General features: G+C 46.5%; 2 protein-coding genes and 1 non-coding gene across 6 annotated transcripts; 1 reads left to right on the top strand and 2 right to left on the bottom strand.

The window, feature by feature from the left end:
- Window positions 1-32,002: 32,002 nt before the first annotated feature.
- On the bottom strand, window positions 32,003-61,650 carry LOC119390607 (septin-2). Of its 3 annotated transcripts, XM_037658197.2 has the most exons (14): window positions 61,323-61,650; window positions 61,087-61,171; window positions 60,877-60,963; window positions 60,113-60,166; window positions 58,650-58,773; window positions 56,925-57,059; window positions 55,811-55,928; window positions 53,198-53,299; window positions 50,800-50,896; window positions 50,606-50,657; window positions 49,777-49,797; window positions 45,015-45,119; window positions 41,450-41,531; window positions 32,003-34,936 (listed from the first exon to the last, which is right to left on the bottom strand). In XM_037658197.2, exons 1-14 carry the CDS (start codon window positions 61,362-61,364, stop codon window positions 34,805-34,807), a joined length of 1,236 nt encoding a protein of 411 aa, XP_037514125.1. In that variant the 5' UTR covers window positions 61,365-61,650; the 3' UTR covers window positions 32,003-34,804. The 3 variants fall into 3 exon arrangements, with proteins under 3 accessions (XP_037514125.1, XP_037514126.1, XP_037514128.1); XM_037658198.2 differs by lacking the exon at window positions 49,777-49,797 and having other exon boundaries at window positions 61,323-61,649; XM_037658200.2 differs by lacking the exons at window positions 49,777-49,797; window positions 60,113-60,166 and having other exon boundaries at window positions 32,004-34,936; window positions 61,323-61,648.
- Window positions 61,651-61,863: 213 nt separating this feature from the next.
- On the top strand, window positions 61,864-99,486 carry LOC119390608 (zinc finger FYVE domain-containing protein 21). Of its 2 annotated transcripts, XM_037658202.2 has the most exons (6): window positions 61,864-62,149; window positions 62,662-62,712; window positions 65,174-65,421; window positions 67,625-67,734; window positions 90,352-90,548; window positions 94,402-99,486. In XM_037658202.2, the coding sequence occupies exons 1-6, from the start codon at window positions 62,030-62,032 to the stop codon at window positions 94,441-94,443; spliced, it is 768 nt and encodes a 255-aa protein (XP_037514130.1). In that variant the 5' UTR covers window positions 61,864-62,029; the 3' UTR covers window positions 94,444-99,486. The 2 variants fall into 2 exon arrangements, with proteins under 2 accessions (XP_037514130.1, XP_037514131.1); XM_037658203.2 differs by lacking the exons at window positions 90,352-90,548; window positions 94,402-99,486 and adding an exon at window positions 74,500-74,703 and having other exon boundaries at window positions 61,865-62,149.
- On the bottom strand, window positions 85,017-85,142 carry LOC119392048 (U5 spliceosomal RNA). Its single transcript, XR_005183641.1, has one exon. It is a non-coding gene; the product is annotated as a U5 spliceosomal RNA (small nuclear RNA).
- Window positions 99,487-144,179: the final 44,693 nt, after the last annotated feature.

Below are 144,179 nucleotides of genomic sequence, written 5' to 3'. Positions count from 1 at the left end.
CAGCGCACCAGTTAGCAGGGCAAAGGAATGGGCCCGTAATCCGTGTGTCATGTGTCTCGATAGGTTTTCACACAATTGATTCTTGGGTATAAAATTTGTCATCACGTCTGCTCTCCCCAAACATTTCCTACACTTTATATGCACAGTAATATTTTCTTTCTTAAAGCATAGGGCTACTTCTGTTGAAGCGTACGATTTCCCAAAAGAAGTACAGGTGAAAATGAATTGTACATATTGCTCTATTATCTTGGAGGCCCATGTGCGTAAAAGAAAATTCACGAGCCCTTGCCACATCAGAAAAATGGGGACAAGGGAAGCTTGTCGTGTGCGTGCCTGACGTACTACCTTCTTTCTTTCTTTCTTTCTTTCTTTCTTTCTTTCTTTCTTTCTTTCTTTCTTTCTTTCTTTCTTTCTTTCTTTCTTTCTTTCTTTCTTTCTTTCTTTCTTTCTTTCTTTCTTTCTTTCTTTCTTTCTTTCTTTCTTTCTTTCTTTCTTTCTATCGCATTGCGCAATGTTCCCTACTAGCTGTTTCATTCCTCCATGCCGGCAATTGGACCATCGTCACCGTGCTTAGCTGCGCAACACTTCAGTTGCTACAGGCAACAACGACGGTCATGCATTCATAAAAAAGTCAGTTTCGCGGCAAGGGCGAAGCAATGAACGCGACAGCAAGAAAGTGGAATGTCGCACGAGGAACGACAAGCAGCTCGATACTTGCAGCGCGCCGCTGAAGCACAAAGGACGCCCGAAAAGAACGCACAGGTATATACAGGACGAGCATGAACTAACAACTGTCGCAATTGTTAGTCTTTGTGCTTGAGCAACGCGCTGCAAGTGTCGACAATGGAGAATCAGACGTTTTCTTTTTCAGACATTTTCTTTTTCTTTTAAACTGCGGCGTGTGGAGTGACCCCTCTGCGTCTCCTGGCACACGGGGGCGTCTGACGCAAGGTGGGCCTGGTGTTCCTTTTTTTTTTTCGTCCACATCACGAATGGGTACAGAAAGGGGCCACGTTGTCGCGCGCGTATCAAGGGCAGTTTTCAAATGGAAAGAAAATGTAGCGTTGCGTGAGTGAAAACACGCCCAAGCTCCTCTGAGATCTGCGTACCACCAGCGGTAAATGGCGCATATAAATAGCTCGCCGTTATTTCCCCAGCGCATGCATGGCGTGTGGTTGAGATGTCTAACGCAACGCGCTGGGTAACGAGGGGTCACTGGTTCGAATCCCCGGTTGGGCGCTTCGGAATTGTTTGCTTCTGCTTAATTTTTCTTTTTGCCTTTTTATATACATACATACATACATGCATATACATATCCGGGACATGACGGCGACGGCAAAAATCTGCCGAGAGCGTCCACATAATTGCTATCGCAATAAAAGCAACAATGAAATGTGGCGACGTGAAATGACAAGTGACATAAAGCATAGCATAGCCGTGTATAGTATAGTGCAGCCATGTGCAGCATAGTATAGCAAGGGTTGTGAAAGAGAAGTGAGGTTGTGGAGGAGTGAAAGGAGGAGGGGAGATGGCGCCTGCATCACAAATGGTTTCCTTTCCCGCCATGTACGTCGAACAGGCTGCACGTTTGGAACGCCAGCGCGCCCTCGCACGTGAACGCCAGCGTCGCCGAAGGGCAGGCGAATCACTGCTCCACACTTCCCACAGCTTTGATGTTGAGTGGAGCAGCATTTAATTTCTTTAGATGCGAAGCAGCTTTTGCGCTGTGCTGTGTCCGTGGTTCCATTGGCGACCGTCCGCTTTCTACCACCTAGCATAGCCATCTGAGCGCGAAGGAGAAGTCTTCTTCCTCTTGTTCTTCGACCGCCTTGATGATGATACGTGCAGAGCACCTTAGGGGCCCGGGCTGCCGTATGCTGTCCTATCTTGGCGTAACGCAGACAAAACCATGAGTGCTGGCACGCGCTAGCGCGTTCGGGCCTGTGTAAGGAGCTGGGTAACGCGCTGTGGCCTCTCCCCTTTACACTCTCTCAGCAATCGTGATGGCGTCGGGGAACGCGATTCTGCAGACGCGCGATGAACCAACGCGTTGTATCCTAGTCAGAACGCGCTGGCATGCGCTAGCGCGTTCGGGCCTGTGTAAGGGGCTGGGTAAGACGCTGTGGCCTCTCCCCCTTACACTCTCTCAGCAATCACGTGATGGCATCGGGGATCGAGATTCTGCGGACGCGCGATTAACCCGCGTGGCATGCTCCAACAAGAGTTCGGGATGACTAACAGCAACAGCAACTACAGTGAATCCATGATGTGCTCCACTTGCAAGGACGCGTTAACGTCGGGCAAGGTGCCCGTGATAAACGAAACTTTAAGTCGACCCATGCGCTGCTTCGCATCCCCACATGGTTCCCTTTAGTGGGAGATGGTGTAATTTTGCATAAAACCAACATCTGCTTGCCCAACCAGATGTTTGTAATGTGTATACATAATTTTTATGAAGCGGCCGTGGCACTATGCTAGGTTACAACCTAAGAAATGTCAGCTCTGCCCACAGCCATCGCTGTGTCTTCCACAAAGAATTTGCATAAATCATTCTGGAGTGTTTCAGACACGGCCGCTCGATACAACAAAAACAAACAAAAAAACTTGTGGGACGTTTGAGCTTCGCCTTCAAGAGTAGAACGCGATAGCGTAATCGGACCCCGTGTGCATCGCCCTTAGCTTTTCCAGGATGGTTATCAGCCAGTCCTCCTCTCCACACCACCTGCTTGGCTCCCGCCATAGCTTCGTATTTGCTCTCCTCCTCTCCACCCAGTGTCACTTTCTCCACGTCGCTACCCTTTTTGTACCAGGCTCAATTCGCTACAATAGGCTTCCCTCTCACCTACCTAGCTTCTTACCCAGCAATATGGATTAAGAGTACCGTCCCATGCGTCCGTCCAATGCCTATTTAGCGTAGGTGCGGAAGTATTCATTAAAAAGCGAGGTAAGCTATCCGATGGCAGCTTTGAAATGCGGCTGTTGCTTGAATTCTACAGCAAGTTGTATCTATTAGAGATACTCTAGCGCTGGTTATCAACTTTGTTTTCAAAATGAAATTTGCTTCTTTATATCGACAACTGCGGGTATACGTTTCTAAAGTTACACAATTTTGAGCGAACAAGGCTGACCTTGAACACCTTCACGTAAAAACTCGCAATTTCTGCTACAATTATAGATGTTAAAGGGGGAAAATGGTATATGTGTACAAATATTTTCCCCCTGGAACTAAGCCATTCAAGCATTTCTTTGACTACTGTACTTCAGCAGGTAGAATCACACTGTCAGAATTACTGAAAATTTGTTGGAAGTTGAGTGACGTTTTCTTTGCGGAGGGCGTTGATTTTGTGTTTCATTTTGTGTTTGATCTCATTTTTTGTTTAATGTGACTCTGAGAAAAATGGCTTTACCATGCCATTGTAATACTGCTGGGGTCCGGCACATTTGTGCAAATTATTCTCGTTAAATCAGTACTTCAGGTAAAATCGTTGTTTGGGCTAGAAGTTTTATGTTAAATATAAATATGAGCTTTATAACAGTGGTACTGTGGGTTCCTGCAGCGAAGACGCACTGATTCATCTTTCTGACCATGGAGTAACGGCACAATTAAGTAACGTGTGTTACTTTTTAGGAGTGAAACACCATAGGGTCTCGCCTTGTCGGCGTGTCATGTCGTCGTCACGGTTATGCGCCACAAAAATTGGGTAAATCCCACTACTCGCCAACGGTCCATACTATATGCATATTATGAGTTGAAGGTTTGTCGTTACTGCTTAAAACATTATGTTTGGCTTATCAGCGGTGTCAGAATCCCCGTCGAAATTTACGATGGCGCTTAAGTTTATTATCTAAAACCAGAGACACAAACGTGCATCTCCACGGTAAAGTCATCTATATTGAAACATCACTTCTTGAAATTTATCTGCAAATTGATGGTGCGTTAGTGGACCGGTGGCGAGTAAAGCAGTAAAGAGTAAAGATTTTGCTGTGGGAAACACCGGCGCACACATGCATGCTTCGCTCCCCCCCCCCCTCCCCCAGGTTTCACGTTAGTGGAGTTGAAACAGCCTTCCCTACATGCTTCGCCTCTCCCAAGTTTTTGCAAAGTGACCAAGCTGCGGCTTGGCCTTAGCTGTCTACGTCTGGTTAGCCTCCCTGCCTTTTCTAATCTTCCCCCTCTCTCGATCTTCTTCATTTAGCCATGTAGACAATATTTGGAAGGCCCTTCCTAGGTGGGTAGGGCCAAATTAGTCAATCGAAAATTAGAGCAAACATATTGCCCCTACCAGACTATATGTCTGAGTTCTGTAGCGTCAAGTAGCTTTCTTTTAACACGAAAGTATTTTATGCCGGGGTCCACCAAGATTTCAGTGACGTATTTCCGTCACGGAAATGACGTCGAAAAAATTTACACGATCAGATGGCAAAGAAAAAAGTTCCATTAACGAGCATCGAACCCATGACCGCTCGGTCCGCAACAACAGATGCCGGGCACGCTATCCACAGCGCCACGGTCACTTTTTTTTTCTTTCATGGTATTTATTATAATGCGTATTTGAAATTATCACAAACGCTATGACGTAGTGATGCATTCACTTAGCGACAATAATCGCACAAGCACTGCACAAGCATTCAAAAGCTTACATGCATATATACTGTGCAAGTCCAGAGAAGCGCCACGGTCACAGACTGTAGAGGCTTTACAAACGCGACTTTTATATCTACCACTCTCCCGGTCGGCGGGGTGGTGTTGCCCTCTGGGAGCGGTAAGGTAAAGCAATTCTTCATTACCGTGGCCGGCACGATTAGCACCTGCAACGCGTTACACGTACGTCCCATTCGGCGCGTTTTCAATAGAAGTTCAATTTTGTCAAGGCCTTAACACACCGCGAGGTGGCGATCTTAGCGCAAGCGTCGTAAAAGCGTCGGCCTGGCTCATAGCATCACGCTAATCCAAACCAAAAATAGCTCTGCGACGCGCGCCTGCGTTCCCCGCTCAGGCGCTCGCCCCGAGAAAAATCGCGGCTGGGCTACCGGGGCAGCACGACGCGCTTCGCGTTTCCCTCTAGTCCGGCCGTGGTGTTCAATCACATTTTAACATGCCGCGGGATGGCGACCAAGTTCTGCATCTAATATGTGACGCTCTTCTGGCTATCACTCCTCGTTCTCTGATTACGCTTTCACCGTTAACTATTACAGCTACCACAAGGGTTTGTTTAATCATTTAACATGGACATTAGTAGTCGGGATGGAGATGCACCACCAATCATCAAAGTGGGTGCATCCACGCTAAACGGTGCTATAGGTGCCAGATATCATTTTACATTGTACAAACTCTCTTATATCAACGTACAGTAAACATTCAGTTACTTCTGTAAGGACACGCTTTACTTTCGTGTTATTCCGATTCCTATGACGGAGGGATCAACCATCTTTTTTTTCTGTAACGGTAACGATAACGCGCAATGGTGTAAATAATGGGCTGACCCCCCATGTGTTCAGGCTGGGGAGGACACCCCTTGCAAATGTCTCCCCTTGAGATTTATCGTTCAGACGTCATATTTGAATTTCTTGAACGTCATATTTGAATTTGAATTAAAGATAGCACACTCTCCGTAAAACGAACTCTGAAATCTGAAACCCTTCCAATAAACAGAAACGAAGTACAAAAGTGAAAGCTGCTTGTCGTTTCATAATTGTACTGTACAGCACGAGATTTCTGAAATGCAACGGTTACTTCAGAAGTGCCTCAAATCTTCATTACGCTGAAGTATGAAATGCATAATAAAGGATCTCCGATCATCTATACCTTTATTTACGTGGGCGATTTGTTGGAAGCCATTCACAATGAAGTATAAATGTGATTCCTCGACTATGATTGCGTTATTTTAAAGGGACCGACAACTGCCCAGAATATGAAATGAGTTGACTCCACTGATGTAAAGATTGTCTGTTGCACTGACTCAAACCAACCCTGTTTTTTTCGTGAGAGATGGATTTATATTTTTATTTCTTAATTGAAAGTCGCGAAAAATGACCTGTGGCGCCTCTGGCGGCAAAACATGAATGATCCGACGAAGACAGCCACTTGACCGTTGATTGCTGTACGCGGTCGACGATTTTTTTGTTAGTATTCAAATATTGTTCGTTTCTTTATATTAAAAGGTATTACTCCATAATAATGTACATATAGGCCTGCGTTAGTGGTATGCATTAAAGTGGCGCTGCCTTCGCGTGACGTAATGATACCATGCTCGTCAGCGCGTCTTGAGCAACTTTTCAGCGTGCTCATGCAACCGTGCACGCAGTTTCCAGGTCGCTAAGATTTTGGAGCGACATAGTTTTGCTACCTACACTTCGTCTCAGAAATGACGCGCGCTGCTACTCCGTGCGGCCGTGCATATGCGCAGTTACGTTTTCGATTACTTGGCTTGGCTCGTGTATCGAGAGAGTAACGACGCCGAGACAAGCCATCCATGACACAGGCGCAGGCAACCTTGGGCGCAGGCGCACACAACGCTGTACAAATACCGGGAAGGTGTATAAAGCCACACATCTAATTGTAACAGATTGCTATTTTCAAAAATGGTTGGAAAGCTCAAAATAAAGGTGGTTAAGCATAGTTACAGTAACTCCTGCGAAAGGAGAACAACGACAGCATTCACAAGGGCTAGCGGCATCGCTATCAATTCTCAGCGTTGCTGGAGCAAGACTCCATGCGTGTTTGGAGCCTTTCTGATCGAAAAATACTGCTTATAAAATAACTACGCGCTTTTCGGATAAACCACTGCAGCCACAAACGCTAAGAAGGGTGAGCTTCCTGTCGCGCCGTAAAAAACTGGGTCGAGAAAAATCATTTGTTGGTCCCTTTAATAAAAATTGCCGGTGAACATAAAATTGCTTTACAAGAACGTCTCCTGGGGCGAGAGGTTAACAGGATGGGGAGCGGAGAAGGGAGGAAGAAAAGCTGTAGCTCTACGCGTTATCACACACACAAAACAAAGCGCTAGCATTTGTCTTTCATGGTTTAAACCGAATGAAATATATCTGGAAGGGAGAAAGGAACGGGATGGAGGAAAAGCAGGGATGTTAACCAGTCTAGCAAAACTGGTATGCTACATACACTGGGGGAAGGGATGAGGGAGTTTCAAAGATAGAGGTCTAGAGAAAGAGAGGGAGCTGGAAATATGCTATAGTTACACTTAGGAACAAACTTCTTAAAAAAATTTGACTTGAAAGTATGATTTTATTTTTGATGTAATAAAAATAAAACATCTTCGTAAAAAAGAAATGGCCGCCATTCTGCTGGATTTACGCCACTTACTTTTTTTTAAAGGTATAGGGCGGTAACGCGTTCCTTTTATGTTAGCGTAACGAGTAACGTATTTAGTGACTTTTTTTTGTGACGAACGCTGGTACCCATGATACGTAGTGGGCGACGGCGGCAACGAGCCGCCAACTCCACGCATGGGCTTCTACGGAAGTTTCACTATCAGTTCACACATTCCTTGGCGCGACGCGTCAACCACTCGGCCACGGCGCCTACATCCTCCAGCCAGGCCCGTAGCCATGGGAGGGGGGGGGGGGGCGTCTAGGGGCCCGCCCCTAGAAATTATGATATAAGGGAGCGTTTTACCCAAAATAGGTGATTTTCTCGAATAGTCAAAGCCTTCAGCAAGTGCCCCCCCCCCCCTTAAAAAAAGATTCCTCGCTACGGGCCTGGCTCCATCACGCTAACGGCGAGCTATTCATATGCACAATTTACTGTTGGTGGTACGCACATTTATGAGGTGCTTCAGCATGACAGAGGCGTGTTCACTATCATCCGCGAGATGGCGCTAAGAGCCAAAGGACGCTAGAGTTAATGTATGTGGCTCCTAAAGGAGCTTCTGGCTACGCCCCTAGTAGAGCCCCGTCCACTGTTCAATGTTGTGCACGTTAAAGAACAAAACATTGTCAAAATTTCCGCAACCCTCTATTTCGGAATCCCTCATAATCATATCGTTGTTTTGGGACGTAAAACCCCACATATTATTATTATGTAACTCAGTTTTATTGTTTTTTTTTTCTTGTTTACCTGCACTATACAGTGGAAGAGAGAAAATATACTAGAAGGTAGGGAGGGTGCCTGAGTCAGTACGCCCCGGCTTCCTACACTGCGCTGGGGAAAGGGCAACGGGGAAAAAATAGCGATGAAGCATGATGATGGTGACAGAAAGAAGTGATCCATGTACATATATATATATATATATATATATATATATATATATATATATATATATATATATATAATTATTCAAAGGGGTCAAGGAAGCTAATAATATTTTTTATTATACTATACGAGGTCTGTTAGAAAAGTATCCGACCTTATTTTTTTTTTCAAACACCTGATGGATATGAAGAAAGCGCGCTTGCACAAGCCCACCTTGAACCTTCGTGCGCATGCGCGAATTTTTTTGCGCTTGCCGAAAGCGTCATTCGCTGGGACACAGCCTTCGAGTGAGGTAGTGCGCAGTGCTCTCGTCGGTTTTTTCATTGCAAGGAAAATGACGGAGCGACTGAACCAGCGCTACTGAATTAAATTTTGCCAAACACTTGGCGACCACCAAGTCGAAAAGATTCGGAAGATTCAGACGGCTTTCGCTGACGATGCTATGAGCAGCACACAGATTAAGGAGTGGTACAACCGGTTTAAAAATGGCCGCACATTGGTAGAGAGCGAGCCACGCTCGGGTCGGCCATCAACATGCCGAAATGACCAGATCATTGCCGAAGTGAATGCTCTGGTGATGCGGGACCGTCGTGCAACTATCCGAGAAATTCCGGAAGAGGTGGGCATCAGCACTTTTTCTGCACATTCCATTATGACCGAAGACTCCGACCTTAAAAAAGTGTTTCGGCAAAATTCATGCCGAAGCTGCTCACGGTGGAGCAAAAGCAACTTCGTGTTGAAGTCTCACACGACATGCTGGATTCCACTAACAGTGACCCCGACTTCATGAACACCATAATCACTGGTGACGAGTCTTGGGTGTACGGGTACGACCAGGAAACCAAATCCCAGTCGTCACAGTGCAAGCATTCCACGTCACCAAGACCAAAGAAGGCCCGCCAAGTGCGCAGCAACGTCAAAGTGATACTGAGTGCTTTCTTTGACTCCTGCGGTGTGGTACACCACGAGTACACACCACAGGGTCAAACAATCACCAAAGAGTACTACAGGGATGTCCTCCGTCGCCTACGTGATGATGTGCGGCGCAAGAGACTTGAGTTGTGGTCAACAGGAAATTGGCGCGCGTCCCTCACGACAATGCTCGTGCACATTCTTCGCACTTGATTCAGACTTTTTTGGCGAAAAAACCAGACTTCTATAGTTCAACAGGCTCCTTGCTCTCCTGATATATGGCCCCTGCGTCTTCTGGCTGTTTCCCAAAATTAAGAGGCCACTGAAAGCAGCGCGATATCAGACAAGAGAGGACGTTATGGCTGCAGCGACGGCTTAGTTAAACTCCATTCCGAAAGAGGCCTTCTCGGAATGCTTTCAACAATGGCAGCACCGCTGGGAGAAGTGTGTGCAGTCCCAAGGAGACTACTTTGACAGTGATGAGGTTTCCAACGCTCCAGGTTATGCTAATTTTTTTATTCGGCCAAAGGTCAGATACTTTTCTAACAGACCTCGTATACCAACTACCCAAATGTCCGCCTTATTGCGTATATATATACCCTTTTCATGATTGTAAAGCTACCGTTCCTGCGATTCAGTTAGCCCAGTTCATAGCAGTTTGTCTAGCTACTTCCGCAAACAGCGTGCTCAAGCGCAGCTTGCTTGCGCTATGACGGGGAAAATGTAGACTCAGCAGCTGTCTTGACACAAACACGCATAATAGACAAACCCCAGCACGTGCAACTACGACCTCGTCTCTACTTGAAGCACAACAGGTGCCGCCTTTAGTTCGGCGAATATGCAGCGCAAGGAAGCGCGCTCGCGGATTATGAAAATAGTCTAACAGACCCTGGAGAAATGCAACTTTCAACTAACGCTCGCACTCCCACGTCAGCAAGCCTATAGAGGCCCCCGTCTTCTGCTGTGACGCGAAAGGAGGACAGTCACGAAATACCATGTGTTCTAATGAGAACTAACAGACAAAAAAAGCCAAGGAAAGTATAGGGGATGTTATTTGTAGTAATTATGACGTAAATGTGAAGAAAGTAAAGTGGATGAAAAGGTAACTTGCCACTGGCAGGGACCGAACATGCGACTTTCGATTAACACGTCCGATGCTCTACCAACTGAGCTACAGCGGCGGTCATGCCCCGGTCCACTTTTATGGGGTATATATGTTTTTCTTTGTGCTTAACAAAGAAATACGATCCCTTAAAGTTCTCCTTTTTTCGTTTTTATGTTCTAATGTCTGATACATTAGACACGCTCTCAGTTCGGGCTCATCGGTGGTCTAGTGTTTGCGGTGCTCGACTGCTGACCCGAAGGTCGCGAATCCTGGCTGCGGCGGCCGTTCGGTAGAAGCGAGAATGCTGGATGGGCGTGTACTTAGACTTAGTGCACATTTAAGAACCCCAAGTGGTCGAAGTTTCCGGAGCCCTCCAATACGGCGTCTCTCAATCATATCATGGTTTTGGACGTAAGACACAAGATAATAATAATAATAATAATAATAATAATAATAATAATAATAATAATAATAATAATAATAATAAGTGGGCTGTGTGAGGCCAGTATGTTGCTGTGCAATGCATGGCAGACCTAAAAAAAGAGATCACGTCAGTCTGCAATTACAGCATTATGGAGGGCTTCCAGAATATCTAACGTACAAAAAGATGGCGCCCCTACGAGTGCGAGCGTCTTATTTACTTCCCCTTCCTCCTTGTCTCTGCTTTGCCTTTCGCGGGATTTCGTCATGTTGCATGTTTCCGGTGCGTCTTTTCGACCAGTGTGGTAGCCGACAACGCCTCCGATTTCGGTGCGCTCGAGGAGGCAGGCTTCGGGGAAATACGACCTGCGGTCGAATCGTCCATGGATGATGGCCACAGATACTTCAATCCATGACATCACCCAAAGACGACGGTCCCCCTGTAACCATTGGGCGAAAGTGCGAATTCTCACGAAGGCGCAGATGCGCACATGTGATCTCTAGCGCGTCTGATAGACTTCGGTCGAGATCAAACACAAACAATGCCTCTCAAACAATGAGATACCTTTTTTAAAGCACCCATCAGAAATACCAATTAATTGATTAATCAATTAAAACATTACTTAGAAAGCAATTCATCGATGAAAGGCTGAATCGACGAACGATTAACGATTAATCGATTAAAAATTTTAATCGACCATCCCTAGCCAGTGGAGCAGCACACCATCGGCTCCGTACTTTCACCTATAGGGCGTAGTCGCCTGTGCTCGCGCGCGTGCCTTTTTCATCATGTTTGCGTTGAAGCCATAGACCACAAGAAGGTCACTCGCTTGCTGCAGCGGCCGTGTTTGCTAAAGTAGTGACCTGATAGCCTTTCTTCGTATGACATTCCAATTTGTTGTTATTGTTAAGCTGTTTATTGGACAGCACTCGGCGACAATGAGCTATGGCGACAGTCAAGGCAAAGGCACGGGGTCCGAGCGCGAGTGACGTTTAGAAGAGGACGACCCACTAGGAGCCGCTGGAGAGCGCAACTGTTAAACAGTACCATTTGCTTCGCCACAATTACCCCGGGTACGAAAAGGGAGCCGTCCGGCGACCTAACAGCTCGTCACTATGAGTGGGTCATAGTAGGCCTTGAGGCGCTCCACGTTGACTATGTCGCGCCCTCGACGGCGCATGTCCGAAGCTGGTTCGATGGGTTCGATCAGGTAGTTGACCGGGGATGACCCGGTAGGGGCCTTCGTATTTCGGCAGTAGTTTTGACGAGAGACCAGTTGCAGTGGTAGGGACCGAGAGCCATACGAGCGCTCCGGGGAGGAACATTGACTCAGAAGTGAAGGTGCCACCGCGAAGGCTCTTCTGACGCTCTTGTTCGTGCGTTGTAAAGGACTTTGCAAGCTCGCGACACTCTTGAGCAAGCCTGGCTGTGTCAGAAATAGGCGCACAATCAGATGGATCCGGCTTGTAGGGTAGTATGGTGTCAATGGTGTGCGACGGGTGCCTTCCGTACAACAGGAAAAAGGGTGAAAAACCAGTAGTGCTTTGAGGGGCGGTATTATAGGCGTAGGTGACGAAGGGCAGAATGGCATCCCAATTTGTGTGATCGGCGGCGACGTACATTGAGAGCATGTCGCCGAGCGTGCGGTTAAAGCGTTCGGTTAGGCCATTCGTCTGCGGGTGGTAAGCAGTTTTGCGGTGAACAGCATGGCACTCTTTGAGAATGGCTTCGACGACCTCCGATAAGAAGACACGGCCTCGATCGCTGAGAAGCTCATGGGGTGGACCGTGACGCAGCATGAATCGGTGCAGCAGGAAGGAGGCAACATCGCGCGCTGTAGCCGCTGGGAGGGCAGCGGTTTCGGCGTATCGCGTTAGATGGTCGACGGCGACGATGGCCCAACGGTTACCAGCCGACGTCAGAGGAAGTGGTCCATATAAATCGATGCCCACGCGCCCAAACGGACGGTTAGGGCAAGGTAATGGTTGCAGACCGACTGGTGACACGTGCGTTGAAGGTTTTCGGCGTTGGCAATCGAGGCAGGAGCGGACGAATTTCTGCACGTAGCGATACATCCCTCGCCAGAAGTATCGTTGTCGAATGCGCTGGTAAGTTTTGGATACCCCAGAGTGCGCGCATTGCGGATCAGAGTGGAAGGACTCGCATATTTCAGCACGCAGGCTTCGGGGTATCACAAGTAGCCACTGGCGGCCGTCGGCGTTGTAATTGCGTCGGTGCAGTAGGTCGTCACGAATGGCGAAATGGTGGGCTTGACGACGCAACGCGCGAGTGCTTGGTGTTGCCGACGGATCAGTGAGCAAGTCTATCAGCGAGGCGATCCATTTATCCTTGCGCTGCTCGGTAGCGATGGTGTGAACATCGATAGAAGAAACAGCAATGTGAGATACTGAGCAGGAGGCATTGTCGTCAGGCAAGGGGGAGCGCGAGAGGGCGTCGGCGTCAGCATGCTGGCGTCCGTTGCGGTACAGCACGCGGATGTCGTAGTCTTGCAGGCGAAGTGCCCAGCGGGCAAGACGGCCCGAGGTATCCTTCAATGACGACAGCCAGCATAGTGCATGATGATCGGTGACGACATCAAACGGGCGGCCATACAAATAAGGTCGGAATTTTGTAAGAGCCCAGATGATCGCCAGGCACTCCTTTTCCGTGACGGTGTAATTGGTCTCGGCTCTAGTAAGCGTACGACTTGCGTATGCTACGACATATTCGGGGAACCCTGGTTTGCGCTGCGCAAGAACAGCGCCGAGACCTACACCGCTCGCGTCCGTGTGTACCTCCGTTGGGGCCGTAGGGTCGTAGTGACGTAGTATGGGAGGAGACGTCAACAAACGACGGAGCTTGGCGAATGCGTCGTCGCATTCGGACGACCACGAATGTAGGGGCCCGTTACTCCCAAGGAGCTTCGTCAGCGACGATATGATGGTGGCGAAGTTGCGTATGAAACGTCGAAAATATGAGCACAGTCCGACGAAACTGCGCAGTTCTTTGACGGACGTGGGTTTGGGAAATTCGGCCACGGCCCGAAGCTTGGCCGGATCGGGAAGGATTCCGTCCTTAGACACGACGTAGCCTAGGATTGTCAGCTGCCGTGCTGCAAATCGGCACTTCTTCAGATTCAGTTGGAGGCCGGCGTTGCTCAAACGCGTCAGAACATGCCGCAGACGTTGAAGATGCGTGGAGAAGTCCGGAGCGAAAACGACGACGTCGTCCAGGTAACCCAAGCAACATTTTATCCTTGGCAAAATGTCGGCCTGATGTCGCTGGCCAACTGCACTGTCGTTGGCCCAACCTTGGCAGCCAATGTAGGGCCGGTCTTGGGGATTGACATTGGCCTCATGTGGGCCTGCGTCGGCACCCGATGTAGGCCCGTCCACCGTGGCCGACGATGCCGAGTGCATGCCGCTCACGGGTTGACCAAGGCCTGACATCACATAAGCGTCGATTTACCGACGGCCGTGGGTCGGTTGCGGACGTTCCTAGCTAGTGTTGCTCTGCTTTTTTTTCTTATTTTTTGTGCGTGTCCTAACAAAACGCATCAATTGTTTTTCTGGTGTGTTGATGCGTGTCGTATTTAATGTGAACGGGCAGTTTATAGAGGCGTTTAACTCTATCTGAATTAATTACGGGCAGAGTGCACATGTAAGACGGAATTAAACACCTCTAACGGTCTGCACTAACGTGTTAATACGTAACACACAATAACAGAAAGACGTGAATATAAGTTTTCTCTCTTTATATGTTTATTTTGCAATTGTATAGATGCACTAATTTCACATGCAACATTGTTCTCACGGAGCGTTTGCATCAGCCCTTGTGCAACGCAACCGTACAGTCCATGTGATCGCTGCATGATAGCGCTGACATATATATAAAACGGACGGCATTCTTGTTGGATCGGCTCCCTTCTTTCGGCCAGTTCTCGTGCTCTTGGCCCTGAACACGTACGCAGATGCGACGTTTTACCGTCGAGATGTGAGAGGGTAAATCGCCACCCTCATCAAGATGTACGTGAGACTTGCATTGTTCTTCTGTCGGAAAAGACTGAAAGAAAGAACAATGAATAATACTCTGAGAAAGGTAGACAATTTACTTGACCAGTTGCACAGTCATGTCGCGTCTAGAAACTCTATTCACACAACTAAACAAAATTATTTTGTCACTGCACAAATAAGAAAAACACTGCACTTACAATAAATGCGAGTGTGCTGAAATTCTGAGAAGTGCTTCAAGCTCCACAGTGCACAAACTTGATAATATGTGGAGACAGGATGGATTGAGGTTTTCATTGTTGGCTCGTAATGTCACTGCAAAACAAATGGTACAATAAATAGATTAATGAGAACACAATCTGACCTTCAAAGCGGCCGCGGGCCAGTCACATATTGTGTAGTCGGCATTTACAGCACACTTGCGACCAAATTCAACGTGAAAAGCGATTGCGTGAAACTACTGTAACCGAGCATGCGTCTTACCAGAATTCTTTTCAGTCGGTGAGACCAGCGCAGCACGCTATCCACACCAGTCCTTGTTGCAGTGTTCCTTAGAGAAAACGGCAAAATAGGTTACGGTCTTACAATAAGATGTCACAAATAAAAAACAAGAAAATCTTACATATTTGCCCGTCAACGATGTCTTGGGTCCACGGACAAATATAACCACCGTTCGCCTGAACATTTCTGATCTGCCCGCTAGAAGAGACGACCAGATTGACGCATCAATTGCGCAAATAAAATTTGATTTTGTCGCTAGACAAAAGTCACCATACGATACACCGAGGAAATAGAATGTCACTTACGAGTTCGCGTCAAATCCTCGGCAGACGAAATGGCAAACGAAATGCTTATGAGTGCTTGCCCAATGCCCGCCTCTGCATAGGCCTCCCAAGCTCGGCCAGGGGGCGCTGCGTCGCACACGTTTCGCCGCCTTTCTTGCGAAAACCGGTCGCTCCTGTCCCCACACCAGCCTTTTGACTGCGCTGTCTCCGCACGTTCAGGCACCCTGCACGCGCTGTTCTCTGCTCGCCGTGCACGTGCAGCTTCACGTGTCGCTTGCTCTGAAGGTTTAGAAAGATCCCAGAGATGGAAAAAGACGTTTTAACGGTGGGAATCTTACCAGAGGAGGACGGTTGATCGACCCAACGTTTATAGATACTTTTTTGATCGACCACCTTTTCGGGACCGAGCAGGTCGTCAAGGGCGATGCTGTTTGTGCGAGCGCTACGTGCGTGCAGATGCTGAACGGGCACATTTCTTTGACATGAGTAGGGAGGTGACTGCGCGAGTCCTGTAATTATGTTACCGGTAAAACGCACATTCGTTGCGGCAGTCGTGTATACTCGGAGCTGTCAGCAACCATCCAGCACGTTTTCGCGTGCGTTTTCTATTGATAACTTTTCAATTGCTTGGATGCCAAGTTTGTCGTGCGGCTTTAAATTTATTATGAGCTCAGTGTGAAGAGCATAAATTTACATCTGCCCTGTTGAGTCACTGGCTGCATCGCAATGCGCAGTGTTCAGTTTCGTGGGAGTTTCACTTTTGCCGAGGTTTGCATCGAAGGATAACAACGTCGGATCGCAAGTTTAATGTCGCCTTGGATTTTTTTAGAGCTCCCTTTGACAGCATAATGATATACGCAAACAAAAAATAAATAAATATTTCATGCCCACTTCGACGATGCATGTTTCTTGCAGAGGCGTGTTTCATTTCGAATAATATCGACGCCTGATCACGCACCGTGTTCGCTTATTCGAATGTCGCTTTGGTTGTTTCGACAGCTCGCTTGGTCAGCATCATACTATACAGGGGCGTAGCCAAAGGGGGGGGGGGTTCAAACCCTCCCCGAAAATTTTCAATTTTGCTTGCGTATATGTACACGCACACATACAAACGCACGCACAAACATACATAAAGTATGGTTGGACCCCCCCCCCCCCCCCCGAAAAAAATTTCTGGCTACGCCCCTGATACTATACAATACCCACTGGGATCGCGCATGTTTATGATTATGCCGAGATTTGTGCCCAATAATAAGCGCATCTGAATTCGCGAAGCCATCGAAAATTTAATTGCCACCTTGGTTCTTTTTTCAGCTCGTTTCCAAAGCGGCATGCAAGGCTTTTTATTACGTGCCGAACGCATGACATTAATACGAGGCACGCCGTGGTGGATTAATTCGGATTAATTTCGGCCACCTGGGTTTCTTTAACGTGTACGTAAATCTAAGTACGCCGGTGTTAGTGCATTTCGCTCCCATCGAAATGCAGCTGCTGTATGCGTGAATCGAACCCATGACCACGATTTTAGCAGCGCAACACTTCAGCCTTCTAAGCAATCACGGCGTGTCGCATGCAAGGCCAATATAAACGCTCAGTGCAAACATACAGCTTAATTCTGTTTACAGGGAGCCGCGACGGGAAATGTACCGCAATCAGCTGAATTAAACACTTAGTACTCACGGTACGTTATTTAAACTGTGGTGTAATAAGCCCAAATGCTCCGCTGCTGTAACATTACAAATGGTTGACTCGGAAAGCCAGCGCGCAATCTCGAAACGTACAGCGGCTGTCTATTTGTTGTAACTTCGGCTCACAAACGCACTTCCCTTTCAAATGTGCACGATCATCGCGTTTCTCCCCGTTAATAGTTCGTAATACTGTGCACGACAAAAACTGCTTCAAGGTGACATGACCGCCAAAGCATCGCGGCGAACTGCCATAATCCACTCTTGACGCCTCTGCTCCTCGGACTGCTCGCATTGGAAACGGTAGAACATGACAGGAAGTTTTCGGCTCTTCGACATTTTTAAACTTTTGTGACAGTTCACAATACAGCAGGACTGCGTGCCTGCTTTCGAGTACGATGAAGGAACGGCACCCATAGCGTGAAAAATGCGAGATAAAAGCCCCGGGGAGCACGTTCTCCGCGCGCGCGATGGGAAAACCAAGCAAGAGCGACCCGTCCCAGCTCACGGCCGGGCTAGACCCCACGCGCGCTTAGCGCGCGCGTGCAGTCTAGCCCGGCCGTGCCCAGCTACCGGAGTTTTCCCCTCTCTCCGCTGGGGCGGCGGACGGCGCTGCGCAAACTTGAGCGTTGGAGGCCTATAAAAGAGCTACGAGTTCGCGGGAAGGGAACTCCCGCACGCCACGGAGCTCGCTTCCCTCCCCAGCGCGGTGACAAAGAAAAAAAACAGCGAGAAGTCCGAGGTTCGGCGCTCCGCTTGCAAGCCCCGCCGCCCTCGGCACATTCCGTTCCTCCTTTCAGGACTTGTCATTCTTTCTAGGAGAGGGATGTGATGCATGCTGCGTGCGCTCTCTCTCCAAAGCAAGACCGCAAGACCCCATCTTACCACTTTTTTTTTTCGGGGGAACTAGAACACTGTAGGGGGAACGCACGTGTGTCTGGTGAGAAAAAAAAAAAGGCGCGCGAAATTTCCACTGAAGCACATGCCTACTCTATACTCTGTTCCAGAAGTTCCGTGCAGCAGAGCCAAGGCTACACGACCCTCGAGCGCAGGTTGTTGCGAAGCGAGATGTAGTGCCCCATATACGTAGCCCGTTGTTTGTCCTCATGACTTTTGCAAGCGGACTCGTCGGAGGATTTTTACTTGAAGGCTTCTCTGCGTCTTGTAGCTGTGATTTGTATGACGATTTTGTCGCATTTTCTGTATAAAACAATTTTTGTGGCTCCTTGATACTGAAGAAAGAGTTCTTGCTTGTACGTGTTATAACATACAAATGACGAAAGAAATAACGCTGTTGTGGCTCGTATGTGTTATCTTTTTACTTATAAAGTACGAAGGAATGGTACGACACTGTCTAAACTTTTATGAGTAGTCCGCACAGCCCGAGCGTCCACAGCGCCGCGGAGGACCCAGTCTTGGGTTGTGATTAGTACGCGGTGGCAGATTTGGTCACTCCTTAGTCAAAATGGCGGCGCCTGGTTCACCTGTGCGATATCGTGTAAGTATCTCGAAGACGCGCGCTTTTACGGTGCCGATGAGAATATTTAACCGCTTTCACAATTACAGCTCATCTCACTGCGCAGTTGCACAGTGTCCCGAGACGCTCTTGCCGCTTTCGCTGCAGCGGTCGCCGCTAGCAGACGACAGGGCGCGGAAGGATACACTTAGATGTGCTCGCCCTCCTGATTGGTTGAGAAGGCCTGTAGCTTCCACAGTGCTGCACGGAACTTCTGGAACAGAGTATAGGGCAGCGCTAATGCGTCCAAGAAGCGAATCGTTTTTGAATTGAACCGTTTTCGTTGTTAACACAAAATATCGTTGGCACCCTAACATTAAAACAAATTAACATGAAAACCATAAACTGAGCATCAAGTACAAATATTAAAACTCTTCAGAGTGTGCGGACTATCGAATTCTGGCTCTGCAAGCGACTTTTACGCTAATTTTGTGTTTATTTGGACATAGATGATATTTTGAAATATTTGTATTAGCGCATATGGGCTATTCCCGAAGACCGAATCAAGTATGACGATATTCGATTCTATATTCCAAATGTTTTCATTATATCTGATGTCCTCCCTCTGTCATGCGGCTCGATCAGATCAATCATGTATTTATATTCACGACCGTGCTAAAGCGGTGGACAGTTCGGCGGACAGTTCAAAATCATCGATATTTTAATAGAGCCTAGCGCGCTATAGTATCAGGATCACAATTAAATTTCTGCTCGGTACTCGCATTTATTCCCATTTATTGATGTTGCTCAACCAAATGCTTTGCGTCTAATGCATGCAAAGGCGAACATTTTCTTGAGCTTCGAGCAGAAATCGTAAACGCTCGGTACACTTGAAAAGCACTCATGTCGTACCACTGTACATTGAGCATATAAGTGCTTCATCATAACAGGCCATCATAAGGCTTGAAAGGTGCTCATGACAATACGGCGGAGGATTCTCGGCGGCCCGATCACTAAAGGTTCTGAAGTTTCTTGCGAAACAGGTGAAAAATTTCGACATTTAAATTCCGCATTCTAACCAACTCCGCAATTGTACCTTTTCTTATTCACATACTTAATGTGCACATCAGAAATATTCGACTGGATTCGGGAAAACTGAGGCACAGCAAACATATAACTTTAGTGCTGGGGTTATTGATTGGAGCAGAACTGCAAATGCAACGTCATTCTTAGACAAATGGACGTGTAATAAGCTACAAGAACGCCAGATTTTAAGATCACTTCGCAATTCAGCTTTTCATGTAATCAGTTAGAGCTTTCGCGCCCCTGAAACACGTATCTGAAATTTTCCATTAAAGTTGTACAGTCCGCGAGAACTCTATTTCGCACAATTCGTGTGACGAAATTAATATTTTTTTGGTCTCGCTATAAAGCAGCCAAAACCTTTCCGATGGGAGAAAGAATGATTTAATTCATTTTCAATAAAGTTTATTTTTAATAGATGGTGTAATGTATATGGTCGGTTACAATCAACGTGCCATTTGCGAACTATTTCAGTCAATTCTATACCGCGGCACAATGGACCATTGTAAAGCCACATTAAACAAAAATTCGCGTGATTGCACTTTCTTATCCGTTATGTACTTCCTGGTGGCAAATACATTGATCTCCAGAGTGTTCAAATCTTGCGATTTCTCAAGGTTATAAAAATATTTTAACGATATTCTCCGATCGAATAATTCTTCACAATGCCGAAGAACTCCAACTTCCATATTGATGCCAATGCATGCGCTCATCATTATGGCCATCGCATGTCTAGTCAGCATCCGATTAATAGCTTAACTTCAGTCAGTTCAGAGCAAAACTCGATGTTATCCCTTAGCCGGAAGTTTCCCTTACGTCTGTGGTTGACGGTCATTGCTGTTTTCCTTGTTTGATCAAAGGCCGTCATCGCGTTTGTAGCTATACCACATGACTTATTCCTCAACATACTGCCCAAACGCGCTCGCGCTTGTTAGCTCCAAACCTAAATGTTGAACTTCAAAGTAAAATTGACCAGTGTTCAACTTGTCACTCGATCAGAGACGAATACTTTTCACCACGTCGCGTTATTTTGCTCTGCTTTCGATAACAACGGCGTTAGATTGATGAGCTCTGCTGACAAATCCTCATCACTCTATGCAGCCGATGTAAGGCTGGACAAATATATAAATCAATCTAACGGTGTCGAGCAGTGCACCTGGTCCCATGTGGTGCGTCAGCAAGGGACTTGATAATTTTCTCATATGTGTAGAAACGTACGGTACGCTTACGTTGCGCAGCCTCTACAGTCAGCCACACATATCGTCACCGGCACGTGAAGCGTCTACTATTAGCAATGTAATTTTATTACGTTTTGCATGCGAGGCACCGACGACGGCAGATTACCGCGAGGCACTAGCTATGCATTTGTCTAACGCGTCTTGAAATATAAAGCTACAGCGTCCATAGAATCATAGAAATATAAAGCTACAGCGTCCAGTTTTAAGCACGTGTTGCTCCCATTGATAATTATCATTATGTGAAATAACAGAACTAGTAAACATTTTATTAACATTCCAACAGAACAGCAGTGCGCGTTGCGCGTTACCCGCCGCAAATGCTCCATTATGCGATTCTTTTATACGTATGAGTGAGAAGATCAGACAAATCCGCGGAATGTTTCTCATGCATTTTTATGCATCATATTCGCTTGCTTATCTTTTTGTCTAGTATTTTCAAGACGTATAAAATGATCACCATGCGATTTCTGACTGGCATTATTGCGTATCTTGAGGCAGTGCATCGTTGGGATTATTTTAACTTCTTTATAATGTAGGTTACGGTGTACCTGCTCTGTCTTTTATTAAAAACAGGGGTTCATTTTTATTTGAAATGCTGTGCTAAAATGATGAATGTCACGAACATATGCAAGGCGACCTCTGACAAAGTGATGGGATAACAGAAACTTTTCAAATAGGCATATCGAGGAATATGAGCTTATTATCTGTAAGAGATAAAGGTGTAACTAAATTGCACATTAAAGAAAAAGATAAATTCGCGTTAACTTAATTCAAACTTGTTACTACCTAGACGTACACGCGTAAATTTTGACAAACGCAAGTCTTTAGTGGTGCTGTTTCGGACATGTGTCCCATTTTAGTGCCTGCAGATGTGCGGCTTCTTCGAAAGAGGAGGCGGTTCCACCATTCTGGCCCTTGCGGCGCTAGAAAACGCTGAGAAAGAAAACCGGAGAACAGCGGAAAAAAAGAAGTTTCCCTCTCCCCACCGGGAGCTTCCGGGGCACGGGCCGCAGTAGCGCATGTTATTTTGCGTCTTTTTTTAAGTGTGTTTTTCACTCCACGCTCCCTAGCTACACTGTAGAGCAGCGCGCGGTTCCTCTTTGCTCTTTCCCGCACTTTTCCACCTTCTGCGTTTTATTTTCCACAGCACGAGTCTTCAGTGGATTGCCACTGCTGTGTGTTCGTTCTAACAATCTTGAAAGAATATTTCTTGTTTATATATTATTCGTGTATTAGTACTAAAATCTTACATTGCGGCCACGCCTTTTGATGAGTTTTTTTCACATAGCATATATGGTATTTCCGTTTGCCTGACTTATCCGTCAGCGAAAGATGAGAACGTTTACTCATTCCATTGCGCAAATTACATAATAAAGGACTAGCTTTTAGAACAAAACATTGCGTCTCTCTATCCACAGGCTGTTTGGGTGCAGCGCTGCTCGGACAGCACGCAAAAATTTTCATGCTTCATGTTGTCTGTATACAGACGATGCTTCTTTTAAGTTATACAGAATGGTTTTTAATGGCCGTTTTAGTTCAGAAATGACATAAATGTATTATGTGAGCTCGGTTTAATGCAAGCGGGTGACATTACTTGCATGAAAAAGCAAAATAAATAATCGCCTATCTAAATAAAGTTCATTTATGACCTTCAAATTATACTGCCTTACCTACTGCAACTGACTAACTGTAGCCACTGAGTTTGCAATAATTGGAATGAAATCTTACGATTTAATATTTATGCCATCAATTTGAGGTAGAAATTCACTGTTTGCTTCGGTCACGTTTTTTTTTTTTTTTTTTTTTGTAAGAATCCGTTTTAAGCATCGAACAACGACAAAAGCCTAGTTTAACGCCCATGTATATAAATACTGTCGCACACTTGGCGAATGATGGTCTCGAAAAAATCTAGATACGCACGCTTGGAGAAACCATGCACGAATGTAATGGCTCGCTATTATTTTTGTTATTTAGTCAATAATGTATTTGGATTGTTCGCACAAATAATCTCTATCACTTGGTGTAATCAGCTCAAGGACCACAAGTACGTTGTGTGTCACAGGTGATTTTTGTAATGTTTAAAAAATCACACTGTAGGAAGTGTCTACACTTCCTGCAGTGTATTTTATGCTGCCCTAAAATAATACACGCTGTTCGAATTCTCTGCCGGCACCCAAGGCCGGCACGACGTGTTGCCGACTTGTCGCCCCGACAAGCGTTTGGCGCGCTCGGCGTTCACTCGGCCACCAACGGTGGTGCGAATCGTGCAGCCGACCTAGTGCCGACAAGCGTTTGGCGCGCTCGGCGTTCGCTTGGCCACCGACGGTGGCGCGAATCGTGCAGCAGATCTAGTGCCGACGTAGCTGGCAGCGCACCTCCGGCCGACCCTTTTCGGATGCCTGGTGGCCAGTGAAGTCGGCTGCCGGCTATTTGCCAGTGATCAGCCAAACGTCGGCAGTCGGCCAGCGTTGCTTGGGAACACAAGCAGGTGTGCCATTTCAAGTTGCGCAGAACGGTGTCCATCATGCGCTCGAAGGTCGCGGGCGCATTGCACAGACCAAACGGCATGACGTTGAACTCGTACAAGCCGTCGGGCGTGACAAAGGCAGTCTTCGGTCGAGCATCATCAGCCATGGGTACTTGCCAGTACCCCGAGCGCAAATCGAGAGATGAAAAGTATTCTGCTCCTTGGAGGTTGTCAATCGCGTCGTCGATGCGCGGCAGCGGATAAACATCCTTCCGAGTGATCTTGTTCAGCCTTCGGTAGTCCACACAGAACCGCACAGAACCGTCCTTCTTGGCAACGAGAACAACAGGAGACGCCCATGGGCTGTCCGAGGGTCGAATAACGTCGCGTCGAAGCATATCGTCGACTTGCTCATTAATTACCCGTCGTTCTGTGGGAGACACGCGATATGGACGTTGCCGCAGTGGTGGTTGGGCGCCAGTGTCGATGCGATGCGTAACAGCGGACGTGCGGCCGAGAGAAGTTTGCCCGACATCGAAAGAAGAACGAAATTCTTCCAACAGGCACAGAAGCTGGGAACGCTGGACCGACGTAAGGTTGTCAGCAATGGCGGGACCAAATACATTCGCGGGTGATGAATCAGACGTGGAAACGGCACTGATGGTACGGGAACCGGTGCAGTGCGAGTCATCGGGTGCGTCCAGAACTTGTGCGTCTTCGAGGGGCTCCACTCTGCCGAGACATTCCCCTCGCACCAACGTAACAATGTGCGGGGATGGGTTGGTAACAAAAATAGCGGTGCTACCCTGAGTGACTTGCACGGTCGCGAAAGGTACCAGCAACCCTTTCCTAGTGCAAACGCGGTCAGATGGCGAAAGGAGTGCAACTGTGTCGCAGAGACCGGCGCAGTAAACTGGCACGGCCGCCGACGAGTTTGGGGGAACTTTGGTATCGTCTTTGACGAGGATCTTGGCGCATGCCGATGGACTGTTGCCGGCGTCAAATGTGAGAACGGTGAGAGTTCGAGGGCGGCTGGTGCGCAGTGAATTATGGCGTCGTGGCGGGAAAGAAAATCCCATCCCAGGATGACGTCGTGGGAGCATGCAGCAATTACGATGAACTCGACGTCGTACAGAGCGTCCTGGATGACGACGCGAGAAGTGCATACTGCTGTAGGCCTAATACTCTGGGAGCTGGCGGTACGGAGGGACATCCCAGAAAGTGGCGTCGTCACTTTTCGGAGTAAGCGGCTAAGTTTTGCGTCCATAACGGATACGGCGGCTCCGGTGTCGATAAGGGCAGATGCGCGAACACCGTCCACAAACACGTCTATGACATTCGATGGACTTCGCTGAGGGCTTTTACAGTTCGATAGCGTCGCAGCCCTTGCCTCGTGGACTGCGACGACTAGTTTTCTTGCTCTCGTGCGACAGAACGTGGTCGCATTGGTGACAGTGAGCGACGTCGTGGAGACGGAGAGCGGCGAGTGGATGGAGCTGGGCGTGACGTCGATGACATAGGCGGGTCGTAGAATGCACGGCTGGACTGGCTGGTGGTGGGTGACGCGACTCGAGGCGGCTGCACGCGATGGCAGTAACGTGCCACGTGACCGGCATAACCGCATGCAAAGCAGATGGGCCGATTGTCGGGTGTGCGCCATCGGTTCGCCGGGGCAGGTCCCGCCCATGTCGCAGGATGCGATTGACGGGGCGGCTCCTGAAACGACTGCATGGTGGGTTGCAGTCGGGGCCTAGGGATGACGGCAGCATACGGAGCCGGCACGCCCGCTTCGAAGGACGGAGGTCTAGCGGCGGCTTCGGCGTAACTCAATGGAGCAGCCGCAGGGATTGCCTGGTGCGTCCTGGCGACTACTTGAGCGTAACTCTGTGGCGCAGGAGTCGGAGGTTGCTGGTGGTACTCAGGCATCACCTCGGCAATTTCCTGCTCAATTGCTCGTCGGAGGGGAGGAAGAAGGGTCGTCGACGACTGTTGAACGTGCGGCGGGTGGGCGAAGGCCAGGAGAGAGAACTGGCGTGCGATTTCCCTCGCGCACGAATGCCTTCACTTCTGCCAGCAGCGTGGCCTGGTCAGGTATGGCCGCCAAGCCAGCAAGCTCGTCGTCGCGTGATGGAGAGCGACGGGTCATCGAACGTTGCCGGCGGAGCTCCTCGTAGCTCTGGCACAGTGTTATGACCTCGGCCACGGTGGAAGGGTTTTTGGCGAGCAACATGGTGAAGGCATCGTCGTCAATGCCCTTCATAATGTTCCGGATCTTGTCAGACTCGGACATGGTGCCGTTGGCTTTCTTACACAAGTCCAGGACGTCTTCAATATAACTGGTGAAAGATTCACCGGCCTGCTGAGCTCGTTCGCGTAAGCGCTGTTCTGCTTGCAGCTTACGAACTGCAGGGCGGCCAAAAACGTTGATGACGGCGGTCTTGAAGTCCGACCAAGTCGCAAAATCGGACGCGTGGTTGTTGTACCACAAGCTCGCTACTCCCGCGAGGTAGAAGACCAAGTTGCTCAACTTGCCTGCTTCGTCCCATTTGTTGGGTACGCTCACGCGCTCGTAAATTGCGAGCCAGTCCTCCACGTCGGTGCCATCGGCGCCAGTGAAGATAGGTGGATCGCGGATGCGTGGGACACCGGGACATGTGGTCGGTGTGGGAGGCGGAGTTTGCTGAGCGGCGTCTTGAGGCATGGTAGACGGCCGAGTACGGGAACGAAGCTCCAGGGGCATCGAATGGGAGCACAGCACTCTCCACCAAATTGTTAAGCTGTTTATTGGACAGCACTCGGCGACAATGAGCTATGGCGACAGTCAAGGCAAAGGCACGGGGTCCGAGCGCGAGCGACGTTTAGAAGAGGACGACCCACTAGGAGCCGCTGGAGAGCGCAACTGTTAAACAGTACCATTTGCTTCGCCACATTATCGCATTTATTGCTTCGCCCTTGCGACAAACCTGTGACTTTTGTTTTATGTCGGGGTCCACCAAGACTTTCATGACATATTTCCGTCACGGAAGTACGTCAGCAAAATGAACGCCATCAGATAGCAAGGAGGAGGAATAAACTTTATTATGAACCAGCAATTTAAGTTCCTTGGCCTAGACCTCCCACGTGGGGACGTCGAGGTCTTAGAAAAAGAACTTAAAAAAAAGTACCGTTGACAGGAATCGAACCCACGACCTCTCGGTCCGCGACGATGGCTGGCGCGCGTTTAGCCCACTGAGCTATCGCCAAACACGTAACGAGGCTACATGGACGCACCTCTTATTGGTTAAATCATGGGCGTTAGTAGTCGGTACGGAGATGTGCCACTAGGCGTGAATGTGGGTGCGTCCATATCAGGCGGTGCTATATCTGCCAGACAACGGTAGACATTGTACAAGCTCTCATATACCAATGCACTATAAACAATCCCCTACTTCCGTGATTACACGTACGTTTCACTTTTATACCGATTCCTATAACGGAGGAATCAGCCATTTTTTTAGGTTGTAAGCGCTTCGTAGGGTTATACGCTACCACGTAAGCACGCCTGCTCATTGGTGGAGCGCGTGGCGCAGAGAACCAGACGCGCACGAACAAGCCTCGGCGATATGCAGATTAGCAGGTGTCTTCGTGCTAGCGCAATAAACAGCTGGCGAAGTACACTCGGCTGCAGCCTAAGAAAAAATGTCAGCCCACAGTCATATCTGTCGCTCCCACAGAGAATTTGCATAAATGCTCCACCCAATCGCGCGCTTACTCATTTTCGTGACGTCAAGCACTCCTCGACGAGTGTTTCAGATAGTTTACTTTCCCATAGACACACGCTTGTGTCGCCGGTTTAATGTCGGAAACTTCAATCTCCTGGTAAATTTCGTCGGGGATTCTGACATCTCAGCCAAACGCAATATTTTAGGTAGTAACGACGAACCTTTTAATATGCGTAGCATTTACATTAGCAGAGAAAAAGCACTTACGGTTCGAGCGGGAGCCAGCACGACTGTATTACGCGGGTGAAGTGCAGCGGGCGGAGTTCACATTTTCTCTAAGGTTTTAACGGATTGTAGTACCCGGCAGGCCGAAACACTAAGCTGCGTTCGTCGGCGGACAGCGTTTGGACTCTCGCGCCTCGCATGTGGCGCGTTTGCTTTACGACGCAGTGCATTTGCTCCCTATTTATTAATTTGGCGGCAGGTTTTTTTTCCCCGAGAGTCGGAACGCTGAATCGACGACTGACGCTGCTTTGTTTCGGCCTGCGTACAGCTACCGGGAACGGGCGCGCCCGCTGTTTCCATCTTATACACCCTGCGATATATCCCTCCCCTTTATGCATTTTCTGCCAACAAAGAGCCAATCTCGACCATATCATGTGGGGTTGTACTCTGAACCCACCACCTAACTCACTAAACATTAGTAGTAAGGAGCTGTGGGAGGCTGCTATGTGCAGCTCGGCGCCCGAGGTCCAGGACCAGATCCTGGATTGGGCCAAGAGGGTAGCGGAGACCTACGCCGGGTAGGCTCCTCTGCTCCCTCCACCACCGCACCCTTCCCCCTTGGGATAAATAAAGTCTTTCTCCTCCTCCGCACTGAACCACCAGCACCTAGACTTCCAGGAGGTGTTGTCTGAACTCGGCTCTGTGTCGAGTGCGCCGTGAATGCATGCGAATGGGGTGTGCCGATGTTGCAATGACCGCATTTCCGTAGTTCCGTTTTCTTTCTTTCCTTTACAGCAGAGCTGTGATGGTCGAGGTTTGCCGTGTGTCGTAGATAGAAAATTATCATGATGATGAACCGGCACGCGCTCTCTTTTTCATTGTCCTCTTCCGCTTCGCTCCCAGAACACGTGCGCCGATTTTTCCGGCGTGGGATGCAGTAGCTCTGATGGGCGAGAGAACGATCGTACAGAGAAAGAAAAAGAAAGATGGGAAGAGAAAGGGAGAAATTATTGTCGAAAAAAAGTTCTGGGCGAGGCGGGATTCGAACCCGCGTACCCCCGATCCGAAGGCGAGCGTCCAAACCACTCGGCTATCCAGACACGCTAGCACAGCATAGCATAGCCTTCTATAGTATATATATATATATATATATATTATATATATATATATATATATATATATATATATATATATATATATATATATATATATATATATATATATATATATATATATATATATATATATATATATATATATATATATATAGTTTGGAGGAGATGGCGACAGCTGTCTCGAACACCTGCAATTGTTAATGTTTGTGTTCAGGTGACGACATGTCTTGATTCGATGTGAACCTCTCCAACAGCTCCGTCCTGTGTTGCGGATATGCGCAGCAAGGGGTGATTGCGACTCCCTCGTCGGGTTCCTCGTAACACCACCACGACGGGATGCCTGGCTCACTCGACCACATGTGCATAAGCACAGGCCCGTAGCCAGGAATTTTTTTTCTGTGGGGAGGGGGGGGGCACCTGCTGAAAGCCTTGACTATTTGTGAAAAACGCCTATTTTCATGATTTATTTTCGATAAAACACCATGTGTCATCAAAATTTCGGGGGGGGGGGGGCATGGGCCCCCTGCCCCCACACCTGGCTATGGGCCTGATAAGCACCCTCTAGGAAAATCTAAAGCCCCTGGATATTTTTGGGAAAGTACCGTCTTTCTTTTAACCGAGCCGCCACGCTGAGCACAAAATGAAACACGGGCCGTCGCCCGCTTCCCGGGCGACGGCCCGTGTTTCATTTTTCGCCGAACCCGGCTCCTCACCACTATCCTATCAAGAATACCATGTACGTCACACTGATAACGAACGTTGCGCGCGCTATCAGCGTGACATAGCATTCTTGATAGGAAAGTGGCGCGAGCCGGGTTATAGGGCCGGGGCCCCCACGGTGGCCGTTTGGGAGAGGATATAGATAAGGTTTGGACACTTGGGAGAGGAGGGTTGGACACTTTGGAGAGAATATGGAGGAGAGTGTCGCTACTTTCTATATATTGAGGGACTTTAGGAAAATGTAGAATCACTAGAAAATTTTCAAAGTATCGCATCTGTTTTCCGCGCGCCGCCGCCGACGCGATTGGCTTACTCGCATCACGAGACCTCTCGCCGCCATATCCCTTCCAAGCGCTTTGGGTGCAGGCGCGTTGAATACAGAGCGCGGCCGGACATTTAGCAGTACCACGGTCCCTAGAAGTACTTCGTCGCTTTTTTAAACGCGTCATGCAGATGCCAGTAGCTCACCAGTAACCGAACGTTGCTGGTGAGCTACTCCGGGAATTTCGTATATTTTTGAATTCCGTGTGGGAAACATTAACGTCAGAGCGTCGTTGTACGTTGCTGCATATATAGTTGGCCGCGGAATGAATTCGCCCCCCTCGAAGAACACTCTGCAGAGAACTACACAAACTTTGCTGGAAAAGATGTCATGCAACAGGACACTTCACCTTTGCGGTTCGCTATGTTCAGCGATATTGAAAACTACATACTACATACCTTTCTATTTGCTTGGCTGTTTATCTCGATCTGCTGAACAGATTGTGCATGCATTTCGAGTTATAAGTGCGTCACGCACGAGAGCGAAATCGAAGACTTATTAAAATAATAACTGTTTCCTGTATACCTTGTAGGCAATTGTCGCGTGATCATTTGCCACTGCGCAAAACTGAAGCGTGGAACTCTGTTGATAAACTTGATATAAGGCAATGTTATTAAGCGTATTTATTTTTTTTTTAAATGTTGCTAATGCTACATTACGCCGAGCGCACCCTTACAATACTGTTAAGTGGGTCAGAAATGGTCACAACAAAAAAGAAAAAAAAACGGCTTATCCTCCCACGCATTGAGGGAATCGATTTCATGCGAGCCCTAGCTCGTATACACATACTGTGTTGCAGTAGCACGCGCGTTAAAAATTTTCGGGATGTGCTATTTCTGATCAAAATAACATAAAGCACTGCGCCGAGGAAGTTTTAACAAGAGTGCATTACGAAAAAAAAAAGTTGGAATTGAAAGCAGTGCAGAAACCGAACCCTAGCTGTTTACGCGCTGGCAACGCCAAAAAAAAAAAAGCTTTGTCGGAACACAGCAAAATATTTGCAAATGCACTGTGACATTGGGAATATTAAGGAGACAAAAAATAGGAAATGAAACTGAGTAGTGACGTCAATCATTTTGATGGCCTATTTTCTACATATCTGTTAGGAAATGACAATGTATTCGCAAAAATAAAATACACCTTACCTACCGCACGCAGATTCGCCCGTGCGTTCGGCTGCTGGCGTTCCGAACTGAGACAAATACTTCACGCACAACTTCCACTTACCGTACACACACCACTTCTATTACAGATAACACCCAGCTGAACAGCAAGCATGGTGCGCAAGTAAGGTATGCGTCAACGATCAGTCGAAGGACGCAATGCTGAATATTCTCGATGTTCGATAATGTTCTCGAATGCGCTATGAAGTGAACCTGAACACCGACTGCAAAGCTAGCGCAAACAGTCGTTCACCAAGTGTCGAAATAAAGGGCATCTCGTACGGTCATTATGCTAATGCAACTATACAGCTACGGACCTTGCGAACACACCCCGCCGCGAAACGAAAAGAGACCGATGAAGCCACGAAGAGAGTTCGCGAGCACATGGCAACATTCGCCGCACGTTTCATTAGCTACACCGCTTACCGCGCAGTCGATTCATGACTGTCGATGACTCGAAATCACTTCTGATATCCTTTTGAAGAAACACACACACACACACATATTGCAGTTACGCCGAGCGTAACACGGCATCGAGGCGAAAAGATCGGTCCCTTCTCAACACACGCTACCAACGCGCCGAACGGTCCGGAAGGGATATGGCCGCCGCCGCCCAATGTTGCCCGCGTGCAGCCTACCTTTGCGGTACTCTGAAATTTTCCAGTGACTCTAGGAAAATAGGAAAATGTAGGGTGCCTTGATGCGCGTTTTGTTGCGCGCACACATCGAGGCACACTAGGAAAATGTGGTGCTCAGCGCCCCCGTTCAAGCGCCGATCCCCGGGGAAAGCTTCGTGGCCGACAGGTGCATGCCAACGGCGTCTGCCATGATGAATTCCAGGGCCAAACGTATACACTATGTATAGTATAGGATAGCAAGGGGTGGGAAAGATAGAGGTGAAAGGGTAAAAGCCAAGGCTGGACCAGATAGGAGCCCACCAGCTCTGCTGTGACCCAGCCTTGCGCGACTTAGTGCGAGCTGCGCCAATTTCTTTAGATGCGAAGCAACTTATGGCGGAGTTCAATCCGGTGGTGGTGGTGTGCGGCGTGACCACCCTTACTGCGCATCCTCCTCCCCCTCCTCTCCTGCGCCCCCCTCCCCCTTTCGCGCGCCTCATTCTCTCCTGCGCAACGCCGCGATGAGTGCCAGCACATGCGCGTCCCCTCCCCTACTCTCTGCTCTCCTACGCTCCCCCCTCTCGCGCGCCTGTCGACCGCGTTCTCCGCTCGCCCTGTGAGAACGAACGGCCAGACTAGAGGGAAGACACGAGGCGCGTAGCGTTCCTCTTTGCGTTCCACGACGCTTTGAATGGATGGATGCAGCTTACGACGCGGGACTTCGCCCCAGCTTTAGAACCTGGCGAGCCAACTCCTTAAAAAAAATTACACCATCTCCCCGATGCTTCGCATCCACACATGGTTCCCTTTAGTGGGAGATGGTGTAATTTTTAAAGCTTTGCATTGAAGACAGAGCTTCACAACTTAGCACAGCAACACTAACATCAAAGAAAAACAAGATTCAGTTGTCATTCACCGTTTATTGCGACTTGCAATGAATCCCTCCCCAATCCCTTTCTTTTATTTTTTGGTCAGAGCGACACATGACATATTTGCAACTGAACACAGATTGACAAAAACCCTGAGAAAAAGGAAAAAAAGAAGAGAACATTTATAGAAAAACAGACAACAAAAAATGCATGTTTCACTGGAATACACAACATAGCACTTTCAGATAGGGTCCGTGCAGATTATATAAGCGATAGGAAGTGGTGGCAAAGTAAATAGGGTCCACAACTCTGGAATGTCCACCCTAGCACAGGTGTTGCGTGTATAAATATACATATCATAAATAGGTGTAAATAAATTAGAAGCAAGCTAAATATAAATAATAAGTGGCATTTGACTGCTGCTGTTTCTTTGGAAGCAAGACAAAAAACAAAAAAAAAAGAAGAGTGCCCAGTCTGATGACTAGCCGGACTGTAAGTAAGCCAGCTACAAGCAAAGCTTGTCGAGCACAAATGTGCATTCTCTGGTGACTGAGACAAGACAAAAGCGCGCAGTACACTTCTTTGGTTTAGTAAGAGTGCGCAAAAATGCAGTTGTCAACCTTTGGTTATCGGAACTTATCACAATACCATTGTAATGCATGTTCTAGATGTAATACGATAAAATGAAACAGACTGAAATGCTTTACAGTAAAACCTCGGCCTAACGAATTTTCAATTATAATGAAGTAAATGAGTAATTGTGTTGCCACTCGTACAGTGTAAATAACAAACCTTTATAATGAATTTCCGGAAACAACAAATCCATTTTCGTGTCAGATAAGGCTTCACTGTAATGGGCTTTTACTGCACGTCGTTATCCTCATGTGAACATGGACACAAAATAGAAAATTTGCCCGCAACTTTCGCAGCGAAATAAGCTCAGAACCAGGGCCCAAATTTTCTAATAATCCACTATGCCCCCCCCCCCCCCCACACACTTATTTTTTCTTTTAATTTAGTCATGACTGATTGTGGTTATAATTATAGGGATCGAACCAATGTCAAAAGGCACAAAAAAAAATAACGGAAAATAAAACTGATTATTAGAAAATGTGGGCTCTGACATGAGTTATCCTTCATGTAATTTATACAAAGAGCCTCTTCGAAGCAGCTGCCAAGAATTAAAACATTACAGAAAAGTGACCATGATATCACCGGCACATTCACAAAAAAGGAAAAAAAAAATATTGACGATGAATAAGCAGGAATGCGCATGTGGAATTAGGCTGCGCGTGTATATCTGCGAACGAATAAATCTCTGTAGGTGTATACATATATCTTGTGTGTATGCATATAATAGCAGCTCAAGGTGACCCTTTAGTATAATCTCAAAGTAGAGCTAGGAAGCTTCTGTGACACATTGCTCCCACAGTTTCCAAGAGGGTGCTAATTATTTTCAATAGAAAAATCAAGCAAAGTGTAATATTAACACTTGAACACTTGCAAGATGAAAGGAAAAACGAAAGAAAGGGCAATCTTCGCATGCATCATAAGTAAAACATTGTTTACTGCCTGGCACTGGTGACTGCAGTAAGAAACCTTGAATGCTGAGGACACACATTTTACAACTTGATCATCATCAAGCTCATCCAGAAATTTTCTCGTGAGGCGCTTGCACCACATGGGTAATCTTCTTAGATGGACTTAACAAATACGAGAACATGCTTCAGAAAACTACACAATGGACACTTTTGAAGAGGTGGTGTGTGTGAATGAAGACAGTGAAGCAAGAGGCGGAGCTAAGTTGTACGTTGAAAACTATGTGCATGCAATGCCGAAGATGGAAGAATAAAAAATATAACTTTTGACAAACAGCTGCTTGTGAAATGGAAACTAAGGATATGGTATCTTCCCGTAATTTGATGTGTCAAACCAAACTGCCATTCAAGGATGTCAAAGAGATGCTTGATGTGGGATAACCTATGCTTATAGATACATAAGTTCCAAATCCATGCGAATGCACTGCATTAAGAAAATAATAACTTAGCTGATGGTGAATTAGCAGGGAGTGTGCATTTTGAAGTAGTTCAGGTGGCAAATTCAATTTCCTGCCAAAAATGCCCAGCACGACGCCTCGCCCGCACAATGATGGTGCGGTCAGCAAATGTGCGCGGAGCAAAATACAGTAGCTGTCTCACTCTTCAAACTCCAACTTTTTAGACTCACTCACATTAAGGGCATAATCATCTCAAAGTCAAGGGATGACTTTCAGCTGGTTTCCGGAATCATGGGGCCTTCTTCGCTGAAAGTCATCGCATGACTTTCAGTGAAGAAGGCTCCACGATTCCAGGAAAAATCCCTGTGGTCAACAGTAATAAGCAGGAACCTTTGGTCTTGCTGCATGTGACCAAGCAGAGAAAAGTGTCTCGTGACAGAGTAAAACATTGAGCGTTACTGAACGAACGAAAGAAACGCAGCCCTGGCAATCTCTAGGAAAACAAGTGGCACCCCAAAGGACACTGAGGGAGCAACGCTTGGATGCCACGGGAAAGGAGTGTTCTCACAAGCCTAAGCCTAAGTGACCGGACCCCACTGCACAACCTGTGTTGTGCAGCACCAGGTGGCATGTGCATACAGCTGGAAAAGGGGAGGCGTTGGCGAGTCGGCGGCATCCTTCCCATCATTCCACTGCACCTGCTCCTCAGAGGTTCACGACGCTGTCTCCGTCCCTGCGGGCATCCAAGTCCGGAGTCGACGCTTCGGGTGTGGTGTCTCTGCTCGTCTGGCGCAGCTTCTCCTGCATCTGTGACAGCATCTCCTGCATGCGCCGGATCTGCGCAGAGGAGAAAAGAGCAGTCATTTCACAGGTGCACAAAGACGTGAAATGAAGTCGTCGGCCAAGGTAGCTCAGCAGCTCCAGTGCTGGCTAAAAAGGTGGTGGGTTCGATTTCTGATAGTGAATGCCATAATCTAACGAACGCTGAACACAAAGACACATCTACGATGCTTTTCAGTGCACGTTGAAGAACCCTGCCTGGTTTTTCATAGCACAGCATCTCTTGTAACTAGAGGCCGGATTTTTAGGCATCAAAGACGCGCATTTTAGGCACCAAAAATAGGCAGACAAAACAACGTTATAGGCATCTCTTGTAACTAGAGGCCGGATTTTTAGGCATCAAAGACGCGCATTTTAGGCACCAAAAATAGGCAGACAAAACAACGTTATAGGCAGTGCTGGGCAGTATCGAACATACATGTATCTTAGATACTATCTTAGATACTATTTGTGTATCTTGTATCTGTATCGCAATACGTCTCGTAAAACGTGCATCAGCATCTGTATTTCCGATACATTGAAGAATGTATCATGCATCTTAAGATACAAAATACTGCGATTGCAAAACCACCGTGCGAAACAATAAACGCTGACTTAACTCCGCTTCCCAATCTGATACTGTTGCCACTAAGCCACCACAATTAAACTAAAGAGAGTGACATCATTTTATTTTTCCAACAAAGTTTTCAAACGAGGGCAGGCAATGAGCTCTGAGCGTCCCTATTGAGGGAGCAGTCACGTGGTAGCCCTTGCGTTGTCTTGACAAACCAGCGCGCGAACGCCTACGACCAGCAGACCTTTCGTTTTCTCGTTTTTTTTTTTTTCTCTCTTTAGTTGTGTCTGTGCCATGAAACTTGGCTCTCAGCCGCTGTCCCGTGACACACTCCAATGTGTGCGGCGTCTTTCGCACAAATTCTGATGCCTCTGTAGTGTCGTTATCGAAGTTTCTCTTGCGTTGTGCTTCGTTACGAAGTCGGAAGAACATAAGAATGGGGTTGCTTTGCATCTCGTGGATTTCACCCATCGGCGACTTGAAGGTCCTCGTGGATGTAATTTTGACTCATATGCAACGAGATTGACTTATATGTAAATAAGATTCTAACATCTATTGAACCACCGGTACCGATTCTGCATCCAACAGAACAAACATTCAGCTAACAGAAGCTATCTTGGCGTACCTCTCTTTTTCTTTTATTCAATGAGTTATTAAATCATAATTTGATTGTTAGCACAAGCTCGTCCTAAGCTGTCCTTCTTTTCCATCCCATGCATTACCTATGTGTCTGTATGGTTTTCTTTTTTTTCGTCTGCTTAATGCAATATGTCTTTAACGTACTGCCAAGGTAAGCTCTCTCCTTTATTCTTACTTTTAACTCTCTGCGTAATTTCAGCTACTGTTTGTGTACATATAATCCACTTGAGTTTACTGTTATGTCAAGGTGACCTTCAGGACAAATATATAATAATCTGCGCATGCCTGGAGTATACAGTAACAAAAGTTCCGCTTACTACGTAGTAAAATAGCAAAAATGTGTTTGCATTATAATAACGTAAATTATTAGGAGCCATCTTACGGACGTTGGCAAAGGGAGTGGAGAGACATTGTTCTACAAAATGATCTGTTTTTCTCATGAGCGTCCCAACGAGTGGTTTTGCGCTATTTTCCTTAGGCACTGAATTTTTTGTGGTTTTATCTTAAATGCTTAATTGCCACAGCTATTAGGGGTTACCCGCCGTGGTGGTCTAGTGGTTATGGTGCTTAACTGCTGACCCGAAGGTCGTGGTGGCCGCATTTCGATGTAGGCAAAATGCTAGAGGCCCGTGTTAGGCTTTAGGACCCCAGGTTGACGAAATTTCCGGAGCCCTCCACTACGGCGTCTCTCATAATCATACCGTGGTTTGGGGATGTAAAACGCAACAATTATGCTCTTGGGGTGCCACCTGTAACGGTTTCTATAATTTTTCGCTGTGTTTGATACGAAACCGTTATCTATTTTACTTAGCTAGATATATTTGTTTTCCTTTCTTAAGCTTCCTAAATGTGTTTACTGTTACTACACTCATACCTCATTATAACAAAGTCGCATCCGTCACGGAAATAACTTCGTTATATCCGAAAATTCGTTATAAACGTTTATTTGTAACACTGTAGCTATTACAAGACTATTCTTCATTTACTTCGTTATAACCGATAATTCGTTATAACCGTGTTCGTTATAACGAGGTTTGAGTGTAATCACCAGGCAATTGGAACTATAAGCGGCAATATAGTGGAAATAGCGGTGGTGTCCTGCGGCACAACCACAGGACACCGCCGCTATGTCACTGCAGTTTCATGTTCTCTACGTAAACACGATGCGTATCAAAGAATGTCGCTGCCAGCGTTTCTACTGCTGTACAACTGCCTAATGATTCGGTATTGCGAAGACTGTAATACGTTTACAGACATGGTAGAACTCCCCAGCGCTATTTTCACCATCGTGCGGAGGCTCCTAATTGAAGTTCTTGTGATTAGATGGAAAACCGCCAGCACGTCGGCAAGCAGAGCAGCGACTGCCACCAATTACACAAGCGACAAGCAAAAACCGCAATCAGCTAACGCAACGCCAATAAGTTATTTCGGAATGAAATTAATATGCCTTGAGCAAGAAAGACAAAGCTTTTGAGATATTAACAGATATTTTATAGAAATGAAACAAAATTGGTCAGAGTTCATAAATTTTCAAGCGAACATCTTTGCACATAGGTGTTTAGTGCTACATTACCTAGATATATATTAACAAATTTGCAATTGTATCGAAGTATCTTGAGATACAATTGGAATGTATCGTATCGGATACAATCAGTGTTGTGGTATCTTGTATCTGTATCTGAAATACTTCTTGCCTGAGTATTTTATATCGTATCGCGATACAATTTCAAGGTATCTTTGCCCAGCCCTGGTTATAGGCCTCCAATACAGTAAATATAGGCACCCCCCCCCCCAACAAATGTTTACATAAATACAAATAACTTCAATACAAAGACATGCGTGACCAACAACAAGAAACAACAGGACAGCAAGAAATGTTATTGTTTATGTTGGCAGAGTTGAACATATCACGGGTGCAATTTTTTTTTTTGCACGGTTTGCAGAACACAGTCTCTCCTTTTTAATGCGATAACGTTAAAAAGCTCATTTGACAGAAATTCCGATGTCGGCGTCGTTGGTTGTGAGCAAAAAATAAGCATTGTCTGTGAGCGAAAATTTGAGACAGATGCAAATAAATAAATAATAAAAAAACTTCGGATCTGTGTGTCAAGCAGGTGTTCTACCACAGAGCCACGCCACTGCTTGGAACTGCTTCCAAAAAAAAAATACCTATACGAATGTTGTGTAATGCCAGAAGTCTCCTTAATGCATAATGTTATGTTGCATGGCAGAAGTGTAGAATTGCGCCAGGCGTCAAGACATGCGAATTGTGCAACGAGTGAGGGGTTTAAAGGTCTAGCCATTACAAAGCACTCAGACATATTTAATCATCCGCATCGGCAAAAGCATCAACAAAGTGTGCAACGAGTGAGGGGTTTAAAGGTCCAGCCATTACAAAGCGCTCAGACATATTTAATCATCCGCATCACCAAAGCATCAACAAAGTGTGCAGCTGCACAGGCTCGCGTAGTGGGTGCTTTGCCAATTCGCAAAAGGAAGCATTATGGCGTAGTGGGTCCTCTGCGACTGTACTTGCATTGGGGAATCTAGGATCCTTTGAAACGGCCAGTGTTACTCCCACAGTCCTTCCATTCCTTGCGGCATGATTCAGTTGTCCACCAAGAAGCGAAGCGAGGCTACTAATTGAGAAGGTGATGCGAACTGGGCCCGATTACGCTATCACGTTCTACTCTTGAAGGCGAAACTCAAGCGTCCTCTAAGTTTTATTCTACAGCATGGTGAGTCAAGTGTCCACTGTTGAATAGAAAAACTCCTGGGTCTCTTTGTTTTCAGCATGGCTCAGAAGGGCAGAGCAGGAGCAGATAGCCAGACCACTGAAAGGCCAGAACAGAGGAAAGCTTCCTATTGGCCGGGTAGAATCGTGTAGGGACGATTGTGTCCCCTGTCAGTGAACACCTTGAAGGGGTCATGAAGCAACCCTTGGGCTTGTTGAAAAAACACAACCTGCGGAAAGCTGACACGGCTATGAACTGCTCTGCAAAATATTACAGTCGTGCGCGCCGCGTGAAGGCCACAAGCAGAGCGCGAAGTTGCCGTTTCCTCAGGCGCCCTCTTTTCAAACAGAGGCCGGTTCTCACTCTCGTCGGTGGGCGGGGCGCCTGCACGTTGACATCGCGGAGGCATAGCATGCTTATTAGCCGATAGCCGGATGAGACGCGCTTCTTGCCACGGGGCGCCGCCACTTGCCCGTGCCGCACTCCTCAGTCTGCTAACTTTACACGGTAGCCGCACTCGCGCATGCGAATGACAGCGGGAGAGCGTTCGCGTTTCATGACGCGCGCTGACGTAACTTCTTACCCCCGTGCCATCCCTCCCTGTCTAGCTTCCAGTGCGCTCATCGGCACGAGAAAAGAGAGGAAGCGCTGAGAGCGTGCGCCAAATCCCCGTAACTCCGCTGATTCTTGACGGATTCGAGAAAGTTTTGCGGCAACCGATTCGGGAGGCAGTAAACTCCGATACTAAGGTCATTAGATTATTACTTGGAAAAGTGGTTCATGACCCCTTTAAAAAGTAAATTACAAACAAAAAATCTGCGTGCACACCACATTTTTTCTTTCTTCCTTTGCTCTGCGGTTTCGCATTCGCCAACCGCCGGCATCGTGTAAGCGCAGCGGCATATGCTGGCCGGCGCATCCCATTTCACTGCTGCTAAGCGGTTGTTTCTGGAAGTTGGCTGAACTAGAGGGCTAGGTTGAGCCTTATAGGGTTCTAAACAGGCAATGTCACCTAGCAACATGAGTAATGGTCTCAAACAGCACTTGAAAGCAAAACTTGAGGCTAAATAGTGTTCATATAGGCCCTGATTTTCAAAATAGGCATTTATAGGCACTTATAGGCATTTAGGCACAAACACCAACGACAGGAATTTATTGGCACTATGAAAACGCTATAAAAGCCCTTCTTGACCTCTAGTTCATGCTCATACATCAAAGTGGGGTGGTAGGAGTGCAAGGAACAAAATAGGCATTTGCCTAAAATCCGCTCCGTACCCATAACCCACATGCTGCTTTATAATCTAAACCATGCAGCTTCGCATGAAGGCTAAGCGCAGGTGGACAGAAGTGCCACATTGCACAAATCGGATGTTGACACCTCACTGCGAGAATTGTTTCATCCACGAAAGATACAGCTACTATATTATACTTGGGTAATATTACTTGTAGAAAAAAGGTCACACCATAAAAAGGTAGTTTGCAGTCATTTGCTTCCTCAGGGTGAAATGTGTTGGTTTACGCACCATCATAGGCATCTATGTAGTGTGAAATTATGCTTTCATTTATGATGGCAAAATTTTGCAGTGTACAAGTGACCTTTCGATTTGGAAGCTGACTTGACTCGCATCTTACGGAAGTCTGTAGCAATGAGTGTTGCAATATAGTATGTGCCAGAATGAATGCAGGCATGCAAGCTCTCAGGTGTCTTCGGCCTCATCAGAAAGAGCCATATTTCAGAAACATTATGCGGCACTGCTTTCCAAATGAAACGCTTTTCTGTTGTGTCAGAATCCAGCTTCCCCTTGCACAACTGATAATTGATATGGCAATTGTGGCCACCATTTGGACAAGGTGAAGGGCAACAATTAAAATGAAAATGGCTTGTGACAGATTTCAGTGGTAAATACATAAATACGTAGTAGTAGTTGTAGCCTTTCAGTCAATGCTTGGACCACATGAATGAATGTACTATACAAAAGCAACAAACTGCTCTGCCCAAGAGTGTTGCAGGAGAGGTGGACTGTGTTAGAAACACTTAATTTCGATTGAGAGTGCGTTTGTAGGATTATTACGGCTCCAGGTTGATTGAAGTGACCCAGCTCATATCGTCTACAGTTGTTGAAGTGCCCTGCATAGGCAAGAAACGCATTACTGAAGGAAGAGGCTCAATGTTGTGGGTGAATGCTTGTACGAAGCACGAAAGGCATACAGACTCGTATCCACAGCGAGCAGAAGTGATGCGAAATGCCAGTATCATCACTGGAAACACTTGCTGTACCACAATGAAGCGATGAACAAGGGCCACTGGCAGTGAATTTCCCAGCAGTGGCTTTCTAGCTGAACTCGTGTCCTGATGGGCTCCACCAGGGGCACACATTCCTTGTTCAACGACTCCTCATCGTTTTAAACTTTCATGTTCCCTGGAACACCTACCTTGTTTTCATTTCTATCTTATGAAAGGTGTCACTTTACCAGATATGTCCTTCCTCTTACACACTAGTGAAATTGGAGGTGGTGAAGTTAGGGCTGGGGGCCACGAGACACAACACAAGTGACGAACACAGAGCAGGTCAGAATGCTCACCTCTTCGTCTTTCATCTGGAGCAGGCGATCAGCTTCCGATATTCCGTCGTATGTGGTCGTCACCGAATCTCTGCCTGGCTTCCTGCACGCATCACGTACGCGGGTCAGAATAACGATGGGCATGAAGAAAAGTTTGCGAAAACAGTGCAACAACCAAGGACGCTCTTCGAGCAAGAAAACTTCTAATGTCTGTACCACCGAACCTACTACTAGTACAAAGCAGCGAATCAGCACAATCTGTCTTTGTTGTGCGCATCTACAGTACAACGTCAGTATAATGAATACGGATATATTGAAGTATCGGTTATAACGAAATAAATGAACAATAGTCGTACCTCTAATACAGCGTTATGAATGCACGTTTATAATGAATTTTTAGACGTACCAAAGCCATTCCCCCGTCAGACGTGACTCCGTTATAGCGAAGTTTAGCTGTACTGAATTAGATCATCAAACAGTGTCATTGCAGAGCTGATTTATAGGACTGTTCTTCCACTGGTGCTCATATAATCTTAACTGTGATCTTAAATACTGGATAGTGCATATTGAACACAGGACAGAGAGAGAACACTGATGCACAGGACAAGCGCTGGTCCTTTCTCTGTCCTGTGTCCAATCCGCGCTATCCAGTATTTAAGATTATGAACCAAATAGCACAGCCAAAAATTTTGTTAAAGGAGTACTGACATGACTTTTAAAATTTTTCGGGTTGTTGCTCTAAATGAAAGCACGGGTGTCGAAAACCCTAAAAAGAGTGTCGCGGTGCCTGGGGATGCATTGCATATATTTTTAATACCGCTTTTTTCAACCAGCAGTTTCGGTTTCGGTTTCGAGAGTGCAGCTTCATAGTGACGTGTCAAGTCTGCCCGTGACATCACAGGCAGACTGCAACCCACGAAATATGCACCTGCTGTCCTTTGCTGTCAGTCGAACGTGGTTCATGATGAGTGAACTGTCGTCCAGTGCCTCCGACAGCGATTTCTGTGATTTAGGTTGCATGCAGAACCTAGACTTCGCAAACCAAGTGAGCTGACTTGAAATGTCATAGGGCTCTCCATGCGGTGAAGCTGCCTTGCAGATGCTGGGAGATGAAAACCTTAAAATCAAATTTAAATATCTATACGTGTTTCCCGGATGCGGTGTGGGAAGAGCGTTAACAATACATGCCAAGGAAACCAAAAACGTCCGTTTTGCTGCACTTCAAAATCGTGTCAGTACTCCTTTAAGCTTAATCCTTTGAGGGTCAAAGACGTACATGTACGTCATGCCCGTATATTTAAAACGCGTGCCTTTTTTGGTAATTTCTCTTGCTTGCCATGTGCTAAAACGCTATGGGAATACGTGGAATTTTTGTCCTTGCATTGATCTCTCTCAGTTTTTTTTATGCTTTACTACAGCAGTGCGCTGGCTAGTTTCGGTTTTGTTCTTTGGCCAGTTCCCGCTTGTTGCGCCCACAAAACTGATGGCTTTCCGGTTTAGAATTCTCCTAAAAGGTGACCATTTTGTTACTCTCTTGTTTATTGCTCCCTGGGGCGCGATTACGCCTGTTTCCGTGCAGGCGCTGACTGACACAAACGATGCCGCTGTGGTTGCGTTTCCTGTTTCGAGGATTCACAAGAACCGCTTCCGTCTTCTTGGTGATAAGACGAAGGATTATTATAGGTTTCGGACTTGTTTTCGCTTTCCAGGCGCACTCACAACTACATTGAGGAGTGCTATAAGGTGGGCTAGTTGGTGTTGATTCATCTTCAAAAGTGTGCTTAGTGAAGAACACAGACAAAAACGAAAACGTACAGGACATAAGGCAACGAGCGCTCATTGCCTTATGTCCTGTAGGTTTTCGTTTGTGTCAGTGTTCTTCACTAAGCGCACTTTTGAAGATAAATCACAACTACAGTTTTCTTCAGTACGCTCACCTGCGCAGTTTGCTGTCACTATGGGAGTGCAGGCCGGTTTCTCTGCTGCAAGCAAGTCTAGCACGATTCTTCCGAATCGCCACTCGACTGCCGAATCAGAATCTGATTCACTAAATGTCAGCCCATCATACGAGGAGTTACTTACGAGTTAAGACTTAGATGTTGAAGAGTGAGCGACATCTCAAAAGCGTGCGCAGCGAGACGATGCTGACTTGATCAAAAGTGGCTTTTCTCCCCCCTTATTTCCACTTACGTCACTCTGTGCACTTATTTTTGTACGTCTGTGAAGTAAACAGACGTTTATTTCAACACATAATTTTTAACAGTTGTATAGGTTTTTTTTAGAATCTATCTGGCTGTTAGTCACAAATAAACCATGTGTATGTAACAACCCAAATGATTTTATCGTCAGTTTATGGTCACCCAGAAGAATTTTAGACAACTTTTTTTAAATAGATTCGTCTCAAGAATTTAATTCATCAATTAAAAAGTGCACATTTTTGGGATGAATTTCACGAAAAAAATCGACCCTCAAAGGATTAACTATGATATTAAGGAGACTATGAACTGAGCAGCGAATGGCACGTGTGTTGCCTGCCCTGCTATAACGGAGCATAGGTGGCAAATTTTGTGAAATCGTTGGGCACAAATTTAATAGGGTGAATAACAAAAAATAGTTATTGCTCTTGTTTTGTGGCTCAGTTTATCCAAGTTTTAGAAAGAACAAATAAATATATTTTTGGTGAAAGCTTAGAGGCTCTCAAACACACACTGTCAATCACTCAAGCAAGGTCTAACATAATCAGGTCACTCCAGGCTTGTCCTTCTTGGGCAACAGCTGGGATTCCTTCCTCAACACTTCCGCAGGAATTCAAACGCGCACATTTTGCGATGAAACATTTCCTCTGCAAGCACTCTACCAAATGTGTTCAGCAGATAACAGTACATTTAATTGCCAGTCAGCTAAATGTATTTTTTTAGATGTTCATCCAAAGTAAGCACTCCACTGGCTCTGGTCACTTCTAGCAAATTCATACACCAAGTTATCTTCAATGGTTTAATTAAATATGTCATGTGCTACAGAAAGCAACAAAGTAGGAATGAACTCCGTAGGCACTCATTTGATAAGGAAGATAGAAAAAAGTCAGTTTGGCAAACAAGAAGTCTGGCTTTAGACAGCACCACCTGTTTAAGAATTTACTGCCGATGTCTGAGGCTGCTTCAAAAGTTAGTTGATAAAGCAGAGAGGCCCAGAGAGAAACCGAAAGTGTTTTGATGCGTGCCCGACTGGCTTCCAGTCGAAATACTTATGTTCCGCAAAACTTGGTATTTTCTGTGGCGCTCTGTGTTTATATTCATGTGAAACAGACCAGTGCACTGACCCTGAGTATTGAAGCAGAGATTAAGTTTGTTCTCATAGCAAGAATGGGCTTAATCTAGAAGAGGAAAGTCTTAACAGCTCCACACAACCTCAAGAGGCAATACTTGGGCCATTTTTCTTACCTGGTTTTACTAAATGGGCTTTGCGTGCTATACAGAGCTATACCATTAAAAGTGTGCTCTGGGGTGAACATGCACGGTTTATGCCGACAAAGGTACATACAGAAGAAAATAAAATAAATTATTAATGTGATGAGGCGCATACTGACCCCCTTTCGCGGGCCGCTTGTTGAGAAATCTTCTGGATGTACTGGGCACGATAGTTCTCGTAGTGTACATCGCGGGTCACTTCCTTCAGGTCTTGCATGTGTGTGCTGAAGAGGGAATAAAAAAAAAGAAAAACACGGGGACGGGACCAGAGGCAAGCTTTTTACAAACACCGCAGAGCGTTGCACTTTTGCACAGAGAAAAAAGTTCCAAGAAAAGCGACCAAACATCTGATGTCTGGCATCTACTACAGTGGGTTCGTTTAAGTACCATATTTATTTGAATTGGCCAGGCTCGCGGAAAGCGAGAAAGAAAACTAGCCTTATATGGAATGATACCAGAGGAGAAGCTGTTGAGAAGTGAAAGCCCTCCATACCTTCAACGAGTATGGCAAGACCGAGGACTGTCACAGCAAGCACACAAGTATGGAAAACACTGCTTCCCGAAAGGCACACCTTCGAAAAGGGAGTACGTCAGGGTCGCAACCATGCTTTGCTCAAACACTTCAAAGGGGGGTGTCAAACAGAGTAGGGAAGACCTGAAGCCGCCATTTCCTGAAAGACACAGTTTGAAAGGAAGCAGCCGAGTGTTGCGACCACCGTTCCCATAAACGTGGTGCTTTGTCGAGGGTGTAATGTAGTCTGTGTTGAACCCATATACTTGGACTGCAAGAAACACAAAGGGGCTCGGCAATAATTTGGGCCATCTGAGATGTCCTAATAGTACTGAAATCTCATCAATCAAGCCTTCAATGAAATGTGGCTAATAAAGCAAGGAACAGTTTCACACGTAAGTTGCTAGGGGCTAATATGGCAGTAAATTTACAAGGCAGATCGCAATATGTTCAGCCAGCATGGCATAGGTGGGAAGTACACAGTTCTATGGAAGAATTATGATAACGAGCACAACAGGTGTGCAAGCACAGAATACTTCGGAGGGTTTTTAGTTGCCACTTCCTCATGCGCTCTCTCATCACAGAGAGGCTCTTCCTCACTACGAAGCTGCCGGCGTCGGCCCTAATTGGTCATTTAGCAGATTGCTGCTAATGCCTGATAGCTGGCATAAATGAAGAGCGGCGTTTGGATCAGATGCAGTCCTTGCCACGGGATGCTGCCATATACCAGCGCTGCACTCTATAGTGTACACAGCAGCAACACTAGCGCACACAGGAATTGCACCGGGAGTGAGCGAACTCATTTGACGACATGCACTCAAGTTCACGATGCATGCTGATGTAGCTTCTTGTCCTTTTGTCATCCCTCGCTGTGTAGCTTCCAGTACGCTCATCAGGATGAAAGAAGAGAGAAAGGGCTTAAAGCGTGCGACAAATCCCTGTAACTCCGCGTGTTCCTGACGGGTTCAAAAAATTTTTGTGGCAAGCGATTTCTGAGGCAATAAACTCCGATACCGATGCCATTTGATGACGACTCGGAGAAGTGTTTCAGGAGAACTTGCGGGCCAGCGGTGGCCTGCGTGCCTAGCATTTTTAATTATTACTTGGGAGTACTGTTTGTAACTTGTGAGCAGGAATCGATTCGGAAGTGCTGCATGCAAGCCGAGACTCACATGTCTCCTTCCCGCTGGTTGCCTCACGTTGCTGATGGATGACAATATTGGGCGCTTAAGTGGCGCTCTGTAACAGACACGTGGGGTGCTTTCTGATGTTATTTGTGGGGACATAGCATATTGGTGTCTACGTGACGCAGCTTTTGTATGTGCTGGTTTGCCACGGCACTACTACATCAGTTTCGTTATTAAAACACGTGACGCGAGTGCTTCCATGCACACGAGAAGCACTGCTTTGTGCTGGCTGCAGACTATGTGAGCATTCAGGTTTAGCTTTGCGGCCAAAACATCGAAGGCCATTCTTCAGTACGCTTGATATGTAGCTGCATTTATATTTTTTGAGAAAAGAACTTTGAATACGCTTGAGCTACACCTTGAACAGCAGAATGCGATAGCGTAATTGGGCCCTGTTTGTATTGCCTTGTCATTCACACCTCAAATGTGCCGCAAGGACAGAAACTTTTCATCGTTTCACACTATCCTAGAATGCCTACTGCAAGTACAGTTGCCAAGTGCCCACTACGCCATAATTTATCATTTCGCAAAATAGCAAGGTACCCACTAACTGTGCGTAAAGCATTGCATGCACTTACTTATCTGCAAACTTTGTTGATGCTGTTGCTTATGATTAATTCCGCCTGAGTGCTTCGTAATGGGTGGGCCTTTAAATCACCCACTTGTTGTGCACTTCAGATTGTGTGATGCCTGCCGAGATTTTATGCTTCTGCCATGCAATTTTACATGTGTTAAAGGGCCCGACAACCGCTCAGAACACGAATTGAGATAAGAGAATTGTCTATTGCATTGTCTAAAACAACCCCGTTTTTCTCATTAAATGGAGATTTATATTTTTATTTCTTCACTCAAACTTACTTTTGGCGCCTGCAAAAAAGTGAACGTGCACATGCACCTATCACGCGACTTTTTACTGGTGTACGCTATTAATTCTCTACATTAGCGTTGAAATACAGCACAGTTCTTGTTATAACCTTTTCTAACGTAAAACGTGCAGATATGCATTTGTTTGTGGCACCGCCATCGCTTGACGTATGACCCAATGCTCATGAGCGGCAACATGAACGTTGTTAGCTGAGGGCCTAGCAGCCTCAGCTGACGTGTTGGAAAAATATGAAGAGCACCTCGTGGCCTCCAAGATTACCTCCGCCGACGTGTTGCCGGAACTAATCGCGGAGGCCAGGAGCACCTAGCTCACGAGGCGGTAAAGAGATCTCATGGGACGACGAGCGTTTGGAAAACTTATTCTACCTGCTTTTTATATTCACAAACGGTCGAAAATGTCAATATGAAGGTGGTTAACCACAGTTTCACCCACTCCTGTGAAAGCAAAACCTTGAGCATAATGAGAGGAGGGCTATCGGCATCGCTTCACAGCGTTGCTGGAGGACGTGTGCGTACAGTTCAGGGGCTTTTCAGATAGAAAAATACTGCTAATAAAATAACCACGCGCTTTTGAGATTAACTGCTCCACCTACAAACACTACGAAGGGTGAGCTTTATATTGCATTGTAAAACCTGGGTCGAGAAAAATTGGTTGTCGGTCCCTTTAATGCGACTCCTGGAACCACATGACACCCGCGCAGGTTTTTTTTTCGAAAGTTTAACCCATATATGCCCAGTGTCCTACATATAGGACTCTGGGCATATATGGGTTAAAGCACTGGCGTGGCTCGGCGCAAGAACACCTGCTTGCCATGCAGAAGGCCTGAGTTCGCAGCCACATTTCTTATTGTTTTATTTTTCGTGATTTTTCACTAACGGACAACGCACATTTTTTGCTCACATCCAATGACACCAACACTAAAATTTCTGCAAAATCAGCTCTTTAACTCTACCTCATTAATAAAGCAATTTTTCGAATGCCTGGCACCTTGTTTGTGGAAGGACATTCGTATGAGGTGTGGCGTTTGAAGCAGTAGTCATGTGGCTGATGTGCATCTTTATGATATGAGAGAAAAAAATTCCCACTTTTCTATGCATTCTGTGAGTTCTTCACCAGGGGCAATAGCTTTCAAGATTAAAGATAGGCAACCTGCTTGTACAATGGTGTTGATAATTTTTGTGCATGTAAAAAAAAGAAAACGGAGTGGTGAAAAGAGGGAAGCAGTTCCGCAGTAATCCGGAAAAACTGCTTGGATTCCTAAAGGCCAGAAAACTTGAGAACTCCTACGCTAAGTAATATGAAGAAAGAAAAGAATTGAATTCGTAGCCATAAATACTTTCTGCAGCGTAAAAATGCTAATTACAAGGTTGTGAAATTGACGAGAAGAAAGAAATGAACTAAGATCATGATCATATTTTCCACCATATCTGCTCATATCTACAGGTGCTTCCCAACAGAAACTTCCAAGATATTTTTTTATACTCAGGTGAATTACACTAAGGCTGTCACCAATTTGTCACTAAACGGCTGCACAAAACATGCTCTCTGTCCCCCAATACTGGGCTCTGTGCCTAGGGTTTGAGAAACATTCCAAAATCTTTTGCGGTAAATCTACCTCCAATCACCCTGAAGATGACAGACTAGCTGTAGTGGCAGGGTACTACTTTCGAGATCGAGAAACTGCCTCATAGGGTCGAACATCCCATGGAAGAACTCTAGCCATGAACACGTCACAGAGGGGAAATATCGAACTAACTTCCTAGAATGGTCAACTGAAAGCCAAGTACTGTAAGCACACAGGGCCGGGTACACGAGCACTTGTGCAATTTTGGAACCTTGTTGCCGTGGGACAGGAGTGAGATTCACAACTTCTTGCCCTGTTTCAGAACACCAGAGCTGCTGATCTAGTGTGACCTTTCAACTAACATGAGGCTAGAAGTAAACAATCCAGCATCCACTTACGGCATCACATGAATCGTCAATGCAAGTCGATGAGGAGCATGATCATTCCAGCAGACGGGACAAAGAGATCGGAAGGAAGCTGGAATCTGAATGCAGGTCTGCACACGGTTTCTTACTGGAACTGCTCTCGGTTTGGCGTGAGGCTGTTAGTTTTAGGACGGAGCTTTCCTTCATGCCACTTTTCGAGCACAAAGTAGTAGTAGCATTGGTTAGGTGGCGAGCACCGGCCAGCCCAAACTGGGCCGCAGAAGGCAAGCGAAGATTCAAATAAATATGGTATGCACGAATGGGCAGGTTCTCAGGAGGAGGGCTTGTAGAGACACAAGGCCATCTACCTGAAGAGACCAAGGATTATTCTGCCGTTGCCGACCAACAGGCAGCATGAGGCAAAGAGAGAACAAAAAGAAAAGCTCGGGTCAGTCCACACTGGGCGGCGGACAGCCACAAAAATCCTCCCGCAGCTGGCATGGCTGTGTTGTCACTGTGGCATGGCTGCACCGACTAGGCGTCATTTTTTTTTAGGTTGAGGTGACAAGGATGCCTGCATGCCAAGGCCCGCAAAAGTGAGTGCGCTGCAATGGCACTGTAATTATACAAACTGCACACTCTAAGCCATCAGTGAGTTGATTGGCATGCTTGGAGCCAGGCAACAAATCACTGTACGCAGGCTTACATACACTGATATTTCACACCGGTTCACTCTCTGCAGGTAACCCTATGCCATGGTGTTCAGTGACCACACGTTGAAAAACAAACACCGAAGTTGAGTTATAAAAATACACTTTTTTCTCCGATTCTGGGGTAAATACTGACTGCTGCACCAATGAGCAAAGAAGACGTCTTATCTGGCTTCCGGGTTTCATCATTGTCAGTGGAAGCACTGCGACAAATTGAGCAATTTTCAAAGCACTTCTCTACCGCTTGTGCAAAAAGTTCCGGCAGTGTGCCCATGGCTGCAGGGCCTCGTAGATTAAATCGATTATGCCGTTCTCACATCTTCAGCCTGTAGGTGAGCACCGAGGAGCCGATCACAACGCAGGCTTTGACACCTCAACTCGAATCAGCACAATGAGCTTTGTTGGTGCAGCCAGCCCACAGCCAGGCCTTGCTGCGGCACGACATGACAAAAGCGCAGGCACGTGGAGCGGGAGTAGAGTCACCAACCTAATAAGGAAGGTCCGCAACTTGAGGAAGTCGCTATGCTTCGGGTTCTCCACTGCAAGGGAATCAGTAGCACATCGTTACGCGCTGGCCGTGCAGCAGTCGAAGGTACTAGTAATGAAAGACACGATGCAAAAAGAGGGAGTGCAAAGAAAGAGAAGGGTGCAGCGTGGCCCACGTGCAGCGGCTGTGATCACCTTCGACGATTCCCCAAGGGTAGAGTCGACCGCGGACTCGCCGACCGTTGATGTCCACCACCTGGGTACTCGAGATTACTGCAAATGGGATGCTCTCCTGCACACAACAAAAAGGGGTGCAATAATTGCACAAGAGAAACAACGGTCGCCTTGTCTTTGCAGCATAGAGGATGCATGTGCATGTGGAGAGAGCAATGAGGGCATTACACAGGAGGAGGAGATGTGGAACGAATGAATGAGGAGAGGAGGGGGCAGGCTTTTGCAGGATAGTTTCAGTGGCTGTTCTCCCGACTGCAACCCTAAACTTGTTTTACACGTGCTGCCAGTGGTTCAGCTTGTGAGTGCAATCTTTTCTACGTCCGATCTCCATGCTGTTGAGGGCAAGCTACCTGCAACGGCATACCAAGTTGTCAACCTAATAGCCTAATGAGCTCTAGCTGCCTTGTCGATAGTGGCCACGGATGATACAACACGTGAGCCGGCCTGAGTCAATGATATGCCTTGCATTGGTCGCATTTGGAAGGGGCGACTCGCATCTTCAACGAAAACGGGGGCTTGCAAGACACGTGCAACACTCAAGTGCTGCTTCACAGTCGCCACTGTTAACTCCTTCAGGGTTTTCGCCGTACATGTACGGCAGAAGCTTCCTGGTACCAAAGGGTTTTCGTCGTACATGTACGGCATAGCGTTTATTTTTAAAACGCGCGCCTTTTTCGATCATTTCTCTCGTTTGGCCTGTGGTGCCACACTTCGGGAATACGTGGAATTTTTTTCGCGGTGCAGCTGGTTTAAAGTGCGCGCCTTTTTCGATGATTTATCTTGCTTGGCATGTGCTGCCATGCTTCGGGAATACGTGGAATTTTTTTCATGCGCCGATGTCTCTCCGTTGTTGCTTTCTTTATGCTTCGCAAAATGGCGCGCCGCGCGCCGGCTATCGCTTGCGCAACCGAGAGCGCCCGCGGCGCGGTTTGGTTTCAGACGCGTGCCTTCTCCCATTTCTCTTGCTTGGAATGTGCTGCCACGCTTCGGGAATACGTGTAATTTTTTTAATGCGCCAATGTCTCTCAGTCTTTTTTTTTTTTTCAAAGAGGCGCGGCGGCTTGCAGTCTCGCATCAAAACGCGCGCACGCGGTCCGGCTGGTTTCGGTTTCGTCCTTCGGGTGGTTTTCGCTTCTTGCGCCCGCAGAGCTGATGGCTGTTTGGTTTCTAAACTCTCAAAGGGTGACCGCTTGTTACTCTCTCGTTTACTGCACCCCGGCGCACGATTACATCTGTTTCCGTGCGGCGCTAAATTACACAAACGACGCCGCCGTGATTGCGTTTCCTGTTTTGGGATCTCGGAAAAACTAACTACGTCTTGTTGGCGATAAGACGAAGTATTACTGTAGCTTTTTAACTCGTTTTGCTTTCCGGACGGGCGCACAACCATAGTTTTCTTCCGTGCGCTCACTGACGCAGTTCGCTTACGCTATGGAAGCGCGCGCCGGTTGCGCTGCTGCCGGTGAGTCGAGCAGCGATTCTTCCGATGCGGACTATTCCCCAAGTGCCGAATCAGAATCTGATTCATTGGATTTCAGTTTGTCAGACGAGGATTTTTTGACGAGTTCCGACTCCGATGACGATCAAGGAGCGACATCTGAAACGCGTGCGCGGGGAGCCATGCTTCAAAGACTATCACACGCTGAAAAGTTTTTAGTGTTAGAGCACAAGCGTTTTTAACTGGAAACGTACTGTGGTGCGCTTATTTTTGTATGTTTGTGAGCTATGTTTATTACAATGCATAATTTTTATTCATAAAAAACTGTGAAGCTTTATTTTTAGGATTCTGCTTGATTTTACTACGAATAAACCATATGTATGTAACAACAAAAACTGATTTTTTTGTCACTTTACGGTCACCAAAAAAGATTTTAGAGTATTTTTTTCTTAAATAGAATCGTTTGAAGAATTTATTTCAGCAATAAAAAAATTACACATTTTTGGACTGGATTTCGCGAAAAAATTCGACCCTCAAAGGGTTAACAACATCGCGGATGCACCCGGAATCGAAAGCGTGCAGAATTTCAGTTGCCGTTCGACGTTGTTTCTGTGCTGTGCAGTTTCGCAGGGAAGTCCGCATTAATGAGGAGGTATGAAAAGATAGTCAGCGACTTTCCGCTAGAGTGTTTTTTTTTTGTTTGTCATAAGTGGTCGATGTTGTACTGACATAGCTGCTAAGCATAATGACTATTTTCTTTCACACATTGTAAAAAGTTCTGTTCTAAGTGCAATGCAGATGTAACAATTTTTTCACATATGAATTTTCTCGTGTCATAGACTCTGCTACTAGTGGAGTTCGCTGTGCACATTCGCAAGGGTAGAGATTTTTATTTTAAAGAAAGGCATCAGAAGCACAGACCTTTAGTTCTCTATCTTGCAGCTTGATATCGTCGTCCTCGTCACTGTCACATTCCGGCAACTGGTAGACTGTCACCTGATGCTCCTCAAGTTCTCGAAGGACCTGTGGCAGAGCACATGACATTTAGTATAGCAAAATGATCATGGAACTGATTTCACATCATGCTATCATAACGTGCTCTGCACCTGTATAGTTATGATAAAGTGTGGCAACATCGCTTGCAATATTCACTGAATTAGCATGTCCAACCAACGTTTGGGCTATCAGAGACAGCTTAATATAAAAAGGTTCCAGAAATTTGACTTTTGGTTTCGTTTTATACATGACTATACCTCTAAGTATGCAAGTGTATTTCCATTCGGCTCCTATAGTGAGATGGCTGTAGCAGCTGGAAATAAAACTTGCGACCTGACGCTCTGCAGATGAACATTATAGCCACTGGGTTGCCACATAGAGGCAATGTGTACTAGTAGGGAGACGCCTGAAATTTTGGACATTGAAACTCCTCAGCGTCCAACTTTTCCGCCTTTCTGCTTAGATTGCAAGTCTGCAGTGGCATTATTTAAACACACAACTGCAGTCAGGTTAATTACCTTTCAGCCTTAGCTCATCACTTTCATGTGCCGTTACGTTTGCAGCCACAGATGGTGCCGAAAGTAGGTTCACCGCAATACAAGGGTGCTACGCAACCAAGCATACTGAGACTCTGAAGGGGCCACTATCATGGGACACCGTGGACGTTCCTTAATTACTGACAGTGTCCCGTCAGTAAAGCACCACTAAGACATGCCCGCTGCAAACATACTAACAATTAAAACATAGTTGCGCCGAATCCTCAGTGTAGTCTAGATAGAGCCTAATGTGTTCACTGACTGCGCTGCAGCCACTTGTCATATGCTTTGCTTACCGGCTAGTGCGTTCGTGCTTTCCGACTACCCAATTTGTCAGGCGGTTATGTGGTCCCTAGGGAGTCAGGAATATCAGACGTTGACTATACTACTTGGGGGCAAGAGAAAATTGTCCCCGAGTACAGCAAACTTGAAGCCTGAGGGTAAGGCAAGTTGGCCAGAGTGGTGATTGGCAAAAACACTGCTGCCCAGCATGGGAAGAACACTGATCGTACTCAACCAGGGTTGCCAATGGTGGCTACTTTTCGCCAAATTGGCGAATTTGAGAGGCCCGTGGCGACCTAAAATTATGAATGGCGACATGGCGAATTTTTGGCGATTTTCGGCTTAGGTCTCCACCGAGTTTTGAATCCTAAGCTCAGTGTCTTCCCAACGAATGAGCGGCAACATTCTCAGTACTTTTCTTGGTTTTAGACCCACGAGTAGAATGCGCACATTAGGCGTCATTCGGTATGTCCGTCCTGTAACTCGTGTGTACCTCCTCAATTCATCTAGAGAGAGAATAAAACGTTTATTTGATGTTCTGTGAAAATAAGATCAGTGAGTGGAATCCTTAGTTCGGGATGCCATCTAGATGCAGGAGGTACTGGAACGTCCCCCAGCGACATTTTAGCAAAATGTAAGTCAGCGGACTGCCTTGCAAACCGTGAGGAGGCAGTGATTGACTGAACTTTCGCATCTGAAGGGACAAGACGATGGGTTGGCCGCGTGTTCCGACCATTTGTTCCGCCAAAGCTCCAACTGCTCTGAATAGCTTGGCGACTTATTCACTGTTGCAGTACCCCCAGTTCAGCTCGCAAAGACTGTTTTGGAATAGCGAAGAGAGGCGGATACGCGGCTATTTCTGCAATAAAAATTATTTATTGAGGCATTTTTCACTGTTCTCGGTGAGCGTGTGCAATAAAACCAATTGCTATATAACATTTTACATTGTTATACAGCAATAACGCATCGGATCGACGCGTGTAGATATAAGTAACTATAAGAAAGGGTCGGTGATGTCCGGTATCATATTAGTTCACACTGAAAAGGTGTAAGACTCACTAATGATCGATTCCTGTAAGAATTCTGTCGTGTTACCTTCAATAAACCTTTTAATCCTTTTAATTCATATAAGGGTACGTAAAGCTGTCTACAAATAATGCTTTCACGGTTTTCGCCCAAGATTTATACCCAACTTTTAGCTTTGAAACGAGAGGACAGGGATGGAAGGATATCATGAGTGTTTCGTTCATCCACCCTTGCGCCACCACGCACATCTTGCGGCTAGTCGGAGAAGCAGCACCATGCACTCCCATGGTGAAGCGGGCGATACGACTGGCATCGAGAAACGTCAATATAATTTAAGGGTCTTGGATGGTACTGTATTCTACGGGGCTATACGTGAGTGGAAATTTTTATTACTGGGTAGGCCGCACATATCTAGAATGGCTACTTTTTTGGCGAAATTTGTAAAAAAAATGGCGACTTTTGGCGACTTTTTGCTCGTCGTTTGGCGACATTTACTCGAAATTCAGTGGCAACCCTGTACTCAACCCAACTATGCCTTCAATCAGTGCACTCATGTAAAAAAGGCACGTGCATATTACGACTTTCCCAAGGACCTTCTACACGCGCAACCTCTGACAGTGTCTTCACAGTGAACTTGAGTCGCACGCATCGTGCGAACATGAAAACAAAAAAAAAGAGGCATGAACTAGCTTACCCGGTCCTTCATCTGACGAACTTCAGTGGGGGTCAGTGTGTCCGCCTTGGCGATGACAGGCACAATGTTGACCTTCTGGTGGAGCCTCTTCATGAACTCAATGTCCAGCTGCCGCAACCTGAACAGAGTGAACAGTCGACAGATGTTAGGCATGCCGCTTACACTTGAATTAGTTGTGTATGTTCACAGACACTGCGCAAAGGCATTCTATATAAATGAATATGCATGAAATGAACAGAAACCAGAACAGGGTGGCTGATATGTGAAGATGAAAACACGTGGCCGCACCCTGAAAAGTTATATTGGTGGGATCATCATTCAAGAAGACAATAGGTGAAGTGAAGGAACTCCTTATGAATTCCCTTACGTCTTCTTTAGGGCCACCTGTAAGAACCACATTATCCTTGTAGCTTCCTGTAGAGCAATCTCAAGAAAGTTGTTATGGATATCCTTGAAGTGGCTCTACAGGAAAAAGCCACCTCCAGCTCTTTCTTGTAGAGCTATACAGTGCTACAAGAAAATCCTTGTAGCTTCCTGCAGAGCCACCTCAAGGAAGTTCCCGTGGATATCCTTGAAGTGGCTCTACAGGAAAGAGCCACCTCCAGCTCTTTCTTGTAGAGCTATACAGTGCTACAAGAAAATCCTTGTAGCTTCCTGCAGAGCCACCTCAAGGAAGTTCCCGTGGATATCCTTGAGGTGGCTCTATAAGAAAGAGCTAGCTCAAGCTCTTTCTTGTAGAGCTATACAAAGCTACAAATATTGCATCGTAGCTTCCTGTAGGGCCTCTGCAGAGCCACCTCCAGCTCTTTCATGTAGAGCTACACAAAGCTAAATAGAAATCCGTAAGGATTTCCCTGTAGCTTTGCACTGTGAACAGTTGGGTGGTAATTTTCTCTTTCAGGCTTTCAGCCAGCACACATGCACAAAACTCACTCAGATGCTTCTGTGCTACTCCCTGCCTTTAAAGTGATCCTGTTGATGTAACACACGCCATGCTGAGGCCTAGTTGCTAAGGCTCTTTATTGCAACAGCACTGTAGCCCATGGCAGGAAACGAAAAGCTAGCTGCTAAGAAAAGCAGTTAAGAAAAACAAAAAAAAAAAAAAACGGCTCACCCATGTCCCCATGGAGGAATGAAGTACAGGCAGCAGTGAACCCTGTTGTCCACAATGTTCTTGCGATTGAGACCACTTTCGTCCTTGAAGAACTGGTTGAACTGTTCATCAATGTACCGATCGATGGACCTCCAACTGCACGAAAGAAAGAATACGTACAGATCACTACAACATCCCAAAGTGTGTCATTTTTTAAAGCCGTTTACCCTCCCATGGGTGAACTAAGCACATCCACACATCTTGCATGCCCACTACTGCAGACTAGTCGAGGCCATCCACAAGAAAATGTCCCAATTTCTCTAACCAAGAATGATCTAAGCAAGTGACATGTGTCTCAATCTCTTCTTTTATGAACACATGGCGCAAAAATACCTCAATAATAGTTTCTACAGCAAAACTACTGCAGGCATTAGTTACTGCCAACCTTGCAGGGAAGCCAAATTTCACTTAGATTCAACTAACTTTTTTGTGTTCTCTAATAAAAAAACATTGTTTTCAGTGCATCACACACTATGCTTGGAAAGCAGAGATTGTGAAGTGAAAGACGATATGTCAGTAAATAGTTGGCTGTTTAGCATATGATTTCATGCTTGCCACTAGGCTTTTTGGTCAGAGGCCGGTAAATTTGCTTTTTAAAATGAAATGTCGTTCCCTGAACAATAGGTTAATATTGTTCGTTGATGCTCACAAAACGATTACACGAAGATTAACATGGCAAAAAATGTGAGGTGTGCAATATGCTGTGACAGTGCAGTGCTACAATGTCATGTTTAGCACTGAATTTTATGCTTATTTCATCTGCACCATACAAAGCGCTAACTTATGGCAGGACCTGGCTTCAACATCTGCAAGTACACTCTGCATGTGGATCTCATTTATCTCTAAATCTAATTATGTAGGAAAAAATGACAATGCACAAACGATACCACAGGCAGTAAATGCACATATTTGTTGGTTTTTGTGAAAACCACTGTGTGTGCAACAACATTAGATACCACCTTAGGAAAATGCCCGGCCAGTTTCTGCCTGCAGCTTTAGCAACTGCAGTAAGATATGGAAGTTGAAGCACATGTTTCACTGGAAATAGGGCATGCACTGTCGCACTCAACATGACTCGCAACATGGGAATACATGGCCAAACCTTCTCCAAGCTTGCCAATACCTTCCACTTGCGCTCAATTTCCACAAGTAAATGTGCGCATCTCTTTTGGGTGTGATCTCAAATGAGTTAAACGGCATTTAGTCGTGGAAATAAGGGACAGTGGAAGCTTGCAGCTCGTTCGACCCCGCAGTCCTATGTTGCTTGCCATATGGAGCGCGGTGTTGCATTGCGAGAGTGAGCTTTTCTTATTTCGTGTAGCGTGCCCATAGTTGTGCGCAGTGAAGAGGCCCTCCACCCCCCCAATTATCTATAGGGGGGGTGCCAATGCTGTCTCATGCCTTTATTGAGTTAGACCTTTCACGTCATTGTTTAATGCGCAGGGTTAAATGGCTGCGCATGTTTTTTCAGAATAATGGGGACCAAGGTCTCCTGATGTTGCATTCAAAGAACTGTTCACTTCCCACCCTAATCCCAGAAAAGCCATGGACCAATGAGCGTGCGTGCCAAAGGTGGCGAGGGGAGTGGCGGGTTGGAAGCTTATTGTGCCCTTCCCCCACATAATGCAAGCCCGTACGCCTGCCAATACAAGTGCCGCTTGCTAGCACCCAGTGCAGCAAACATACCTCTCCTCGCAGTTCACGGCGTCGCCAAATCCAGGAGTGTCCACCACCGTCAGCCTCAGCCGGACTCCCTTCTCCTCGATCTCCATGGTTTTGCGCTCGATCTGGACCGTTCTGTCAATCTTCTCTGTGGGGAAGAAGATGGATGGAAGGCCGAGGACATCGCACTGTGTTAGCTGATCCAGCGATAGAAGGACAACACATCCAGCCAACCAGTGACAGGCTTTCCCTATTATTTGAACTGTTATTATGAATGTTAACCTTACTTCTGTGCCTCTCAAAATGTGTTTCCGGATGTTTTTCTTTAATATATATATGTTGCTAAATTTCCCATCTTTGTTTTGTTTTGCTCTGCGTATTTCTATTTTAATGTTGCAACAAGTGTACTTATTGCGGATTCCTGTCACGTTGCTGCTGGTATTGTACGGGCAGGTGGCACCAGTCAAGCTGCCTTTGAGCAGCTTTTATCCCGTCATCCTTGTGATTTATCCATGTTGTGTACATACGCGGTAATAAACTTGCAGTATCCACACAATACAGTGAACCACATTTTCATCCCAACAACATTAACACAGATAACATTTGCGCTTACCGCTGGTCAGTCTTCACTCCTGTACTCTGTTTCATGCACAGCAAACAGTGCTGTAAAGGCTACAGACTTGTTACATTGGCTGCATTTGCGACCAGAAAAAAAAACAGCATCATGTATAAAAGCTATGGGCATTCATCATGTTATGTGATGCCACCAAAAAGTCTTACGGTGCAAAATATAACGTATCTGTCAGGGTCCATGAAAGATGTCGCAAATATGAAACTGTCTACCACTGATTGAAATTCAAACAGCGCAAGAAAACGCAGACAAGAAGAACAAATAGACAGAACACAAGCTTTGACTTTCAACTAAATTTTTTATTGAACATGTAACATAAATAAGCACACCTTGTCAACAACATGCGAACAACAAACGTTTTCAATAAAAAATTTTAGTTGAGAGTGAGCGCTTGTGTTCTGTCTAATTGTTCTTCCTGTTGTCTGCATTTTCTTGCACTGTTTGAATTTCGACCATGTAAGTGTACCAACTTGTCCAAATGCTTGCCCACTGAAACAGCCAAATGGCACTTGTCTCTAACCTGTAGCCACAGTGCAATGCACACTATCGAAATATGCCAAACTTCACATACTAAGAGCACATTATCACACAGGTAACAGATTTTGATATAAACTTACGTCTACAGGTTGCATTTGCGATATATAAGTGAATGTGTCATCGATTGAAAGCAAACGCACTGCAAAACGTAAGCAGTGAGACCTCTACGAAGTTTCAGCTTGCATCGCATCTCCAGCATTACTTGCTGTGAATGAAAGAGAGTACAGATGGAAGCTATTAATCTGCATCATTAAAACACAAGTGGCATATTACATGCTTGTCCAAGTCGAAAGAAAATACCATAGCGTACACATCTTACCATTGGGAAGGTGAGCTGCTCCAGAGGTGTGGTTTGGTTCGACAGTATTGGAAACTAAATGTCCAGACAAATCATGGAAAGTGTTTTACTAAACAATGTGGATTGAAAAAAAGAAATGCAGTCTCATTACGAAACTGAATTGGTAACATTGAACAGCTAGCAACTTTTGTTGAGGTCATTTGAAGAAAAATGCAGATCACTGTATGTTAGGATGCTGGCATTGCCCCAGCCGGTGTCATATTTTGCCCAGCGGTGAATTTAAAGCTGTTTGTTTGTGCTGCAATCATTGTTGGTTATTTCCCGTTGCTGCAATCTGTAATATCTTTGCTAGTTTTATTACAGTACCCTGTTTTTATCATAGATTGGCACAACTTTTGTCATACTTCTATGTTCATCAATTAATGCATTTGTTACATATGCGCAGCTTATTTCATTCCATTATGATGTTTAAATTTGTAACTGACTGTACTGTACATCTTTGTAATTTCACGTAAGCACTGCCTAGCATTCGATCTAAATGAGGCTCGCAAAATAAGACAGTGCTTGGGGTAATACTGAAATCGTTGCACTGAGAAAAATTAAAATGTTTAAAACAACTACTTCAATACTGAATACAGCTGCAAGCAGCATGTTCGCGGTTCAGTGGGAATTAGGAATACAAACACACACAAAAATGAAAAGACGAAGCCAGGCAGATATGTGGAAAGTGTCGACGCTATACAGTTTGGGATGCAAAAATATACAACGATCGCTGTCGCGTATACCTTCGGCATTGGGGAGCTTGCGATCTTCGTACAAGTCCGTGAGAAACAGGCTGTTTATGAGCGTCGACTTTCCCAGGCCGGATTCTCCTGGCGAAAAGACAAAAATACAAGATGAGAGAGAGCGCAAGACAACGATTTCCGGCAGAAAGCAGAGAGAGAGATTAAAATAGATCAAGCACTGCTCTAAGTCTTGAGTGCTCTACAGCGTACCTACGACCATTAAGGTGAAGTCGAATCCCCTCTTGACAGATTTCCTGTGTACTTGCTCCGGCAGCGTGGCGAAGCCGATTTCCCCCTGCACCGGTGAAGCCAAACATGGGATTGTTTACACGCCCGCAGCGAGCATCGCTCGCCAGGCAAATACGCCAACATCCCAGCGGCTCCCACCGATAACTATCGTACTGAGATCATTTCAAAAGGCTGCAGTCAAAGGAAAAGATGCTCGCCTCGGACGGGCACGGGGAGTGGCGCAGATCAGTGCTCGGCATCGCTGTTGATGGTCAGTGGTTGCCTCCTCCTCTTCCCGTGAGCAGCGCAGCTGCGAGTTGAAGCTTTAGAGTCCGCACGTTTGTTCCGTCTTATCTCGCCGCTGACGTGCTCTCGGAAAAGGCCTAATCCCTGCCAGAGACTCGCGGTGGGTCATTTAAAGGCCATTGTTAAGGCGCTTCCTCCAACGGAGCGGCTGGACCCGAGCGAAGCGAAGCCAATGAAGTCACTGACAGCGTCCCGCCACGGTCATGGCAACCAAAAACTACAGAATAAAAAAACAACGGGACCTTTAACACTCATTGTTGCTCGACGCGACGCCGTGATTTGACGCATTGCGGTAACGCACGCTGGCATCGCGTTTCTTGTACAATCACAGGCATACACGAGAAACACATATTTTTGTGTTATATACACCCGTTGATTAGGCGGTGATTTCACGCACTACGTGCGCACATTCATTCATCTTAACTGAACCACTGGGCGCCACCAGGGAGCACAGCGCCACCAACTAGAAACTGCGAAACAAGAACAAAACCAACTACGAAAGTGCCGTTTTTCGGCGGAAAAGGGGTGTGTGTAGTGCGTGCGTGCGAAGGGTGTTGGCGTGTTTTGGATTTGTAAACACGTAGTGCGTGCTTCTCGTGTACGCGGGTGTGTAGGCACGATGACAACGGGCCAGAAGAAGCTGGTCAGGTCCAAGAGCGGCCTCCGAATCGTCACAGTGGGCAACGAGGCGCTCAGTCCTTTCCATTTGGACGAGCCACCGTGGACACCCGACCGAGAGGCAAGTCCACCTTTGACACCTTGTCCGCGCGTTTCGAGCGATCGACAACCGCTGGTGTACCACGCGAAGGTCGCGTACGTGTTCAGAGAGCGTCTGTGTAACTAACCCAATCCGGTTTAATTGCGCCGTTTGAAGCTGGAGCGGAAGTGCGCGTTGATCTTGGTCGCAGCCTCTCTACGTGTCGGTCGTGTGCTCGTTACGAGCTGCGTGATTTCATTCTTTCTTTCTTCGACGTCGTCTTGGCTTCCTTGATCGTGCCAGAGAGATTGTGGAATTCGTTGCGAGTGCTTACGCGCGGCCCCGATTTGCGGCGCCGTTTTTACTTTGCGTGCATGCGGAGCACAGCTGTTGATCGAGTGCCGCGGAGTCCGCGTGATAAGCGCGACAGCCGGTAAACATTGCATTGATCGATTGCTCTCGCTTTCTTTACTGGTGTGCTTCCGTTTTCTGTCTGCACGTGCGTTCTCGTATACACGCGTAACTTTTTTGTGGCTGTGAAACATGTTTTGCAGACCGCCGATTGCTGGCGCTGTCGCTCCAAGTTCGACTTCATAACGCGCCGTGTAAGTACACAGTTTCGTTTTATTTCGTCGTTGAAGTGTACGCGTAGTCCCAGCAGATTTTGCTTTGTCGTTTAGCCTGCAATAACGATCAAAGTTGATGAGTCAATCAACGTCGTCAAGCTGACCTCTGAACTTGTTATTGCTTGTCACAGCCAAGGCCGTTCCTACGTTTACGCTGTGCTATTTTTATCAGCCGGAGATAACATAAATTAATAAAAGTCGTCTATGCGTTTCGACAGAGTGACGTGCCTTCCAGTTTTTCTCGTGAGCTGAGAAGTGCTGTACATATCTGTGACAGCTTATTTGAATAAGGAGCGTATGTGCCTCCTATTGAAAGCACAAAGGTTAGCTGTTGCATTTTCAGCTATCTGGTGGCCCAAGTTTAATTGAAGCACTTTCCTTGATAACGTATAGTACTATACCCATTTTAGGATAGTAACATGCAATGCTGGTCATTGCGATGCCATTTTGTGGAACGTATGGATCGGAAGGGATAATTTGTGCAAACCTTTCTTGCATGCATATATGTAGATGCCTCTAGCGTGGTGCCAAAAATACTGAAGCAGTACGTGACTGTTCCATGTGCGTTGGAACTGTAAAGCTTTCTGCTTGCGGAGCATACAGGCTCCACAAACTCGCATAGAACTTGCAGAAGTTTTGTCATTGCGTAAAGGCTCATTCAGACTGGCAAATAGCACTAGTCTTGCAACCATTGGCAACTGGCAACCAAAAAGTGACTCGGCGACCGGTGTTCACACCTCCCATTGCCTCTTAAAATAAGCGGACGTCCTGTTCCTGTGCATCTGATTGGTTCAGAGGTTTGTGACTGCAGTCACACGACTGAAAAATTGAGCAGCGAGCGACAGAGCTAAAGCAGTCGCTTTTTGACCAAAGTGGTTATTTGCGACTATAGTCGCTCTACGACTAGCACCGGTCGCGCGACTGGTCCTGGTAGCAGGTGCAAATGAGCCCTACGTCGTGGAAAATGTTGCGCTTCAGTGTGGCCATAGTGCTGGTGGCCAAGAATTAGGCGAGAGGTGGGCTTTGGAGACAGGCTGCCTTCCTGGAGACAGGCTTTGTATGCACTGTCTCCAGGAAGGCAACAGCAAGGGGCACTTTGACTGAGTGCTATAATAATTACCATTGCCACAAGAAACGGTAGTTCACTAAGCATCCGGTGCATGTAAGGGCATCTAGACATTCCCAAATAACGACAGGCAGTTTACCGCTGTCCCCTAAGTGGAAAGTGCACAACCATTCTATACCGCCAGTACTAACATAAGGTGCGGAAACTTGGAACCCGCGGAAACCCGCGTTTCCGCACATAAGGTGCGGAAACCCGCGGCGGCTGCATTTTCGATGGAGGCGAAAATGTTTGAGGCCCGTGTACTCAGATTTAGGTGCACGTTAAAGAACCCTAGGTGCTCGAAATTTCTGGCGTCCTCCACTACGCCGTCCGTCATAATCATATCGTGGTTTTGGGACGTTAAACCCCAGATATTATTATTAACTTGGAGGATAACGAAGAAACTTGCGAAAAAGATATGAACCGTGCAACGGGCAACGGAACAAAAAAAAAGATGATGGTCATAACATTAATACACAAGTATTGAGCAGAATGGATTAAAAAACAAACAGGGGTATAGCCCACATTCTAGCTGGCAATAATAAGATCGGACCTGTGCAGGTCACGTAATGCGAAGGACAGAATACCAGTGGTCAGTAGAGCTGTGGAATGGATACCAAGGGGTGGGAGGCAAGCCAAAGGTGGCAGAGGGTTACATAGAGTGACGAAATTAGGTAGTTTGCATGCGTGAAATGGAACCAGCATGCACAAGATAGGGCAAATTGGGTATCATTGGGAGAGGCTTTCATCCAGCAGTGGACATAAAATAGGCTAAAAATGATGATGAAGAACTGAAAGCCATTGACTTGTCTATTACTGTGCTCGAACATGGCACATTTCATGCACCAAAATTAACCCTCTAACCGTTCAATTGTTCAGAAAAAACTGTAAAACAGTCATGTACTGAGATTTTATATAAAAAATTCTGCACTTTTGCATACCAATAATCAACGTGGTAGTTTGGCACTCCGGATTTTAACCGTAATGTGTGTCAGCAGTACATGCCATAGTTGCAAAGCAGCTCCAGTGGTTGTGCTTTAAGTTAACTGCTTGATTAAGAACCCCAGGTGGCCTAAATTAATCCTGAGCCCTCTGCTGTAGCAACCGTCATAGTCCAAACAGAAATACTAATTAAGACCAATCACGCAGTCGTGTGCTGTGGGTTTACACAGAACCTGATCTGCTTGTTGAACCACAATTCTACAGTTCTCGTGTATGGTCATTTTGCTTCGGGCTCATGTTTGGTGCTGCTGAAACCACTTTTGGCATCTGCCTTGAGGTAGATGTTGGTTTGTTGGCCCATAGTGTCATCCTGGCTGGCACACTTTTTTGCAGCACCACTGTCGCCGCTGTGGCCGCGTCTACTGCAGCAACTGCTGCAGCCGTAGGCTTCCCCTGCAGCGCATGTGCTTTGTGGACCCCGTGCGCATCTGTCACGACTGCAGCCCAGCCACGCTGCGCGAGAATGACTTCTACGACAGGCACCTGCGCTTGCTTCTCGCCGGCGCGCACTTCCTCGTCACGGTTGTGCCCGACGTGGGTGCTGCCCTGCCACACTGCTGTCGGCTGTCCTCAGACCATCGGTGAGAATCTTGAACGCGGTTTCTGGCGATAAGTGAAGCTTTCTAGCGAGTCAACAGACTCTCCTCGGACCATCGGTGAGCATCTTGAATGTGGTTTCTGGCGATAAGTGAAGCTTTCTAGCAAGTCAACAGACTCTCCTCGGACCATCGGTGAGCATCTTGAATGTGGTTTCTGGCGATAAGTGAAGTTTCTAGCGAGACAACAGACTCTCCTCAGACCATCGGTGAGGATCTTGAACATGGTTTCTGGCGATAAGTGAAGCTTTCTAGCAAGTTAACAGAGAAGCTTGAGCAAGTTGGTGTGACATTCTTATGGATACAAAGCAGAGGCCTGTAAGCTAATTAGACTTGTTAATAACACATTAGCAATACATTTGTTTAATTGGTAAAAAAGGAGCTTGTTCACAATTGCCACGAACTGCTCTTTACATTGTCTTACCGAAATCAAATGAGGATAGTATATAGAGCAAGACTGACAGCCGTTAGCAAGTGCAGTTCAATCTATACAGAATAAACACAGAGTTTGTTTATTTGCACATGAGCGAGCCTGCACTCTTTGGTGTGATAGGCAAGATGCGCTGCCGGGTTATGACACGGACCGAAAAAAACGAGAGACAACACAGGGTGATTGCGCATCATCCGGTATTGTCTCTAGTTTTTTCGATCCGTGTCATACCAGGCAGCGCATCACAAGATGAGGACGTGCCATCTAGCCCCTGTTGCAGCCTTACTAGGCAAGATGTTGTGGTAAGAACTCTAGTGTGCGAGTGCCCACAGTTTGGATCACCATCCTTTGTTTGTGTCAGTAGTCTCCTGCTGTAACAAAAGACCAATTCAGAATCCATGGCAGTGTGGCTAGGTTACAGCAAAACAGACACATACTGGTTTGCTTGGTAGCACGTACGCTATTGTGGTACGCATAGGAAGTAGTTAGAAGTAGCAATTTTAAGTATGCATGTGTGTATTCACCAGTGGTGTGCCCAACCCGCTGCTCCTGGGTGATTACAACAATCACGAGGTTGCTTATTAAAAATGGTGCAAAGTTCATTTAGCATCGTTAACAACCCTATATTGATACAGCTAGCTGCTGACAAGCCATCGAAATTGGCAAAGAGAACCTTTGCTGACTCATGAGAGGCATGAACATGTATTTTTTCCAGGTAGACCCATTGCATTTCGCCAGCCTAGCCAAGAAAGCACTTCTTGGCTAGGCTGGCGAAAGCGTGCACCCATTTGGCATCTGCAAAAGCAGTGTCCTGAAAGCACTTGACCTCTCCCACTGGTACGGACGCTGGCACAAACGACTGTTGCAGCAACCACCTGCTTCTGCTACGGCGAAGGAGAGGGGAATCCCCACAGAAGGGGAAGTCCCACCTCAAAGGGAAGAAGGAAAGTGCATAGGAATAGTCTGTGCTGTGCATGACCGTGCAGTTTGCAACACGTGTACATTCACGTAGGATCTACAAAAGGATCTCACCCTTGTTCACAGTATATCAGTTGGCCTTCAACACGACTTAGCAACACTGCTTCGCAGCACTCCTCCGTAACAACCTAGCCAAAAGAAATGCTTTCGTGTTCTCATCTCATGAGAATATGCTTAGGGAACCTCTGCAACTTTTCTTTCATGTGCGTGTCTGTGGTTTTCAACCATAGTTGTACGTAACGCATTACAAGTAATCGATTACTTGTAGTAAATTTTTTGTAAATGTTTTTGTAATTTGAAGTATAATCAATTACTTTTTCGAAGCAGTAACATTCTGGGTAATTCAATTATAAGTTCTTATAATTGATTACCAGTGTAATCAATTACTTTTTTCCCAAAATTAAGTTGTAATCAGTCTTCTACGGCAATTCTCGTCCCGAAAAATATGCGAACGCTCTGCCGAAACCCTCCTTGTTAGACGGGGGTCCCTACAAAACCTATTTTTTCCCCTTTTCCTTGGCCTTACCAAGGAAAAGGTGAAAGTAATTATCGCTATAACTGAAAGCAGAAACCTTGCAGGTTTCTACTTTCAGTTATAGCGATAAATTGACATTAGTAAGACGACTGCGTCATGACTGCTTTTTTAAGCAAAGTGCCCAGTATGCTTGAGCAGTCAGTACAGTGCAACGTACTGGGAGTTATTGCTTCCATTTCTGCAGCACTGGTTCTTTCGCAACGCACATTTTTCACGGCACTCTGTGGTGTTCTTTGTCTTTGCAGTATCCTTGAGCTGGAAAATGTTCAGAGCAAGGAGTGCATGGAAATCCCCCTGGCCAGCATATGCACTTACCGTATCCTCAGGCCTAACAGCCCTGGAATGACTGACTCGAGTGAGTTTCTATACCTGCTAACCTGTTGTGCTTTTCTGTGTTTATACAGCTGCTTCTTCGTAGAGCATGTGCTTTTCTTCAACATTGGCATGTGCACTCACCTTTCTTTTACAGCGAAAGCTGTTATGAGATCATTTCACCGGCCGTTTTTGGTGCCGTAGTTGTCCGCCGCCGCCGCCGGTGTCCGTAACCAGTATCGCTCGAAATAAGAAAAAAAACGAAATAAGAAAAAAGTTCCAGGATGGAACGAGGTTCGAACCTGGGCCCTCTGCGTGGGAGCCCGGTATTCAACCTCTGAGCCATACCGGTGCTTGAAACTGCTTTGCAAAAGGTCCTATACAGGCTTCATGTCGGGAAGGAACCACATTAGCATATGTAATATAGCGTGGTAGAAGAGTAAAATAAGCACCAAGCGTCGCACAACGCGAATTCTGTAACCAGGCGTCACACAATGCGAATTGCGCAACGAGTAGGTTGTTGAATGCTTCCAACCCATTACAAAGGGCTCTGCCATAATTCTTCATCGTCATCAGGCACAGCATCAACGAAGTGCGCATAATGCCTTACATGCGTTTAGCAGGTACCACGGCTCTCCGTAGAATGACGAAAAATGGCACAGTGCCTGCTGCCCTACTTCTCAAAAATTACAATGATTTATAGGGTAGTGGGTTCCTCGCAAGTGCACTTGTATTAGTTGCCAAGGAAGCCCATAAGCGCATGATCCATTTCCTCGGGGTCTCAGTAAAGTTCTTCGCGTCAACAAAGTGCACATAATTCACATAAGTCGTCGCGTCAACAAAGTGCACATAATTCACATAAGTCGTCGCGTCAACAAAGTGCACATAATGCCTTACAGACGTGTAGCTGGTGCCTCGCTTCTCCGCAGAATGACGAATAATGGCTTCGTAGGTGCTTCCCAACTTCACAAAAATTGTTATTTATGGCGTAGTGGGTACCTTTCTAGTGTACTTGTTGTGTAGCCCCAAGAGAGCGTACAACGGGCTCTAGAAACACCGCTCTTCCAGCTTTCGCTGTGACTGTGCTGCGGTTTCAGCTCAGGCCTGGCGTTTGTTTTTGCTGTGACGGGGTTTCAATGGCTGAAACTGTGATACATGTCATTGTCAGGTGCAAGCTCTGTTTGGATTAGAGCACTGCACGGGCTCGGGCCTACCCGAAAACACGAGCACGGCCTGGCCCACGGGCCAGGCCGGGTAATGTAGTTTTCACGGCAAACCCGGGCTGGGCTCAGACCTGAAGCTCCGGGCATAGGGTCGGGCCGGGCTTCGACTTTGCTCAGTTCTTAAAATTGTTCCACATACTTTGTGCATACATATATGTTCTACATGTTTTATCTTAAACAAAAACGCTTTTTTTATGTGGGGCAAGTTATTTGAAGAAGTTTTGAGGTACAAGCACTGAACTTCTTTTGCTTCTTGCGTATGGGGCTACTTGATTTATCTGAAATGGGCGAGCTAAATGTAATTAGACCAGGCACTTATGTAGTCAACATCTCACTATTGTGTTCTTTATTAAATGCATTGCATTATTTTATATCCCAAATGTTATTTTGTAATCGCAGCAATGAATGTAATATAATAAATTTATTTGTATAAAGATGCATTCTTTTTTCATGGCTCCATCATGGCTCCCAGTGGTCATGTAACGTGACATGGACATGCACAGCCTGCTTTGTGTGCCCACATTGTTAACGTCTCAGCTTTTGTCTTGTCTAGCTATATGGTGCAAGAGCTACATGATACTGCAGAAATGATGTTGGAATGTGCAGGAATAGCATAGGTCCATTAAACAAGGTGTGGGGCAAAGTATATTGTCACGTGGTCGTGACGTGGACGAAGACAGCAGACGGCGTTTGCAGATTGAAACTGTTTATTTGGCCGAACTTGTGGCCGGGAAAATGAGAACTAGAACTACAGCAATACACGCTGTACAATGATAGCGGCGAACAGGGCGTCGTCCGTCGATCAACTGACAAGCGATCAAGCGCGTCGGCTTTTATACAGGCGCTATCGAGCTTTCCAGCAATATCGCTGGTGGCGGCGTTATCTCTAGACAAAGCTGGAACATTCGCGTGCGGTGCGCAATCTTAACAAACCGATCTACAACAATCGCGACGCTTCTAGAACATTACTTCGCGGACAGCGTCAAGCGTTGATAACCGTCCCTGCCGGTCAAACCCGAATACATCAAAACAAGACAAGTGGGCGTGGCATTGCCCCCCTCTGAAAAAGCATCGTCCCGATGCTTGTGAAAGAACATAGAAGAGGAAAAAACAAGTGCATACACAACTAAATTACAATAACAAAGGAAAAGATAGAGTCCCCAGGCTCGCTAACGCGCAAAAAACGGCTTAAGGCGCACGACATGGACGATTTCAGGTCACGCACGGCGCCGCTGAGAGTTCGTAATGCCGTCAGGGACAACCTCATAGTCGAGTGCGCCGAGGCGTCGAAGTACCCTGTACGGTCCGAAGTATCGTCGAAGAAGCTTCTCACTAAGTCCTCGTCAACGTATTGGCGTCCATACCCATACACGGTCACCGGGCTGGTATTCCATGTGGCGTCGTCGAAGGTTGTAGCGCCGACTGTCAGTCGTCTGCTGGTTCTTGATCCGTAGGCGGGCGAGCTGTCGTGCTTCTTCGGCGCGCTGTAGGTAGGTGGTCTGCCACTTCTGCCACTTCAATCCGGCCAGTACGGTGTCCATGACACGCTGGAATGTCGCAGGTGCCGAGCAAAGACCGAAAGGCATGACCTTGAACTCAAAGAGGCCGTCGGGTGTTATAAAGGCAGTCTTTTCTCGGTCTCTCTTGTCGACTTCGATTTGCCAGTAGCCGGTCTTGAGGTCCATCGACGAAAAGTACGTCGCGTTGTGAAGTCGATCCAGGGTGTCGTCTATTCGTGGGAGGGGGTACACGTCCTTCTTCGTGATTTTGTTCAGGCGCCGATAATCAACGCAGAAGCGCAGTGTCCCGTCCTTCTTCTTCACTAACACCACGGGTGACGCCCACGGACTCTTGGACGGTTGGATGATGTTGTCGCGTAGCATCTCGTCGACTTGTTTCTTTATCGCGTCGCGCTCTCGAGTAGAAACTCTGTAGGGGCTCTGACGGAGTGGTCGAGAATTTTCTTCTGTTAAAATGCGGTGCTTCGCCAGGGGCGTTTGTCGGACCCGCGATGACGACGAGAAACAGTCCTTGTATTGCAAGAGCAGGGTTTTGAGCTGGTCTTGCTTGGCCTTCGAAAGGATCGGGTTGACGTCAAAATCCGGTTCGGGACCTCTATTCATCGAAGCAGGTTCGGCAGCATCGAAGAGGGCGAAAGCATCGCTGGCGGCTACACATTCGTCGATGTAGGCAACCGTCGTACCAAAGTTGAGGTGCCTATATTCGTGGCTGAAGTTTGTCAGCACTACTTTTGCTTTATCGTCACGCAACTCGGCTATACCTCGTGCGACGCATATTTGACGGTTCAGGAGTAGGTGCTGATCACCCTCGATGACGCCTTCAAGGTTCGCAGGTTTTTCGGTGCCGACGGAAATAATGACGCTGGAGCGCGGCGGAATGGTCACATGTGGTCACCTGCTCTTCTATCACATTCAATTCATGGTTGCCTGGCATCGCGTGGGGTGGGAGCGCTTTGTCCGAGTTCAGTGTTATCGACTCAGACCTCCGGTCGATGACGGCGCCGTGGTCACTTAGGAAGTCCATTCCAAGTATCACATCCCTGGAGCAGTTTTGTAGGATTACAAAGCTCGCAGGATAAGTCTGGTTATTGATGGTGACTCTCGCCGTGCAGACACCAATCGGCGTTATCAGGTGGCCTCCAGCTGTCCGGATTTCGGGTCCACTCCAAGCGGTCTTTACTTTCTTCAGCTTGGTGGCGAACGGTCCACTAAAGACAGAATAGTCGGCTCCGGTGTCGACGAGGGCTGTGACGCTGTGGCCGTCGATAAGAACGTCGAGGTCGCTAGTTCGTCGTCTCGCGTTGCAGTTAGGTCGTGGCGTGGGGTCACGGCTGCGTCGGTGTGTTCCGCCGCTTCCATTTTGCGTCGTCGGGTCTTCTTCAGACCGCGAGATTTCGTCGTCAGGGGTCTGTCTGGTTCGCGTCGTGTTCTGAAGGTTTCGTCGCGGCGTCGTCGTCGGCGGCGGAGGATCTTCGGGAGTTCGTCGTACAGCAACCGCACCTCCATCGGTTGCTGCCCTTAGTTTTCCGGATACGGGCTAGGCGACCGGCCCCAGTTTGGGCCAGTGTACGGCCGGCGGTGCGGTGACATGTAGCGGCCGGGCGACGGCGAGCGGGAAGGTCGTCGTTCTTGCCACTGTGTTCCGGTGAGGTAGTCGTCGATGTCGCGCGGCCGTTCGCCTGGCTGCGGGCGCGGCGCGTTGATAGCGAATCCCCGTAGTCCCATCTGTCGGTACTGGCAGCGGCGGTACGTGTGGCCGGCCTCTCCGCAGTGGTAGCAGAGCGGGCGGTTGTCGGGGGCACGCCAGACATCGGTCTTCCTCGGGGTGCTGCGCTGGCCGACAGGTGGTCGGTAGGGCGTCGGTGGAGGCGGCGGCGTCTGGCGACGGTACTGCGGCGGTGTGGCGTCTTGGCGGAGGCGTGGAGGAGGAGCATGACGGCGGGCTGCAGCAGCATAGCTAATAGCTTGCGGCTGCGGCTCTGCTAGCTGAGGCGCGCCGAGTGAATGCTGGATCTCCTGGCGCACGACGTCGGCGATGGACTCTACTTGAGGTTGCGACGGAGGTAGAATTTTTCTCAACTCCTCTTGCACGATTGCTCGAATCGTCTCACGCAGGTCGGCGGGTCCTAGGGCTTGAACGTCGGCGTAGCTTGTAGCCGAGAAGCTGCGGTTGTATTGCCGCGTTCGCATCTCAAGCGTTTTCTCGATCGTGGAAGCCTCCGATGCGAATTCAGCGACCGTCTTCGGCGGGTTCCTTATCAATCCAGCGAAGAGTTCCTGTTTGACACCCCGCATGAGGAACCTTACTTTCTTCTCTTCGGGCATACTTGGGTCGGCGTGTCGAAACAGGCGATTCACCTCTTCCGTGTAGATGGCAATATTTTCATTGGGCAGCTGCACACGGGTCTCCAGCATAGCCGCGGCCCGTTCCTTGCGCACCACGCTCGTGAACGTGCTTAGGAACGTCGTCCGAAAGAGATCCCATGTTTGTAGGGCGGATTCCCGGTTCTCGAACCACATCCTCGCGGCGTCTTCTAGGTAGAAGTATACGTGGCGCAGCTTGTCCTCGCAGTTCCAGTTATTAAATGTTGAGACCCTTTCAAAGGTCTCGAGCCAAGTCTCGGGGTCTTCACATGGCGAACCACGGAACGTCGGCGGCTCCCTGGGTGGCTGCATCACGATCGCCGTAGGGGGCACTGCGTCAGTCATCGTCTCGGCGGTCGATGTGACGGTCTTCGGCTGCCTGGCGTTTTCGGGAAGGAGCCCGTACTCTGGCTGTAGTCCCTTCTGCCGGCGGCTGGTTCGAGGATTCGGGTTGTCCTTAGAGTCGTCTTCTTCGCGGCTTGGGCTTGGGTCAGCGCTCCGCGGTGGTGTCCGGATCATGAAGCAGCACCTCCACCAGATGTCACGTGGTCGTGACGTCGACGAAGACAGCAGACGGCGTTTGCAGATTGAAACTGTTTATTTGGCCGAACTTGTGGCCGGGAAAATGAGAACTAGAACTACAGCAATACACGCTGTACAATGATAGCGGCGAACAGGGCTTCGTCCGTCGATCAACTGACAAGCGATCAAGCTCGTCGGCTTTTATACAGGCGCTATCGAGCTTTCCAGCAATATCGCTGGTGGCAGCGTTATCTCTAGACAAAGCTGGAACATTCGCGTGCGGCGCGCAATCTTAACAAACCGATCTACAACAATCGCGACGCTTCTAGAACATTACTTCGCGGACAGCGTCGAGCGTTCATAACCGTCCCTGCCGGTCAAACCCGAATACATCAAAACAAGACAAGAAGTGGGCGTGGCAATATTTACTTGACGAAATATCTTGCTTGCAAAAAGACAATTATGAATTTCGTGCCGGTTGATGTCCCCTTACCTCGAACCATATGCATCCAATGAGTAAGCGTCGAGAAGCTTATTCGCGCCTTTATTGCCAAACTGAAACGAACCACGAAAATAGGTCGAAATCTCTTCGTCGACCACCTGCCAGTCTTACCTGTGTAGTCCAGTTACCATCTTCTACCAGTACAACATCATTAGGAAAGCATACACCATTATAATATGAAAAAAAAAAAAATTAGCACGGTACAAACTGGGCATAACATACACTGCTGAAACCTGCAAGGAGAAGCCATCAAAGAGGTGTTTTACAGACTCTTATTGAAGAGTGGCACCACGTTTGGGAACAAGAGAAATGAATGGATGAGCTGGACGGCCATGTTCATCCTGCAGAGGTCCGCAGAGACGTCCGAAATGTGCTCGAGTGGTAGAAGTCGAAGAACAACAACTGCCAACGCCTTCACAATTTGCAAGGCAGATTTTACGCATTCCTGTGGCTAGCACAAGCACTGCAAGAAACTTTAGCATGGCAGGATATCTGATGCAACAGTGCATGGCCTGCTTACAGCCGGAATCTCTTGAGAACTTGACTTTTCATGCAATGACACGTGGAGAAATAAACTGTAAACTATGCCACAAAAAACTTATAGGCTGCATATAACTAGCAGTGTGTGATATATGAAAAGAATGCTGTGACAAATAGCTTTTCTTTCTTCCTTTCAGCTGTTTATACGTATTTCGAAAAGTACACGTGGTGCACGGGACTCGCTATAATTTTATCTAGGCTAGCGTATTTACAACGAAGGTAATAAATTTGGCTTTCTTTCTCTGTTTCTCTTGCTGTGGCAAGGTGTTACTATGCTGAAAACAGGTGCTACATATCCGGAAGGGTGCATGACTGGGTTTGTTGGTAGAGCATGCTTAAAATTTCAATGGAGAGCGCAATAAAAACACAATGAAGACAGCATTTCTTCTCTGTGTACTCTGTTCTTATTGCATTCCCTGTTGAAACTGAAGTCACACTGCATATCACTTTTTTTTCCTGCCACAATATCTCCTGCCAAACGCTCTTGATGATTCCCATTAGATTTGCATAAAAAATCGGTACAGTGTACCGCTGCCGATTAACCGTTCATCGTACCCATTATGTCCGGTCAACTGCTACCACCGTGAGGCCCTTTTGTACAAGGAATTACCGTAGGTTAAAGCATACTTGTTAGTGGAGCATGTGCGAACAAAACATAGAGATTTACTTAAAATGCCTTGCGGTCGATTTCACGTGTGGGCGACACCACCTAGATTATTGTCTCGGGCCCGATTTGTGGTCGGGCCGGGTAGGTGAAATTTTTTGGGTTTGGGCGGGGCCTGGGTCCCACTTTGAGTCACCGGGCTGGGTTCGGGCGGGTAAACTTCAATGATTGCCGGGCCTGGGCCAAGAATCATGGCCCGTGCAGTGCTCCAGTATCTAGACTTACCGGAACCCTCTCTAATGTTTTCGGTTGGCCTTATCAGATAACCTCCATGACGTGAATAGTGGAGTACATTCTAAAACGTACAGGAGCACCAGCAATTATGCTGGTGTGTACTGTGACTCGTGTATAAATAGCCACTGTGCTAGATCCGTAGATAAGATTTTTGACGACTGTACGTGCTGTTATCATTGCACTGTGAGTGTTCTTTGTTTTGCCGGACACAAGGTCACCTAAGTATGTGCTTGCTCTACGACTTGCGCTTTGGATAACCATATTATTCACCATGACAATACAGGGAGAAATAACATTATAGAAATAGACTGTCAGAAAAGTAAAATTGGCATCTAGCTGTGCTATATACCAAACAAAGCTATTTAACGATGATTATTGCTATCACATGAGAATAAATGCATTGCTTGTGGAACAATGCCTGGACATGTGCATTAGTATAGCTTATGTGCATCGTGGTGTCATAAAAAAAAATAGAATTGCCGCTAATTATTTGCCACCTCGACAAGATTCGGTACCTTATCATATATTGGTAACAAATGCACCAAAAGCAGCTACATGCCCTGTGCTTTGTTATTTCATTTTTCATGAGCGGAATGCTGGCAGTCTTCCTCCTTTGTCGCTTGCAGTGTCATGAAAATGACAAAAAAAGAAATTACCATGTGCTAGCGTTATCAATGAACCGGCTTGTAATTAAACATTATGCAATGTAGGCAGTGACACTGCGGTGCCTTATGGTGGCTTTATTTATACAAGTGTCACACAATGCACTGCTGATTGCAGTTGAACCTGATCAGGATCACATTTCTGAGCAGTGATTGGCTTCCTTCCACAGCATGAATAAAGGAGCCAATCATAATAGTAAAATTACATCCAGATTAGGCCCAATTGCGATCAAAGATGACTGTGACACTGGTATTACACACATACAATAGAAGGGGAAATTTAGATAAGTGTTGAAGTGTTAAAATCGAGCTAGGTAACTTTCATGAGCATAGATACTCACATGTAAATTATTATTAAGCAACTCTTTTTTTACAGCACTGAGCAATTTTAGGATGTTGTTACATTACCGGAACTCAGCTTTGCTGATCTACGAAGTAGATGTTTTTGCGATGATCTTTTTTTAATCGGCGTCAATCTGCAATGACAAATAATCTTGCAGATTGTTGTCATGGGCACAGCACTTGCACAAGTGCTTGTGTTTACCTGTAGGGCTTGGGTTGATATGTATACATTGTTAATCTGACGTGAACTTGCATGTAACAAAAAGATAGGCTTTCCAAAGCAAATGCTAAAAGGGACTCATTCGAACGCACTACAGCTGCTGCTTGGGGCAATGCTACCGTGGTATCTGGCATACTTTGTGTGCCTTGGCCACGGAGGAAGAAAGACAGGATGGGAAACTATGGGCCAGAGGCCAGCATGAGCGTGTGCTTTGATAACCTCTCCCTGGGAGAGGAGGTTGGCAAATATATGCACAGTGCACCTTGCGGCGACGCAAGGAATTCCTTTTTTTTCCCGCAGTAGGAGAGTGCGTGCACCCGCGGTCTCCGACAGCACTTGGGCGTCATCTGCTGCATCTGCTACTGGCCCATTGCAATGCACTATAGGATGCCGCCATAAATGTTTTTCGCCAGCTTGGTTTGCCCCAAGAAAATAAAGCACATATGTAGAGCATCTTAGTGCCATTATTTTTTAGTATTTATATCTTTGATCAGATGCTTTTCTGGCGACAGTGGAAGGAAGAAACTGGCAGACTTAGAAAAAAGCAGATGATCTGCAATTGTAGCCAGGCACATGCCAAAAATCACGCGTGGTGTAGCTTGGCGATCGATTTGTTAGTTCTTCGACATAATCAGAGACGAGCATTTGTTCTGGTTCATTAGATTGTGCCATAAAAAATGCCGATCAATGCGATACAGGACAACTGCACAGGGAAAGGAAACGTACATTTGAGCAGACGTGAACCAGCGGAACAGCAGAACAACGTCTGCTGCTTGCTTCAAGCAGTGAGAATCAATACTTTGTAAGTACGCCAGTTTCCCTGCTGCTACTCTGCGATGTAAGTGTTGACTTTGTAAGCGTTTGCTAATAATTGAGAGGCGCTGGTGGTTCGTCCCCAACTGTAAATGCGGATATAAGTCCTGCGCTGAAAATGTTCGAACTTTCAACGCTCCAACTGACCGTGAATGCCGGCAAGAATGGGCGAGAGCTTTCGGAAGAGAGGATCGAGGATGGACAGAAAGTGACTACGTTTACGAAAAGTATTTTCGCAGCAGAATGGTCAGCAGGTGTAATACTACGCTAAGCTTGGGTGCTCGGAGATCCTTGACGAGCCAAACTTCTTGTTGCTCCTTGGCGCGGTACCTTGCTTTTTTAAGGATGTTTTACCTGACTTGTGCCCAGCAAAGAAACCAGGAACCGACCGAAAGATCCCTGAAATAAATTACCCATTAAAGCAGCGCCAAACGAGCGAAGGTGGAGAGTACTCCTTAACAGTCCTCGGCGAACATAGTAAGAACATCCAAATGGCTTCAAACCGTGTAAGCTCCGTCAAGAATGAGGCGTGCCTTTCAGCTTTTCGTATTTGTTTGTTGTAGCTCGAGATTGAAGAATTGTTATCACGAAGTTCCAAAACAAAACACTTGCCAGAAGAGTGTGGACACGTGAGAATTACTTTTTTTTTTGTTCAAATGTGTAAGAAACTCCGTTATTCACGTTTCTGCAGGCAGGCTCCAGGGCATTTTTTTTTTATCATGAGCGTATATTTTATGCCATTTTCATACACATTATATGTTTGCTGAAGCATGCGAATTTGAACGAATTAAAGCAAACTGCCCGTAGTGTTTGTGGACAGCTTCGTGAAATTGTGGCGGTCAGTTGGTCTCTCTACCACAGCGCTCCGGCTAGCTTAGTGAAAACACGTAATGTTTGCCATCTCCTTTAGCGATGGGCGTCATGTTCAGCCAGTCTACTTGAGCTATGCACTGATATGGTTTGCATAATGAAAGGCAAGCACTCAAGCACCGAGCAGCGACGCGCAAGCAGACGACAAGAACTGGCTCCATGCTTCACGTGTCTGCCGCGCCAGCGCGGAAACTCAGCCGTGGTTCTGTAGGTGGCGCTGTCACGATGTCTGCCACCACTCGTCGACGTGACACTATGTCGGCGCAGAAAGCAGCTGACTTTCCTTTCCTGTATATTCTTTCTCCATGGCCTTGGCTCCCTACAGTATGGCAGCCACTTTGGCAGCGCTAGAACTACAACACTGGAAGGCCCTGCTTGTGTGCCATAGTTTGTCACATCTCTTAATGTGTAATGGAACTTGGTACGCGCATCTGGGCATTTTAGAAGAGGACATGGAGCATGTGATGTGCAAGCCTAGCATGCACTTCTGTTTGGTGCTTTACTGCGATGCTTTACCTTTACTTTGTGCCTGTGGCAGCCTGGAATGCGTTCCAGAGCCTATCAGTTGAACGTCTGTAGAAGAGCCAGTTGGGACGTATAAGCGCCATGGCCAGCCTTCGTCCCATCACCTTCTCTCACTTCATTCCTCTCATTTACCTCTTTGTCACGCCATGTTGATCTGGCACTATCTGAAGCCTGGCCACTGGTCAAGCAAGATCTGCAGCACAGTGGCCACCTGCGCCACTCTAAATTCATCATTACCTGGGACGCATTGCTACAGCACTGGATAGCGCCCTTCTGCTACAATGCCTTTGACGGCACCATCGCTTGTACACAGGCACTAATCTGCTTGAAGTATAATAACATAATCACCGGCACCCAGCCTTGTCACGCTTGACTTGGTGCACCGCTCTACCAGGAATTGGCACCAAATATCACATTTCACAAGGCATGCTGAAGCGTCTGTTCTGTAGGAGAATGTACACAACCATAGTGGGCTCACTGGTGTGCGACTGCAGCTCTACAAGTGCTGCCTCCAGCAATATCAACATCATCGTACCAGCACTGGAGATTGTCTACTTAGCTGTGTGGCCGCAGCTCTCATAGTAGCAGTTCTGCGAGGAAAACCAGGAAACTTTCAGAGTGGTTGCTGACCTAGAACAGTGTAAGAAGACTAGACGACGATTGTGCATATCACAACAGCCATATAAATACTCTTCGTTAGGCTGCCACTATGGGCACATGTGACTTTCTGAAAAGGTTCGCTGCTGTTTTGGGTGCACAAAGCATGGGTAGCTCAATTGCATCATACTCTGTGGGAAGTAATCATTTTGTGACAACTTCATATAATCATGCCGTGAGTTGGTACTATGAAGCACCGTCTCATTGCTCCACTAAATGAATCTTAGAGTCAATTCATTGGTGTGTCTGTCCTGAGCAGATGGTTGTTTCATCTGCTTATGGAGCCTCAGCACAAATGCAAGTACAGGAAGACATGAATCATTCATATTGCTAGTTGCTAGGACACCGATGAAACACTGTCAAACTGTTGCCTATCAAACTGTAAATAATGTGTGAAGCAAGACCCAGGCATTTGTTGACTGAAAAATGTTAGGATGAAATGACTAAAAGATATTCAAAGAAATCTACTGTCCACAGCCTTTTCTGCTTACTCTACATGTGGTCAGTTACCTTTTGCCTGGTGACTTCAAGAAAAAGCTTGTAAGACTTCTAAACAGCAAGTGACCAACATATGAGGCCACGGTCACTCCACCGTGATCACTAAGGTGGAATTTATTTTTAAGAATGCTGTTGTGCACTGTTTATCATACTTGAGAATAAAAAATGGACATATTGGTTCTGCAAGTGCGCACGACGTTTTGCATTGATAAGGTGCACTGTTGCAAAAGGCTCAGCAACAGAAATAAAGCCTCGTCTTATACACCAAAAAATGCGGTACTTTTATCAACTTGCACTTTGACGGGTACTCCAAGATTTTCTTAGCGCTTTTTATATGCTCAAGTGTAGCTTACTCTCATCAACTTGCACTTCAGTAGGCACCTCGGGATGTCTAAACTATGGCGCTTTTAATTAGTGGCTTTATTATTTCCTTCTGGGTATTGTCTTGAGGAGTCTTCTCCTTCTGGGTATTATCTTGGTTTTTTTCTGGGTATTATCTTGAGGAGTCTTCTCTCCCTTCCTCATGAACCCTGGCCATGACATGCGGAGGGAGTCTTTGAACGACTTATTCCAGTAGATATCTGCAGGCTGCCAGATTCCTGTACACCCTCCTGGAATGTACAGGGTTGACCACATCTAACGTAAACACCTCATGAAAAAATCCGTAAACAGGGGGTAGGTGCTCAAGCCGACGTTTCGACAAGTGGACTTGTCTTTTCCAAGGCTGGAACTGATTTCAGAAGTGAATCAGTTACAGCCTTGAAGAAGACAAGTCCACTTGTCGAAACGTCGGCTCGAGCACCCACCCCGTGTTTACGGATTTTTTCATCGCAAGCTTCAAACTCCCACTTCCTGCCATTTTTTGGTAAACACCTCATTAGTATTCAAGCCATTAGAACTGGAAGGTTTATTCTACTTCACGAAGGAAATGTCTGTCATATGACATCAAATAACAGACATACTCTATGTATGTTCGTGAGTGCGCTTGTATGCATGCATGCATATATACGCATGCAAAACTGAAAAGTCTCGGGGGGGGGGGGGGGTGTTGAGCCCCCTCTCCCCCTTGGCTCCGCCAGTGATACACTGGCAGAGGAAAAATTGGCTCTACGCGATTCGACCCGGACAATAGGAGAAATCCCTCCCTTCTGGTGTTTTAGCGATCTGGCTATCTGCTCGTGCTCTGCCCTTCTCAGTCGTGCCGAGAAGACACCCAGGAGTGTGTTGATGCAACAGTGGAATCTCGACTGACCGTGCAGAACACCATGTTCTGTGAACCGTGCGGGGCAAAGCACATTGCACGGCTATGTTCAACTGTTTAACGCCTTTGTGCGATCTTAAGCAATAACATTAATTCTTGTTTTCCTTTCGTAGATAGGGCTCGCGCACGTCTTCGTTTCAAATTATTTGCACTTATGTGAAAATTTATTTTGCCTATATTTACTATTTTGGAAGCCTAAAACGTTGTTTTGTCTGCCTATTTTTGGTGCCAAAAACGAGCTTTTTTTAGTGCCTAAAAATCCGGCCTCTAATTATGAGGCATGCCATAGTGCACCACTGTCAGAAAGTCAAGTCTTCTTGCTTGTATGAAAAGATAACTTGGGGGCAAGTGCCTTAAACAGGCATTGACCACATCATTTCATTAGCTTTGAGTTTGTTGATGAGCACATGGACAAAAAGACTTTGGAGAGTGTCATGTGAAGTCGACCTACTTTCAGTTTTGTTTCATCTTGGCACCCCTAAATTGCACACATTATTACTGCTATAGTTGGTTACAACCTCCTGAAAAATTCTTAGAAATTCCACTAAGTATGCATAAGCACCCTTCTCTATAATCCTTGATGCTGCTGTTCTATTTTGTTGTTGCTGTCCTGGTTTTGCTTGTTTAAGCGACGCAATGTATGCGTGGAGCTGAGCATGTGGCAGAATGCTTACGCATACTCCTCTGTTCCTGTAGCTGTTGGTTCTCCGTAGTTGATTCTGTACGTGCTGTTCAGTATTCCTGCACCAATACCAGTACATATGATTCGGATATATCACCCTTCTGTAAGTGTGGGTGCTTAGCCCAGGGTTTGTTGGGGAGGGTACTTTTTTTGGGTATTCTTCAAAGAGCTTTTTAAAAATTACATGCAAATATGTTGCAGTGTCATCATATGTTTAACGATTTCATAATAAGGAAGGCGTGCCACTTGGCATGATAATGGATTTGGCAAGGCCGTACCCAGGATTTTTGTTTTTTTTTGGTAGGGGGGGGGGGTTGAACGCCTAACTTTGGCAAAGACGTGTAAACGTTGTAGTATCACTCGTGAGGAATGAAAAAATTTCCCCCATCTCCACTGCAGCAATTTACGTAGTGCTGCACTGCCTCCTATTGGCCGCGAGATCGAGCGGAGTCGCTGCCAGGTGGCTTCTGGCTGAAACGCGCCTAGTGTGGATTGCTAGCCTAGTGTCGTCTGCTAGCCACGTTGTGTTCGCATGTGCGCGTACGTCATGCAGGTCCTCAAAAGGCGGTTTGTTTCGATGCATTAGTGCAACTTTAACTGCTCGTACGTATGCCTAACACGATGTAAAGAAGCGTTTGGCCTTGATGATATATGGTGCTTATTGGCGCAAGGGCCATTTGATGGCCAAAGAGCGCCAAGACATGATAACGAAACTGAACAATGGTCATGTTGCCTGGCTGTATAGGGGCCTAAAATTCCTCGCGCTAAAGGCGGGGGCATGGAGAATGAGTGGCAAATGGTCATGATGGTAAAACAATAGTGATATGGTGGGAGCACGAATGCCTCCTCAAGGCCTTTGAGATCAAACGCAGGGAGGCAGGTGCTTTCTCAAGTATAGCTACCGTAGCAACAACCTCTTTTCAGAGGTCGTGCTACGGATTCCCTGGGTATATGACGTGAAAGCTATCGACGTCTTTAAAAAACGCGAACAGTGACTGATGTTTAAAAATGGGTTCCCTACCGACGAACATTGATAGGTGTAGTGGTAATTGTTGCCGGTAGGGTAGTAGGAAGTGTTGTTTTCTAAGCGTTTCTAGTTCCTTACACTGTATATATTGATCGGCTGTATATGTACTGTTATAAGATCAGTGAGTGCACTTGGCGAGAGTGCTATGTGTGGTCGTCGTACCCTCCGTTCACGAGAGTCATATCAGTGTAGGTGCCGCTCTGTGGCTCAAGCGCATTACAAAGTGCACTTGGCGTTGTCCTAAAGATGTTAAGTATTAAATCTCATGTGAATATAGCCTTTTAGAGGCTCGGTGGTGAAAACAAAAGCTCTCATGCACTTGCGCGTTGTGGTTACGTGTGTAACTTCGGGACTGTCGTTTATAGGTTACGCGACGAGCTTTAGTTGTGTACGGTCCTGTTCCTTCTACAGAGAAATATTTCTGTGAAGTCACGTCTGACACTTCGGTACTTAAAATGTCCCCTAAACAGAACAGAAAATGGAATGACACGGAAATCCCAGAACTGAGTTTCCTTGCGCAGTTATAACTTGTAGCGAAATGTGTACAAAGACACCCGTATACTTAGATTAAGGTGCGCGTTAAAGAGCCCTGATGGCAGTGGCGTAAATCATAGGGGGGTCAAGGGGGTCCTGACCCCCCTTGTATTCAGGCTGGGGGGGACACCCCTTGCAAGTGTACCCCCTTAAGATTTACCTTTCAAACAGCACATTTGAAATTCTCGAGAGTTAAGCACAGCGCACTCTCCTGAAAATCAACACTAAAATCTGAAGTCTTGAAATCCGAATGAAGTATGAATGCGATTGCTCGTGTATAATTGCGTCATTAAAAAAAACACTGGTGATCAAATATAAACACGCTTTGCAAGAAATATCCCAGGGTAAATCTATGAAGGCTAGCAGTATACACGATATAGATGAAGTTAAAGAAAAGCTGTTCCTTTACGCATTATACCAAAAAAGAGTGCCAGCATTTTCATTTCGCGGTTTAACCCAAATGACATATTAGCTACTGACTTTGGCTGCCCAGGCCCGGCCTCTTTTTGTTTTTAATTTATTTGAAAACATTATTTTAATTGTTATATACTTAAAAATAAAAAGCATATTTATGAAAAACAAAATGGCCGCCATGGCATCAAGGTGCGTGTCCCCCCTTGAGATCTTTCTGGGTTTACGCCACTGCCTGATGGTCAAAATTAACCCAAATGGCGTACTTTACAATTACGTCGTAGTAATTTCACGCGAAGCCACATCTCTTTTTCTTTGCATTATCTTAGCGTTTGTGTTGCGTTGTTATAGCAGATTGATGGAAGGCAGAGAATATTATTCGCATGGAAAAACGTGCTTTGGTCCCGTGAAATAACCGGGCCTTTGTTTCATTGCTGTCGTGCAAGTAATCAATCGAAGAACGTTCCGTGCTGTATAGTTACCTTTGTGTACTGTTACTGGAATAAAAACAAGCGTGTGCGTGTTAAACGTCTCAGTAGCGCTAAAGCGCTGTCAGCCACGTAGCTTTCCCCTGTAAACCTATCAACTGTCCTACATTTCATCGAGAACTGAATAAGAAGTTCGGATGAATATTTGAGCACGCAGTGCACATAGTGCTATTTGAACTCATCGTGCAGGCATACAAGCTTTCTTTTTGTTGGGGGTTATACAGATGAACAAGAAATAAATACTTAATTCACTCGCGCTACAGCAGTGTGTAGTAGGCTGAACACAAACTAAACATCTACAAGTAAAACAAGAAAACGTTATCCAGTGCGAAAACACCGACTGTTGTTGAGGCGAGTAACCCGTTCGTTAGCAGGATGCGCTTCTCTCGCAGTAATAGTAACGTTCGGCGCGCTTCGTGCATTAATTCGGGAATGAACAGCGCACATATTACCAGAAAGCTGCAGTGAACGCATTTGCTTTACCGGAAATCGGGTCAAATCGCTGAACCGCCTCCACACTATCCACACTAGCGCGGGACGGTGCTGGCACCTGTAGCCCGATCTCGCGGCGAATAATCGTCATTTTTTTTTTTGTTCATTTATCGGCATCTGCGAACACGTGGCTTCTCTCTTTAAACGCGCCTGCATCTTTCGCGGTTCGTAAGTGGTCCCCTATTTCTTCTGACTGGGCGTTCCCGCTATGCTGAGTCGTCTGTCTGATGAGCACAACCCAGTGCGTCTGATCTGATTTTGAATTCGAGATTAGGCCCCACCCAAACGGGTAGGGCCTCCCAAAAATTGGCCTATAGGCTCATTGGAGTGTCCCTCCCCACGGTAATCTTTAGTAAAAGGCGAAAGATTAGTGCGTGGATTTGAGGAGAGACCTGAGCGATGATCTGAAAAGTTGTCCCGCCGACGCAGGGAACCATAGCGGACCCTACAAGAAAGTCGGGTTGTGGTGTCTTCTGTTCGCTGAAATTCGCCTTTTTACAGTGAAGCAAATAGATCGAACTTATGCGAAGATGTTTAACGTGCTCGTTATAGCAGTCCTTTTAACCAGTGTTTGCTGATTGCCGGTAAATCGTTGTTAAGACATCAAAAATATTGCGTGCGGCTCTGTGTGTGAAAAGCGTTCCGAAGTCGCCTCTTGGAAGTGCGGTGGTGCTGCCCTCTACTGTACGCTCCAGCGATCATAGAGCGCGCTTGATTCATTCCGCCGCCGAGCGATGGCGCCAGCAGTTGCCAAGCAGCACCAAGCAGAAAAACGAGCGTTTGTCACGGATTGTTTGGCGGCGGGATTCATTAAACGACATTGAACGTTTTTTTAGTAAAATGTAGCCCTTTCCCTTCAGTCTCGAATAGACGAGGGAGGCATGGAGCAAACGTTGGTATTCACAAGAGGAATGTTTCTCTGGCTTTTTCTTCAAGAAGATTTGTGGATCACACCCCAGGGTGCAAATTAATTTCGACAACCTTTCTTCCAACACTAAAGTGCGCACCTTTCACCATGAAATCTTGTTTCTATTCAACATCGGTCTCTTGTCGTGCGTTCATTTCTATCGTCACTTTTCAGAAAACTCGCGATCATGACCTCCCTGTTCTTGCTGCGTGCGGCTTGTTCGCTTGTGATGAGCCTTGCAGCGCGTGACATATATCCTGCAGACGAAAGGGCGTCGAGCAATATTAATCCTGTAGGCCGAAATTTGCGAGCTTGCAATCATCGCGAGGAGTTTGCACGCGAACTGATCCATGATCCGGCGCTCCACTTCCCTTCGCCTGGCGCCGTTTCTTATCGCATGTATTTGTAACCTAACGTGTTAACGATCGCTGTCGCCAGCGGCGGCTGCATTTTCGATGGAGGCGAAAATGTGTGAGGCCCGTGTACTTAGATTTAGGTGCACGTTAAAGAACCCCAGGTGGTCGAAATTTCCGGAGCCCTCCACTACGGCGTCTCTCATAATCATATCGTGGTTTTGGGACGTTAAACCCCAGATATTATTATTATTATTAGATCGCTGTCGCCAACAGCCATGGAGTAAGTATTTACTGACGTCGTCAAAACACTAATAGGAGGTCCCCCTGACAGTTTTGTAACTTCGGGGCCTCCTTCTGTACTAATGCTGAATGAAGAAATAAATAAAGTGGGCCACTCGCGAGACGCGGTTACAGTACGGTCCCTAGAATCAGTATATTCTAGGGAACGCAGTTACAGTTCACTGTAACGCGGTTTACTCGGGGCCATATTCCGGAGGCGATTTTCCGATTCGGCGACAGTACTTTGCGCTGCAGTCGTCAGCGTGCCGTTGGTACCTTGGTTACTTTCGGGTTACTAATTTCGACTTCAGGTCGATCATTCATCGCACGCAGGCCGTACGTAGCAAGAATTTTTCTTTCGGGGGGAGAGGGTTGAACCACACTTTATGCATGTTCTATGCGCGCGTTTGTATATGCAATACTGAAAAATTTCGGGGGAGGTATTGAACGACCCCCCCACCTTCGAAAATTTTCAGTTTTGTATGTGTATATATATAGCTTGGTGACAATCAATAGCGTAGCCATGGGGGAGGGGGGGGGGGGTTAATTGGCCCATGGCTATGGCAGTGATTGTCACAGCAAGCTAGGTGCTTGAGGATGTCGCAATTCAAAGGCGTCTACTCTAGAAAATGGAATTGCCAGCTAGCCTATCTCGAGTCAATATTATATCAATTACACAGTGCCTGTGGCATGCCCGTAGGAGGGTTACTTTTGACTGTAAGTGTACGACGATAGTTCCTATATATGCTTAAATTCTTACGATATGACTCCCATGTATGTAACAAAGGCTGCAGAAAGGGTGTACCATTGTAAGAAAGGTACATGTTCTTTTTGCCTCTACGGCAGTGGCACGCCAAAGGGGGTGTTTCAGCTGTTATGCCCCCCTGCCCCCTCACACCACACCACTGTCCTTTTTACATAGAGACCAACATATGGCTTCAAAGGTGAGAAGTGAGAGAATTATGGATTTGTGGACCTCTTCAGATTTTGTACCTTAAGTAATGGAAATAAGTCCCCTTGTCGAAGTTTCCCTCATCGAAGAAAATCTCATGGCAGTAATCTTGGTAACTTAGAAGTACTTGTTGCTGGGCTAGTTGGTTCATCGTAATGAGGGAGAAAACTAGACGCCTAAAACACCGAAAGAAGGACAAAGAAGCACAGAAGACGCTCTTTCCCTGTGCTTCTTCGTCCTTCTTTCGATGTTTTAGGAGTCTAGTTTCTTCCCTCATTACAATCTCGGTAAGATTTCCTTTCGCACGGCTACCTTGTGGGAAACATTCCTGCAATGATAACTACGAAGAAAGATTGAAAGTGGGCTAGAAATTGGTGAGACCTGTTATCGTAGCCAATTATACATGAGGGAAAAAAGGTTTGAAAGGTATATTAATTTAAGACCATTGTTGTAGCGCCCTGTCGGACTGCACCAGCAAAACTCCATCACTGATAGGTAATCGTTTCTTCAGCAACAGCCTGAAAGTAAGTTCTACTAGCTCAAGACAAAGGCGGTTACGTCTCATCACTGGAATCAACTGCGAATTATCCACATTTTAAAACATTGGCAGTTTAATTTTCAGAAACACCGGGGACCAGTGTATTGATTACTTGAATAAAGAATTCTTTATGCAATGTCATTGCTTTACCTCTTTTACCCCAGTCACTTTGTTACAATTATCGAATTATTTCCTTGATTTGAGGTCTTCATGAATTACTGTCAGATTCAGTGTACTTATTCAGAACATGTGGCGTACGTTCGAGTGCAGTTCAGGGTGACGGCACACTTTCAAAAGGAAACATACATAGGATGTTAATTTCTTTGAATTTAGAATGCGCTCAGCTGTGGAGTTTCTTTTTTAACAGTATCATGTGACTGCAAACCATCCAGCATATCAGCACTTTCATCAGTGTTGGAGCGGCGAAATATAAGCATATGAGCCAAACAAGTTCACTGGGAACTATGTTACGTGTTGGTTTATTCCATTTACAATTTATTTTCTACATGCACTGCTTTAGCAGAATGGCTTCTTGGCTCTGTCAAGCTCATTCAAAACCTTTCGGTAAAATGCTGGAGAAGTCGATGATCATCATTCTTGATGTTATTATTATTTGGCAGTTTATTTGCTGAAGGATTTCTCCAGTTGAAGCAAGGAAATGGCATTATATGCAAGGTTCCTGTTTTGCCCCTTCCCCGCAATCCCATGATCTTGTCAAAATCACCCCTACCCCCACACCAGCAGAAATCTTGGATGCGCTTCTGCTCCATGGAAAGCACGTTGCATACATGGAGTATTGTGAAATTTTCAAAAATAAAAGGGAGGGGGAGTAACCGCCTTTTTCTGCATCTTTACTGCTTTCATCTATCGCTGTATCAAAGCGATTTAGCTAAAACTGCACTCTCCTCAAAAACGTAATTTTAAATCGGCGTGGACGACTTGATAGGAGCTAAGAATCGAGCAAAAACCGGAATTCACGAAGGCATCTCTGGTCTTTCCCTGGTTCGAAAGCTCAATGTTTCGCCTTTCCATTCCCAACTCCTTCTCATAGAATAGTTGTGTTGGAAAGCTGGGAAAAAAAACAGAGCAAGAACAATGATAAAGGCAATTGTAACGAAATTCACGACTTGTACGGACTTGTTTGCTTGTTGCTATGGCAGTTTGTTCGCCAATGCTACTGGCAGAATGCTCACCTGCAGGTGTGAAAAAAAACTTTGTTTATTTGCAATTTCTTTGTTCAATAACTGCATGACCGTAAGCAGCGAGAAACCAACACTTGCTTTGGCAAGTTCAAAGTGGGAATTGTGTAGCGGTGTACGGAGAGCCCAGCGCAGCCTTTGTGTGGTCATATTCGGTGACCAAGAAGAAGCGTTTATTGCGAGGCTCAGACCGTGGCCACCACGATCAGCTCTGACAGCGTGTGGGAGTGTGCTGATGGTGGAGGCCATGCTTAGTCAAACATGTTGCATTGGACCAAGAAGAAAAGTCAAACGTGTTGTGCAATCCCATACCGCGTCGCCAATCTGCCGTTTTTATTTTCCTGTCCTGCCGTCTGCCATTTTGGTTGCGGGGAGGAGCTTTATGTGGTGATCTGGGGCAACTGAGATTGCCAGAATGAAACCCTTCGAGATTGGGATGTGTGTGAAGACCACATTTAAACGTTTAGTGACTTTTCCACTAGGGTAAGGGCGCATGCTCTGCGGCACCGTGAAAAAAATGACGGATTTAGTCATGACAGAGCAAAGCCGTGTGACATCGGGCCATGCACTGTGTGTGGAAACGCAAGTAACCGCCATAATGCAGTGTTTGTGTGGATAAATGCATTGATGATGCGTCTGCGTTCATGCTCTCACCTCTCCGCACATCCACAAGTTCTTGCTGACAGGTACGGTGCATCTGTCATCACTATAGAAACGATGTGGGATAGTGCAATGCACAAGCACATACTCAGTAGCCGATTGAACGGTGGACATGCTACTTTTGGCAGTTAAAATGGTAAAAACAAGGTGTCACTGCGCTGTCTTGCACGATGAACATGTGGAGTCGTAGCGGTAATAACTCCCGTCACCACGATGGTAAGTTCGTGGTGTGATGACTGCACACAGGTGTGCGATCATTACGTGAAAAAATGCAGTAGTTGTTTGTTGCTTGTGTATGGTGTTTTCTTGCTGTCCTGTTGTTGCTTTCTTTATTACCTGAATCTTTGCTTTCTCAATGAGTTTACACCAAAGATTTCCAATCAAATAACAGGGATTGATAGCCACTCGTGTTCACGAGAGCTTTTGCAAAGCATCAACGTGTTTTAGTTTCATTTATTTATCCATACTTAGCGTACATGCCAAAGCAGGTGTGGCTCTATCGGGCACAAGTGCAGGCTTTTCAAAAATCAATACAAATGGCGAAGAAAATCCTGTGAAACATAAAAAGGGGGGGGAAAAATCCACACAATATTCTAATATTCAGTACACACATTACACCACAACTCGACTGAACACAAGAATACCCAATGTATACTGCAGCAGTAGCACCGCGATGATACCTTGGTGCGTTGTGACACCACTGGCTCCCTCTCTGCAGCAAGGAGCCCTTCGGCGAGTGATGGCGGCCTGAGTGGTGTCATGATTGGCTACAGACCGCATGGAGTGACACCTGGTGCACCTGACGAGCAACAGGATGCAACGATGGAGCTTGCACAGACACTGCTACACCTCGGTCTGTCCCCTGCACCGGAGGCTGCTGCACAGGGTGCCCTCTGGATTGTCGCACTCAACAAGGTATGCGTGTGTATCTTGGTTGATACAGCGCACACGAAACGACGATGAAGTATAAGAAAACACAGGACAGGCGCTGACTCGCAACTAAACTTTATTGGGAAAAAACACGCATATACTATATAGGTGATGTGCAACTTAACAAACAAAAAAAAACGACAAAAGCGAAAAATCCAAACAGGTCTCAAGCAAGGAAATGCAAATATAGGTAGAGGCAGGTATCATACTCTGCAGGTGCTGCAAAGGTACAAAAATTCCGCGTCATTCAGTGAAATCGATTGCATGCTGACACACTTATCTCCTTTTCTTCTAATGTGGAAGGCCTCGATCACTTCCCTTGCTACCTGCTCTTTATGATGCGGTAAAATCATTGTGTCACTGAAGAAGGGTGTGCAGCCGCATTCGTGGCAATGAGCGGCAAGAGAAAACGGCTTTGTTTCTGCCAGTGATCGTTCGTGTTCACGAAGACGAAAGTTAACACATCTTCCGCTTTGGCCAATGTAAGTTTTTCCGCTATTTCGTGTCTACTTTACTGACACTGGAGTTGGCTAAAATTTGGCTCTACAAGGCGATCGGCCATGTTTGGACAAAATGTGCCGAGGAGCTGTTGCTGCCTGGTCACTGCACAGTAAAGGTGACACTGTCTGCTCATGTGTGTTGTGTCGCTTGAAAATGTCAGATGAATGGGCCCACTTCTTCGCACGCAAGGTGGGGTCATGCAGCTCACTGTGTAACTTGAATCCTTTTGAGCTTTCGAGGCAGTGACGTTATCCAGTACTACAATAGCTGCATTACAGGGAAATAAGCTCAAAGTGGATCTCACAAACTTTATTATACAATAATGTGAGAATTTTGATACAAAAATATGGGAATTTTGATGGAAGCTTTGCTGCAATGTGTACAAAACGGAAGATTACTAGGAAAATCTCGATAGCTATGGTGGTGGTGGTATTGCATTGGGAGAGGTTGGGGTGATGTGCTTTTGTGGCAGTTCTGCCTACGAATCTGTGATGATGGTATACCAGGGCTTCACCGATGCAGCAGAACCATACACAGCGGATCCTCTGCTCTGAAGCGGTCCTGGGCCACTGTGTGAACTAAAAGTCTGGGAAAACTCACTGTACCAGCTTGGCTTAGCCAGGTCGTGGCTTTGATGGCCTCTGAGCTGCGTCAGCCTGCATGTTGCACAGTGACGAGAGTGAGAGTGGGTGCACAGGTCTTAAGTGTTGGGCCACACAGCTGAATGTTTGAATGTGTTAGCGACAGTGAATGTGTTAGCCACACGAAAGAGGTACCTCACCAGTGCTGTTCTGCTGGCACATGGTGCAAACTGGTGCGGCAGTGTTGGCACACGAGATTTCCTCGGTGTGATACTGAAGGATTTTGCCACTGCGACCCTGAAGGCCACACCCTGAATGCAGACAGCTGTGCCAGCCTGCGCAATGTGCTGCGCTGAGAAGTGTGATTAGTCAACAGTGGAAGTGTGGCTATACACATCAGCAAGCAAAAACAAAACAAAAACAAAACAAAAATGTATCTTGTCATTTCTGATGTAGAAATTTCGAACTGCCATGGCAAACGAATGCCAAAATCTATGGAAAGCAATATACATACAGCATGGAAGTGTCAGGCATTTTCTTTGTTTCGGGGTGTAATGTATCTCGTTATATCACTTGGCAGTACAATTTACTGTGCTTTGTTAGACTGAGGCTTCGCATGCATGAATCTTAGCTGGGATTTCAAGGGGAATGAGATTTACTTTGTTCAACCAATGTTCCTTATATCCTGTTTAATTCGAGGGTTCAAGCAGTGCATCACATCCTTCCTTTTTGTTAGCTGTTTCATGGGCACCTTTGTTTGTCTTGTGCTCTCTCTGTTTGGGGTTTATTGAAATGCAACAGTGTCAAATTTGTTCTCTCTTGGCATATATGTAGTGCGGAAAACCTCGAAATACATCTCTAGGGACCTAAAGGAGTTTCATGCCTGCAAACACAACATACCGTATTTACTCGAATCTAACGTGCACCTTTTTTCCGGAAAAACGAGTCCAAAAATCGCATGCGCGTTAGAATCGAGTACCGAAAAAAAAAAAGAAATTCGGTTATCGTATTGCCATCGACATTTCAAAATGGCCGCCTCCTACGATTTCTGCCATTTTTTCAGTTCGTACGTGTGCACTGTGCTGAGGAGATTGTCATCCCGTTCTGCGTTCGCATCGACGGCATGGAAGTGCCGACTCCAAATACTGGACGAGTGTACCACGATGCAGCATTTAAAAGAATAGCTATTGCATGTGCAGAGAGACGGACGGAAATCGGGCCGGCAAAGCTTCACGAAAAGGTTTCAGTGGACCAAAGCAGGGCCGGTTTCCCGAAATCGAGGAGCGTTGACAGTGACAAGGAGTTGTCCAGCAGCAACGAGGACTGATCCATTACGCGACTCGTATCGCCGCCGTAGTGGTGACAGTTTTAGCGGCAAGGCCTGCTTTTTGACTGTGTTTTACTTTTTTGAAACTTTAGTTCTTTAAAACCCAAATACTTGTTCTTCTGAATGTGCGAAATTTGACTCCTACGGACTTTTTTTTTTGTTCTTTTCTCTCACAAAAATGGGTGCGCGTTACAATCGATGTATTACTTTTTTTTTTTGGTCGCGGAAAACGGGTGCGCGTTACAATCGAGGGCGCGGTAGAATCGAGTAAATACGTATTGTTTGCAAACCATATCCTGTGAAAACACGTTTGAGAGTTTCTGCACAATCGTTACTGTGATTACTATTATTATTAGATTACTAGATTTTATTATTCGCATATACTGCCAGTCCCAAATGGATCACAGCAGGAGGGCGTATGGAGTAGTTGTTTGTTTCTGTTGTTTCCACGTGCACCTATAACCATGCATTAAATTAATTTTAATGAATTATCTGGGCAGTTAATTGGTCCTTTTTGTATTTAGCTTATGCTCCTATATCAAATCTATCATTTAAGACCCCCAGCAACTTTTTTTTATTATTTTTTAAAATTTGGCAGTTGGAAATTATGGGCATCCCTACTTGGGGGTGAATCTGGGGTGCTCTTCAAGGAACTTGTGTCGCTTGGGGCTAGAGTCATAAAAATATACCAAGGAATTTAATTCAATGCTTTGGCCGGGCACCAGCCCTTAGCAAGTGGATGAATGCATGTTTGTTGCCAAAACATTTAAATACATTTTTTGTTTTGTATGGCACCGAGATGTAAAGAAAAATATGGATCACTCTGTAAAGAAGACGATATGCACATTGTTAAGAGCCATGTGGCGAAACAGCCATTTATATTTAGCTGAGATCTAATTGTTACATTTACAGTGCGTATTTACCTTTTTTTAATTGTTACTTTGGTTCTCAGGATCACGCATAGGCACTTGCGGGAAATCACAAGAGATGTCAAAATAAGGTGCTTCTTGCGAGGTGCACATCATGCGTTTACCTTTTCATAGAAATATAGAATGCTCGTGGAATGTTAAAACTACCATGTAACTGCATACTCGTGTGCACAGGATAACAGCACAATCAAACAGTGTCTGTAAAAAAGCAAACTGCTAACCTCTTATTGAGCCTAGCTATATCATGTGATGAGAGCATGTCAGCTCTTTTTGTGACATACAAGCAGCTCCTTACAGCTATTGCATATGAAGGTCAAGGAGATGAACTGCTCTGTGCAGCAAGCCCTGTGGCACATTATTATTTGTTTGAAGGTTGTAACTGCACATACATTTACGTGCAGGTAAAGTACTTAGTGCAGGTAGCTTCTAGAGGTCCACTTTAAGTGCCTCGCGTCGCGTCTTCATTGACCTTGCTTCATGAATCTTCTTCATGAATGCAGGCTTTCCGGATGATCCACAGTCCGGACGTGTCACCGGAATGACTTCAGCAGGGCCCGTTCAACAGCCACGGCGGGCACTACCTGCTACTGCGACCTCGCTGACTGGCAATCCACACTACATCACATCCATGGTGCTGTTTCTGCTCAGTTTTGGACATTCAACATATCTGTGTAGTGCTGTCTTTGTGGATCTTGTACGGTTGGGGGGCAAATGCCTAGACATTGCCAGGACTGCAGTACTGCAGAGTGGTATTGGAAAGTCTGGCTCATATATGCACTATTGTGTGCAGAGAAAAGATTGTTTGTGTTGGGCCTCTAAGCGCTACATGGCTGAACAAGCTTCTTATTTCTTAGACTCTTGCGGCTACCAAGATTTGGCTTTTTGTCATGTACATGTACGCTGTTGTGCTATATATTTGATGCCGAATTATGCGTCGCTTTGATATATGTTATACTGTGCCCGAAATGTACATTGTACGTCCTGCGCTAGGGTGAAGCATGTGGTGCATTCTTTAAGGCAGCGTGCAAGCTTCTTTCAGAATGAGTGCTCCGAGAAGTAAGTTCAAAATGTCAAGGATCTGAACAGCTTACATGAAGCTGGCAGTGCAAGTTTACTGCCCCGTGCACCGATAGCACATGGCATTACTTCTGCCGCCACCCATTACTTGAATGTCTGCAAGGTGTTAGCCACAAACGTTTTATAGGTGGGTCACCCTGTAGTAGGGAGAGGAAAGAATGTGTGCCACAAAATGCTTAAGCTTTTTTAGTTGCTGATAAATACTTGTCTGTGGACTGAATTTTCATGAATCCTGTACGTTTTGTTCTGGAACAACATTGCAAGGAATGTTTCATGCTTACTGCTTCTTTGCTCTCACTGATATTTTCCATTTAGATTGTATATTTTGGTTTGCATCAATCATAGAAACACTTTTTGTATCTTTGCTTGCATAGCGTTTTTGAAGTTTCGTTTGCTGGTAGGTGACAAAGCCGATCCCTGTGTCTGCAGCACTTTTGTTCAAGGTAGATCAGAAGGTAGGGGTAGAAACTATGTGGTTGAAAAATTCAAGCGATAACATGGTTATTGTAGGTGTGAAAGATTCTGCCACTGGCATTACAATGGAAATGCAGGTCACTGTATATTCCTGCAGTAAAAATAGTGGCGACATCATAATCCTTCTCTGTCATCGACTGCACTCATACTTAAGTAGAGCAACCTTCACGTCATGTTTCTGGTGTTTGGGCGCAGATAAACTGCTTCCATTTAGGTCATGTGTCAACTAAATTCACATAAGGACGGAATGAAACTTTCATCTTGCTTGTGGGCAAGTACATTCGGCCCCTCATGTATGCACAAATTCTAGCTTCTAACCTTTGGGGTATTGTTCAATGCTTTGATTCTCTGGTTTGCTCAATTGCAAAATTTGTTGTTGGACATCATTTTTACATTTGTGGTCAGAGTATTAGGAAGTGTACAGCCCTCCTGCAAGTGGTGCCATTTAACATAGCAGTCCACTGGCTTCAAGTGACACGAGGGGTCTGGAATGCTGTACAACATCGGGGCATTTTTATCTTTGCTTCTTTTTTGTGCCCATGCATTCTTTCTCTGCCATGCTTTATTATAACTTCTTTTTCATAACTTGCCAACATTTTCAAGTAATATCAGCTGCTCACCTCGGCAAAAGTGTGACCGTACCCATTTTGTTGGTTCCTTGAGGAGGCCTTAGTTTTTATACCCATCAAGTCTTCCAGATTCTCAGCTGAGCCGCTGTCAAACTCTCCCATCGTCACGATACATTAAGACTGCTAGGTTGTTGTGGCATTTGAATGTTCAATAAATAATTTGTACCAGTGGGGAGACCAAACATGGCTTCGTGACAGCAGGTGAAGGTAATGTATAACTCATCTATGACTGCTGCATTCATCTAACTTTGTGATTTAAGTTCTCGTTCCTGCGATAGTTGTTTGGTGATGAGCCGGCAAAGTTATTTCTTTTTTGCTTCTATTGTAGTAAACACATATGCCTGAAAGCCGTTCTCAACATGGAATATGTGTCTCTTCAAGTTGTTGTCCCAGACTGTACCTGATTACCAGAGAGCCTGCGTGTCTCCATGCTAATTGGCTAAAAGCAGTGCCATGGGTAGCATTAGGCAGTGCTTGATGACAAATAAGGTATGTTTGAGATGGTCATACAACCTCTAATAATGTCACTTGTAGTAGTCTCTTCAGCTGGCCCATCCACATTGTGGAGTAAAACTATTGCACGGAATTGTAGGCATCTTGCATTAGATAATGCAGCGTCGAATAAGGTTTGCAGCATCGATCGGTTTAACATATATAAGGAACGAATTGGGTTTGAAACAAATAGCCATGTCCCCATGCCAGTTGACTACTGTATTATAGATAAATTGGAGCAGCCAGACATGGGCAGTGTTCTGAACTTTGACAGCCAGTGTTGTTTGTCATACTGTGATTTATTTCTACGTGTAGAAATTGCTGAATGATACAGAAAGGAAGTTTCACTATAGGCGTGGTAAAAAACAAGGGACAGATGCAACATGTTTAGGACATGGTATCTAAACTCTATTTTACAAGGTGCAGTGCTTACAGTGGTAGCTGAGAACATCATGCAGGAATGCCGGATATTCCTGTCCATTGTTCTACCGCATATCCTCCAGCTGAATTTCTGTGATGTTTCATCAATCAAACAGTGGTATTCATCGAAAGTGTGTGCTCATTTATAAAGTATGGAAATGTGGCAAACGCATTGACCTTACTAAAACATGCTCTTGTTCTAGACGACACCGGCTGTTAGCGTCAGAAGATGATAGCATTACGCGGCCTTCTGTTGTACATTCCTTCCACCTTCCATTGACCACAGCGTTTGCATACTTCTTCCATAAATTGTCAAATTTAATTTTCAAATGAGAGCTTGTTTTTTAAAAGTGTTTTATGAAGAAAAAAAAAACTGACACTGTTTATAAGCACCACACATTGCTTTGCTTTAGACTAGATTGTGGCCACTGGTGGCGCAGTTTTAAAACCTGTCAGATTCGACGTAGGCATTGGGCCTGTTGGTGCTGGGACTTTCAAGGAGCTTATTTGGACAATCAGTGTACGCCTAATGGTCTTCAATAAAAAGAAAAACACTGCCATCAGCAAATGCTTTGTGCGTTAAAACTCAATTGACTTTAAAAAAATGTGTTGCAAGGCTTATAGGGAAGCAACTTTGTCATGAAGAAAAGCCAGCGGTTTCTTGAATAATCATTGCATATAACTGTGCACTTTAATAATATATGCCAGCTCTATGCGAATTTTTGGCCATGATACCGGTGATATGTGCATGTACTGTCGGCTGCAAAAGTTTGGGGGATCTGCAACGTGTGGCGGATCAGTGGAAAACTGCATTGCAGCGCCATCTACTGAGATGCTCCATGGTGTTAAGGATATCGGCCACGGCCTCCGCGATGAGCTCCGGCAACGGCACGTTGTCGGAGACGGATTTATAAGATTTCATGTGTAACTTCCTTTCATCAGCATTTATGCCTTGTAGCATCCTTTCATATAGACAGTACTTGTGTGGTTTTCCCGTGAATAGCGCCATGTTTTGTTAATGGCAAAATGCAGTGAGGCTTGTTTGTACAGAAATAGCTCATTTTTCTGCCAAAAATTATTTGGAAGTGTAATGGCCCTTGCTTACTGTCATGTTCGCTAGAGCTTTGTGTTAGTCTGGTTAAGTGGAGAAGGATCCTCAAGTGAGCTTTCAGAAAGTTATCTTAGCATGAGGGATTGCAAAACATGGTTATTGATAACAAATGTTAACATGCCACTGGTGTGACTGAGCGTGGAAGAACTTGTTTTCACTGATACGAGTCGACATGTATTGGTGCACTTGCATAACCCACTTGCGCATTTACTTGTGAATCTGTTGTTTTGCTGTTGAGTTATCATACATAGATTCTGCTAGCTGGGGCAAAGAATTGAAATGTGAGTGGAAAGCCAGCACCATGTCATATCCGCAATCGTTCTCTTGTATTGGTGTACAAAAATCAACGTTAATGTCGTGTCTGTACTTGTCACCTGTACTTACAAATTTGCTTTTGCGAATCCTTTTTCTTTTTTCTTGTTTTCTTATTAGGATGAACGCGATCACCAGTGTCACTGAGTGTGCTGCGAGAGAAATGCACAACTGTACAGTGCCATTATGGCATGAAATTTTGAAGGACAGCATATGCAATACACACTATGCTGTACGTTGTCACACCTTGCATCCATTGTACATCTGCGAGAGCACTCCAAACTCTCCTACATGTTTGCTTTGCATAACATTTCTCTTTGCAAGTGTTGAAGCCATTAAGATTAGTGTTCAGCTTCAAAACTGCCTAATTATTAAGACACATTGTTAATGCGGAGTTTTTTTTACCTATAATGCAGTTCCTTTCTGTTATGTGTACCTCATGGTGTAAATGACTGTTCTGTCAACCATGGTCACGAAACAAAAATTTAGACAACGAATTAAGCACACCTTATGTGTTCGGCAGCGGTATTTTGATGTACCTTGTTTTGTGTGACAGCGCACGTACGTTCTGCTTTTTTGTTTTTCTCACTGGCAATGTTTCATCTACACTACGACATATTTTTTTCTTCCGGTACAGTAGCTAATTTTACAAATGTATGGCAATATAGCCAGCCAACAAACGTGTGTATGCGTCTTCCTCGATCCACTGTATGTATTCAAGATGCGAATTATTTTTGTTCCCTGACGCATAAGGGAATGCCGTTAAATAAGTGCCTTAAGGAGTGTACCAGTGATTTTGTGTTTGTGTAGTATATAGAAATTACTGTGACTAGATACCAAGCTCTGTTTTGATGCGCGCCTGTTTTTACTCCCCGTGCATGCACATCATGTGCTTCATGCAACAAGGTCGTTCTTGAACCGGGGAATTTGGAACCAACTTATTGTAGTGTACTGTAGCGAGCTTGTGTGCAATGTTTCCGGCATTATCCTACTGTTTACGCGGTGTACACAACACCTGCTTCACGTGGTTGAATAAAAAAGCCGTATCATTGGTACATTGAAATGTTCAATGTGTGCGAGTGGAACCCGCCTCACATTCTTACACCATCGCTATTGTCGCCTTACCAGGGATGGATACAGGATTTTTCGGAAGTGGGAGGGGGTGGGGCTAGTTTTTTTAAGGTCTTATTATACCTAAAGCTGACTACCTATTCTTCTGTGTTCGTGTGTGTGCGCTGTGTTAAGATTCTGACTACCTAATAGGTCATTTTCTTGCGGGCATATATTAAAAAATTAAGGGGGTATGGTTTAGGACATCCTGACTTCACCCACTAGATCCACCAATGCACCTTCGTTGTCTGCAATTTTAGCATGGCATGTAACGAAAAGAAATTAGTGTGGGGCTGGCCATTAGTCCTTATATGTATGGTCACTGGCAGAAAGATAGAGCTTTACAAAGGAGAACGCGACACTGCCTTGTGAAAAAAGGAAAACTGTTAGGGCTCTGCAACACTTTTCTAAGTAATCATAGGTGTATCTACCAGGGGGGCAAGGGGGCGCTAGCCCCCCCACTGAGAAATGTTGGGGGGCGAAGCCCCCCACCTTCGACAGTGGTTATTGTCAGCTGCAGACTGGGAAACAACAAGTCAGGCAGTGTTTTACTTGAACGCAGCAATAACGTAATTTTATAATAAAACTTGTCCTACGATCCTGCTGTGACGACTCCCTCCGTGTGTCATGACCACGCACTGTAGGCTACCTGCGATGCTGGCTGCCTATTCCACGCTTGTGCGATCTTGCGCTCGAGCATTGCAGAGGAGGCTATTGCACGGGCTCTATGAGATTACAGCAATCTGTCATGATTTTATTTTGTTCTGCCTGGCCTGAAATTTAAGTAACCCGCGACGCAAGTATGGGCGGGGACCAGTAAACGTTTCATAGCCCGATCAAACGCTCTCCTTTCTCAGGAAATTCAGTTTCTTTCTTTGAAAACGAATAGCATCGCCCCTGCTCCATATTCAAGCTGCTGTGAGTGGATAAGTGTGCAGAAGTGTCCAGATGTGCCTCGCCAGGACAGCTAAAATAGGTTGCCACTTTAGTCTCCGATAAGCCTGCTTCACTTGGCTTCTCATATGGTAGCCTGCAACGATCGCGGCGGCTTGTAACAAGGCAGTGGACTCGAGCACATTGAGAAGCCCAGCTTTCAAGTTTGCCCCGTTACTTATGATCTACCTCACCAGGGAGATGATCAGCGTTCACGGTTTTCTGGACTAAGAAGGCTGCCTACCGGCAAAGGATTGTGTCTGTTCCTAATAATGTTTATTTCTCTCTCTACCTCGAAGAAAGACATAGACTAAAAAAGAGTATAGCCATGTATAGTATAGCATAGCAAGGGGTGGGAAAGAGACAGGTGAGAGGGTAAAGCATAATAATAATATTTGGGGTTTAACATTCCAAAACCATGATATGATTATGAGCGACGCCGTAGTGGAGGGCTCTGGAAATTTCAACTACCTCGGGTTCTTTAACGTGCACCTAAATCTAAGTACCCGGCCCTCAAGCCTAGCCAAGCCAGGACCATGCAACTAAGTGCGCACCAGCTCTGCTTTGACCTAGCCTTGCGCAACTATTAGTGAAAGCTGCACTAATATTAGGAGCTTGCTCCTTATGCTCGGGGCTTGTCCTTCGCCGTAGCCGCTAGTTCTCATTCTAAGACAGGTAAAGTATAACCATCTCAGCGCACGCGCGCGCGAAAGAGAAGTCTTTTTCCTCTTGTTCTTCGAGCGCCTTGATGAGCCAACTGTAGCATGCGGCGCTCGCTGCACTCCGGCGCGTGCTCTGGTTTTATAGGAGACTGCTAGAGGGCCACAACTGCACGCTTACTTTCTAAGTAAGTAAGAGACTCTAATAATTAAGAGACGGTTAGAGTATTGGTGGCAGAAAGGTAGAGAGAAAGTACAAAAATAAATAATGGGGAAAAATAAGGTCATTCTGCCTTAAGAGGCAGAGAGATGGACCGTGAATTTATATTTTTTTTTTGTATAATAACATAGATTTAATCAATGTGGATAAGGTATTAGGCCAACATGAAACAAGGAAGGTTTCTTTTTTTTTCGAGCCTGGTAGCAGACATGTCACCGCCCCGTTATAAAGGGGACACTCATAGCATCCATCCATCCATCCTCTCTCTTTCGACAGTCGTCAGCCAGTGCGCTTCGATATTAATAACATGAACGAAGAAGACAAGGCGGCGGAGCGGAGGGCTCGCAAGGCAGCAGCAGCGTGGGCTCGCCGCCAAGACCCTGCGGTGAGAGCTCGCGAGGCCGCAGAGACGTCAGCGTCGTGCGGACCCCGAGATACAAGCCCGCGAAGTCGAAGCAGCGCGGAAGCGGCGGCAAGAGACTCTCGAAGAAGTACGGGCGCCGGACGCAGCGGCCAAGCGCCGAAAGCGGTCGCTACCTGAAGTTGGTGGTGCCGACACGCGCTTCAAGCGCGATTTCCTCTAACACACGTTCGACCAAAGCTGCAAGGTCTGCGACCGCTTGTGGTTGGACAACAACCTGACCACAATCGCTACTATCACAACGTTTTATTGTACGGAGCATTCACGGTTTACCCGATTATCTCCGAGCCAGCTCCTCTAACATCATTCACTTCGTGGATATGGTGGGGATTGTTTTGTTTGTCCGCATGCCTTTGCAGATTGTCGCCGTACAGAATAAAATTACAACGGGTCAGAGCCATATATACACTTCGGGAGAGTTTGGCCAGAGAACACGTTTGGCGATGCTTTCATCTTGCCGCTTTCCGCGCCCTGCCCCAGCGCCGCCCTCTTCTCGTGACGTCAACCAGATCTCCTCGCCGGCGGCGCGCAGCGCGGCGCGGAGTCTGCAGAGCCGCGACGGCGAGGCGCCGGCACCGGCGCGCCGTATTCACACCCTAGGCGTTGCGCCGTGCTCCCGACCGGGCTGCAGAAATTACGCGCCTTTTCCTCTTCAAACCACTACCACCACCATTCACACGATTGCTGAGGAGCGCGCGTAGGTTGCGACTCTTGCGTGAAGCCGCGTATGATATCGCGCGCGTATTCATGCGTCAATTTGTTGCGTGCGATGGGCTGTTGTTGCGCGGTTGGCTGCTCAAACAGCAGCGCGCAGGGTTTCCGCTTTTTTAGGCTTCCCAAGGAAAAGAAGCGACGACGCCTTTGGATTAGAAACATCATACGCAGCAAACGAACCCCGACCGACTGCTCCGTGTTATGCGAGTGACGTACTTGAGTATTTCGTTTGAATATTGCTGGTATTGTAAACAGCGTACCATTAACGCAAACTTATTATTCGTTGTGCAATGGGGCCCTTTCAGGCGCACAAACTTTAAAAATCATTTTCTCACGCTGAAAAACGGAGTTTTATGGTTTGCGTTTCGAACGCTCGGGCAGATTGAAATTTTGCAGCGATCACGCTATAAGTGTGAAACGTGACGTGTTGCGTGCACGTAATTTATCGCGCGTTCTGAGAACGAGCTTGGGATGTTACGTCGTGATGATGTGAGGCGAAGATTTATTTCAATATCGCAAGTTAGAGCCGCTGCGCGTCAGCTGCGGCGGTTATCTGGCGTGTGTTTCTGGCACGCTATGTGGTCTGCGTATCTGTGACTCTCAGCCTGTGGTGTCATTTACCGCTATGTTGTCGCTTTTGTACATGCTACCAGGTTCACGCTTAATTCGCGCATGTAAATCAATGCGCGCCTCTGTGCTAAGCGAATGTGCCTTGCGCTTTTTAGTCATGCACATAAGTGCACGATGTCCGTGCTCGCGCACGAAGCTCTTCTACTATAGCAAGGGGCCCTCGTGTGCTCGATGAAATGTCGTGATTAGGAATAGGGCGTGACGGCATTGAGCAGAAAAATGATTTTCTAAAGTAGACCAACGGGATGTCCGCCATTACAGACTAGCAGAACGAAGTATTGTTTTCATTTAAAACACGCCTTCTAGGGGCCCTGCACCTGATTTGGCGAAAACCTTAGATGCCTCTGCAAACGTGAAAATTGACCGCCGGTGTCCGCGGCGTCGGCGTCCCGCGTCAGCGGCGTCAACACGAGGGATGTGAAAAATCACGCAATGACGCCACCATACGACCAAAGCTTGTGACTTCATGATGACGTCGAACAACGTGACTTCACGCGCTGACGTCATCACATGATTGCAATGCCTCCAAGATCGGAGGTGTTGCAAGCTTTTTGCACGTCCCTGGGTCTTGCATTGCCTTCGTGGTTGGTTTTCCGATCACAGAGGCTGTGCAAAGGGCCGATGTCATGTGATGAAGTTATCACATGACACAACGTAATCTGAAGTCAACATGACGTCATTGTCACGTCACAAATTTTAGCTATCTATGACGTCCTGGTGACGTTATCACATGATGTTTTAATGCCTCCAGGATCCGAGGCGTTGCAAGCTTTCGGCACCTTACGTGGTCTTGTATTGCCTCCGTGATTTGTGGACCGATCACGGAGGCTGTGCGAAGCGCCGATGTCATGTGATGACAATATCAGATGACGTAACGTAATCCGACGTCAGAATGACGTCGATGACACGTTACAAAATTGAGCTCTCTACGACGTTCTGGTGACGTCATCACGTGATGTTTTAATGCCTCCAGGATCGGAGGCGTTACAAGCTTTGGGCACCTTACCTGGTCTTATATTGCTTCCGTGATTAGTGGATCGATCATAGAGGCTGTGCAAAGCGCCGATGTCATGTGATCACACTATCAGATGCCGTAACGTAATCTGACGTCATCATGGCGTCGTTGATACATCACAAATTTGAGCTATCTACGACGTCCTGGTGACGTCATCACATGATTTTTTTTCCTCACTCGTGTTGGCGCCGAAGTATTGGGACTCCATTCAATTCGCGCGTTTCATGCGACATCTAAGGTGTTCGCCCTAAAAATAAGGTTTTAATGACCGTGACATTCAACAGCGCGAATTCTGCTTCCATGAACTGCTGAAAGCGCGAGCTTGGGAGATCCGATTTCTGACTGTAGTGGTCTTGCGCACTCGCCGGTACTCCGCTCCCGCAGCAAATAAAGAAATCAATGTTATATATATATAGCACACTCAACAGTTCAACTCCAACTTCGGAGCAACCATCATCGCAGGGTGGAAAAACTTCTCACTAGATCACTGTGCAGAGAAGCGCCAGCCGAACCGTACTAAACATCTTCAGCGTCAGAAACATTACGAAGCGTCGTTATTATTGAAGCTAAGCTTCAAAAAAATTAATCAAGAAAACAAACCAAAATAGACGCAAACCCACAGGTCTTCATAGCACAAAAACTACAAAACCTGCGCTGAAACCGCAGCACAGTCACAGCGAAAGCTGGAAGAGCGGCGTTTCTAGAGCCCGTTGTAAGCTCTCTTGGGGCTACAATACAACTAGACTAGAAAGGTACCCACTACGCCATAAATCACAATTTTTGTGAAGTTGGGAAGCACCTACTAAGCCATTATTCGCCATTCTGCGGAGAAGCGAGGAACCAGCTACACGTCTGTAAGGCATTATGTGCACTTTGTTGACGCGACGACTGATGACGATGAAGAATTATGGCTCAGCCATTTGTAATGGGTTGGAAGCTTTAAACGGCCCACCAGTTATGTAATTTGCATTGGGTGACACCCGCTCGCTATTTCCCTCTCCCGTCATGCTGTATAACATACGTTGACGTGGGAGAGAGACGGGGGGGGGGGGCGAATAACTACTGAGACCCCGAGGAAATGGATCATGCGCTCATGGGCTTCCTTGGCAACAAATACAAGTGCACTTGCGAGGAACCCACTACGCTCTAAATCATTCTAATTTTTGAGATGTAGGGCAGCAGGCACTGTGCCATTTTTCGTTATTTTACGGAGATCCGTGGTACCTGCTAAACGCATGTAAGTCATCATGCGCACTTTGTTGATGCTGTGCCTGATGACGACAAAGAATTATGGCAGAGATCTTTGTAATGGGTTGGAAGCATTTCACAACCTACTCGTTGCGCAATTCGCATTGTGTGACGCCTGGTTGCAGAATTCGCGTTGTGCGACGCTTGGTGCTTATTTTACTCTTCTACCACGCTATATTGCATATGCTAATGTGGTTCCTTCCCGACATGAAGCCTGTATAGGACTTTTTTCCAAAGCAGTTTCAAGCACCGGCATGGCTCAGAGGTTGAATACTGGGCTCCCACGCAGAGGGCCCAGGTTCGAGCCTCGTTCCATCCTGGAATTTTTATTTTATTTATTTATTTGCGATACTGCCAGTCTCATACGAGACCAAAGCAGAAGGGCATCAGTTCTTGGATACACAATACAGTTTTCAGTTTCACGTTTATACAGCGGCATATTTGTCAGAACGTGTAAGAATGGTTGGAGGCAGAAATGCCTGTAGGGGTCTCGAGGCAAAATTCAATAAGTACATTCTGAAAAAAATGGCGTTAATTGTATACAAACACTGAGCAATCGGTACACACTTAAAGACGGCATAGAAGACAGCTCTTATCTAGTAGACAATACAACTCTAGTTACAAACACAAGAGCACTGGGATCAATACACCAGAAAAATACACACTTAGGTATCTTTGAACCAGTTACTGCACCCAGCAAAACAAAATTGTTTACGCGCAATTGAACGCGAACATTTATTCCACAAAAATAACCGCTAGAAAAAAACGATAATACGGCTCATCAAAAGAGAAAAAGATAACTGGAAAATTATTTGCAGAACATGTCCTCGATTTTTGAGGTGAACTCTGACAATGATTGTATACTGGTAATCGAGGAATCTGGACTATTCCATTCTCTTGTTGACAGGGGAAAGAATGAATGCTTGAAGCAATCGTTGTTCAAGGTGTATTCTGTAATAGTGAACGCATGTTTGTGTCTTAGTTCTCTGGATTCTGCTAGGGAGATGTACTTTGACTGCATCGATGCGGCTGCGGTTATGAAGCAGGTTGTGTAGAAATTTTAATCGTGCCAGTTTTGCTCTTGTCGCTAGCGTAGGAAGAGCGCAAGATTCTAAAAGGGTTAGTGGGCGAGTCGGTGCGTTTATACTTGTTGTAGATAAACCTTACGGCCTTCCTTTGTACCCGTTCTAACCTTGCGATATGAGTGGCATATTGAGGGAACCAAGCAGTGTTGGCGTACTCTAAAATTGGACGAACGAATGTTATGTAGGTTAAGAGCCTAGTTTGTGTCGGTGCAAGTGGGAGACGCCTTCTTAAGAAAAACAGCTTGAGCAAAGCGGCAGCTGTGACGTTATTTATGTGTGCTTCCCATCTCAGATCGGAAGTTAATGTAACACCGAGATATTTCTGCAGCGTGACTCTTTGTAAAGGTGTGTTGTTTATTGTGTAAGTAAACTCAGAGGGTGCCTTTTTTCTGGTCACCGTCATACAGACCGTTTTTGTTAAGTTTATCGACATTTGCCATTCTTCACACCAGTGAGCAATTTTTTCCAATGAACTATTTAGTGCCTTGTGATCATCGCTGTCTTTAATTTCCCTTTGTTTCTTATTTCGTTTTTTTTCTTATTTCGATCGATACTGGTTACGGACACCGGCGGCGGCGGCGGCGGACAACTACGGCGCCAAAAACGGCCGGTGAAATGATCTTATAACAGCTTTCGCTGTAAAACTCACCGATGATCACGATACTCCCTCATGCGAATTCTGAGCGCAGCTTTTTGTTGAGGCAACGCCAACTGTGTTTAAAGTTCTGGCTATCCGCATTGGAACATTCGTTACATATTGCCACGGAAATTTCCAGTGCTCGCGAACCAAGCGAAACGCCGACATCGACATCCCCATCACGACAAGCGAGACAGTCACAGCGCACCTGCCAGCCCTGCATGCGCACGAGCTCCGACCGAAGGGCGAGCGCGCGTGACCGAGGAAGAAAGCGATGTTAGAGGCCAGTGGCTCGTGATATCGACAGACTCCGCCCGTTCGCCGTCTTTCGTCCTCATTCGTTGTATCGCTTACGCCGACGACGCCAACGGCGATGCCGAACAACGCAGGAACGGGCGCTTAAGAGCTGCGCTCTAAAAGTACAGCGCGTATTGTAGAACGTCGTGGACTCGAATCGGCGTACACAACTCTATAAATCAGTTTCTCGATGATTTCGACACATATAATTCTCTCCATATGTTTCGTCAAACTTGTATAACAATGTGCTTCCAGAATTTCGCTTTCGCAATTTGTTTAGCAGCGCTAGATTTCACGATTGAACAGCGCGTACATAGCCTCAGCCATGCGCCCTTCGCGCGGAAAGACTATTGGCCTCGAGGCCCACCACTGGAAACGCCGGCGCCACCGTCGGCGTGACGTGCTTGGCAGGATCACGTGGTCTCAGCGGCCGCGTCGGCTGCTTGTGGCGCACTGCCGCGTGCTTTGAAAACGAGTTTCAAGTCCCGCATGCGCTGCTGTCTGTTCAAATTCGGAAGTTTTCTTTCATTTTCTACTCAATTGAAACCATTGTAATAGAGTGGCTGCCTCCGAAAGCGACGAACATGGGGCTCTACCGCTTGGTGCCGCAGTGCCACGCTTACGCAAAGGAGCCCGGTGTCAGCCTGCACTGGTAACCGCGGGACAAGAAACAGCGTGAAGCATGGGTTGTAAAGCTAAGAACCGGCAAGTAGCCATCCGCTACGAGTCTTGTGTGCAACAAGCACTTCCGCGACGAAGACTTTTGTTACTGCTTCGGGCCTGCGATGTTCGGTGAGTAGCAGACAGCGCGCACTGAGACGATGGCTCGCGCGCGCTTCCCGCCGGCAAATGATGCTTATCTGCCACAGGATGCTAAAAGCGCTACCTTTTACCACGTGCGATGCCATCTCAGAACCCTCCAATGCGACCTCTTGATCGTCGGCCCCGTGCTCAGCGTCCACAAAATCGGCTGCAGATGCGCAAGTCATTGTTTAGATACGTTAAATTAAAGAAACGCACGGGTCCTTTAGGCATTCGTTAAAGATGACTAGAAGGCGAAAGCCATCTTCTTCTTGTCAGTCGATGTACTGATTCTCCCGCGCCCACCTCCAAAAGCGTTCTGCGCCTAACGCGGTTTTGCACGGCCGCCGTGACCGATCACGGAGGCAATGCAAAGCGACCATGACGTGTGAATACGTCATCATGTGACGTCACATTATGTGACGTCATAATGACGCTACATATTTTGGCGATCTGTGACGTCATGATGACGTCATATGGTGGCACCATCACGTGACCATTATTTTTTGCATCACTCGTGTTGACGCCGCCGACGCGGGACGCCGACGGGCAACCTTCCTATTTGATGAGCCATGCATTGCTTCATAAGCTACATAAATTTTGCATTGCCTCCGTGATCGGCCCACCGGCCAACCCCATGTATTTTCTTGGAGCCTCATTTATTTACGTGGGAAAGATGCCACCCTGTTGGCGTTAGACACGACACTGCTGCCAAAATTGCTGGGGTACATGCCAAATAATTACTATCCTGTTTTGCGGCTGTTGGTTCTTGCAATAACTTCTATTTTATTCACCGCTATTTCGAGTTCATGTGGGTCTTAGTTCACAGCCGACGTTTGCAGAACAAGTCCGCAAACGTTACTGTATTTTCTTTCTTTTCCTAGGCGTCGCATGCTACTACATGCTCAGTCTCGTAGACTGGTTCTTCTTCCACCAGCAATCTCGAAGTGCTGAAGCTTTGCTCTATGAATTTGTTGATGACAGAGAGCGGCAAGTTCACTGGAATGCAAACGGAACGATAATTAAGGAGCATTAAAAAAAAGGCGTCGCATTTGCTCACGTTTTGTGTGAGCACCAAACGAAACGAATGCGCGGAATAAAGAAACATAAGCAGCGGCATTTGCCCGCTGAGAAGACCGATCAATACGCAGTGCCAGACAACTTGTCAAATGACATTGAAACGTACCCGAATTTAGACAAAAAAAGAAAAAAAAAACACTGAATCGTCGGGACGGCAGATCACAAAGTTGCCATGCGCACCGAAGCCGCAGTTGTAAGGAAATTGTTTTTGACCTGCTCTGATAGCGTCCGCGCAACAGTGGTTGTTTGTTTACTCACAAATTCTCATATTTTGCGGCCTAAAGTTCACAGCGCGGTGCCAAAATGCGCTCGTAGCAAAAGCGAAACCATCAGTACGAACATACATGCTGACGCTCATACATGCAGAGGCACCGTCAGTCGTCGCGAACCCGTGCGATCGCTGGCTTGGGGCTCCTTTCTGTTATGCTCCGTTTGGTTATACAGGCAGTCTACTCTAACGAGATATTTCACATAGTTTGCACTCAGCGAGTGACTACCTTTCACGCAAGAAGCCGGTTCAGGGGTCTGCAACGCGGTGACAGCGTGAAGCGGGTGCTCGGTTTTCTGCAAAGAGACAGCGACTGTAGACTATCTTGTGCTTTCAGTTCGTCGAAAATGTATATTTTGACATTAAAGAACACAGTTCATTTCGAAAGTACCTACAGAAATGCCCTGGAGGGCTTCCGCGAGGTGTTTTTGTAGAGCGCCGACAGCAAAACCTATGGGGAGCGCGCCGGCGGTATCCTGCCTAGCACGCAATCGAGGCGCGTCCGATAGAGGGCGACTCCGTAACTCCTCGAGGCCAATATATGGCGGACGGCGCCGGAGCGGAGGCGTGGCGGTGACGCGAACGGCGTCATCGCCGCGCCGCGACGTCACTGCCCCGCCCATTCGCCAGACTCTCCCCATCTACTGCTCTGCACCCGTCTAGAGCCGTCGATGAGGAGAGTCTGGCGAATGGGCGGGGCAGTGACGTCGCGGCGCGGCGATGACGCTGTTCACGTCACCGCCACGCCTCCGCTCCGGCGGCGTCCGCCATATATAGTCTTTCCGCGCGAAGGGCGCATGGCTGAGGCTATGTACGCGCTGTTCATTCGTGAAATCTAGCGCTCCTAAACAAATTGCGAAAGCGAAATTGTGCACGAACATTGTTATACAAATTTAATGAAGAATGTGGAGTGAATTAGACGTGTCCAAATCATCGTGAAACTGAGTTGTGCACGCCGATTCGAGTCCACGACGTTCCACGATACGCGCTGTGCTTTTAGAGCGCAGTTCTTAAGCCTGTTTCACATGCGAGCGACCGAGCGGCGGGGCCCGCGGCGATCGAGCGGCAGCAGGACGCTCGGACGCGGCTTCGTTTCACATACACCGCTTTTGCGCGGCGCGCGCCTCTGCGAAGCGCAGTGATGGTTGTGGGAAGCGCCCGTTATCCGCGGGTTTCCTTTCTCCGGGCTCGCTTGTTTTGGTGCGCTTAGGTTGCAAGTTTCACCAGCCTTCTACTTTGGTGATCGATTTTCACGCGCCTAGACCTTGAATGATGAAAATGTGCAGTGTATCAGAGTGCAATTAAACAACTTCAGTAGTCACGTTTATTTCTGTTCCAGCTTTCTTTTTTTACCACGCAAGTCGTGTTGCACGCACATACACTTGGCCATGGAAAAGCAAAAGAAAGAATTGGCTTTTGTGTTTTTAAGCTTTCACGGGGCTTTCGGTGGCTTTTGCTCTCGAATGCCGCGAGGCGTTGGTGCGCCGTCTGGGCCGGCAACCAGATGCAAGCGGCCCAGTCGACGATATTGTGTGTTTGTGAAGGAGCTCGTCCCTCTTTTTGCCCATGGGCATTCCAGTAAAGAGGCGGCGGCACTTGTCGTCATCGGGGTCCGTGACCATTCAAAAAAAGAAAACAGCAAACTTTTCGAACGTGCTGGGCCAGAGTGGTAAACAAGAAAAAACAGCAGCATGTGCTGCGAGCTACAAGTGCGGAGTGCCGTAGAGTCCCCCTGACCGGACCTATGTTGGTGCCACGATTCGATAAAAATGCAAAAGAACAAAATGACACGTGCAAACGATTTGTCTGCTTTGACGGAAGCGCCGTAGAGGACAACAAAAGGAAAAGAACGGCACTTCTACACTGCCAGCTTGTTGCTGCGGATGTCGTCTGCTAGCAAACCGAGTTCCTCCCGGCGCGCGCGCGCGCCCGTTCCTCAACTCCACCCCTGCAGTGACGTGCTCCGCACGTCACTGCTCTCCCATTGGTTGATCATTGGTTGACCTTGGGCAGACGCTCTGCCGCTAGCGAATTTTTCCAACTCCGGCGATCTCGATCGCTGGCGTTGCGAGCGTCCACTGGTCGCCCTTAAAACCTGTTTTTCGGCTCCCGCGACGGCAGCCGCTCCGCTCTTGGAGCAAAATCGCTCGCATGTGAACAGGCTTTAAGCCTGTTTCACATGCGAGCGACCGAGCGGCGGGGCCTGCGGCGATTGAGCGGCGACAGGACGCTCGGACGCGGCTTCGTTTCACATGCACCGCGTTTGCGCGGCGCGCGCCTCTGCGATGCGCAGTGATGGTTGTGGGAAGTGCACCCGTTACCCGTGGGTTTTCTTTCTCCGAGTTCGCTTATTTTGGTGCACTTGGGTTGCGAGTTTCACGAGCCTTCCACTTCGGTGCTCGATTTTCACGCGCCTAAACCTTCAATGACAAAAATGTGCAGTATATCAGAGTGCAATTAAACAACTTCATAGTCACGTTTATTTCTGTTCCAGCTTTCTTTTTTTACCACGCAAGTCTTCTTGCACGCTCATACACTTGACCATGGAAAAGCAAAAGAAAGAATTGGTTTTTGTGTTTTTAAGCTTTCACAGTGCTTTCGGTGGCTTTTGCTCTCGAATGCCGCAAGGCGTTGGTGCGCCGTCTGGGCCGGCAACCATTGCAAACCCACAATATCGTCGTCTGGGGGGCTCGCATTTGTCGTCTTCGGGGTACGTGACCATTGAAAAAAAAAAGAAAACAATAAATTACTCGAACGTGCTGGGCCAGAGTAGTAAAAAAAAAAAAAAACTGAAACAGCGACCAACAAGTGCGCAGTGCCGCAGGGTCCCCCTGTACGGACCTGTGTTGGTGCCACGATTCGATAAAGATACAGAAGAACAAAATGACACGTGCAAACGATTTGTCTGCTTTGGTGGAAGCGCAGTAGAGAACAACAAAAGGAAAAGAACGGCGTTTCTACACTGCCAGCTCGTTACAGCGAATGTCGTCTGCTAGAGAACCGAGTTCCTCCAGGCGCACGTGCCCGCTCCTCGACTCCGCCCCTGCAATCACGTGCTCCCCACGTCACTGCTCTCCCATTGGGTGACCTTGGGCAGACGCTCTGCCGCTAGCGAATTTTGCCAACTCCGGCGATCTCGATCGCCGGCGCTACGAGCGTCCACTGGTCGCTCTAAAAAACCTGTTTTTGGGCTTCCGCGACGGCAGCCGCTCCGCTCTTGGAGCAAAATCGCTGTATGTGAAACAGGCTTTAGGCGTCTGTTTCTGCGTTGTTCGGCATCGCCGTTGGCGCAGTCGGCGTAACCGATAGAGCGAACGAGGACGAAAGACAGCGAACGTGGATTCTGTCGATATCACGAGCCACTGGCCTCTAACATCGCTTTCTTCCTCCGTCTGCGCGCTCGCCCTTGGGTCGGAACTCGTGCGCACGCAGGGCTGGTGGGTGCGCTGCTACTGTCTCGCTTGTCGTGACGGGGATGTCGATGACGCCTGCAATGCACAGAGTGGCGTGCGTAGCACTCGAACACTGGCAGTTTCTGTGGCACTATGTAACGAATGTTCCAATGCGGATAGCCAGAAATTCAAACACAGTTCGCGTTGCCTCAACACAAAGCTGCGCTCAGAATTCGCATGAGGGAGTATCGTGATTACCGGTGACTTTTCGAGCTATGAAGGCCTATGGGTTTGCGTCTATCTTGGTTTCTTTTAAATGCGAAGCATTTCTTAGCGAACTTCTGCGACTTTGAGCATATCTATCTGTCTATATACATATCTAGCCGCCTACGAATTTCTACTCTCCTGGCCGTTTCGTTCATGGGGTGTATATCAAAATTGGTATAGCATAATGTGAATGTATGACAAACATAAATGATTGGTCATAACATGAAAATCATGACATGCATGTCATGTACAGCATGATTTACATGCCACAGTCTTGGTGCTCTTGCGGCCGTTTCGTTAATTTGATATATACCAAAATTGGTACGGCTTGACAAGAGTGTATGACGAATATAGATAACAGGAGTTATTATGAAAATCATGACACGCGTGTCATGTACAGCATGACTTACGTGCCACGCTCATGGTGCGCTGGCGGACGTTTCGCTAGCTTGATATGCACCAAAATTGGTATTGCGTGACATGACTGTGTGACGAACGTAAATAACGGGAGTTAATATGAAAATCATGACACACGTGTCATGTACAGCATGACGTACGTGCCACGCTCATGGTGCGATGGCGGCCGTTCCGCCAGATTGATATACACCAAAATCGGTATTGCGTGATGTGACTCTGTGACAAGCATATATAACAGGTGTGATTTTTGGGACATGTCACGTGACAAGTGTCACGTGAGAATCATTGCATACCACGCCGGAAAAGTCAGTGCACGTGTTCTGGCAGCAAAGTAGAAGATAAAGAAGAAGACGGATTGCGTGCCGGTTCATGATGATGACAATTTTTATTCGCCACTAACGGGGATTCTCCAAGCTTAAACAGCTCTGCTTTTAAAAGAAACAGAGATACCGGCGCACGTAATTGTATTAAGGCCACAAAAGCGCGAAAGCGGGCGTACGCAAGCGGCTTGGGGATCTCGAGCCCTAAAATTCCCTCTTAGAGAATTTTAGTGACGGGACCCCAAAATGCCTTGCGTCTTTCTGCACCACATCTGGTCATGTGCTGACGTCATCGCGTGAAGTCACGTTATTCGACGTCATGATGACGTCACAATCTTTGGTCGTATGGTCACGTCATTACGTGATGATGTTTGACATCCCTCGTGTTGACGCCGCCGACGCCGCGGACGCCGGCGGTCAATTTTCGCGTTTGCTGAGGCATCTAAAGTTTTCGTCAGAGCAGGTGCAGGGCACCCAGTAGGCGCGTGTTAAATGAAAAGAATATCGTTCGGCTAGTCTGATAGCGGACATTCTGTTGGTTTACTTTACAAAAACATTTTTCTGCTCAACTTCTTCGCGCTCTATACTTCCTAATCACGAAATTTCATCGAGCACATAAGGGCTCCTTGCTATAGTGGAAGCGCTTCCTGCACGAGCACAGAGATCGTGCACTATATGTACATGAATAAAGCGCAAGGCACATTCGCTTAGCAGAGAGGCGCAGATTAATTCGCACGCGCGAAATAAACGTGAAACTGGTAGCATGTACACAAGCGGCAACACAGCGGTAACTGACACCATAGGCTGACACCACAGAAACGCAGACCACATAACGTACAACACATGCCAGGTAAATGCCGCAGCTGACGCGCGGCGGCACTAACCTGCGATATCGAAATAAATCTTCCCCTCACAACATCACGGTAACATCTCAAGCTCGTGCTCAGAACGCGCGATAAATTACGTAAACGCAACACATCACGCTTGACACTTACAGCGTGATCGCTGCAAAATTTCAATCGGCCCAAGCGATCGAAACGCGAACCATAAAACTCCTTTTTTTCAGCGTGACAAAATTATTTTTAAAGTTTGTGCGCCTGAAAGGGCCCCATTGCACAACAAATAATAAGTTTGTGTTAATGGTACGCTGTTTACAATACCAGCAATACTCAAGCTCAATACTCAGTACGTATCTCGCATAGCACGGAGCAGTCGGTCGGGGTCCATTTGCTGCGTCTGATGTTTCTGATCCAAAGGCGTCGTCGCTCCTTTTCCTTCGGAGGCCTAAAAAGGCGGAAACGCTGTGCGCTGCTGTTTGAACAGCCAACCGCGCAACCGCGCAACAGCAGCTCATCGCACGCAACAAATTCACGCTTGAATGCGAGGAGCAGTCGCCATGAATACGCGCGGCTTCGCACAAGAGCTTCGTAACCTACGCGCGCTCCTCAACGATCGTGTAAGTGCGGCGCACCGGCGTCTCTCTGTCGCGGCAGCGCCGGAATCCGCGCCGCGCTGTCGCCACTGCCGCCCGCCGCCGCCGGCGAGGAGAGAGGGTTTACGTCACGAGAAGAGGGCGGTGCTGGGGCGGAGCTCGGAGAGCGGCGAGATGAAACAATCGCCAAACTCTCCCGAAGGGTATATATGGCTCTGCACCCGTCGCGCTCCTAGCGCCATCTCGCTGGTAATGAAGAAACGCTTATAAGCGCCGGCCGTCTCTGAGTCCGTCCAGCGGTAAAGAGTGTGTATATAACGCTCGCCGTTAGCAACGTGGAGGACCTGCGTTCCGTGGCGTAGTGGTTAGCGCCACTCGCTGCGCATCAAGAGGTCCGTGGTTCGATTCCGCGCTTCGGAAGCATTTTTCTGAATTATTTTTGTTTGGGGCTTTTATATATATATATATATATATATATATATATATATATATATATATATATATATATATATACTTATACATATACGGTGCATGACGGCGACGGCAAAATCCAGCAGAGACTGTCCATATACAGTGAAACCTCGGTGATACGATCACAGCTCATACGAATTTCGGGGTGATACGAATTTTTCGTTGGTTTCGGCCAAGGCCCATTGGCTGCAGTGTAATGGAGTACGGTTGTTGCGAACCGATTTTCACTCAGCGACGTTTGATACGAACGTACGCTACCGCCCAGGTACGAAGAGGTGCTGTCCGCGCTGTCGCCGAAGACGCGCCAAGCACGTGCGAGCGCGGCAACGCAAGCGTGGGCATGCGCACCGCACCGCCAAATTGTCAGAATCACGGTGTAAGAAAAGAAGTCACAGTTTTGCCGTAACGGCGAAGCAATGATTGCGATAGCAATAAATTGTAATGTAACGCGAAGAACGGAAAGCAGCTCGAAATTGCCAGCGCATCGCTCGAGCCCAAAGGATGCACGAAAAGAACGCACACAGGACGATCGCGAACTAATGCGTCACAGCTCGACACTTGAAGCGCACTGCTCAAACATAAAGCAGGACGCACGAAACAAACGAACAGGTACACACAAGACGAGCGCGAAATAATTGTCACAGTCGTAACTTATTTCTGTTTGAACAGCGCGCTCCTTTCGCAAACGTGGCCGCTGCAGCGAGCGAAGCGAAGCACCCCACCGGCCGCCCCTGCTTTCCTTGAGATAAGCGCACGAAAGCGACGACGCCCTGTAGAGCGAACTAAAATCACTGTGACGGGAAAAGTACCGCGTTCGTTTTCTCTTCGCCGCCGCGCCTTTTCGGCGGCTTCGCCACACAAATGGTCCAGCTCGCTCACCTCGCTAGCGTCCCGGCCGGCGACGCACGGCGCTTTGGAGGGCGATTGTTTTTATAGGTTCAGAAATTAGTGCAAGAACTTCACGACATCCCGTATCGTTCTGACACTTCGTCGCAAGCCTGTCGAGGCATCCAAGAATGCCTGGGTGCTGCGCTTTTCGGTGCAGCAACCGGCGGGAAACGGGCAAAGCCCTCTTTGCTATTCCCAGCGGGAAAAAGGATGCCAAGCGACGGCCTTTGTGGCTGCACGAAACACGGTGGGAAAAATTTGTTCCCGCGACTGATACCCACCTTTGTGAGGCAAGCATTTCATTAAGCATTCGCATATGTTGTTTCGGGGAATGTTTGCGTCTCCCCTGCATTAGGGCAGCTTGTTTCGCGTGGTTGCCGCATAAGATTCATGCACAATGACATTGCCGGGTAGCTTTTAATTATGTTTGGCGTAAAACTGACGCTTTGGGCTCACATATAACGATCAGCGCGCCATGAAACCTGACTGCTACAGATTGGTATTGCGTGACGTGACAGTATGAAGAACATAAATAACAGGTGGTAACATGAAAATAATGGCACGTATGTCATGTAAGGCACGATTTACATGCTATGTTCGTGGCACACTTGCAGCCTATTCGCTGGCTTCATATGGACCAAAACCGGTATTGCGTAATGTACGTGAATGTATGACGAACATAAATACCAGGTGGTAACATAAAAATAATGGCACGCATGTCATTTAAGACGTGATTTACATGCCAAGCTCATGGTGCACTGGCGGCCGGTTCGCTGGCTTCATATGCACCAAAATCGATATTGCGTGATGTACGTGAATGTATGATGAACATAAATAGCAGGTGCAGGCCCGTAGTCGTGGGAGGGGCCAGCCCCCCCCCCCCCCCCCTCCCGAAATTTTGATGACACATGGTGTTTTGTCGAAAAATAATCATGAAAATAGGCGTTTTTCTCAAATAGACAAGGATTTCAGCAAGTGACCCCCCCCCCCCCCCGAAAAAACTTCCTGGCTACGGGCCTAAACAAATGGTAACATGAAAACACACCATCTCCCGCTAAAGGGGACCATGAGGTGATGCGAAGGAGTGTTTCGGCATGTAGAGCCCGCGTTTCATAGGTGGAGTGGTGAGGGGGAAAGGGGAGAGGGGGAAAGGAGAGGGGGAGGGAAGGAGAGATGGGAGGGGAGAGGGGAAGTGGAGAGGGGGTGGGAAAGGGAAGGGGAGAGGTGATGTGGAGAGGGGAGGGGAGAGGGAAAAGGGGAGGAGAGATGGGAGGGGAGAGGCGAAGTGAAGAGGGGAAGTGGAGGAGGTTTGCGCATGCGCAGTAAGGGTGGTCACGCCGCACACCACCACCACCACCACCACCGGATTGAACTCCGCTATAAGATGCTTCACATCTAATATGGGCACGCAAGTCATGAAGGCATGATTTACATGTCATGCTCATGATGCTTTCGCGGCTGGTTCGCTGGCTTGATATACACCAAGATTGGTATTGTGTGAGGTGACTGTTTGACGATCATAAATACCAGATGGTAAGATGAAAATAATGGCACGCATGTCATGTGAGGCATGATTTACATGTTACCACCTGTCAGTCACGTTCGTCATACAGAAATATCTCCTCATATTAATTTTGGTATATATGCATTTTGTTAAACGACCGCGAGCGCCCCGAGACCATGCCATGTAAATCATGTTTTACATGGGACGCCTGTCATGATTTGCGCGTTATAACCAGTAACTTGTGTTCGTCATACACTCTTGTCACGCCATACCAATTTTGGTGTGTATCAAGCTAGCGAAGCGGCCGCGAGCGCACCATGAGCGTGGCATGTAAATCATGCCGTAAATTGCATGCATGTTATTATTTTCATGTCATCACTTGTAATTTATATTCGTCATACAGTCATGTTATGCCATACCTGATTTGGTGTACATCCCATTAACGAAACGGCCAGGAGAGCACGAAGTCGTGGGCGGATAGATGGATGGATGGATGGGTGGATGGATGGATGTATGGACGGACGGACGGACGGACAGATGGATGCGTTCGAAGTCGCAGAAATTCGCTAAGAAACGCTTCGCATTTAATAAATAATACCGGCAGCCGAGCGCGTAAATGCCGCGCAGTTCGCATTTATTTATCGCGTTAGTACGCGTGCGTGCGCGTGTAGGCAAGTGAAAACTGCTGCTATTTCTTTCCAAATCAGTTAGGGAACAACGGTATGCTCCATTCGGGGCTGCAAAAGCGCACGCAATGCGTAATAAATGCGTCACTCCGCGTGAAATCAGCACCGTGCCGCCGCAGCTGCTGCCGCGCTGGACCAAATATGGCGGCGGGCAGGACGGTCGCGGTACTTTTCTCGTTCCAGTGACTTTAGGGCGAACAGCAACGTAGCGCCATCTATGTGGCCACTAAGAAAGCATGCTGAATTACATGGTGTATATAAATAGCTCGCCGTTAGCAGGCTGAGAGACGGTGCTGTCGTGGCCTAACGTCTAACGCGGCGGGCTGCGAAGCGAGAGGTCGCCCGTTCGATTCCGCGCGTCGGAAAGAATTTCTTAAATATTTTTCTTTGTGGCCTTTCTATATATACATCTATACATACTTATACATATACGGTGAATGACGGCGACGGGGACGGACATTTTGCAGCCGAGACTGTCCATATAATTGCTATCGCAATAAAACACGTTTCTTACGGTCACAATAAACCTTCAGAGACGCGTCACGGCCTCCGAGATTGTGTGCGCGAATATTTGAGGCTCTTATGTGCCTCCGCGTGCCTTCGCGTTTAGATTACAGAGGGCGTTAACGCCATGCTTTTTTTTTCCTAACGAATCAACGCGGGCTGCTGTCGTTGTACTGTGTTTACACGTGCCTGCCTCGTGCACCAGACATCCTATGAAAGGTGGACGAGGTCCGAAAGAAGGCGAGGACGGTCTTGGCGAAGGAGTCGGGCCTGACAACGTCAACATGCGCGACCGTTGAGGTCGCGCTTGCGCGGGCACGGCCGTAAATCTCCGAAAAAACATCCCCAACACCTCCGCAATAACAAAATCATAACACAGGACCGTGGTTTTGTAATTTTGTGGCCTTGATCCATCGCGTCAAAGCGCTTCTTTTGTTACTTTCACGGCAGTACTCCGGTGTCACGCAAAAAAGCATACTAATATTTGGAAGGGGCTACTGCTGTCACGGGTCACAACGCACCTGGTTCATTAATTAAATACGCGCGAACGGGCCGTATATTTACGAGTGCTGATATGATTGTCGACATCTAAAAACTTAACTGACGATCATTCAGGGTTCTTCCTGACGGTACTGCGGCCCTAAAAAACAATGAGTGAAAATGTACGCCAGCTTTCTTTTGTCGCATGCTAATTTTCCATGTTTTCTGGTGATACGAATTGCGGATGATACGAATATTTTTGGTGGTCCCGTGAGATTCGTATCACCGAGGTTTCACTGTAATTGCTATCGCAATAAAAAACAGTTTTGGTTGTGGCCCTCGAAAAGTAGCTTGTGTAGTCAAAGCAGACGGGCTCTCGGTAGAGCCTCCGGCTTTCATCCGAAGCATGAAGCTGATGGCGTTGCAGGCAGTACGGTTCGGTACTTCAGTTGATCTTGGCTCTTGTACAAGCGTCTGCAAAACTGCGCTTGCTCCACTGGCTAAAATTACAGCATAGGGATTCTTTGAAAATAAAAGCAAGGATTCACGTTATATAACGTCTATCGTTGAACCTGGCTGGAAATACCACTGTAAAATAAGTTTTGATACAAGTGAAATATAAAAAGGAGTGGCGCACGGTATCCATCCACTAAGATCATCAGCAACTCCACCTCCTGTCAAAAAATCTTCACTCACATGCAGTCCTCGCATGTAAAAGCTATAAATGGAAGGCATTTCTCACAGAACCATCCATTTCGCAGGACGTCTTACTTAAAAGAAGGAAATAGAAGTAATTAAACTGATATTTTAGGTTCTACATCAAACATGAATACTACATTTATACAGTGAGTAGAGCGACTGCCTCAGCTATGGCGACACTGTGCTCGTTCCACTGAGGAGCCAATAAGGTCCACTTGATGTTGTGCCACTTTGTATGAATGACGGAGAGCTCTCGTACTGCTCTGTAACGATGATGAGCAGTACGCGAAGCGCGGACAGGTTGAGACGTGCGAGTGTCTGAAGTTTCAGTAAGGCTCTTAGGAGGTTTCACTGCGCTACCTGTCATTGCCACTGTGCTGCCTTTTACTTACCAAATTCGTCACGCCGTCCCTTGTTGCTCCCTACCCCCACCTCTGTTTCTGCACGCGCCCTCTCCTTCTGTTTTGGTTGGGGGAGAGTGAAAGAAGCCTACACGCACACGCGCTAAGGTAGGCAGTTGCTTGAAGTACAGGAGACCGTTTGTCGAAACGTTGACCCCAGCGACATTCCGTGTTCAAGAATTTTCGTCTCTGTCATCAAGGAAGATTTACGGTTTCGTGGCTACTCAAGCCAAGTCTACAATGGATCAATGTGGGACGTCTCACTGATGAATTTATGCGAGACAAAGCGAAACCAAGCGAGAAATCATTCACGTATGCAGCTTCCACCACAAAAAAAGAAAAGTATTTTTGCTTGTCCTTGGCCTTGTCTCTATTTTTATTCGGCCACATTAAGAGTGAAACTCACGCTATTGGCTGACACAGAGCTTGGAGGATGCGTCTGCTCAGTAGCTCATACCTGAATGCTCCCGATTGGAGAAACAGCTTTTTTCGGCCATCACATCATTGATTCCGATTAGGATTGCCGCGCGTAAATTCAGCTTAAGCCTTCATGTTGAAGAAACTATTGCTAGGTGAATACAGTCGCTTTTCAAAAAACAACTTGAACTTCTGCGTGGGAGGGTGCCCTATTATAGGAGATTGCGGTACAGCCTAGCATGGCGTCCCACTTAGTGTAATTGCCGTAGCTGCAGTCGTCTGCTGACGTTACGCTTATTTGGTTTTTCGGAGAGTACTGGAGGTTATAAGGACTTCTGCGGTAACACAGCAACAGAACTTCTTGCCGCGGTCATGCAGGAGTGCACAAGGCCCACCGTGGCGAAAGTAAGAGCGTGCACGAAAAAATCGGTGCCTTCGAAGAAAACACAAGAAGGACCAACTGAAGTCTCAACGTAACAAATTAGATGGTCCATGGTGGTAACAAGTGAAGGGTGACAGCCGGGCTTAAGTGCAATGACCCCATGAGCAAGGGCGTATCCAGAAATATTTTCGGATTTATGTTCGTGCATGTATTTGTATGCGTGCGTGTACACATACACATGCAAAAGTGCGAAAATGCGGGGGGGGGGGGGGGGGGGGGGCGGCCTCCAATTCCCCTGGCTGCGCCAAAGCATGCGAGTATATGCCTACAGCTCCGGAGATGGCAGATGGGCACGTAACCAGTTGTTAAAGGCCGGTGCGAAGGTGTGCCGAAATGTTTTTGTGGCTGGCATGACGCATACAGGCAGCGCCGAAGGCTACATTTGTGGAGAGCGCAGGTAAAATACAGCGAATGTGGATGCGGTGGCAGGTTTTGTGAAAAACCCAAGTGGCCAGCCGCCTCGATGCTGCAAAAAACCTCCAAACTTGAAGTGAAAAGAGACTGTATCTTAGTAAGACTAAGTATACAGTTTTTCATTCCAGGAAGAAAAAACTCAATACTGATATACTGGATATATCATTACAAGGTATAAAACTACAACAAGTTTTCTCCTATAAATATTTAGGCATTTTCTTAGACTCAGACATGCACTGGAAAACTCACATTAAACACCTTTGTTCCAAGCTTGCTTACGGATGCTATATTCTTCTTAAGGCTCGTGAATGTTTCGAATATCCTGTCCTACGCATTCTGTACTTTTCCTTTATACAAAGTCACATATCTTACTGTATTGATTCATGGGGTAACACCTTTACAACTTACCTTGATCCTGTATTCCGTCTGCAAAAACGGGCATTAAGAATTATCACTTCTACGCGTACTCAATCCAGTACGTACTTGTACAGCTCATTGCATGTGTTGCCAGTGCATGCATTATATGAATTGAAAATTGCTGAGGTCATTCATAGTATTATCGATACCAATGATCCGCTTCCAATTACATTGTTTAAGATCCCGCTACGAAATACAAGAGCTGCAACTAATCAGTGTTTTAATCTGCCTCCATGTCATAATTTGTACGGGAAAAGGCTTGTGGAATTTAACGGCGCACTTATTTGGAATTCTCTGCCCATACATATAAAAGAAGCCCGTAACTTCAGGTCTGCTGTCAGAAAATACTTTTTTGAAAAATACTGTCGATGAAAGTACACTTCTTTATATTTACATCCTTGCATAAGTTGTGCGTGTCAATGCTTAAGTTGTGCATGTCATACTCATTGTTATGTATTTGCTTTGTTCGCTTGCGTGCGAGAAGGATAATAGAACACTGATGTTATATTTATATTTGTGTATGAGTTATGTATGGTAATATTACTATTATGTATCACGTCTTCTGTTTCTGTTTGCTCGCGTGCTGCATTTCATACCCTAAGTTGTCTGTGGACCCGGAACTAGCCAATGGCTATGGGTCCAGTAATGCTTTTGTATATTGTAAAGTATTTTGTAAATAAAGAATGAAAAAAAAAAGTGGGATCCACTGTTAAGCATTCTGATGAAACATATGCTAAAATATTGCGCTGTCTTGTTGTATGCAACTCGAAAGTTTCCATCTTAAAATTCGTGAGGCAATCCATGATCTACATCTACACCTTGGGGTGTCACCAAAGTAGCAGGAGAAACAAAGTTAAATGGAGGAGTGAACTGTACCCATGTACTATGCGTAGGTTGATTGCTGGGAAGTTGCAGTGTCGAGCAGAGCGCGTGCTTTTGCGCCGAGCAGCGGATTGCACGTTTTTATCAACTTTTCCGAAATATCCTCAAGCAATGAGACTGCGAATACAACTTAGTTGCCGGTAGCATCCAAGTTAGCCACTTTCTTTAAGATACAAACAAAGAGAACATTCCGTCAACAAGATAACCCGTCATGCCATCAGCATATTTTCATTGATATCAGTTTACTGATCAAAGAGGGAGATAGACAAAAAAGAAGGAAACGAGGAAGATTAGCCTGGATTGAAACGTTCCGTTTAGATCCTACACTAACGGGAAATGAAAAGAGGAATGAAACGTAAAATGAAGAAAAAAGACAAAAGGTGTTCGTGCGAAAAACAAATCAACAGGCAAGAACGGGAGAATGGTATTCTATCTTGCAGGCATCGGACATTAGACTGACAGCTAGGTTTCGCCCATGTCAGTTGTCAAGGTCGCGTGACCTCCACGCTACCTTGTTGAGATGACAAACCAGCCGCCGCAGATGCTGTGTAGTCGAGTCAATGGAGATATTTCTGAAATAACCTACGAGATGCTCCAGAGTCTTCACTTTCTTCATTTGCGCCCTTCCCTGGAGTCCCCTAGCAAAACAATGAATAGTAAGCGGCACGACCACAGACTGCGGAAGGTCTGGGCTTGCCATCTGAAGAAGCCATCTCTTCTTATGAAAACACTATGGAGGTATTCCTGTTCGATATATGTAAAAAAATTGCACCGTTCCACTTATCAACTGGCCTTTCGTCTAAGGCTGCCAAGAAGTTCGTTATCCACTCGTTCGATGGGTCTGTCTTGTGTACAACGAAGTGGACCTCGTACCGCTTCTTTGCCAGTGCGGTCAGACATAGAAGCAACTACCTGACGTGCTCACCATGTTTTTGCCACGAGTTGTTCTCACGTACTTGCTCGTAAAAGTTGATTCAAGTTTCTGAGCTTGAGCTATCTCCTAGTTGGATCTTTGCTGTGCTTGGATGACAGCAAGAAGGTTCTCCATGAGTTGCTGCTGTCGCTCTCCGTTCTGCTGCCGACGATGGAGTATTCCTACGAGACACGAGTCAAAGAAAGAGTATGTTTCGCTTGGCTAAGCCTTTGACGGGGTTTGCAGAAGCGGTAGCGTAATATATTCTTGAAACTCGGAGTGCTTCAGTCTCGTATTCACTGCTGTTCGGAGGTCCAGCACCTCCGGCGATCTCCCGGGTACGAATTCGCGCAGTGGGGAAGTCGTGATGCTTTCTGGCAAATCATACCCGGTGGCTTCATTCACCTCACACGTCGAAAAATATTCCTCGTCGAGTGAACTTTGGCTATACTCCGAGTTACCCACATAGCAGCGGTCACTGTCCTGTCATACACTACGCAAATATAACATTCCAAGACTGACCGCAACAAAGGTGACGATGATGATGATTTCCTTTATGCAGGGCTCACAAGAAAAAAAACAGAGGACCGTTGTTACTATTCTTCTTCTACGATTCCACGTTCCCAGTAAAAGCACTTCTTCGTCTTCTTTGGGTGACTGCACTATATTTAGAGGGGGAGATGGATTTAGCATCCCCATCCACCTTTCCGGGTTACACCAATGTTCACTATCAGCCTTTTGAGTCATCGCTGTTTGTTAAAAATGTAAGCTTCGCAAAGTGATCCGTTCTATCACACAATGCATGACTTTTGAACGTAAATGTTTGTATCATAACATGGCTCACCGCTGCTGGTCTGCGCCGCATTCGAGAGGAGTGGCGTCGTAGCCATAGACACAGTGGCGCCGGTGCGCGCGCAGCTATTCGCCTTCGCTGTGCAGTCGCCGTCTGACACTGCGCTGGGGCCGCTTGATAGCGCCTCTGACTGGCGTTTGCAGGTGGGTAACGCCATGAAGAAGGAGAGCGCAAGTGCTGCTCGACGGCGCAGAAGAGCCGAGAAGCTTATCTCATCGGATCCCGATGTAGTTGCCTGGCAATTAGCGGTTCAGCGTACGAAAAATGAACAGAAGAAGGCTAATAATCCTAGACAATCTGGAAAGCTAAGAATATTCAGCTGAACCTTTGGTAACGCCACGTATATCCTGGCATAGCCGAGCTAAGTCACTGCAATTTTTTTTTTCTTTTTTCGAGCGATAGTGGTTACGGACACCGGTGGCGGCGGCGGCGGACAACTACGGCGCCAAAAAGGGCCCTTGTTGTGATCTCACTACACTTTCGCTGTAAAAGGCTGTCACATGAAGTGGAGTTGTTGGTACGTGGCGACAGAAAACGTATAGAACAGGACACTACGACAACTACGATATACATGACGTAAACGATGTTTCAGAGGCTTTAACACGACGCACAAACCGGCGTAATCGGCCGCGAGTGCACTCGCGAGTGTTGATGTTGATACGGTGGCGCCATCTAGTAAACTAGCCTGCAAACGCTCCTTTCCGCGCACAGTAAATTGTATAAATAGCCTATGTATTCTTTCTCAAACGTATTCAAAATAAGCACACAACAATATCCGCACGTTTTTATTGTGCAAATGCTTTTTTAGGATCGATACGGTGAGTATTATGAGCGTTGTATAACACTAATTTTGGCGCATCTTTGAAATGTAGTGGTGGCGACAATGACAACGTTAAAAAATGTCAGCGTTCTTGTGGTTAGCGGTCTCGCGGCCCAGCTTTTCCTCTAGAGTCAGTATATTAAATATGCCTATCAAGGAACACAAACTTGAACGGACGGAATGGTTCAACCGACACTTGGCGGCTTTGGTTAAGCACGACTCAGCGGAAGATCCAGCGTACCCGCTCTCTCACGGAGCGTGAACGGGACGGACCGAGCGGTTCAACGAACAGCATTGGTTCAGCACGGCTCACTGAGCGAGTGAGAACGGGCTTTTCCCTCTCCCAAAAAACCGCCGCTCACTTTTACTGAGCGGTGGATCACTCGCTCTTTAGAAAGAGCCGCCAAAAGATCCGGGGCGGAATTCACGAAGCTTTCTCTTGCCTACGCATTTTCTTAGCCAAGAATTCTCGTATCTCGAGGGAGTGCGATAGCAATGGTACGAATTTAACTTACTCGCCACTTTTGAGGGCAAGGAAGCAAAGCGAAAGCTGATGAAACGATAAGGAAAGAAAGAAGTGCGCGCAGGTGATAGCAAGGCTGCACGCGAAGCGTCTAGCATCGAGGGTATACGATGATAGCGAATGTGTTTTCGCTGCATCTAAGCTTCCAGTTCCGGGCGTCTGCTACAGCGCTTACGCGTTGCCGTGTTGCAGCAGACGACCTGGAGTCTTGCGCGAAGCCAAGCGCTCGCGTTTCATCGATGACCATAGCTAACCGAAATCTAGTTGCTCGATGGCGTTAATAATCCGTATGCTACCTCGTCAAGTGCAGGCGAACAACGCTCCAGATGCACCGCATCTATAAACCGCGCATAAATTGAAACATTGAAGGTTTGAAGATGTCACCGAAACGTCCCCCCCGCCCCTGTTTACCACAACCAGTTTAGTTTAACTTTCATGATACTGCGCTGCCACTCAACTAATTAGGCATGTTCGAGCACGGTATGGTGGTTGTCATTAGGGTGTTTTGTAGCTATACGTAAAATGTTGCATTTCTTACGAAGATCTCAGTACAAGACATAGGAGTGGCTTTTGAGCCTACGGAGAACTGTACAGAAATGTAAAGCAGCAGTACAGGGCCGGAATGCGAGAGCAATCGTATACGCTTAGATATGTGATCGCGTAAAACAAGGAAGATTCGTCGGGAGGTTTCTACGCGCTAATGCTTTTCAGAAAACACGGCTCAGTCCCTTCATTCTTGCGGAGTTTGCGTGAGCAAACATAAAAGAAGCGGCGTTCAGTTGGCTACACGTGCCCCTGGATTCACAGGGCGCGCGTGCTGCGCGTTTTAACAAAAAAAAAAAAAAAGAGGCAGCGTTCGCGTTACTCACTAACGTCTATGGAAGCGAAAGCCATACAAAAGCGAGTAAAAGTGTGCTTGTGCTTATATATGAGAATCCAAGCAAATTAAGTGAGTAGTGTTTTGTTTAGTGAATGTTTATTTAAATGACGATAATCGAAACAAATTGAATATTGACTTAGTGAAAGTGACATTAGTTCCAGTCAATTAGCGATAGTTTATTAGTGTTGTCGCACTCGATACAAAGGGCATGGTAATATAGCCACACTTGATGGCTTTAACCTTTCACCGGACGCTTTGCATTAGGCGTCATTTGAGGGAAAGATAATACATATATACAATGAAGTAAGTGTTATAGTGGCCAGCTCTGTTCTGCCACACTGCAGCGGTGGTCGAGTCGTTACAGCGCCCGACTACAATGCGGGCGGTACTGGGTTCGATTCGCAGTGTCGCCAAGCACCCACGTATTTTTTTCATGGAAAAACGGATAGCAGGGCCTGAGGCTATGTGTTGCGGGCACTCGTTTCTTCAGAATGTGGCCTTTCCGCTCTCTTCTTTCACTCCCCTTTAGACCCAAAAACGCTGCGCCGTGCTCCCTCACGGATCACAGAAATAAGAGTATCTTTTTTTTTTTTTTTTGCTCTAGCCACTACTATCGCAAGAGCGCCCAGTCCCGAAACCCAATTATCATACCTAGGCATCACTTTTCACGACTCTGGCTATTCGAGCGCCGGTCAGACATTGCGGTGTTTTCAGAACATCAAGAGACACGCGGCGGCCAAACTGCTTGCGGCCAAGATGACTGCCTTTGTCGGAACATGTTTCCGTGCAAGTTGGGTGGGATTAATTACACGCAGCAGCGCAAAACGACAGGGACAGAGAGAAAAGACACAAACACAGTGATGTGTTTGCGTCTTCTCTCTCGGTCTCTGCCGTGTTGCGCAGCTCCGTTTAATGCCTCTGTCAGTAGTTTTAAAGAACTCCAGCAGGCTATCGAGTTCTGAGGAGAGGGCAAAACAGTAGGCCTGGGAAAAGATTACGGCAAATTCATTTGCGTCATAAAGGGCTACTCTTCCCTTGGTAAGAACATGAAAATTTTAAACCCGAGTTTATTCTTTATCAACAGCAGTTACAGTATAGATGACAGGTGTACAGACAAAAATGCGCGCATCAGCTTGACTAGGTTTGTGCCCTTAATAGTAATTGGCAACACGTATGACAATACATAGAAATACCACGCACATATGTTAAAGTATGTATAGTCACGGGCGAAAGCTTGGTTATGCTGTTTGAAGTAGACTAGTCTATTGTGCATATTAGACAAACGCAATGTGTAGAAGCAATGTTACACAGAGGAGCTGTCCTATAAACTTACTTTTGCTGGTTGGTTGCATAGTTTCCAACTTCTTGTTCAGAACTGTACGTTGTAAAATTAAACATCTTGTTTGAATGCACAGATTTTATGTAAGGTTACATTCATTTTTGTGCAGTAGGAAACATACTTGAGAAATGATAATGAGACAGAAAAAGGAGAACTAGAAAGCAAGTTGCAAAATTCTTATAAAAGTTACACTAAACAATAAACATAAGCTTTTGTTTAAAAGACACACACACACACACACACACACACACACACACACACACACACACACACACACACACACACACACACACACACACACACACACACACACACACACACACACACACACACACATACATACATACATACATACATACATACATACATACATACATACATACATACATACATACATACATACATACATACATACACACACATACATTGAGGTGTAGGTAATAGGATGAACTGCTATAAAACAACAATGCTGATACACTCAGTCTTGAGCACATGAGGTTTCAAGGCAGGAACTTACGAGAGAAATCTCTCACCACTCTTACGTGCCAACTCGGCATTTCTCGAACCCACTTGGAAAAATTTCATGCATAGTTTATGCTGCTGCCCGCTCACAAGCAATTTTTATACATTTTCCTGACGGCAGCCCACGACGATATATTGGAAAAGAGCCCCTGACAATGTGATGCCAAGGAAAAGCGAAATGCATCACATTTTGGTACACGTCTACAAGATGACACTTAGTTTATTTACATAGTTCGGCACATTAACAACACAACGTTAGCTGACGTGGGCTGAAAAATTGACACAGCTCGGAGAAATTCTGGACAATACATAAACAAAACAATTCGCTGTTACTAAGCTGTTCGGTACAAATAATGCTGTTGTTGACATGTCAAGACCCTGTTGCTTCTCCTGAAAAAACTCCTCAAAAAGGTTTCAAAGTGTGCACATGTGGCGACTTTCTTCGACTGAGAGTCTGCTGTATAGCAGTCTCCCATACCGCTTGAAAAATATTTTAGTGCACTGCGGGGCAAGGCATGTGATGTGAAGCTTCAGTGCCTTGCATGTATATCTTGCTGCTGGCCTCAGCTGCAATGTTTATCAGCAAAAATGTGCAGAATAACAATTAATAATGTGCCACGACAAAGTAATTATGTTTCAGTTGCATAAAACATGAACAACTATAAAACAATTTAGGAACATTTACCTGGCACAGTTTACCAAATCTTAAATATATTTTCATGGAGCTACCACAGCTTATCTGAATATAGTAGTAATGGTTATCAGCCTTCAAATTTGTTCGATGCAGGGCTGGGCAGAGATACTCGGAAAAGTATTCCGGAATACAGATATCGAAATACATGGACTGCAAGCCTAAAAAAAGCCGGCAGATCCCACGCATTGTGGGAATCGATGTAATGCGAAGCAGCCAGCAAAGAGCTACATACATCGTCTTGTATGTCATTGAGGAAAATGCGTGTCATGGTTTTCATGTTAACTCCTATTATTTATGTTCGCCACACAGTGACGTCGCGCAAGACCAATTCCGGGGTAGATCAAGCTAGCGAAACGGCCACCAGCGCGCCATGAGCGTGGCACGTAAGTCATGCTGTACATGACATGCGTGTCATGATTTTCATGATAACTCGTGTTATTTATGTTCGTCACACGGTCACGTCGTAAGAGACCAATATTGGTGTATATCAAGCTAGCGAAACGGCCGCCAGCGCTCCGTGAGCGTGGCACGTGTCATGCTGTACATGACATGCGTGTCATGATTTTCATGATGACTCGTGTTATTTATGTTCGTCACACGGTCACGTCGTAAGAGACCAATATTGGTGTATATCAAGCTAGCAAAACGGCCGCCAGCGCACCATGAGCGTAGCACGTAAGTCATGCTGTACATGACATACGTGTCATGATTTTCATGATAACTCGTGTTATTTAAGTTCGTCACACGGTCACGTCGGAAGAGCAATATTGGTGTATATCAAGCTAGCGAAACGGCCGCCAGCGCCCCATGAGCGTGGCACGTAAATCATGCTGTACATGACATGCGTGTCATGATTTTCATGATAATTCGTGGTATTTATGTTCGTCACACGGTCACGTCACAAGATACCAATTTCGGTGCATATCAATCTAGCGAAACGGCCGCCAGCGCCCCATGAGCGTGGCTCGTAAGTCATGCTGTACATGACATGCGCGTCATGATTTTCACGATAACTCGTGTTATTTATGTTCTTTACACGGTCACGTCACAAGATACCAATTTCGGTGCATATCAATCCAGCGAAACGACCGCCAGCGCCCCATGAGCGTGGCACGTAAGTCATGCTGTACATGACATGCGTGTCATGATTTTCATGATAACTCGTGTTATTTATGTTCGTCACACGGTCACGTCGCAAGATACCAATTTCGGTGCATATCAATCTAGCGAAACGGCCGCCAGCGCCCCATGAGCGTGGCACGTAAGTCATGCTGTACATGACATGCGTGTCATGATTTTCATGATAACTCGTGTTATTTATGTTCGTCACACGGTCACGTCGCAAGACACCAATTTTGGTGTATATAAAGTAGCGAAACGGCCGCCAGCGCCCCATGAGCGTGGCACGTAAGTCATGCTGTACATGACATGCGTGTCATGATTTTCATGATAACTCGTGTTATTTATGTTCTTCACACGGTCACGTCGCAAGATACCAATTTCGGTGCATATCAATCTAGCGAAACGGCCGCCAGCGCCCCATGAGCGTGGCACGTAAGTCATGCTGTACATGACATGCGTGTCATGATTTTCATGTTAACTCGTGTTATTTATGTTCGTCACACAGTCACGTCACAAGATACCAATTTTGGTGTATATCAAGCTAGCGAAACGGCCGCCAGCGCACCATGAGCGTAGCATGTAAATCATGCTGTACATGACATTCGTGTCATGATTTTCATGTTATGACTTGTCATTTATGTTCGTCATACAGTCATGTTACGCCATACCAATTTTGGTGCATATTCGATTAACCAAGCGACCAGGAGAGCACAAAGTCGTAGGCGGCTAGATAGATAGATAGATAGATAGATAGATAGATAGATAGATAGATAGATAGATAGATAGATAGATAGATAGATAGATAGATAGATAGATACGGTCAAAGTCGCAGAAGTTCGCTAAGAAATGCTTCGCATTTAATACAGATACTGAGATACATTTACCTTTAGTGTAACGGGATATTTCGGAGATACTTTCGCAATAGGACGAACAAAGTATTCCGGAATACAGATACAGCAATACAGATACTAGAATACTTTCTTTTTTATTTCAAGGATGCTCATACTCCGCAAAGACGTTTATAAGTGCACCATAATGTTGTAAGTAAAGTTGCAGCGCATGGATACATGGATACTTTCAGTTCTTTTATTTATTTATTACAACACCCTCAGCGCCATTAATACATTACAGGCGGGGGGGGGGGGTTACAAAGGCAAACAACAATTTATGTCAGAGTGAAAGCTGAATGTATGACAACGTCTAAAACGGCAATATTATCAACAGCAGTGCCCTAATTACCGAGAAATTAAACTAAATGTATCACACGATGACGCCACGAGCGGCACATTTTCAAAATCATCACGATGACGTATGAGAATCTGCCTACAATTAATCACTAGTAATCAAACTAGCAGCAAAATCGCGCGCTTACATAATTAGTAATAATTACATAATTGCACGTATCAGTTGCAATAAAAAAGTACGCTATTTCCCGGCAAGAGTAACAAGCACTGGACGCCGAAATCGACACACTTGGTGACAACAAAATGAGGTATGCTAGAAATAGCACAGTTTAAGCAACTCACTCGAATCACTAATGAACATCAGTGAACTGAGAAAAAGTATACATTTATTTTGCGCATAAGTTCTGCTTTGCTGAGAATGTTGCTGTATGAGCATCTCAATAGGCTGTCTTCTAGACAGCGTCAGTTCGGCCTTAGCACAAGACTCGCGACAGAAGAAAAGCCTCTCTACCGCTGCAGACGATCACAAATTCGCGTCATAGTGAATAAATACCGCCTTCATAGCCGGATAGCCCTGCAGCGTGGCGATATCTATTCTCGGGTCATCTAGATACCGAAACATTTCCGCCCTCACGTGAGTTGTTCTGACCTTTCGGAAGCCGAACTCGGTCCCTATCTTCGGAATCCTTAGCTGTCTGGCCCGGTCGCCACCGGGTCAGACGGCTGAGGATTCCACTGCCCACATAGGCCGGCCATAATTACCTAAGCGCAATGGAACCCAGTGCGTCAAAACTGCACAATTCATACATTGGCTTCCTAAAATCACGTTGTTTGGGGGTGAGAGTGTTTAAGCCCTCCCAAGTCGCTCCTGCCAGCTCTCTATAAAGAGACGTGGAAACAGGGACAGCTGCTCAGAGCGCCCTATCAGAAACTACAGCAAGCACTCGTCGCCTAGGCCGAAAGGGTCACTCTTCAATAGAGCTATCACCACCGCCGACGCTACCAGCACCCATTTCAGCAAGCCGCAACAGGCGAAGTCGGCTCCGACGGTGGGGGAGCCTGGTACCACAAAAGACTGTTTCACGCTTGTGATCAATTAGGAACGCACCCCGACACGCTGGAGCGGTGGCAGAAAGCGCGACAAAGATAGCCATCTTCTAATCACTTCCGCCGCGACAACGGGAACTGCTTTTCGAAGTGCCGCCGCTTTGAGAACTGAACGCACACGAAGCATTGCAAAGGCTCTGTTCCAAGGCGGTATCCGCACGGCGGGGGGGTCGCGAAGTAATAGCTTGCCACCCGAAAAAAAGTAGGCGTGCTGCACTGGCCACAGAGGCCGACAACATTGTCTCCGCGATTCTGCCGCCTGTGGCGTCGCGCGCTTTACCACATGGGCCATTCTGCGCATGAGGGGAAACCATCGCCGCCCTTTCTGTCGGCGACCGGCGACGGGCCTTTGCTTGTCGTGGCACAAAAACAAACAAAAAAAAAACGTCATTCCCCCTTGGAAACACGTCTCAACTCATTCCCGACAAAAAAATGCAACGGGATACTCGTGTCCTGCCTATTATCGCGATACAAACGATACATCGTAAAAGTATTTCACCACTGAAATACAAATACATTTTTCAAATGTATCTCGATACAGAAATACAAATACTCAAAAGTATCTTTGAAATACTATCGCGATACTATTCTATCGCGATACTGCCCAGCCCTGGTTCGAAGTCGCCAGTTTCAAGATTAGCACACCAGCAGCCCTCTTCAGGCTAAACCATTGTACAGACGCATCAAAAAGCATAAGTAAATCCATGCTATAGTCACCCTACAAAAAGCAATATGTACTTTCAGCAGTAATATGAGCAAAGCTGCATAGATGATAAACTATTTGCAGAGTATACAATTACATTATGGAGTAACCTATGGCAGCAAACACTATATAAAAAAATTAAACTTACACAGTACATGCAGAGAGGTTGACTGTTTAAGAGGACAGACAGGCGATGGGATTACATTACACAGGTGCTGTTGCAAAGGCTGTTGGACATACTAGGAATAGTGACGCTCCTCTTGCGTCTAAATAATCCGTGGAGGACTTTCCAGAGCTTATATATACATAAAATCATTTGTGCTATACTAATGCGTGTATCGTCAACGAGTATATCGATCAAGTGCAAAATTACCCGCTTCAATGGTTTCATTCTTGCACTACCAAACATGAAAACACGGTTTTGGTTGCCGACCATGGCTGCTGTTTCTAATGGCAGTGAAATGCAGAGACACACATGCATGTTAAAAATTCAAGGTAGCCGAAATTAATTTGCACATTACCATTACAGTGTGCTTCACATTAATGTCAAGGTCTGGTATAATAAATGCAGAATTTAATTAATTTTGAATTCTCAAGTGCAAGGAATGGCTGAATGATGCACTGCTCAACAATTAAACTGCAGCTGTGCAGATTCTCACCATACAATTCCAACTGTTCCAGCTATCACAATGCATTCTTTCTGTTTACGTGCACTTTGAAAAAAAGGACACAGTCACTGGTAGTCACTCTACTTGTTGGCCTTGTGTGTTTTGTCCGAGATACACTGTACAACTGCATGACAGTGGGGCGCCTGATCCCATGGCACTGCTGGAACATAGAAAAATACAGATGATTGTTACAACTATGCTATGTGTAAAAATCGACAGCTGATTTGTGCGAAAAACTCTAGCTGTTGTATTTTCAGAATCCAATGACAAGTATGAAATATAATAAAAAACAAGAAAAAAGGTCTGAACATAGAGCCACCAACAATGAAGACATTGAAAAAATATTTTATGATATAAATATATACCTACGATGTTCATTTTGAAGGCAACAAACTTCTGCATAATAGTCAGACATCAGCCAATAAAGTATCTTCTATTTCGACTTTACACTAGGTGCAAGAAGCTGACGAAAAATGAGTTCACTATGTTACACTCTTAAGAAAAAATCAAGTATTTGTGGAGTATTGCTACCCCACAACTATAACGTCATCCACCTCACGTACTTTCCTCGCGTTATCACCACGGTGCCGGCGCTTCCCGGTCACGAATGACGCGCATGTTATCAGAGTGACATAGCATTCTTGATTGGAAAGTGCCAAGAGTCGGGTTTTCAAAAAAAAAAAAAAAAAAAACAAAAACGCGAGCAAGCAAGATTACAGTTATTGTTGTGTGGCAGAAATACTCCCAAATACTCGATTTTTTCTAGAGTGTACTCATGTATTGCTATGTTACAAGACAACAGTTATCGTTCATCACTTTAAAGTTACCTAACATAGCCACCTCATCATACAGTATGCAGAAGCAATTTTGAAGACTCGAGAACACAAAGCATTTGCGGATTATGTGTGTTTTTGTTGCTTGCTCAAAACAATTTTTCTAACCAAAGTACACTTTGAAAAAGAAATGCACTTGATTAGGAGAAATGATTGCGAGCAACAAACACACTCATAATCTACAAATGCATGTTAATGGGCTCTTATCGCTTCCACAAACCCTCACCATCATTATTATTGATGTCAATGCCATGCCGGACGGATATGCTGTGTCCTGCTCAGAACACCAAAGGTGCACTGTATGACTTGTCTTGTATGGGTGGGGGCTGCACTGCACTGCTGCTCAGCTGGGCCAGCCACGGACAGGAAGGTGAGCACCCACGGTGCTCAGGCACAGCGAGAGTCACCTTCAGAGATCAACAAACGTGTACTATGCAACTGTGCTGAGAACATGTGCGGCGGAAATACAAGGTGCCACAACATGAAAAAAAGATGAGCTGCAGCAGGTAAAATGCGCATTTACTGCTCCTGTGGGGCCTGAGGCTTGAACTAGAGCTCTTTCTCCGTGCATGTTGCGAATAGCCAGGCGATTTTCACCCACTTGCTATTTCCATGCATAGCACTTGATACACTGAGTGAGTCACAAGCACAAGAGCTCAACAAGCAATAAAAGTATTAGTGCTATTTCAAAAGCACAACTTTCTAGTCTGACATGTATGGAGTAAAGTTCATAAGCTGCAGACTTTACACTTTGGACATTGTCAATTCTATACAGTTTGCTTCTTCTTAAGTGTCCAATTAGCATCGCTGTGTGAAAATAATACAAGCATCCACTGTAGTATCAATGTTTGGGTTGTGAAGGTGCATACATTAACCAGTGTTTACTGTGCCATCTGTACTTTAAAAAAAACTAACCGAGCAACCAGCCATTAGACAGTTTTCTGCCTTGAAGCTCCCAGGCAGAGCACAGTCCATCCAGATGAGGCTGCCATGAGTGCTTCCAGGCCCCTTTGAGGTCGGCTGGTTGATGACAACCCCACCGTTGCAAAAGACTTGTACATTTAGGGAGCACAAGTCCTTCCTATTTCTGTACAGGTGCTCCAAGTCAAAAGGTGGCTTGATTTGCCGGTGCTTGCAATCGATCGATCCCAGGACCTTACGAAAGTTTGCGGTCTGTGAAGAGGCCAAAAAGGATATATTCAAAAAACGATCATTGAAAGCGCTCTTAATATATATTTGGTAGTAGCATAAAAACTATCACTTAGTCGAAGCTATCAACTATGATATATTCAATTTGAAACAAACTGAAGCCCCACGTAAGCTTTACATACTGTAAGATATATATGTCCTGGTAAAATATAGTGCTGCCACAGCGGTAATCTTCTACACAAGTAATTTTGCAATATAAAGGGAATTCCTCAAAAAGTGCTACATGGCTCCTGGAAAATGAATTCGCATCAAATATTTTTCTCTCAACTGTCAATCGTGGTAAACAGATAGGCTCCCCTTAATAATCAGATAAAAGCCTGCTTAAGCCAAATCATAAAAACTGCTGGGGTACTTGCTCATATTGCAATATACGTATATTGGCCATATATACGTATATACAAAGCGGTAGTAGTACATTTTTCGTACTGGAACTTAACATAGGGTTACATTACATCTGCTGAGATGAAAACCTTACAAACGTACGTTATAGCACTACACGAATAACAACGAAATTAGTTTCGCAAGTTCAACTCACCAATGGCACAACGATATTAGCAGCCGTCAGCGTCATCAGGAATCGAATGTGCTCTGCAGTCGCAGGCAAAATACGTCTGTGGACTGGAAGCTGCCTTTGACGTAGAAATGCAAGGCTAGCAAGACGTGTACGTCCACTGGTGAAGCGTGAGAACTAGCCGTGGGCCGCTGTAGTCAAGGCTCCAATGCCGTGCAAAACGACAGGACAGATAGACTCGAAAACCTGTAGTTAGCAGATGCTGGTCTACGACTTCATCCAAGGCAAGACATCAGTGAGAAGTGTGTTCTGTCCGGAGCGAAGCGTGACGTCCACGTGCTTTCGCTGCCATGTACAAATCCAAGTTTTCACCGGAGAACAGTCAAGGCGTACTGCCAAAGCAGCCACATTTACAGCAGAATGTTTCGGCGTGCGACTTCGGTTCGGCACGTTATGACGTTCGTATTACGGTTATCACAAGAAGGAGAAGCAACGAGTTGAAAAAAAAGCGCCAAGCCCAGCGCCAAATCCTTAAAGCCCCCATAAAGCACCATCGCAACTTCGTAGGGCGAAACACGGTTATAAACGCTTTTAATCTTCTGTCACACGGGCACAGCCTCTTCGCAAGTCTTGGAAATGTCAACACAGCACCACTGTTCACAACACACATCGTTTCACTCCCGAGCACTGCATTTGCCTGGACTGCTTCCAAGAAAATAGAGGCGCACGGGCTAACCAGTGGCGAAGCAAGGATAAATACAGAGCGCAGTTCATGCGTTACCGTACGAGCACGGAATCACTCAAGTAACGTGCCAAAATGCTGTCAATTCGAAATGCCGCACTGCACCTTAATGAGACACAGGAAAGCGAAGCAAACGAACTGTTACCGACACTCAAACACACATTGCAGGCTCCTCCAGTGCCAGTTACCGTCGGTACACAGGCGCCGATCCCCGCTTCATGAACACACCGAGGCACAGGCTTCGCTACGCTTCACCGCACACCAAGAGACACTGCCGTCGGTCTTCACACGGCTTGCGCGCACCGAAAAAGCAAAGGTATTCACAGCACATCCAGTCGAATGCTGAAGGAACTCAAGCGTTTGCGAAAATCGGCACCGACACACACAGTTTACGGCGCCATGTTGTTTTCGCGAACTGCGCGGCAGGGGCGAGCGCTAAGAAAGCTCACAATAAGCTCTTGCGCGTTTTTCACGGCGAGATAAAAATTTCTCTTATGTGCGAGGGGGAAGATATGACGAACACGACAGCAGCGCGCGATGAAAGAAGTGTTTTCTCAACGTCATAAGATGACCTGATGTAGAGAGTACTGCTTCCCAACCAATCACAAGCTGCGCCTCTCGCCCAAGCTGTCGTCTGCTAAGTTAGGAGCCTGCAGTGGGGGTTTCGCCTTGGCTAAGCGATAATTTCCAGGTCAAGTTGACGCTTCTGAGCACAAAATACACATATGAGTGGGTGAAGCCAGCTTTATATGATGTTCTCACGCCAAGTTAAATGGCAGTTTTTAATCAAAGGGATATGAATTCGGCAAAGGTTTGTTTATACTCGCGAATCGTGAGCATTCGCACATATTTACGATGTCATTTCAAATTACTGGAGCCATTTCTTTCTGACTACTTGAGATATAAGCGCGTTCCGTTTCGGTTTCCGAACAGTGAGGGTCGAAAAGCTCGACTTGTTTGTGGTTTCATGCATACTCACGGACATCTATAATACGCTGTGATTTGCATTGTACGAGCTCGCTCTGGATAGGCCCCAAGTGCATAACGACAGCTGCATTTCGGAGATCGTGCCTATTGGGTAGTTAAAGCCAATCCAACTAGACATGTTGTGGAATCATATAATAGGCTTTAATAACAGCTAACTGAAATGCTCCGCTCAATTTTATTTCCAATAGCATGCAGCTGATGTGCTCCTCTGAACCTCTTTGGTGGTAATTTCGACCAATGCTGCATACATCATCGTACGCTGGACGTCTCATTGGAGGAAGTAGGACGCAACACAACATAACAAAAAATGTTGACGAAATACCGCGCTGCTTTCGACTTCATCGACCATTCATGTAGAACTTTGGTTTTAATCCAACCACAAGCCTTTGCATGCATAATTTTTCGCCATTGACACACAATAGGCTTCTTTAATTACTGCGACTCCCAGCCTATTGGACGACTGCGAGTGTCAATACTGTCCATAGCGTACAAGCAAAACGACACACGAAACTCAAAGCGCCGAAATAAATTAAAACGAACCAGCAATCACAAAGCAGCCTTACATGGCCGTGAATTAGCTCACAATCAGCCACGGCACCCAGATACATGCCGCAGTTGCATGTTCTAAACAGCCATATTTTTCGTAAGAGTGGTCCGGACCACTCTTGGGATTTTTTCGTAGCCACGCTGTTTCTGCGCATTTTTTTGCTTCGTGAATCCACTTACGAGCCTTTTTCAGTGACGTCACCAAATATAGCAACTGTATCACCATCGCTGACATGTTCCTGGGCAGTCGCAGCACGCTTTACCGCAGCGGCCGATGTGATAACGATGGCCTCTTACGACGTTTCTTTCGCTTCGTGAATCGGCTTACGCGAAAAAATTTCTCTTACGCGACAATTTGCTCGTAAGTGAGTTTTGTGAATTCGGCCCCCGGCTCGCTCCTGAGCGACCCATCTCTAGTTCAAGTACCCAAGAAAGTTTAAAACGGCTACAAGAACGAGCATGGCGTCACAAACACATGTGCGGCGGTTTTCAAAGGAACACCGCGTGCGAACGCGTCAGCGCCGCCACTCAGTCAACATTTCAACAGGGCAGCGACGTCAACGGGACTGTCGCGCCATTTTCTTGCCAACTGAACATCGCGCCTCCACGAGGCGTGTTCGTGGGCATTTGTCGCCTTTCGGGCAAGCGCTCTCGTTCTTCCTGCAGCATGGAAATTTCCACTCCTGAAGGCAACAAGGGCACACGCGCAGCACTCTCGTGCAGCTCGTTTCGCTTGTGTCGAAGATTACAGATAAGTAAATGGACAGGATACAGCTACTTACGTTACACGTCTGAAGAAGATTTTCTGAAGTGAAGAATCGGTAGAAACAATGTCGCCACAAATAAGTAATAGTGACATTCGTTGCCGCAAATGCCACGAGGCGCGCTTGCTTCATGGCTGTGAGTGGTACGTCGTGAGCACGATGAAATTGAATGCGAGACATCGTAGCCACGTGATGATGTAACATTTAGTTTTTCGTGCGTGTGTGCATAGTCTGCGCGATTAAGGTCATAAGTGAACCGCGCCGCTCGCTGGCGTTGTGGCGTGAGATCTGCTCCTCGGCAAGAGCAAATGAGGCGGGCGGACCCGATCTTCGCCGCCGGCGACTGCCAGTCAAACTCACTGGCGCGCGAACTCGGGTACGAACTCGTTGATTCTGAAAAGGCCCCAGTTCAACTCGTCACTCTCAGAGTGCCGGTGTGACTGTCAAGCGTTTCATGCGGTGGACGCTAAGCAGCAGCTTCTTTGCATATAAAATAATTTGGTCAGCTTGCACTACTTGTGCAAGGCTGGATTCATCGGAGGAACTTGTGATCTAGCCTCTTCCAGCTTTTTACGTGGATTGTCCACTCAGTCTGCTCGGTCTGCTTTGGAGTGAAAATCGTGTGAGTTCGGTCTCAATTTTGATGGTATTAATTAGCTAGGTCTTATTGAACATGGTATTGAATAGTTTTGTGTGAATTGGTTATGTTCGAATTAATGCGGCATTAAATACATACATGTGAATAGCAGGGTCTTAACTAGTACGAAGCTAGTTAGCATATTCATATTCCTAATTACCACGACCGTATTGAGTAAGTACTAATTAGCTTGGTCTTAATTAGTGCGCGCCTAACTAACGTCGCGTTAATTATTATATTACTTAGCTCAGTCATAGCTTTACACAGCTTCAATAGCGTGGTCTTGGTAAGATGCGAATAATTAGCTCGGTCTTAGCATGACTTCTGTTAATTAGCTTGGTCATACCATGTGCTAGCTTAATTACTTGGTATACCGCCCAGCCAATTAGCTAATCAGCCGGGAGCACGTGCTCGGGGAGCGAGCAGACGATGAGGAGGAGGACGAAGAGGGCGCCCGCCGGCCGAGCAACGCGTCAGAATGCACAGGCCGACCATGATGATTTAGACGTGGCCTCGGCGATTAGCTCCGGCCGCGATGTGTTGTACCGCACTCGGCCGGAGCTAAGCTAAGAGGCCACGGTGCTGATTATTTTAATGGATACCGAGTGCAGACATTAAACGCTTGAACAGAAATTTAAACAGACCGTACCTCTAAAAAATATCGTCAGTAATAGTTTCTGACACCTTCCTTGTATGGGTGCACATCTGCACTCAGTGGAACGACAAACAAATGAAAGAAGATGTCCATAGGCGTGCGCAGGGTTCCCCATTAGGGGGGGGGGGGCAAAGGTTCGTCGCAGCGCCCCCCCCACTCTACTAAGTCAATGTATGGGGCAGATTTTGCCCCCCCCTCTTGAGTGACTAGAAGGGTCAATGTACGGGGCAGATTTTGCGGCCCCCCCTCTTAGGTGATTAGGGGAGGCGGCCGCCACCCCCCCCTGCCCCCCCTGTGCACATGCCTATGAAGATGCCTCTGGTTCGAAGACACCACCCAACTTTGTCAACCACCCTTGATGTCACGCCGCCTTCTATCGTAACCAATGGAACGCAGCGCACGCTGAGGAATGGATTTGACCCTTTTGTACTGTTAGCTCGTTCAAAAAGGAGGTTCGCCAGAGCTCGGAAACATTCGGAGTTTCGCGAAGCTCGGGCCATCCTGCATAGCACCCCTTCTCTGATCGATGATACCGGCTGATATTGCATTTTAAAAGATACACTCATACTTGCTATCTACACAAACATAATAACAATCATCATCGTAATCATTGTTTTGCACTCGCTAAAGTATTTGTTGTTGGTGTTCGTGAAGCTTTCTGTCAGCTGTTCGTCATGTAAATCACAGTCACGTTTGCATATGTTCTCTAAAGTTCGTGCCTATTGTTAAGCACATATATTACTTCTTGATGCCACTGTCTGGGCTATTGCTGTCATCTGTTTGGTTTTACATATGCACATATCAGTTACATGTGATAACCCTCACTTTTGCTTATTTTTTTAATAAATTTGTTACACTGTTAATTATAAGATTGAGCATTGCGTCATTTTGGTGGTTTTTGGATTTACAGTTGGCAGGCGCCTTGTCAGGCTTCTTGCCTTTTCGCGGGTCCTCTAGGCAATGTGTGACACTCTGTGTTTGCCACAAATAAACATAAACTTCAACTAAATGAAGCCTGTCCACTGTCAGTGGCAATTTTGGTAGGGCCTCCAAAGCGGGCAACTTTGAAAAAAGCTGCCGCGACCGTAGCAACGGAGCTGCAGTGAAGTGGCGTTTAGAGTTACTGCATATGCTACCTTTAGGTAGCAGAGTTGCGCATCTGTCTTCCAGCGCCGCTAGCAACCATGCATTGCGGAGAAGCTGCCGCTTGGGCCAATTTTTTTTATTTCTCGACGCCGCCGCTGCAGCGAACTGAATTAACACTAGCCATCGACAGCCAATGTTTATCGCCGGTCTTCGACACGCCAGACAGGTTAATCGGCGACACGGTAGGCATGTCGCCTGCAAAAACGAAGTGCGACTTCACCGCATAGCTGTGGTTGCTAGCCGGACCTATGCGCAACTCTGCTACCTAAAGGTAGCATATACAGTGACTCTAGTGGCCTTGCCTTTGACCAACGGGTAGGCTCGTCGATAGATGTGAGCATGTAGCGAAATCCCTAGCACTGTGGTAATGGCACGCCAGAGTCGATGTGAGCAACGTCGAAACGATAGTGAATTTGAAGAAACTGGCGTGTCAGACGAGCGCCAGTTTTGCACGTTGGCAAGATGCACCTGCACGTACTTAGTCGCGTACATCGGTGTTCACCCGGGGCGATACGTAGCGCAATTAAGACGATGGAAGTTAGCGCTCGTCCTCGTTGGTATCCGTGTCCTAGTCCTCAGTTCGCGCTATAGAAATTATCATGCCATACCAACCAGCACAAGCCGGCACCTTCTAATCAATGCAGACGCTGTGTGCCCCAAAAAGCAGGGTAAGCGGGCTTCTTCGGTGTGTTGAAAAGCTGTTTGCATAACATGTTGCGGACAAATTGTCTTGGTGTGCCTGTAGAATTTTAGCAGACGAGTGAGACGCCATAAAGTAGGATATCGTCCAACAGCAGTCCGGAAATGGAGGAAGGCAATTGAATGATGTCAGGGTTTGTGGTCCTTGAAGACAGTATATGATCGGTCCTCGATGATATGACGAAAGTGGCGGATAGCGAGGTAAATAGCTGGCAACTGTGGACTGAAAGTGCTGTAGCAAGCCTGCGTTTAAGCAGTGTTTTTTTTTCGAGAAAAAGGCCAGGGTACCATCAATTATCAATGCGCTGCGGCAAAACCCCACCCTTGGCTGTGCTGGACGCGTCAGTCGCAAGGGCCAATGAAGCTGTGGGGTTAAGATTTGCACAAAGTGAGACTAGCACCAATGAAGCAAGGACGTGTTGTTCATGTTGGTAAGCTGGTGATAGAGAGGTTCAGCTACGGCCGCGCAGTTGCTAATAAATCGGCAGTAAAAAATAAACACGCCAAGGAGCTGTCACAACTCAATGGTCGTGGTGGGCCTGGGGAAGCTCGTTA

This window comes from Rhipicephalus sanguineus, chromosome 4 (assembly GCF_013339695.2).
Source record: "Rhipicephalus sanguineus isolate Rsan-2018 chromosome 4, BIME_Rsan_1.4, whole genome shotgun sequence".
NCBI lineage: Eukaryota > Metazoa > Arthropoda > Arachnida > Ixodida > Ixodidae > Rhipicephalus > Rhipicephalus sanguineus.
Note: the sequence above shows the minus strand (reverse complement) of the source record. Positions and strands in the feature narration are given on the sequence as shown.

Coding starts and splice junctions, on each gene's coding strand:
- LOC119390607 (XM_037658197.2), bottom strand. CDS start 61,364: ATGCCGAGCACTGATCTGCGCCACTCCCCGTGCCCGTCCGAG. Junction 61,172..61,322: donor ACTCCCCGTGCCCGTCCGAG/GCGAGCATCTTT, acceptor TCACCGGTGCAG/GGGGAAATCGGCTTCGCCAC. Junction 57,060..58,649: donor GCCGTGAACTGCGAGGAGAG/GTATGTTTGCTG, acceptor TCTTTCGTGCAG/TTGGAGGTCCATCGATCGGT.
- LOC119390608 (XM_037658202.2), top strand. CDS start 62,030: ATGACAACGGGCCAGAAGAAGCTGGTCAGGTCCAAGAGCGGCCTCCGA. Junction 62,713..65,173: donor TCGACTTCATAACGCGCCGT/GTAAGTACACAG, acceptor ACTTTTTTGCAG/CACCACTGTCGCCGCTGTGG. Junction 65,422..67,624: donor CGGCTGTCCTCAGACCATCG/GTGAGAATCTTG, acceptor TTGTCTTTGCAG/TATCCTTGAGCTGGAAAATG.